At 39.3% G+C, this 107,403-nt stretch overlaps 1 protein-coding gene across 7 annotated transcripts; it reads right to left on the bottom strand.

The window, feature by feature from the left end:
* Positions 1-10,191: 10,191 nt before the first annotated feature.
* Positions 10,192-103,414, bottom strand: FHIP1A (FHF complex subunit HOOK interacting protein 1A). Of its 7 annotated transcripts, XM_030008689.1 has the most exons (15): positions 103,065-103,414; positions 102,649-102,737; positions 93,786-93,881; positions 65,423-65,477; positions 48,952-49,181; positions 46,923-47,549; positions 41,911-42,069; positions 39,600-39,686; positions 27,476-27,643; positions 23,673-23,752; positions 22,046-22,233; positions 20,511-21,551; positions 16,730-16,908; positions 16,306-16,444; positions 10,192-12,196 (listed from the first exon to the last, which is right to left on the bottom strand). In XM_030008689.1, exons 5-15 carry the CDS (start codon positions 49,051-49,053, stop codon positions 11,946-11,948), a joined length of 3,021 nt encoding a protein of 1,006 aa, XP_029864549.1. In that variant the 5' UTR covers positions 49,054-49,181; positions 65,423-65,477; positions 93,786-93,881; positions 102,649-102,737; positions 103,065-103,414; the 3' UTR covers positions 10,192-11,945. The 7 variants fall into 7 exon arrangements, with proteins under 7 accessions (XP_029864549.1, XP_029864558.1, XP_029864567.1 ...); XM_030008698.1 differs by lacking the exon at positions 93,786-93,881; XM_030008707.1 differs by lacking the exon at positions 65,423-65,477.
* Positions 103,415-107,403: the final 3,989 nt, after the last annotated feature.

Raw genomic sequence — 107,403 nt, forward strand, 5'->3', positions numbered from 1 at the left:
AGTGCCTGAGGCTAGTGCCACAAACGGATAAGTAAGTGCCTACATCTAAGAATTAGCGTCAGATTGTTTGTTCACCACCTTCTTCTTACGTGCCTAAACATCTGCTTTGCCTACTCGCAGCTCCTTCAGTTCTGAAGGGCGCCTAACGGATGTATGCCTGAGCCCTTCCAAGGTTTACATCCCCTTAGGGCCTGGGAAGTTCAGTACAGCAGATGTGCTTCTGCCAGCCCTGCACTACAGAGAACAAGTCGTGCCTTTCTCTTACGCAGTAGCTCAGTGAAGGGACCATTCGCTCCAGTTTGGGTTTTTGTCTGCTGGTGAGAACTTGACCCTATGTTACAAATGCTCCAAGCCTCCAGTTGCTGCAGGCTTCTCTGGCACGTGGCTTTCTGCCATCACCTGGAACCGCACCACTTTGTGGAAGGAACTGAACATGCAGTTGGCTTACCAAAACTGAGCAAGATTCAGCTCTGTCCTAGGGTCTGCTCCACTGTTTAATCCTAAGGGGTGTTATATGCTGTTTTATTTTTATACCTTCCATTTTTCAGCTCCTAGCTTTAAGTACCCACTGAAATCCAGGGTCCTAGAGTTAACTTGCCAGTCCCAACTCACTTCAGCTGATCAAACCATTAACAGGAGAGGCAGCCTATCAAATTTATATTTATTAGGGAAAGAATGCCCATCTAGTACTAAGGGTTTGAAGTTCTTAAATCCCTTCTGCAGGCTGCTAAGCCATACATTTTAAAGATCACATTTATCTCAGACCTCAGAGATACTTCTTCAGAATTGTTCTTTAGGATCTGCCTGCAGGGCAGACATTGTCAGAGGATCGCAGCAGGTATGGCCCTGGGAATTCAGTCACCTTTTGCAAATGTGGTTCCTGCAACACTGGTTCAAACTAGGTTGATGGCAGTTCATTCTCAAGAGTAGCAGTGCTAATGTATGTTTCAAGGAGGACATTTCTGTACAAACTGGCTCATGGTTTGAGTGTGAACTCTTAATTAGAAGGAGAAAAAAAAGCCCATGGTTTTCAAATACCTTTAATGAATAAAATGTATACCCATTATTCACATAAAAATAACTTCACGATTCAAAAGCCATATAGCTGACAAAAAGCAGTAACATGGTTGCAATCAAAAACTGTGACCCTTCCAAAAAAATCCCAAAGCAAACCCAACCAAACCTCCAAAAAACAAAACCCCAGACCAACCCCCCCCAGGATTTTCAGGTAACCTGACCTTCACGCAAAGGCCTTTACTATCACTTTTCACATCATAAGCAAAAAGTACCATTTTTACTTACAGTGGTGTGAGTTTCCAGGTAAACGTTCAGTCAATAAAGGTTTGGATTATACAGCAAACATTAAATTTTGGAATTCTGTTTAACTCTTGCCCTGACAGCAAGAAATGAAAAGGCACAAGGGCTTCTGCATGAAATCTTGAATCTTAATTTAAAGGTACTCCCTTGGTTTAGAAAAACACAATCGTTTCCAAAAGGTGGTCCTCCAAGGTTAATGCTTTTTCTTGCACAGCTTGATGCTGCTGTGCTGTTTCCCCTCTGCTGTAGTGGGTGCCTCTTAAAAAAAGAGAAAGCAAAACAATGATGTATTTGGAAGAGTAATAATTAAGCTGCATTTAAAAGAAGGAAGGATCTCTACTACTGTAGCATGGCTACTGCTGGTAGATGTCTTCTTAATGGCTACTTCTTCTTAGCCACTCCTTTCCTATGTAATTACACTGGGCTAATAGGGTTCAAAATCATGAGCCAAGTTCTGTATGAGTAGTCTGTATGACTACAGCATTAGATCTTTAAAAGGATAAGGGAAGAGCAATTGACCTCATCTACCTGGACTTATGCAAAGCATTTGACACTGTTCCACATGATGTTGTTGCTAAATTGGGGAGACAGGGATTTGGCAGATGGACCACTATTGGCTGGATGGTCGCATTCAAAGAGTTGCGGTCAACAGCTCGATGCCTGAATGGAGACCAGCGGCAAGTGGTGTTCCTCAGGGGTAGGTACTGGGACCAGTGCTGTTTAACATCTTTGTTGGTGACATGGACAGTGGGATCGAGTGTGCCTCAGCAAGTCTGCCAACACCACCAAGCTGTGTGGTGCAGTCGTCACGCTGGAGGGAAGGGATGTCATCCAGAGGGACCTGGACAGGCTCGAGAGGTGGGCCTGTGTGAACCTCATGAAGTTCAGCAAGGCCAAGTGCAAGGTCCTGCACATGGGTCAGGGCAGTCCCAAGCCCAAATACAGGCTGTGCGGAGAATGGATTGAGAGCAGCCCTGAGGAGAAGGACTTGGGGGTGTTGGTTGACAAGAAGCTCAGCATGACCTGGCAATGTGTGCTCGCAGCCCAGAAAGCCAACCGTATCCTGGGCTGCATCAAAAGAAGCATGACCAGCAGGTTGAGGGAGGTGATTCTGCCCATCTACTCCATTCTCATGACACCCCACCTGGAGTACTGCATTCAGCTCTGGGGCCCCCAACATAAGAAGGACATGGACCTGTTGGAGCGAGTCCAGAGGAGGGCCACAAAGACGATCAGAGGAATGGAACACCCCTCCTATGAAGACAGGCTGAGAGCGTTGGGGTTGTTCAGCCTGGAGAAGAGAAGGCTCTGGGGAGACATTATAGCAGCCTTCCAGTACCTAAAGGGGACCTACAGGAAAGCTGGAGAGGGACTTTTTACGAGGGCATGTAGTGATAGGACAAGGGGTAATGGCTTTAAACTGAGAGGGCAGATTTAGATTGGATGTAAGGAAGAAATTCATCACTATGAGGGTGGTGAGGCACTGGAACAGGTTGCCCAGAGAGGTTGTGGATGCCCCATCCCTGGAAGTGTTCAAGGCCAGGTTGGATGGGGCTTTGAGCAACCTGGTCTAGTGGAAGGTGTCCCTGCCCATGGCAGGGGTGTTGGAACTAGATGATCTTTAAGGTCCCTTCCAACCCAAACCATTCTACAATTCTATGATTTACTGTACATCTCAAATCTATTTTCACCTCCACCTGCCAGACACAATGGATAACAAGAAAGATTAAAAAGGAGTAATTGCAATATTCTTCCCCTTCCAGGGAAGGGAAAGAGCAGCTATAGTCTATAAATTTTGCACTGTATTATGAAACAGTCACTTCTAAATTTTTTAAAGAAATCTTTTGCAGACGCATACAAAATGTAAATTTCTTTCTGATAGAAAAAAGTGGTTTGAGTCAAATGAGATAAAGATGATGAATCTTTTTAACATTTGTGGAGATACCAGCTATCAACTTCAAAGCAGTGGTAGCTGGCAGTGCTAGGACCTAGCGATGAGAAGGCTCACCAGGGCCAGCTACCATTGCTCCTGCTATGGCAGTCTGCATTAAGGGGCTCATCAGTCACTTTACACCATTTTCATTGGACCAATACAACCAAAACACCAGATCCTTTTTTGTCTGCCAAGGGCCTAATACAGCAGCCTAAATACAACCACCACCTTCCTCTGTGTCCTAAATGGAGCTAAAGGCAAATTCTAAACACTCCACAAGTGAACTCTGTACTGTGCAAAACAGCTTTGGTTTATATTTGCACAGCTGTACTCAATGGAGCACATTAAAAGACAAAGCAGCAGCCTCAAGGAATTTAATATCTGCTATTGTAAAGACAAATAAAAAAACCCATAGGACAGGTGAGTCTGCAATATAAAGGGCAGAGCCTGATTATGAAGTGTTCGATGTCAGAACATTTTGTACACCGGAAGAGGCTGTTTTAAGTGTGGTTGTATTGAAGCTAGGAACTCAAGAATTAAGATTGAGGTTTGGACCCCAACTTACAAGTCTTATTTAGCTACAACAGTGCTCCCTGATCTACTGATTGCAGATGCCATCTGTGCAACAGCATTAGGCAGGGTGAGTTAAGGACAGTTTCATGCAGATTTTCAGCAGTAACCGTCCACGAACGGAGAGCCAAGGAAAATGCTCACAAATTAAAAGCTGACACCCAACACTGTCACGACAATCTCATCTACTCATTGCTGGAAGTCCTTTGGGAGGTCACTCCTGAGGGTGGAGAGATGATACTTACTATCCTGTATAGCTGAAGTATCCCATATCCGAGGGTGCAGAAGAGGAGAAGAAAGCTGTCTAAAAAGATGCTGGCAATGCTGAAGTAGTGAAGAAAGAATTTCTAGTGCTCAGCCTCGGCTGCAGAGTTTAATTTTAACTATGCTAAAAATAGAAGCATATGATAGGAACCTTAACTAAAAAAATTACAGCTAGAATATTCACACTGCAATTTCACTATGGCCCCTTTCCACTCCACTTCTGCAGCATGGTGTCAGTGTACTGTAATGTTCTCGTTTCTCTTCTGAGCACCCCTCTACCTACACACTTCCACAACCACTGACCTTGGCAGCACCTTTGCAGTGACTTACGGCCTTGTGTGCATGCTCAACATGTAGAGCGTTTGGGTTTTTCACGTAAAGAAAAACAAACTAGGTTTTCACTCAACTCACTCTTCTCAAACTGCGTGAGGGAAAAGATGGAACAGCATGCTGCTGGTCTTTCGCCCTTGTGGCCTGCATCTTCCTTGCAACGCTGTTTACAAATACTCCAAGTTCACTGGATTTGGCTTCACATAATGGCCATATAAAACCAAGTTACAGCAGATAGGAGGTCAAGATTTATCGACCCAAATGCATAGAAGCTTACCTGCATTGGATTGGCTGTTGAGTGCAAGTCATCTCTGTCCCCTCAGAAGCTGCAGACTTTCAGGTTATATATATATATCTGAGAGAATTCTATTGCTAAACAGTGTGAGGAAGGCAATAAAATACAAAATCCTAAGTTGTTATGACCAATAATTTGCTGCGCCTTTTTCTGCCCATTGCAATGGCAAATTTGCAATAGAAGAGCAATAAATCCTCCAATAGAGGAGCCCCTGGGCCAACCCAGATCAGTAATTAGGGATGACTGCAGCGGAAACATGAAACCACCAGGAATGCTCCTTCTCTTCTGACCATGCTCCAACGCACATCCCACATCAGGAGGTACAGCCTGAATTTTAACTGCAACAAAGCAAACCTACAGAAGTGTTCAGGCCCTGCCATGAGGCAACAAAGATGCAAAAGCAGGTAGAGTTCAGTGAGCAACGGAGCTGTGCGTGGTCCTAATGAGTACTGAGTCTTCCCTCTAGGACTATCCTAGTCCCAGACCCTTAAAATCTCCCTGTAAGGGTGTACAGGCATTTCACAATTGTCTGCAGCATTTGCTGACCATTTGTACGTATAGATGGAGAGGGACCCTGACCTTTGCTGTTCCTCCCCTTTATCTGTGTGTGAGGTCCAACTCATGACCCTGCAAATGACTCCATCTCACCTGCTGGCTTCTCCCCAAAAAAAGACTGGTGACAGCTGTGCCAGACCCCACGTTACCCCAGCACATACACAGGCAGCCAGTTATTTTATGCCACATCCATTGCCTTGTCATCGCAGCCTTTGGAGAAAGGCCTAGAGCTGGGTTCAGTACTTAGAGCTGCAGAGGTTGTACCACCATGAGCTAATCCTAACGAGCACTTGAAGGCCAACAGTTTCACTGTAGGGAATGCTCCCTCTGTGCACAGGCATTTTGTGTAAGCACGAAGCAAGAGTTCTCCTGACATATGGTCGCATCACCCACAGCTTTAATTATCTAAAGCATTTACACCCACTAAGCAGGCATAACCATCAGTAAAGTTGTATTTTACCTTCTCATTTCTGAAGCTTGAGAGGCCACATTTTCAGACTGGTCTTGGAGGCCCCTAGGTTTTTCACACTGAAGCTCAAAACCCGATGTTATGACTCTGGAGTTTCCAACACCAAGCTGTGCTTGGACACCGAGGGACACCTCGAGAGGCATGAGTCCTTGGCTCAAGCTGCAGCAAGGGATACCAACACCCAGAGCTGCTCCCTCTCCTTTGAGGATGAAATGGCATTTCGTCTGAGCTCTGGCCAAACTGACACAGCAGCACTGAACTGGACACAGTTTAGTTTTCTCGGATTTGACTCATCCGTGTTATTTTTTGGTCTAAATCCAAGCTAGTTATTTTTAAAGTAGACTGCAATAAAATACAGCTGCTGTGGAATTGGCTTTGTCAGAAATGTAAGTTTGCAGGTATTTAGTCCACAATACATAATTGTATGCGGGCAGTCTGCCGAAGCACCAGAGAAAGTTATTTGGTTGAGAAATGCAGCCTTTGCACAAAAGTTCCATCAGGGCTTTTAGCCCAGAGACTTCAGTCTTAATTTAATCCAGCTGCCACACAAGAACCATTATAATCAATGAACAAAAAGAAGATTTGCACAGTCAGCAACAAAACGCCACTTTAAGCACCTACATATTTGAGAATCCAAGTAATGCTCCTATTCATAAATAAGAGGCTTCCAACTGAGCACATAACAAATGAAGTACATTGATGCTGGGCCACAACGTGTTTAGAAAAGCTGGGGGCCCCAAAAAAATAAAGTGCATTTAATCAGAGCTGGGCTTCCACCACCAACAAAGTCACTGAAATAGCATTGCATTCTGTGGCTGTCTGCGGTCAGACAGCTGGCACCACTGTCGTATTATCTGAATACCTATTTATGCAAGTATGACACCACCTTAACAAGGAGCAATTTTTACCCTCCTTCGCGCAGTTCTGGCCCAAAACATTACATAGCAGTGCTATCTACTTGGACAGTTACCATAGGACACTGTCATATTCATTTTTCATGTTTGCTGTGATCTTTTTCTTCCTGGTCCCTGGTAAATCAGAGCAACACAAAAGTAAATTCTTACTGCATTTCACACAGAGGCAAGTGCCCCCTGCTAATCTGTGGCATTTTACCTTTGGTTTGCTCATTAACGTAAGCAGCTTGAGTGTCACGTACCCTCCGTTTCTGCTGATAGCGCTCAAAAGGTGCAAGGAAGAACATACTGTAATTATCTAAATCGGATCTGGACACAGCAGTAACATTACTGTACTATGCCAGAGCTATCTGACTTAAAAGAGGAAAATCCCAGTATTCTACTCATAACCACAGATGCAGTTTAAATGTTACAAATGTAACAGGAGCTGTCATAAAAACTGCAGGCATGACATAGCAATTTCAGTAAATACAGCACAGTAAATTGCTTATTAAATCAAGCTGCCCTCAAACAGGAGCTGTGGCTACAAATTCAAATGATACAATGACTTAATTTAACTGCACCAAATCACACCGCTCCCATCCTTTTCTTCCCAACCCTGCTATTTTAGAGCTTCTTAGAGGAGCTAAAAAACCTTCCTGAAGCACAAAACCTTCTGTGAGGCATAAGCAGAGTGCACAAAAGGGTAGTGAATGCGTACGCGCTGTGCTAGATGGTATGCTTCCCTTGGTAAATAGAACTTAACCTCTTGAACTTAAACCCTTGGACGCTGCGGGATGCAGTAAATTTGTTTGCAAATGTTTTCCTCTGAAGGAGTGAGCAGACCACTTAGGCATTGCGCCCGGGCCAAAGAGCAATTAGAATGGCGCTGGTGGCAGAAAGGCTGTTCAGGCTTACTGTCTATCCAGTTCTGTTCCCATTCCAAAGCACGGCCCCTGCCAATGTCCGAGAGCCACCCCAATCACACCATGTTTTCTCCCATCCTAGGAAATTTACCGATCTTACTAAGATGATCAAATCGCATCGGAAATGCAAATACACTAAGTGGGTACAGCAGCACGACACCACTGAATTCATCAGACTTTTTACAAAGTGATAAACCCCAATGAAAGAGGAAATAAGTCATTTATGAACCGGATGCTCTGAAGGATGTATCTGGGTGTGCCAGTGGGAGGGACAGCCCATGCCCACTCCTGGGAATTTTCTCATCTCCACGGAATACAGCTGAAAACAGAAGCTCTCATTTCTGTTCTTCCAAACCAAGGTCTAGAAGTTGCCAGGACAAAAAAGGCAGTGGATCTTTCACATCCCAAACTGCAACAACGAAAACTTGATGTCATTAGAAACCCTATATTTTTCTTTAGGGCACACATGGAAAAGATCACATTTGAGAAAAATGCCTAAAATAGAATAATAAAAAGGCAGTAAGTAGGGCCCACAACACAGCACATGAATTGCAACTGACTCTACATGCCCAAAGATCAGCGTGTGCAGAGGGTGATGCTGTTTGAATGAAAGTTGCCAAGTGTGTTAGCCCAATTAATACAAACCATGTGTGTATGTGTGCTGAGACTAACCCACAGGGCATCCAAAAATGGTCAAAGGTAAAAGAGAATGACTGCAAGTGTTTTAAGACAAAGTGTTCACTTTATAGGTAGGTTGCAAAAAAAATAGCAGGTTGAAATTGCCAGAAAGATTCCTAGCTACAGCAGGACAGCTTAAAAACACACTCAAAGGCTACATCATTGGAAATGTGGCATTCACAGTGTGAAACATCTAGCAGGAGACTGGAAATTAACTTTGGTATCACTGAGCCACCACCTGCAGGTTTTGGAATAGATCTGCTAACCCCAAGACACTTCATTCGTGGCTGATGCTGAGACAATGTGCTGAAGAGGGACTGCTCTAGTCACACACACACACGTGAGTGTGGGGAAATCCAGACCACAGAGCACTTCCTTACTCTTGGAAAGAGCAGCATAACGCTGCGTCCTCCAGGGCCCTACCGGCTGGACCACAGCTTGGACCATAGGCATATCGGGTTTTTTTGGAAAAGATTCATCATTGGTGAGAGCCGGGATAATGCATTATCTAGCTGTAGGGAAGAAGCTTATTAACCAAGCATTTGGCTGAAGAACTTAAGCACACAGGCGTGATTAATCTCAAAAGATCAACATTTTCAAGCTAAATCACAGGTTCTGCATTTTGAAGACAGGAAGATGCAATTCCTGCCAATATGGTTTTTTGCTGGGTGCTGGACATTATGCTACTATCACAACTAAGACATAGCTGCAAGTCTGATCCCACCCAGGAACCAAGTAGTATAAAGTGACACGTATGATCGCAATTTTTACAGTCCTGAGCCAGGGTCACTGCACCCAACCACCTCTTCCTTTTGGGTAGCCAACAGACAGATCTCCCATTTACAAGAGGACACTGCGCACAAACACAGTTCTGACCTTTCAGCAAGAAGTCTTCCACATGACTCCAGATTTCAAAGGCTGAATTTATCCTACTGGATGTAGAGCATAAGCTCCACTACAGCTTATGAAGTAAATCCTCTCCTTCCTCAAATTTACAGATGCTTTTTTGAGCAGTCCACATTTTAAAATCCCCATGTAGCTTAATAGACCTGCTGAGATGAAACTGCTATGACTTTGTACATTTGTTGAAAACACCAGTTAAAATTAACAATCTCAAAAAAAATCCCTTCTACCCAGCAAATAAAGATTCTTATTTTAGAATAAAAACAAGGGAAGGGAGTGTTCACAAAGTAACCTTACTGCCTTGAGCACTAGTCTGCAGAACTTTTTTTTTTTTTTAATTATTTTTCATTCCTTTTTTAAAAGTCTTTCAGAAAAAGGATTGGATTGCTTCTGCTATTTAGCACTTGCTTCTGAACCACTAAAAGTTAGCTGATCACACTCATTTGGTACTTTTTCTTTTGCTCACATAAAGTTCCTAGCAAAAGAGGTGAGGAGAGGAGCAAGCACTGACCCTGCATCCACAATGCTAAAACACTTAGCACACACAACACTACTGAACCTCTTCAGGCCAGGCCTGCAAGTACAGCACGAAAGACAGCACTACTGCTAATAGTGGGAACTGGAACGTAGGAGTGGGGAATGAAACCATTATGTCCTAGAACAAGTTTAAAAAAAAAAAAAAAAAAAAAAAATCTTAATTTACTCATTGCCCATTTACAACAACAATGCAGGGGGGGAAAGAAAAAGAAAGAGCTCTCTTAAACCTGGATAACTAAGATTTAAGAAAAAACCCACAGCCTTGGCTTCAGCTTCCAAGGAAGCTTGTGAGGTGAAACAGGGCCATGTGGAGATCGGTAGGTGATTTACAGGATGGTGATGCAATGGTGCCTAAAAAAATAAACAAGTTAGAAGTGAAAGCAAACCAGAGTCAGCTAGGAAGCTACATGACCCCCACCCATTGTGTAAGTGAAGACTGTACAGCAAACAAGTGAAGACAGACCCAGAGAATTTCTTGAGGTGATTTTGTTAGAGGTACCCTTTGGGATTTTTTTTTTTCCTTGGAACAGCCTACAGCAGTCTGACACAATGAATGTGTCTCACAGCTTGTAGATTAAAGGTACAACTTTTCAGAAGCATCTAAAGGATTTAGGAGCTTAAATTGCACTGCAAATTCCACAGGAATTTGACCTGTAATTAATTAGACTCTTCTGGAGTGTCTTTGTTCTTTGTTTTTAAAGTGTTCTTTTGCCTTGCAATCTCTGAGAAAGTGTGTTTCAAAATCAGGATGCGATTAATGAGCATCCCACATTATGGAATTACAATGAGCAGAACTAATGTATGCAAGTGTTATTTCTGATTTCTATTTCTTCAGACTTCCTGGAGTCACTGTTAGTTTCTTTCCTGGACAAAGGGGTTTAAGGCTTTCTTGAACTAAGCCCCTCTTTATGTAGCCAACTGCAGCACACTGGAAGCACAATTATGCTACTAAGATAAGACAAAATGCAGTGGTGATGCACCAATTCATCATGTTTGGATTCTTCTAATGAAGCCCATTACTCACAGAAGAGAATTTTCTCAAGCAGTTAGTCACCAGCAGACAGCTTTCCCTGTTACTCCTTCCTTTTCTACAGCTGGTGAATAGTCTGGTCCTCCCCTCACCATCCCAAAAGTGCAATATTAGGAAAAGTCAACACCTAAATTAAAAGTAAACAAACAGTATTTAACTTTCCCTTAACCAAAAAATTAACAATAAAACAGAACAGCTTTCAGGAGCAAGCCAACCTTTTTCATAAAAAAAAAAAAAAAAAAAAAAAAAAAGAGAGAGAGAGACAAAAACAGCCTGCTGTCCTTTTAATACTACTGAAAGATACTGAATACCTTTCTTTAGCTTATTAAAATAAGCATAAAAAAACCTACATACTAATTATAGCTTGCATAGTAACATTTTGTTTTGTACTTTGTGCAAATCTTACTAAATAAGGCATGCTTGAGAGTTTAGGTAGCAATGCAGTAGTTATCAAAGAATGCTGAGAAACTGCAAGGAAAATTCCAGGCAGTCTGCAATCCACATCCACTTACACAGTTCATTTGACTTCAAAGACCAACAGCTGATAGCTGCAGATCTGTCTGCAACATAAGGCAATATGGTATGTGTAGGGTCCAGCACCTGCTTTCAACTAGTCATGTATTTAATACATATAAGACCACTTGTATTCAAAAAACCTGAGCCACTAGTTAAAAAAGAGGGCTTCAGATGTGGATTGGTAAGAACCCTGTTTCAGGGAAAAGGAAGGGAAGGGGGAAAGAGGACAAAACCACAAAGAAGCACAACCCTTCACATAAAGGGGTTTTGTGCAGGTTTTGTGTATATTTTTTATACCCTGAACTGTCCCCATGGGGCAATGTTTTTTCCAAACTGTCTTCTACCAAGTTATCCAGAAGAGTATTTCTGGAACAGAAAAAGCTAAAACGTTTGCCTCTCTTAGCCAACCTACAAGTGTCTATTGCAGAAATTCAACAGGAATCAGTGACACTGAAGAAGGGTGGCTGTGTAAAGAGGAGGAGATGAAGTAGGAAATTGCAGTAAGAGCAGTATCAGGAATGTCTCATATAATTTATGTAGCACAGAGGGAAATTATAAGGCCTAATATAAGGTAACATGGAATAACATTTTGTCTCCTTGTTCCCCCTCCAAATCAAGTATTTTCAGGAAATATTGAAGTACAACCTTCTTTTGTAAGCAGCTTTGCATTAAAAATCTGTTTAAACTCCAAAAGCTTTTTAAAAACATGTTTAAAAAAAAAAAAAACCACTAATAATAATCCTCAAAATCCCCCAGTATTTTGTAACATAAAATGGAATGTTCCTGGGCAAGAGCTGCCAGCTCCTTCAGGAACTCTGGGAAAAGGGCAGCTGCGAGTACGGCATTCCTCACGTGCGCAGGAAGGCTGGGATGAGCCAGGCCTTTCTTTCCTTTCTGCCCCAGGAAAGGCTGGAGTACAGCCGGGTAAGCTTCAGAGAGGTTCCTTCCTTTCCCCACATTGCTGCTGTGCTGGACATTACCTAAAGCCAGGAAGAGAGGAGAGGAAAGAAAAAGAAAAAGAAAGAAAAAGACTCAGTATATTAAGTACACACAGTATTTGTACAGTGTTCAAACCCAGTTTACAAGGATTGTGTTCAGAGCCGTAGTTTGCAGTGCCCAGACCGTGCAGGCTGATACTCCGCTAATCCAACATTTTAAAGTTCTTCGTGGCCTGATTCTGTTGCATTTTTTATTAGCTATCTTTCCCCAGGTTATATATTATTCAGTTCCAGCTCTGATGAGAGAAGTATGTGGGCAGAAGAAGAGTCAAGGGGAAGAGTAATATGGATTTACCTTATGAAATAGCAGATAATATCTACCCATCTAGACCCAGCATGGTTGTCTCAATTTAAATGATACTGTGCTCTAGCCCTCCCCCACATCAAAATACCATTTGGACTTCTCTCTCTCTTTCTCTATCCTCTCCCCATGAATCATCGCGAAAATGGGTTTGAGACTGAGCTATCACACCGCCATGGGAGTTTGATGCAGGCTAGAAACTAAGGGAAAAAACGCTTGAAAATTTGGTTTTTCTACAGCTGTAGGTCCCACTAACTACACTTGCTTTTGACCCCCTGTAAAGCAACTAAACATTAAAAAAAGAGCAAACGAAAACCACCGTGTGCTCTGCTATATGATCTCTGCTGCCAGAGTTCAGAGGATCAGGGCTCAAGCATCAGAACGCATGGAATTACAGTGACAGCGGCACTTAAATTTCAATCAATTGCTCCTTGTTTCAACCTGAAGCAGAACTGCACTTTAATTAGATGATAATTAATTTAGTGAAACTAAAAAGGTGACAAAATTTAACACTGATGGAAATAGATACTTTACAAAGAAAAATTAACCTGCAGAACTCACTGCCACAAGATGTCATTGAGGCCAGAAGCAGAGACAGATAAAACCCTGTCTAACTTACAAGTGGATGTTCTCACGAGCTGTGTAAGCAAATCATTAAAAAGAAATAAAGGACTCTCATATTAACTCACATACTGCAGATAATGCAGCAATGTAGCATTTGGCTTAAGAAGAGGTTTCCCTTAAAGTGCGTGCAGTTTATGTTAAAACAACTTAGTCTCAGGTTACACCACCATTTTTCTGAAACCTCTCCAAGCAGCTAACATGAGGACCCGTAGATGAATGCCTCACCCAATGCAGCAGAGAAATCCCTCTGTTCAACAGCTCTGCACTTTTGTTCCTTTCCTGTAGTTCTCCTAAGGCACTGTGGAATTACTGTACACTTCCAAATACTCGAAAGAAATTTTCATCTTAATCATCTAACAGACTTGTACTTTTCTTGAGTTTCAAAAACCTTTCCAACTGCAGACTTATTAATCATTCATATTGTTATTCTACAAATTTCTATCTACCAGAGACAGAATAGAGGAATTTCAGTTCTGTGGAAAATTCTGACTGTGGGAAGAAAAACAACTTAATAAAGTTTTGAGCTTCCCTTGAAGATTTATTTTTTTTTTTTTTTTTTAGATTTTCTAATGTCAAAATGTTTCATAATTAATATTTTATGTTTTTAAATAGTTTAGCCAAAATAACCAGAATGCTAGTATACTGTCAAAGCTCTTTTTTTAACTCTTCCCTTCAAAAAGCATCGAAATTGATACATTTCCCTAAAAATGATTTTGATTCAGATTTAACTGCCTATTGAACACACACACACACACATCCCCCACAAAACAACCAACCAACAACAACAACAAAAAAAAACCAAACCAAAAAAAACCCCCCACCACACACAGAAAAGAGAAAAGCACAGAAAGCTGGTCTAGGGACCAGAGATATGATTTTTTTCTTTGACCAAGATTGTCCACTTCTTTCTAAGGTCAGGATGCAAACTGAATCATACAATTGAGAAAATGATTACTCCAGAGATATTGTTACCAACACACTGAAAGAAGGGCAGCATTTCATATGGGATCTACATCATGACAGCCCTACAAATCTAACCAGAACCCGAGCTACTGTGTAAGGAAACCACATACTACTGCAACCAGAAAATAACAAATCATCCATTTCTGCTCAAACACTTTCAGAGACCATCACTGTTAAGAGAAAGGAAATGCTCTGGTTTTACATTTGTGGTCCCCACTAAGTCTGGCTTCTGTTTTTCAGATGTGAATGCTGTAGGAGGCTACTTATGCTCAGACCTGTAGAAAAAAATTTGGGGTTATTCACCACTTCCATTTGGGGAAAAAACCCTCAGAGAAGAGCTTATTTGCATGACACTCAAAGGTGGCATTCAAGCTAATGCAAAGAAATCCTACAGGAGTTCCTAATTATTATTTTTTTCATTTACCATTAGTGTAGCAGTTCTTACCTCGCACTTCTTAATCAATATAATGAACTACTGTGGGTTGATGGACTACTGAGCCAACTTGCCACAGGAATTACAGTTTGATTACTTGCATCACCAGTCTTGTTGGGAGCCAAGTCTGCAGTTATCCAGACATTTATTTACTCTCCATCTATTTGTCAAGAGGTGCCTTCTTTGCAGGAGTTGCCACAACACAGAAGAAAATGTACCAACAGGGTGACTAAGCAGCCTTGTTTCAAATTCCTAAATAATAACCAGCATGAGTCAACCTGGCAAATTCTGAAGCCCACAGAAGAAAACTGGCATAAAATAGTAAGTATAAATAAATGTCCTTGGGAATGCATTATATAAAAGTTCTTATTGCCAGCACCTGCAAAAAAGGACTCTAAATGTTGCCTCCTAATCTCATCTCCCACATGCTAGCTACAATACCATCTAATTGTAAAGCTTTCTAATCTATGGGACCAGAATGTAGAGCCTAAAACGCTACTGACATTTGCAATACACAGCTCCTTTACAGCAGGCACCTTCCACAGACTAATTCTTCAAGAAGCAGCCTTAGCAAGATCGTAATTCTACAGACTAGATGTACTGCAGACCTTAGAAGCACATACCATGCTGACTAGAAACTAGGTAAATTATTATTTAGAGCCTTGAAAAATGAAAACACAATTAAAATGGCACATAAAAAGTCCCACTTTCCACACCTCTGGAAATCCAAGAAAAGTATCAATGTCTTCACAGAGGTATAGGCAGAGGGAGTGATTATTAATGACTCCCAGTGATGAGTAAGCACACACCCGTAAATGCAGCCTCTTGAACCCTGTTGCTGAGTCAGCTCTTAATCACTGCGGTCACTGCTCTCACCACATTTGACACATTCCCATCATGTGGGAAGTTGGCTTTTAAGGGAAACCTGCACCCAACATTGCCTGCTCAGCAGCAAGCTGAGAACAGGCATATCTTCAGGGCACAGCCCCAACTCTACCAGTTGCCTGGCTGCATCTGGAAAGTTCTTAGTTAGAACGTAAGATTCTTCATTTTGCTTATTTTTACTAGCTTCCCCCACAGCAGTGTAAATACTGGTAACTGTCAAGACAGGTGTAACATGCACTATGCTTGAGAAGCAGCAGATGTTATGGAAGTCTCCTAGAAAGCTGGCTTGTTGGGATGATGCCTGTTTAAGTCCCCACTGCTTTCAAAGTGTCCTGGCTTTTACACCCACCCACCCCTTTTTGCTGCTGTTGTTTTGTTTTTCATTCAAAAAAGCACATTCAAAGTTTTCTGGCTAATATTTATCTCTCTCAATATTAGTCCAAACCATAGTATGAATCCTTATTCAATTGTTACAGAAACCAATTCATTCTGGACTTCTGTCCTAACATTTATCAAAGAAGAACCAATGACTAGCTGAAGGTCAGGCTAAAAATGAAATGAAATCATGCACATATGCCATCTCACCTCATGCCTTGAAAGCAAGTTTGTTTACGGCCAAAGTGACAGCGAGTCAAGAGCTGATTTTGTTACTCCTTTAAACAGACATTTTCTGTAGCAGATGAAAGATTCTAATGAGCAAAGAACATCCAAATAGATCCATATACGGTGGCCTACTGAGCATCCTCAGTTTACAGTCAGAAGGATACATCTGGTTAATGATATTCGCAACATACCACACCTACTTTTAATCAGTCTGTAGGAAAAAAGAGAGGTAACCGGTGAGTCATTCCACCCAGCACTCCTCTAAGTGTGGTTAATGTTTACCTTTGGTTAGCAATTCTTCCGCAGCATCAGACATGTCCACACGAAAAAGCAAGTATTGCTGGGCCTCCAGGAGAAGAGCTGGGAAGTCTTTTTCAACGGAAGCAAAATGTTCAATTTTATTTTTCACAGATGCCAGCACCTGCCAAAACAACAGTAACAATTACTTCTTCCTCCTTTGCTCCCAGTGCAGCCACAGACTGAATACTCAGGCTTTCTCTAGCTGCATTAAAACACAGTTACAACAAAAGTTATGGTCACACAGAATTTCCAGTTCTTTGCACAAATGTAATTAAAACATCAAAACGAGATGAGAGGCTCTTAGGTGGGAAAGCAACAGGTGGAACTGAAAAATGCTAACATAAGGTTTAACGAGACACCAAAAATACTGTTCCAATAGGCAGAACTAACACTTGTGGTCAAATACCTGATAAAGTGACCGCACACTAGGCTGAAACACCATGTTGGTGTTGAGCAGAAAGGAGCGAAGAAGAGGCTGTGGATAACTTGCCAGCTGAGTAATAATCCCAATAAGCAGCAAATTTACATGCAAGGAATTCTCCAGCATGTTCTCCAGCTTGGACAACACTACGCTGATGAACGGTCCTGTAAGAAAAGAAGGAACCAATGTTTTTGTTTTCACCAAAGAAAAATCCTAAGATCCAGGAAACAGGCATTTAAAAGGAACTTTGATCATCATAACCAACCAAATTAGACCTCCCACACGCTAATTACAACCACAGGGAGAAAAACTAAACTATATCTTAACAGACAAAATAGACTTAATAGAGGTGCTGAAGGCTTTTGTGATTAGAAGCACTTTTGCTTGCTAGCCAATCAGTTTACATTAATGGCATATTTAACATGCGTAACTTATTCTACTTTACACATACCAATAAGGATTTAGCCTAGTACGTTATGGTCTACTGTTCTATTCCTCTTGAAGTTAATCAGAACAGTACCACTAGTTTCAATGTAAAGAGAAACTGCCGTTTTTACTCTTCTTGTGCCTTATTTCTTCATAAGGACTGGGCAAAGTAATTTACAGCTAGCTTTCTTATCAAAAAACTCTGGTGTTCTAAGGAAAATACAAAAATGCTAGTCTAAACATAAAAATCAAGATCTGTGATAGTTCAACATCACAAAAAAAGGCATTTGCAGTACTGCAAACAGTCACACAAAGCAGGGAAGACATTAAAATAGATTTATAAGCAAAATTATTGGTAGACGTAGGCTTTATCACATAAATGTCACCAATAAATAATAGCTTGAGTTTGTGTATTCATGCTGCAGGATAACCACTGAAATACAGAAGCATTTACCACGAAAGTACATAAACCCTTAGTGCTCAAGCTTAAGAAACCTTTGCAAGGCTGAGCATTACTTTAACCAAATACTACATATCATCAGATGACAAAGCCGGTGAGATGCTTGAGGCAGCTGATACAACTGACCTAATCACAAGTAAAGTCTTAGAAAGGTCCCTTGTCCCACACCCAGTCCCACTACACTATTCTGGCTTCGTCAAAGCTAGGGAAACCACACAGAAGAATCCCTGGTTGACACAGTTACAGCACTGCTAACTGTGAATATCCCACCCTACTCCCCAGCACAAGATGCATGCCACAGGCATTTCTAGGGTCAAGCAGGTAGCCATAACCCGACCCCATTCCAGCTCCCCTCAGCTAGCAAAAGGCTGCCGTTTGAGCTACCTGGGCACAGTTTAGCGCCATTTAATAAGCCTTCTGTAAACTACGGCAGAGACTAAAGCAATCCTGGGCCAGCGCAACAGTAAGGATCAAATCAGAAGTGCCTACGTTGCCACTTCACCGAACAGAGCTTCAGTAAAGGTTGAAGTCTATAATGTTTTATAGCAACCGTGAGTATAAAGCAAGCACTCCCTCGAGACTCATCTATCAAGGCTAATGCCGGCACAGCTCCACTCACAAGAGGAAAGGTAGGAGGGCCAGTGTTGACAAGGCTTTACGTGGCTGCTACCTTTCAACCACCATGTCAGCCATCAGAGTGAAGGTTGGTATCACATCCTGCAGGAATCCCCCCTGCCTGTGTACCCAATGGAGCAGCCCCAAAACCTTTTGTTGAGATACAGTTCCTCCTGTCCCAACATAACCTACTGCTTCCCCTCTCACGTTCATGGAGACATTTTCACAGAGCTCCTGATGACCACGGTGCAGTGGGAGCTCTACTGTATCAAAAGGGATGGCAAAAGAAGGAGTTGAGATATATCACTGTTCTCTCCTCTAGGTCAGACTTCAAAGCTGAGTAGGTAAAGCTGAAGCTAGATACTTGTAACAAGTGCTGTATGCCACTGCAAGAGGTTACCAAGATACATTTAAAAATTTCTCAGTGGCAGAGTGAGAAAGAAACTATTGGAATGAGAGTCAGAGGAACTGAGCAGAGTTTGCAAGCCTTGTAAGAAACGGGGTAAACAGATGAGAAGTCAAAAAATTATTCTTCTCCTGACTGCATCTCTATGTGGCCACAAAATCAAGCACTGGGGGGGGGGGGGGGGGGGGGCGCAGAATATAAATTCCTGTTTCTGAACACCACATTCTTTCTTGCTTAGGGGAAAACAGGGATGACAGTGTTTAATGCTTTTAAATTGCACATAGACACCAATAGGACATTTTCTTCATAGATCCATAGGCCTGAAGAGAGCATCTTTTCACTGCTGACACTTACTGGGTGTGAGAACCTCTGTTTGGTTATTTGATTCTGCAGAGAGAAGCCCCATCCCATGACAGCATCCCAAAACAGCAAAAGCAACCAAGAATCCTTATCACACACATCTACAAACATAATATAGCATTTCAAATTAAATATATTATTATATTTGAAAGACACTGCAACCTTAACATTTCTGAGGTATTGTTATGAGCACCTCCATCCTTGCAATCATTAAGATCTCCATTAAAGCAAGGTAAACAGCCTAAGAGTAAACCAGGATGTGGATGGGGAGCAAACAGCAAGGCTTTTTGTGTTGTTTTTTGTTTGGTTGGGTTTTTTTCCCTTTGCTTTGCTCAGTTATGGGGGTTTTGTGGTTTGTGGGGGTTTTTTTGGGGGGTGGGGGAGGAACAAATGGAGAGAGGGACTAAATGAAGAACAAGAGACAAGGACAATATTTTTGAGCTACATTTGACAGCAGATAATGGGAAACAGCAAGGTTTGAATGTGATTAGCTTCCAGTACAAGGAAATTGCTACCACAGCAAATATAGCAAATTGATTGAAAAACAGGTTGAATTTTTCAATTAAGAAACAGTGCCAGGCATGCTGGCCACAGCTGACCAGAAAGGGCTGCATTTCAATGGACACAAATGTTTTCCCCCTCCATTCAAACGAACGAGAAGCCATCTTACAGAGGTTTTGTTTTGGATGAGGAAACCTAGTTACATTATTATTTTTTATTGTTTGCATTACTATGGTATCTAGGAGACCTAATTAAAGACCAGGAGCCCACAGTGCAAGGAGCTGTACAAATACAGATCAAAAGCCCACTCTAACCTCCGGTAGCACTGTCATTCCTGAATGGCTGGGCAGTCTGCAGATACCAAGCTTAAATTGCTGCCTGGCACAAGACAGAAAAGCATGCCAACAACGAGGGCAGACCTGACATTGGAGGAACAGGATGGCAGGGCAGAGCATGGAGACAGGCATGTACAGACATGGCACCGGTGCTGCCACCGCGTGCTAAAATGTGAAATAGCAGAGAGGAAAAAAATGGCAACGTGATACCACATCCATAGCATCAGAGATGAAAGCCACCAGAAAAACAAATTATTTACCTGGGTCGTGTATATTAGAACAGTTACGTCAATCCCCTTTCAATTGCAAAAGCTTTCTCTAGAATGATGGAGATCTCGCATACAAACAACGTAACCCCTGCTCAAGATTTTAAACAATTACAAAAAAAAGCAGCCAATCCCCACACCTCCCCCACACCCCCCACGAGCAACCACCATTTCCTGCCACCACACTGATTGCTCTGCTCTCCTTTCATGTTGGATCTCTCACTCTCCTTGGACCGATCTCAGCTATTCGGGCTATACCCTCTTTAGTGCCAGGACTGTTACTTTCTTTATGCTCATGCTGTGTGCCGCGCAGTGTGATCGCATTTGGCCACCTTTAATCACCATGACTTGCTGTATTTGTTATTAACTGTATTATGTAATTAACAGGACATTCCACCTGTAAATGGAGCACTCTGGCTCCTCGCAGCGTGCTTGGGAGAGTCATCCTCCTTTGGTCCAAAGGGAGATGATGTGCTCTCCACAGAAGGGGTGTCTGCTGAGAAATTCTCAAAGTCGTCCTCCTCTTCTGCAGGAGAGACAGGCTCAGGAGTATCCAACTTCTGCTCCTCCAAGCTTGCACTGTTTGGATCCAGTTCCTTAATAATTTTGTCATACTGTGCAATGAAATCCTCACCATCTGTGCTCAGCAGTCTTACACTTAAGTTACGATCTGTCTCCTGAGGAGAAAGCTTCAACTCTAAGTCTGGCTGTGGATCAATCTCAATCATTTTCTGGTTTATTTGTTCTTTCATTACACCTTGAGTCAAGCTTGAATTTCTCTTACTGTGCTCATCCAAGTCCATTTCCAGCTGGCTCTTTGCAAGAGGCCCATTGACTACAGTCTGGCTTTGGACCTCATATTCTCTGGCTGCATTTAAAGTTTTCTCCTTAGAGTTGTCATCATCTTGAGTATCCTTCTGGGCACATAACCTGTAAACAATAACATCATCCTGAAAGTCTGATTCCTCTATGTAAGATCCTTTGATTAGCATGATGGCATTTTTTTTCATTTCTTGAATGTGTTTTGGTGGGTCTGCAGGTGGCTGCATCTCTGTGCTTCCCAGATCATCATATGGTTGTGGTGAGCTCACATCAGATCCAGGAGAAATCCCCGTGTCATAGCTATCATCCCATTCTAGCTCCAACTGCATCTTCTCACCGAATGGAGTTACTTGAGAGGAGCTACACGTGCTAGGTGCCCTTTGCTGGAGCCGAAACATGGGGTATTCCACATCTGTACTGTTCTCCTCAGCAAGCGTTTGGATAAAGGTGTCCGGATCAGGGTTTACTCCATCATACAAGGCAGACCAAACCTTACAGTCTTTCAGGCACTGGAGGATGGCTTCTTGAGCTTCCCCCAGATACTGCAAGTAGCTGATGTCCACAGCTCTCCCATATTCCACAATGCAAATAGATTCAGAAGAGCGTCTACCAGAATCTGCAAGTAAAGAAGATTACTCATACCATGAGTAATATACCACAAGTTCTCTAGCACGGCATCTACTAAGAAATGGCATAGAGTCTTTAGCCCCAACCATCCAATAAGGCAGGAATATCAAACCATAAAGATGAAGAGATTTGCTCATAAACATACATGACTGGTTCCTACTGCCAAGACGGAGCTGTAACTAAAGATTTCTGAGAGACCAGCCCACACTCAAAACAACAGCAACCACTCTGAAGCAGCCAGAGCTGCTGTCATGTATCTGTGTATTTTCATAAATGCATATTCAAGTTAGATAGCTGTTAAAATAAGGTTTCAATAGACCTGGACACATGGAAGGAATTAAATAAGCTTTCCAGTCCAGGCTTCCCCGGTTTATTGTTGGCCACCACATTTCCTTCCCCTCCCATCCTTCCCCACCTCCTCCCATGACCTGCTACCAAATCAAACTCAGTTCATGATCTGGTCTTCCCCTGAGCACCAATTACCTTTAGTTTGTGCTGCTTTTGTCCATAGAATATAATCTTTTCCTTGGCTTTCAAGTGTCAAGGTGATCCCAGTGGAGCAGCAGACTGGTGTTAGGGCCAGCAGTTTTGCAGCAGATACAGAATAACAGTCTCTCTCTTTCACAGCCCACCGCTGGCTCAACATCATGTGGTTACATGGGATCAGATACCTGAAACAGCAGTGTCTAGCATTACTTCATCACCCTTTCATGTTAGAGAAAGCAACAACATACAAAATTCCCTTCCCACCTTCCTGCCCTCTCCAAATTAAAAGAAACAGTAATAATAATCTTGACAGTGATCCATATTCTAAACCTCTCAAGAGCATGAAACCCTGACTCTTTATATTGTGAAGCTACAGTTTGATGAGGAACTGTCAAAATGAGTAGAGAGAGGAGATCAGTTGCATCAGAACAGGGAAGTGAACAATCCTTTGCAGGTCAGAGCAAACTTGCTGTCAGAAGGGATGGAGGAAGTGTGGGATGGGCAGATGTCAAAGGCCAGCAGTGTGGTTTGGTCCCACTATGAATGAGTCCTGTCTCAGAATCCTTAATTTATTTGTTTTCCTGGGAAATGCAGAGAGAGACAGTTTACGTTTGCCAGGCAAGCAGCCAGCAAAAAGGAGGGAAGGGTCATCAAGGTGTTTTACTGCAGTAGATCAAGACTGAGCTCTCATGCAGAGGGAATAAGCTACGGGGAGTAGAAAGAATAGAGGAAGCACATTCTTGTATTGAACTTCTTCAGAGCACTTTTGTTCAACTTTTTAAAAGCACTTTATTAAAAGCCTCAGTGTTAACTGGACTGATGTTGCACCATTTAAAATGCAAACAAATTCTAAAAGATTCCCTAAATAAACAAAAAGAAGATTAAATACAGCACTCTACTGCTGTTAGAGCAGTGACAATACTTGAATTCACAGAGGTCCTAACAGCATTCACAGGCACCACAGCCAGACCTATAGGGGATTTCACCTTAATGCCTGTGGATGGAGGGACAGACAGTATCTGAAATGTTCATACAATCTACAGTGCTAAAAGCCCAATTAATTCAGTTACACCAATATTTTCAAATAAATAATCAATTCTCACCTAATACACACTCCAAAATTATGAGTATTCTGAAGCAAAGCAAAAATAATCAACACTACGTAACAATCTACCTACAGCAGTTCAGGAACCTGAAGCATTGTCAGTGAGAGAGGAATCAAAGAGGTGGAAAACAACAAGAAAGAAGGTGGAAGCTGCAAACGAGTATATAGCTCTGTATCACAGTGTACAATACACTAGAGAAAACATGCAGGAGAGAAGAATTATACATTTAGAAGCAGGGAATAAGCAGTTTGGAGGCGATAAATATATTCTTAGCTTCTCTTCTCTCACTTTTATAGAAATAAATCACAAGAAAAATCTCTTGCTCCTGAAGATCACAGGACGTAAATCACACTTCTTCAGGTCTGGTAGACTTTTGTCAGGATCGTAAATATTCTTATCTCTGTAGTTGCTTGGATTTCTGCTCTCTTGGCGAACTCTCATCCAGCTCTGCATCTATAGGCAGAGACTGTACGTCCCAGAATTAGGATGAAGAGTGGAAAAAGGAGTTTGGGCTTTACCTTAAAACTAGCTGTAACATCACATCTTCACAATGCAAGCCAATGAGTGTTCTGAACAATGCCAAGGAGACCACACAGAGCTGGAAAATGATAAATGTTGTCAGTTTTTGATCTGGAAATTGTACCTTTCCAATCTTCCCTGCATGCTACATTACAAAATGGCTCTGCCAGATCATCATGCTTTATATGACACTGTTAGTGATATTTCATTTTGTCAGCACCCCATGGGATTTTTTTTTTGACATTTTCTAGAGCTATACACATAACATGTTACATTTTAACAAAATACAATCCAGAATTTTCCTTCAAATAAGTTATTAAAAAGGCAGTAATTTACCAGTCCTTAATATTATTAAAATTTATTAATTTAATTTAACTCAGCATGAACTGAAACCTGTAACTTCCAAGATAGCATGTTAGTTTTTACTTCTGACATAGAATTTGAACAAACTAAAGGTCTTTTCTGAAAGAAAAGTTATAAACTGCCTCAAGTTTCTGTTGCTTTAAGTATTAAGGAATGATTAGTGTTCTGCACATTAAGAACCTGAATGCTTCTCTAAATATAGCTTAATGTACTGACATAGACCAGGACTAAACAAGTCATTTTTGTCAGAATTTACTCCATATGGAGTGTTCATAGCCCCACCATTACAGGTCACTTGAACATCTGGGAACTATGGCAAGGCATGAAGATCCTTTCTGTGAGGCCAGAAGACAGGAAAGAAAAGTAGGATTCCTCATTGGAATTGCATGCTTGCCTCTTTAACAAAGGTCTGATCAAATATACCCATATTTAGGTATTTCAGTAGTCACACTCAGCAGAGACAAAAATCATACCCATTCTGTCATTGGCACCCCGCTTTCGCAATAGCTTTAGGACAGACTAGAAACATGGCCTTCTACAGGCTTTTTTGGTCACTAATTAGACATACAACACTTTCAAAGCTATCGTGCAGTACATTTCTACCTGCCAGACACTTGCTAGACTGCAGTTGTATCCAAAACGGTAGAAGCATGAGCTGCAAGCTTTCACTAGTTTTCACAGACAGCAGCACCATTATCTCCCTGCCTCTTAATGAATTTTTCCTTGGGCACATTCTCCTGTGCTGCTCTCTCATGGAAACAGTATCTCACAGCTGGCTTAGACTCCAGGACCAGGCTGACTCTTGTGAGAATTATATAGCCTAAGTTGACCTTTTCCTAAAGTTTCAAGTTGGTGTTTAAATCTTGCCTCTCCCTATATTAATTACGTAAACTCAAAAAATGAATATATGAAATTAATTGCACTTTTCAGTAGCTAACAAAAGAAACAGATTAGGACAAAATAAGGAAACAGCTACAGATATTTCTCTACCTCATTTTTTCAGTCACTGAACATCCTTTGTAATTCATTCAGGATGAAATCCAGCATCCTGCCTGGGCATGGGTTCTCTTCCACCCTGTGGAATTTTCTCCTCTTCTCTGCAGTCACTCCCCTTGCTCCCACTGTTAAAATGCTCTATTCTAGCTCTGCAACAGCACATTGTTATGTTCCTCTCTCCAGCCCATGCTTTTGCAATAATATAAACTTAAAGATTGTTTCACCCCTTCCAGTTCTCTCCTTCAGATGAGTGACTCAGCTCCCCTACAATATGAACGGCTGTGCATGGTGACCAAGCCCAGATGAATGCATAGATTTCTTAAAAAAATACATATACATACATGTATTTTCCCTTACTTGGCAGGTACCTCTGTGAAACAGTTAAACAGCAATGTTTAAGTGAACCTCACTTGATAGCCTCTGAAAAGTAAGTTTCTTTGACTGCCTTCCCTAGTTTGGTCATTGAACTAACACTCACAGAAGAACAAAAGAAAGGGAATAAGCAGAGAGATGAGAAACGGGGAATGCTCATGAACTGGCCTGCTGTGAGGCAAAGCAGAGCTCAAACTTGTTGCCCTGCCACCACTGTCCACTGCTTGTACTAGGAACCAACAGTTAGTCCAAGACCTCATGTCTACAGAAATAGATGCAGAAAGCAAAAGGGCAAGAGAGGAACAAATAACCAGAACTGGAGTTCTTAATAGGAATGTGGGGGCAGAGTTGAAGAGCTTCACAACAAGGTTTTGGAAGAAGTCAGATCCTTGCATGAAAGGTGTGTTTTAGCTGGGTGACATGGGGGAAAAGCAGGAAATCTCATTTCCTCTGTGAAATTTACTGAGATCCCAGTCTAACTTTTCTTCATACTGTGAAAGTTCAAAAACCTGCTACTGCCTTAAATTTTCCTGTATTTAAGAAATTTCAGTTTATAAGGACACATTACTTATTTGTCTTTGCAACCATATTGCAAATCAGGAATCACCTGAATAAATAAAACTAGTCTATTTCTGTATTTTGTAAAAAGAAAAGATTTAAAATACACTCAAGGAGACAAAGAAGATAGTATTTTTACAAGTCCTTTTGGCCACCTGGCTGTACATAACTTTAACCCTGTGAATTATTAATAAGTATTTTCATCAGTAATAATGTACGTAGCTTTTGTGCTGTGGAAACACACAGAAGGCTGCAGTTCTGGCTTTTGCACTTGGCCAAGCTATACTGCAGAAAACTCATTTAGCATCACAGAACCATTTTGGCTGAGATCCTGAGTTGCTCAGGGCTGCAGAATTCTTTACAATTCCCATCTCGTTTGCCTATGGAACAGTAATTAATGATTAGCAGAGACAACAGTATTTGCATTTTCGTCGACAGAAGCTGTTTCAGTTTTCAGAGTTAATCCATCTTAGAGATGCAGTAACAGAAGCATATATCCATATTTGCATGCACTCACATTTCAAAACAAATTTCAGATGAAGCTACTGTCCCTAATACACAAATTTAATGCACATACTGGTGTTCTGGCTTCTCTTGTACCTGCACTAAAACTTTATTCTTTATATCATCTATGAAGCTGTGCACCATGCAAGATTCAGCCAAGACTGCCAACCAAGCAAGGCTCAAAAGGGTAGGTAGTCCAGTGCAACACATAGTCATTTTCTCTGCCTGAAGATCCAACTGTTAGCAAAGGTAACTACTATGGTTGTCAGCTAGCTCTCCAGCCACTGTGGTACATTGTGCCTAGGCTGAGAAGGGACTCAGTGCAAATTTGAGATAAACCTTACTACACAGGGGAGTGAAAGCAAAGCAAAGGAAGCAGCAGTCTGATCACTTGAGCAAGAAAGCGCCTTCTTTTAATCAAAGAAGAAAGCAGGCAACATCACAGTTAAGTAAACAAGCTATAATAATACAGACTTGATTCCTGAGAAATATATTGGCAATACTGCAATTCACAACTTGGATCAATTTGGAGACATCCATATAGGGCTCCCATCATCTCCCAGAAGGACTATTTGAAAATGCTTGTTGCTTGGCAAAACTCCAAAGATCAAAAATGCTCCTTGCCACAAGTATATTTCATAAGTCCCAGTGTGAGTTATCTATGGCAGCACTAATTCAGCAGTATCCAGAATAAAAATGCTTCCAAATTTACCTTTAATCTTCTAACAGATTCCAGACTTCCAGAAGACCTCATCTCCCTCTATCCCATTTCCTCTATGTGTGAAACCACCTCACACTTTTATCAACTTAGTATAGTGGTAGCTAAATGTCATCACACACACACTAAAAATAACATTGAGGGGGTGGAGAAATCACACATTTTGGGGAGGGGGGTGGGGTGGCAAAACTCCTAGTTAAACAGATACCCACTGAATATATGGAATCTGCCATTTAAATATTTAACCTACATCCATGCTGAGTACCTGAACTTCCTTCCTACTTTTCTTACCCGGAATGGTGTGTTGATTCGGCTAGTAAGTGTATCTAGGATATGCACATTCTCATGTCGGTGCAGCAAAATAAAACGGAGGAAAATCTTGAGGAGGGCTGGCTCTGAAACACTACGCAAAAAGAGATCCAGGTACGCAGTAGTAGTCATCACTTCTTCCACAGTCACCTGCAAGCAAAAATAATGTAAATGCAAATATACTGCACACACAAAATATCCATCCACCCTCTGCAACTGTATACCTGGAAAACACTCTAAGCTCTCCATACATAACACTGCAACAAAAACATTGAGGTCTTTGCTTTTAAATTTGCAAAGAGCATGCTTCTGAATGACTCGCAAGCATTTAGAACCCATTTCTTATCTGTCTTGCTTCCCCAGGGAAAAAACCACCCTCCCCCAAACTGACACCCAAAATCTCACACATACTGAAATACAAAAAGACAAATCATGCTGGAAGCTCCCCACCACCTTTCTGCCCATGTCAGCTCTTTTGCATCACAGTTCCGTCATCCTTCAGAAGCATTTTCAGGTGTTGTGAACACCTGCATCTACCACTTTATTAAAAATAAATGTCAGACCACAGTCAAAGCACAGTACAAACTCATGGTTCTAGAGCTTTAAAGAAAAAATCCCCATAGCTATCCAGAATTTTGCCACAATTTTCCTTCTTTTTATTTTCCCACAGCACAATTTCTCATCTTACTCAATTTTTAAAAGGAGTATGTATATACATACATAGACACACAAACCAAACCCCAAAATCTTCGCTACTGACTATTTGTATATCAAAATAAAATTCAAATATCCATGCAAAATTTGCATACCATAACCCACGCTGCTCTGCTTATTGCAATCTTTTGGAGCTTATCTATTCACAGTATACACTGGCAAAGCACAGAAAATTCCAAAGGCCACCTCTGCACCATGTACTGCTGATGCAAAGTCAGCTTTTTAAAAATAGTTACCCAGGAACTTAATAAGCTTAAGTGCATAAAGATAAACCCTTAAATACAAGAATCTGCCTATATGAAAGGAAGCATTAAACATCTTTTGTTTACCAAACTTAGCTGGAGAAATGAAAAGACTGATTTTATTAAAAAAAAAGAATCAAAGCTGTCACTTAAGAGCTAAGAGGATTTAGAAAATACTCAGAAGGGCAACATTCACGTAACATGCTGTAAATATTAAAATCCCTGTTCCATTATGCTGCATGTTAGCCATGTACACAGTAGTGTCATGCTGCAAACGTTCTCTTTAAAGCATTTAAGATCACAAGCTGCTTCTGGCTGGTTACACAGAACATAGGAATGCTGTATGCAGCCTGCAGACCTTATGGAGAGGGTGCACCAATGTGGAGAGCAGAGAGAAGCTCTAAAGTTAAGGTCATTGATTCACTCTCATTCTGAGGCTTTATTCTAATGCTCAGCGTCACCACCCTCAATCAGCAGGCTACTAGCTCATTTTGGCATTAGAAACAAAGCACCAGTGAAGTAGCAACAATCAAATTTTTCACCAGGATGGGAAAATAAGTTCACCTTCTTGGTTTATTGCAGTAAGGTTGGTCAAAATCAAGCATTAAAATGTAACAGTGAAAGGAAAGGAATGAGGCACACTTTCACAGGATCTGTGAACTTCGTAAGGCTAAGTAAGCAACAGCTATAGACATATTTTCTAGACCTGTAGTTGTATGTTCAGTGCTACCAAAACCAGAAATAAGAATATAGTACTTTCACAAAATAGTATCTATTAACATATACTCCAACTTAGAATACAGTTTATTAATTCATTCCTCCTTTCCTCACAAGTGAAAAAAAAATAAAGTTACCAGGCTAAGCACCCCAAAGTTACAGATTGCCCGAATTAGCACTGTGGCTACAATAATACAGAATTTGAGTTAGGGCTGTAAGTGTGATAAAGCAAACATTGTTTATGCACATACACACACTTTTCCATAGGACTACTGCCATATACACCCACCAAAAAACCTGCTCAGGAAAGGAGCCAGGGTTGTGAAACAAAGAAAATTGTTTCTGGTTAGAGCCAAGATTATTCTTCTTTTTTTGCAATAGCCAAAAGGTGTGGGGACTTGTGGGGTAAAAAAGAATGGCTTTCTGGTGGAAGCTGTTGACTACTGCCCTAAGAACTGGCTTTTTTTTTTTTTTTTTTTTATAGCAGCAAGCTGTAAAAAGCAAAGCCCAAGAAATCCATCATGTGACATCATTATGATAGCATACAGTTCATCGAAGAGTTTAAACCCCGTGCCAAGGAAAGGCCAGACAGAAGTAATACATCATTACGTCTGTGTGTCACTTCTCCTTCATCCTTTATGGGGAAAAGGAAGCACCTTCTTGGCCTGCAGGTTTCACAGATGTTTGCTAAAGGCAGAGGAATGGGCCTGAGTATATGTATAAAATACCAAAGCTGTAAATGAAAGCAAGAAAAGACAGCAGATTCATAAGGGCAGTGACCTTTTTCTGAAATCGATGCTCTTTGGACATCTCATCCTACATTTGTATCAGTCAGAGAAACCCATATGCTTTTCAGAGTGCATATCATGAATGAAACAAAGAGCAGAAGAAAGTCAGCTAGAGACTACTTTAGAAAAGAAACATTCAATTCTGAGAGCATGTTCAGTGCTCCTAACAGCTTGGGGACTAGACAAAAAAAGAAATCATGTTTACCGTAGCCAACACTTCACTGATACCACTGAAGAGAGCTAGAAGAACCAAACAATGATTAATGAAGCCCAAACAGTTCACAAAGGAGTGAGTTACAACCTTGTTAAATCTCAATTGTTTGAATTGAGGTTTTTTGTGCAGGGTGCCACATTACACTTAGTTTTTAGTTCTTCTTGGGAAAGAAGTTGCTGAATCTGCTTAACCATTTTCTGAGAAAGAGGAAAGAAGACTAAGTTTTGTCAAGATTTAAGTGGATTTGTAAGAATCATTTTTCAATGAAAATGCACTGCCTTATCCACAACACTCCTTCAAACTTTTGCAATAAATAAAGCTAGGATCTATTTCACAGCTCACTGTGCAACACTCAAAGCAGGCAAGTTAATGCTGTACAAGTGATTTTAATGCTATCGTGTTCTAGAAGTTCCAGTGCGCTCTCAGTGCGCCTTTGTGTGCAACTTGACCATACAGACCTGCACAGAGACCATCCTTCTGCTTCCTCGCAAGAGCAAATCAAAGAAAAATATTGCTTTTCAGTATTTGAAATTAAAGCCACCTATGTTGCTTAGGAAAAAGATCAATTAATCTGGCAAGCAGACATCTGTGCCTTTACAATTTTATCTTATTTTGCCACCTTGCATTCTGTGTTTGCTTCTCCCTTTCACCATATCTGACAGTAAGTGTAACTTCCAAAGATTTGAGGCACCTAGAGAAATATTCAAAAAGGCTAATTTTAGCTCCATGAAGCTGGTTTTCCTTTTACTCAATGGGATACATTAGCCCGCTCTGAATGAGCCTCTAGAGAACTCGCTTTTTTTGCAACTAACTAGAAGGACTTTGGAGAAATCAGTTACATTTAGGCAAAACCCAGCATTGGCAATGGCAAAGCCCCTTTTAACTGTACACCTTTTCTACAGATCACATTACACATAATACATTGAGTGTTGAAAGTGAGACTCATTCAATTTGTGCAGTTATTATTGAAGATCTCTGTTTTCTAAGATACCAAAGCCACGCTATTAAGCTTCATTCAGAGTACTTGCTGGTTGTCTCCTCTTAAACTAATGTCTCGTGAGACAGATTTGGGGAAAGTAGAGAAATCCTTTCTAATAAATTCAACTTGGTACTTCGGTAAACAACAAAAGAACCAATGTTCCCAGAGAACAAAACATTTACTACCCATGTCAAACATGTCCACTACAGTCAAATCGTGAGGCAGCTTACAAAAACTTTGTATCACTGTAAACATTGATTACAGTATAATTTGTCCAAGTAAGCTTTTAGCTAGCCCTCAGAATTTAAGATCTTTGAAAGGATGACAAAAAACAAGCCAAAACTTACACACATCCACAAATCTGATATTTAATTTAAAAATTCTTCACTTCTGACAATTCAAGTATCAGGAAAAATACCATAACAAAGGGAGATGAATAAAATTAAGACATGGTATTTTTCTAGAAAAGCCCTTTGTTAAGTAAGTAAATTTCAAGCTATGTTTTTGATAAAGGTATTTCAGCAATATTAAAATTCACCACTGCCACAACAGCAAAAATAAAAACCCACCAGCAGCATCCCTTGCATTAGATCTTTTCTAGTAATGGTAAAGACCAGGGATATCTCTGCTCCCAAGATAAAATTGTAGGATTTAAAATGAAAAACAAGAAAAATCCATATCCATTGCATTAATCAGAACAGTATTCTCCCACTTTTATTTTCATTATCCACAGCTGTAACAATAAAAAGTTGCTGGAATTTTTTTTTCAACATACATGCAAATTTAAAGTGTCTATCTAAAGATACCATTTAAAAAACTCATCCACATGTTTTTCTATACAACAATCAGTTGTTACAGATATTTAAGATGTAATCTGCCACAAAAGGGACTACCTGAGAGTCCGACAGATACTTGATTAGAGTTTATTGAAAAGAGAAAGCCACTTTTAGCCTTGTAATACCCTTCTCTAATTATGTAATAATTTTTAGCAAATCTTTTCTCACCTTCTTTGATGACTGATTAGATGGTGAAGCAGAACAGTGTAAAGAGATCCAGCTTTTACAAGTCACTGTGCCAAGTAATAGCAAAGAGCCAGAAATTACTGTCATTGCAAGTTCAGTTTAATATATTATACTCACTGTGTTAGACCAATTGCACTGATTCTTTATTACTGGCTATTTTCCCTTGGGATCCACACAATATATTTTCTAATTTACAGCTTCATGCCCTCTTACAGGAATAAGGCTATCACGATTCCTCCTTTCCTTCACATTTCCCTTCCTACAAGGATTTCATATTGCCCATGAAGAGACCATGAATGTTCTTATTAGAACTTATCCTCTAGATCCACAAGCAGTTTAAACCTGAATAAGCCTACCTCACTGATGAACAAAGTCCAACCATTCCCACTCTTTTCTCCTTTCTATTCACTTTCAACTTCTTGCCCCCTGCTTATACTGGCAGAAGGGTTCATGCTTCAATTCACCGCACAGTGAATTGGCTCAGGGAATTGATTCAGGTTAAAACTATCCAGGAAATAAAGGTGAGTTTTAACCTCAATCAGTGTCCCATATGAACAGTTGTCCTGGCAAAAGAGGGGGAGGGGACAAGTGGGATCAGGGACAGAGGAAGTTTGCATGCTGGGGGAACTAAAAAATCAGAACTGCTTCAACTTCCCTCAGCTTACGTTTATAAACTGCTACAGTTTATACCGGGTTAAAAATCAACTCAATTGCAGTGTTTGATGCAAAAAGTGAAGGCACCTTTAACACATAACCACTTCGTAGCCAATAAAGTTAAGTTTTGTAGCTACTAATGGGTTTCTCCAAAGCATGAGACTATTCAAAGTTTTCCAGTAATGCTTGGGTTACACCTTTTTACAGCAGCTGTCAAAATACTTTCAGCAAGGTGAAAGGTGGTATTATTTCTAAATGGGAACCAACAGTCTCGTAGGATATTTATAAAGATACTCCTTCTAATCTGTACACTATAATTTACAGGTCATTTCCCCCTAACTGAGCTGTGTAATCATCAAGCAAGTATTATTGAATTATCACTGTGTTAGAGGTTTTCATTTCGATGGGTTAGTGCGCAATAGAATTGAGGTCCATTTGACAAAGCTTATTTGACAGGACCATGCCAGATCTTCCACAGAGCAGTTCTGTTCACTTGGCCAACTGCAATGTTTTACACTAAAAAGCTGGTACAATTTTCCATTATTCAGATTAAAACAACCCTTCCAAGTAGAAAAATAATTATATCATAGTTAGCAATTAAATGCCATGTAGTAAAGCAGTAAATGCTAAGACATGAAAAATTTGCATTTATCATATAATTTGTCAAATTTTCAGCACTACCTTTAATAAATTGAAATAACACAAATTACATAAACACTCAAGATGTTTTGAGTAGCTATCTTTGTCACCCAAATTCTCTGAATGCCAAATTAAAAGTAAATCATATGCACTTACAGTAAAGAAATGTATATAACCAATCTGAGTTGTATCAAAGATAGCATAATATTTATATACACCACAGTGTGGCTCCTAATTATCTAGCACATGGTTTTGACTGCAAAATATATACATATTAAAGACCTTCTGAGAAGAATTTCACTCAGATTTTTACAATAGTGCTAAAAGAGTAAGGTAAATCAGCACTTTCGACTACCAAATATATAAAAACTAAAACAAGAAAATACAGCCTCTAGCAGAACTAGTAAAACAGACTTTGGCCCCAGAAGATCTTAAATTTTTTTTGATAGAACTCCAGAATTTTAGTTTTGAAAGTGAAGCAAGAATTAACCAATGAAATATGTCACAGAAATTTGACAGTATGGCTCTGCGCCTGAGCAGAATTATACCTTCTCACAAGTATTTTTTTCCTAAGCACCAAAACCTAGGGAAGAACATACAGAACTGCATAATTTCAAGTTGTAACTGACATGCCATCAGAAAATACCAGTCTTAAATTAAGAACAGATTCTGCCAGATAGTCTTAATTTTCTTAAATCCCAGACACTTAGACCAGAAAGAATAAAAGATGGTTTGGGCAAAAGAAAACTACCAAATGAACTTTTTCTTTAGCTCCGTATCTTTATGGACAAAATACTTCATTCCTTCTGTTTTTAACTGAATTTGTACAGAAATAAGGAATTTGTGACCTTGCATAATGACAAACCCCCCTGAACAATGTCATTGAATCGCTTTTTTCAATGTCTCAAGAAACTCAGATGTCAGAAGTAAGGGAGGTAACTCTTTTGTAAGAAGTACAATAAAATCCAGACAACCAAAGGACAAGACAGGGCTATCCAGCACAGCCAGGTAATGCATATCCCTAGCTATATAATACAAATCTGGGCTCTGTCTACCCATTCAGCAACATGCAGCTTCTGAGATATGAACATATTTGTCGATTGCTCTTTACACGTATAGGTGGGATAACCCACACAAAGTGACAAGACTAGTACAGATCAGGTATAAATTAGGCTACAAGAACATGCTATATTTAGGATACTTATCTTTGAGAAATGAAGTTAGGGAGTCATAAACTTCAGAATGTTTGGGTTATTTAAGCACATTGCAGTTAATCTGCTACATAAATAACCTTCACAGAACTCACTGTGAAAAACAGGTTATTTCAAGCCAGCTAGCTAGCCCAATCAATCTGAAACTTCCTTAACTGGCAAAAAACTGAACTAGCAAATTCTTTTTAAACTCCATACTAGCTTCCTGTGATAAAACCATAAAAATCACACCAAGCAAAATATGTCGGTCTCCCCACCCCACGACTTTTTCATAGAAACGCGTCTCTATCCTCAACACTCTTGCACTGTTTCATTTATACAGTGAACTGTGTACATCATAAGTATGTATAGGGAGACAATCTGCAAAAATTAAAAAAAGGCAGAGCTTAGTACATAGTTCCCTAAATGTTACAGACATTTCAAGATCACACATATACATATCTCAAAGCTTTGGACCACATACTGAAATTCTGAACTACTGTTACTGAAATTCTACTTACTGAAATTCTGATGCTACTTTTACCAAAAGTCTTGTTTGATAGTCCAATGTTTTAAACTAGAAGAAGGTTGTCTTCAGTAATCCCAGGTCCCTAAAATGAGAGTGAAACTGTGGAGCAAGGAAGACCTACCCTTAGAGGAGGGGGATCAGGTTAGGCAACATTTAAACAAACTGGATATACATGAGTCTGTGGGGCCTGATAGATTGCATCCCTGACTGTCGAGGCCACTCTAGGTTTTTGGAAGGTTGTGGCTACCTGAAGAGGCTCCTGAGGACCAGAAGTAAGCACATGTCACTCCAGTCTTCAAGAAGGATGATCCAGGGAACTACAGGCTGGTCAGCCTCACATCAATCCCTGGGAAGGGGATGGAATAAAACCTCCTGGAGGCCATTTCCAAACATATTAAGAAAGTTGACTGGGAGTATGGATTTATGAAGAGGAAATCAAGCCTGACCAACCTGATAGCCTTCTACAATAAGATGACTAGCTTGATGGATAAATGGAGATCAGTTATTATTTCTCTTGCAAGGCTTTCAACACTGTCTCTTGTACAACATCCTCATAGACAAAATTACGAAGAACGCATAAGTGGACAGTGAGGTGGATCAAAAACTAGTTGAACTGCTGGGCTCAAAGGAATGTCAACAGCAACGCAAAGTCCTGGCTAGAGGCCAGTGATGCAGGGTCTACACTGGGGCCAATACTGTTTAACATCTTCATTAATGACCTAGATGATGAGCTGGAGTGCACCCTCATGCAACGCGCCCTTGTGACAAAGATGACCCACAGCCTCCTGGGCTACATTAAGAAAAGTATTCCTAGCAGGTTGGTGGGGGGCAAGTCCAGCAAAGGCCCACAAAGATAATTATGGGATGGAAGCATCTATCCTATGAGGAGAGGCTGAGAGAGCTGGGACTGTTCAACCTGAAGAAGAGAAGGCTCAGGCAGGATCTTATCCATGTGTGCAAACACATGCTGGGAAGAAGCAAAGATGAAGCCAAACTCTTCTCAGTGGTGCCCAGGGAAAGGACAAGCAAGAAGCAATGGGCCACAAACTGAAATCCAGGAAGTTCCAACCAGACATCAGGGGAAAAAAAAAAAAAAAAAAAGTCAAGGACCACACATTTTTCTACTGTACAGGTGGTCAAACACTGGAACAGTGTTGCCCAGAGAGGGTGCACCATCTCCAGCTTTGGAGATATTCAACATCCAACTGGACACATCCCCGAGTAACATGCTCTAGCTGACTCTGCTCTAAGCAGGAGGGCTCGACAGGACGATCTCCAAAGGTGCCTGCCAGCCTCACCCATTCTGCGATTCTGTGAAAAGACAGGAGGAAGGAAGAGACTGGACAGCACCTATCATCTACAATATAGGCTTAGCTTTAATCCAAAAGTGAGTAAACCTCCTCATACCAGACATTATGTTCATATCTGAATACATCAGTTGTGAAGGCAAACTGATGATGTTGTTATTCCATGAAGGATTAAAAGCTAGTCAGATTTTTAGCTACACGATTTATCTAATAGTGCTTGCACAGCTGTTTGGCTTGTTTTATTTTATATACTTGAATCAACTAAATTTGATTTGGTGATCAGACAGGAAGTCACATTAACATGATTTGTTTACCTTGCTGCTGTTGTTTTAAACAGAAATCAAGTTCTATCACACTGAGAACAGAAAAGATTGAAGACTTCTTTCCTAGATGTTTACATTTTTGACTGGAGCTGCCTTTGCAAAAAAAATAAATGCAATTCTGTGTCTTGCTGCAGAGCAATTTTTTCCTCAAAACATTACTTCTTGAAGAAAAACTAAAATATAGTACAGAGAGAACAGGTCTGAAGTAGTATGCCTACCCAACAGTCATTCAAGAACAGAGCCAGAAGCTCATCTCCCTTCCAATTTTTACATTAAGGTAGAACCATGGGTGCCAGACTGGATGTTGGATGTCAAGGCTTGAATGCCACATGAGGTCTGGACCCCTTTCCATCCTTCTGTTCATGTGTATCACCAAGAGTTATCAGAAGCAGCTGTTAAATTCTAGAAATAAGAGTTATAGGGACACCTTGGGAAGATGTACCAATAATTATCATCTCTTCTTACCACCCCTCCGTTTAACCTTCCACAGATCTGTCTTTCTAATCAGGTATTTATACCATGCTCCATTACTCATTGTATTTGAACTCATAAGCCAGAATGAGTCAGAACAACCTGAACTGAATGACTGGATAAAAACTAAAATCTTCAGCCACAAGTAGACTTTAGGATACCAAACCAACTTCACTGAGTTTAAAAGAAAAAAAATCAAGATCCATTTAGTATTGTGTTCAATGAAAGAACTTGTTTTAAAAACCATCATGGTGCATCTGGCCTTTCTCTTGTTTTGGGCCTTCACAATTTTTTCTTAACCTAAAGGTTAATTACAACACTTAAGTCCCCAAATGGGTGATACAGTTTCCAAAGCCTACTCCTCAACTTAGCATGAATGTTTTCAATGGCACCTAGAAATTATTTTAATGTGTGAAAGAGCTGTTGCAGCATAATTATCTGTCAAAGCGCATAGACATCTGTCCCAAAAGCAAAGATGTAAAGTAGTTATTTTCTGTTAAATTAATGCGGGGCACAGCACAGAAAGACTGAAGAGGTCAAATGTGCCTCTACTTACTTGTTTCCTCTTGCTATGGAGTTTTGGTCTCACATATGTGAGAGTCTTGTATCAGATCCACTAGATGGTGCAATCCATCTTCTCCATTAAATGCATTTGAAGTTTATACACATAAGTAGTTAATTTTTAAAGAGGAAAAAGTCAAACTTAATGCTAATCAAGGAAAGGTTTATTACTGGAAGGACAAGGCACCAAACAGAATGTCAGGGCCCAGGAAAGATCTAGGCTTGACACTCATATACGTTAGCAGCCAACACCTCCATTTTCAAGAGAAATACAATTTCACCCAATTTCAGAGTATATAAAGGAGGTTCAACAAAATTTTCATCACATGAAAAAAAAGTAATAAGAACAGCATGCTTTAAATGATTTAAGTAACATCAACAGGGAAATAATCAACCCAATAGGGGGTTAGCAGATTTACAGACCAATAAGAATGGCATTCAGCAGCATGGTAGTATTCAAAACAACCTCAAATTTGTCTTAAGTACTTCATAGGTGAAAACAGTACCCACACTAAGACTAGAATCCCACGGCTACATTCTGCTATCTCCCTTGTTATCCATAACCTCGACCTGAAGCTGGTTAGCTTTTCACTTCTGATTCTAATTCCCGGTCTTTGTAAGGGATTAAGTCAAGACACACAAAGAGAAAAAAATTACTGCCAGGTAAGGAGGTGAACTATCTCAATGACAGACTACAGTCTTGATCTGGATGGCAGCCAAATTTTATTTCAGCCCTTGCCAAGTTCCCAAATGTTTGAGATCTGCTGAATCATTGAAGAAGATTCTATACTGCTTTATTACTTTCTTAGTGAGTGATTATTTACCATGAAGAATTGTGTGCATTGCCAAGACAAGTCCTATACTAGAAAGCGGGGTACAGTGTTTAACTAGCCTCTCAGAAAATGGAACAGGTGCAGTGCTTTCTGCTTGGCAGGCTTAGTAAAAATTAGTAGACCTTCAAAAAGTAATTTATTAGTCCTCTTCTGGCAGTTTTTGTGGATTTTTACTCTCAGCAATTCCTACTTTTTCTCCTCAAACAAGGTATTCTTTTTACAGGGCAATGAGGACTATTAATTGACATATTCTGCAACAGTTGGAAAAATAGTTAGCTGCAGCCTAACAAAAAAATAATAAGTTAAGTAATTCACCAACATCAATGACATATTTTGCAAAGGATAACCCCTAAAATGCAAAGAAAAATAGATATTTTTTTTTCTTCAAACCAACATAAATTGCATCCTAATACATTAGAAAATTGATACCAAACTCTGTTTCTTCTCCACTTTATGAAAATAGCTCTACCAACTGTGATAAGGAACTACAAAACAATACCAACTTTGCTAAAATTAGCATAATATTTCTTGACTGTACATTTTCCTTGTGGGCATTTTCCTTTTGGAAGGTGTTCATTTGGGAAAAAAAAAAACCCTCATGGAATCATGTCTGCCATGATGAGATGTTGTCTAAAAAGTCACTGCTTTTTTGATGATATATCAGCCTAGTGCAACAAAAGTATTTTGGTTCTTCATTTCACTTAAGAATTTTAAACATTTTCAGAAATACCAATATGTTGCTTAATAATCTGTATAATGTAAACAGAAAGTATGGAATAAAAAGATGGGAAGTTAGCCTAGAAACTTACTCAGTTATATGGAAGTCACTACTGACAGTGCATTTAATAGTATCTTTACACAGAGATCATCCATAATGCTTCTGCCCGTTATTATTTCGTGTCATGCTTGCATACACCACTGACCTTATGGAGCGCAGGAGCCATTACTGGCACCAAAAATCCATTGTAAATGTAATTCACAAGCTGGTTACGTATCAAGGGATGTGCCACCTAAGAGGGTGGAAGAGAGAAAGACGCAGAACAGTTCCAATGAGATTTAAAATAAGACAGGGCACAGACTACTATTATCCACTACCAAAACACTTTCCCATTTAACAAGACATGTTCATTTGTCCTTCTCAACAGCATTTGCTATGATTCAGGTTCTTAAAGATATTTCCTTCCTCAAAGAAATACACAAACTATGTTTAATTACAGTAAGCCTGCCAAATTTAGAGAACAGGGCTTTTCAATCTCCCTGCACGCTGACAAAGATGAATGGATGGACAGAAAAGTGTGTATACCCATGCATCAAAGGAAGATTTGAGATTCTAAATTTAGCTCCTGCAACCTCGTCAGGGTCACCTGAAGGTGGATTTGCCATTGTTAACTTGTCCTCTTACAAGAAGAAAAAGCAGAACAGCTGCTTTCCTATGGTTCAAGAGTAGGTAAACCAAAGCGTGCTCTAGCTATGGGGTGAGAACATATTGTTCACATGTCCTTCTCCCAATCACTGTAAAACAAACTGAAATGAAAACAAAACCTACATTATTCAATCAATAGGCTGGTTAGGAGCTTTAAAAAATTAACTGCTATTAGAAGCCAAAAATTTACTTTTATAATGAAGCATTTGTTTTGTTTTCACAAAGAAAACATATTATCAATTCATGCATTTAAAAGAAATTTGATAAAAGCAGGAAAAAATTCCATGAGAACCATTCTAAGTTAACATATTCTGTTTGAAGTTCGCATAGAGCCTGGAATATCACAGCCTACATGTGGCCACAAATACATTCTCCCACTTGCAATTCTTCCCAGACTTCCTTTAATTTGTAACACTTACTTTGGACAGGAGAAGAAAAAGGGTTGCCCTTCCTATGTTGTCATCCAGGGAAAAAGTAGTAAATGGCAAGAGGTCTTGGCTACACTGTCCCTTTTTAATCTCTGGTCAAAGTTTTTGGGTCAACACAGAACAAGCCACACCACAAAGACCATTCCATGCACAGAGCAAAAATTCCTGCAGTAATTGAGCTTTCAATTCAGCTGGAGAAAGACTATGAAGACACAATCAAGCAGCAGTCAGAAACTGCTCTTTCTGCTTATCAGTTGAAGATCCTTAACCATTTTGAGTTTATTTGAAAAGTGGTTTTAAAATAATATGTTCTTTAATTTGTCTGCAGTAACCTTTATATCAATTTTTTTTAAAAAGGTATCACATATGACCTCCTGCAAATGTAGATCTGTAGAAAAATTCTGCTTAGACATCAGAATCAATGTCTCCTTGTCACGTTTAAACAAGCATGTTAAAAATCTTATATATTGCACTTAAAGAATGACAGCTATTATTATTTTCGCTTGTTCAATGCTGTAATAGTCAATCAGCTGCTTTACTGTATTTTGCACATGTCTCACTAAAACATATCTTTTATTTAACAGTAAATGTGACTAAATTTTCAATCCTATTCAGCACATTTTTTCAAGTAACATGTAAATCTACAGTTTCTGTAAAATTTATATCATGTTTTAGTAAAATACCGGATAAGGGTTCTATAGGGTTTTCTAGCCTTAAAAACAATATAAAAAGACAAAAAAATCTCATTTTATGTTTAGATCAGAGAAAAAAAAATAGTAAGGGATCAAAGCCAGAAAAAAAAAATGTTATCAAGAAATAATCATTAAGAACAGAGAGTGGATTCAAAACAGGCCAATCTAAAATGAATTTATATGTCTAGGAATATAGCTAAATTCTGCTTCGAAAGCTTGCTTTATGCAGTACTCACCAACAGGCAAAACAGACTGTTTTCTTTTGTACGCTATTATGAAAGCTTAGACAAACACAGAATGGTTTTCAGCACTTAAATGTATAAAGACTACTTTTTCCCACATGTAAAGGCATTCAATTTACTTTTAGTATCGACAGTGGTATTAAAATGCAATAAACTTTTTTTTTTAAAACCAGAAAATCCTCCCAATTACATAATGAAATATCATGCCACCACACAGATTTACTGCTTTCATTTGAAACATTTGTCACCTGAAAACCAAGAACATATTAATTCATCCCTATAACCAGGACAAACAGCACAATGCATCCATTTTATAAGCCACTTATTTTAGTGTAACTTAAAAAGTCCATGCCATTAATAAAAGTAAATAAACTCTATAATTTACAAACTTTTGCAGAATATATAAAACACTACTACTTCAGAAGGACAGGCCAACTCTGCTCCATTACCTGTATCACAGCATTGCAAAATTCAAGGGAATTCATGAATTGTACAAGGGCTGGTGACAAGAGCCAGTCATCTTTCAGGAGACAATGCCACTCTTCTCCTTTTTCTTCCAGCTTTGTAGGCAAAGATGAATAGAGGCCACTTAGTCCTGTTGCTAGCACCTGTATTTCAAAAACAGAAGAGAAATAACTTACTTTCCAACTGTCCACCTACTTGAATGGCAATGCCACAAATGGTTTCTCTTATTAGTTTTAGTAACATAAAAGAGTGTTGAGACTAATTTCATTTCCTTTTGAAAGAGTCCTGTCACAGAAAGACATGAATATTTTAAAGAGCATTCTATATAATATCCTTCTTTCGAGAGTTGGTATTTAGGAGAAAGTGATAGAGAAATTCAGGTTGTCTTTTTGTTTTTTAATCCAAAGTTATAATTTATTTTTAAATACTTCTTTTTAAATGCTTCTAAAATCATTTTACACTTTCCTTTAGTCCCTTCCAAAAGAAGCCATCACTACCATATATCTACAGTTTGTCTTTTGTTGGTGATTTGAATCTTACTGCTCACACATTCCTATATGAAGTCATTTCACTTGGAAATATGAAACATTAGAAATGGAAGGAGAAAGTGCCCCCATCAACAAAAATGAAGTTGAGCTTCATATAAACCACAGGTATCTGTTAACTTTCATGCCTAGGCACTTGGACTCAGCTGAATCCACTTAAAAAAAAATTCTAACTGTTCATAATTTCTCATTTTCCTTCCTTATTTATTTGGAAGGGGGAGGGGAAGAAATAAAAAAGCCTGAAATAAGTTACTGTGTAAACATTGTCTCCAGTGACATTAAGGCTTACAGGTGATTTATGTAGAATATATCACTGAAGCATAAGATTGTATTTTTAGTTACAATTTTAAAAGCATATTTCCAAAAAGGTTTTTTAAATTTAACTGCATATATCTAGAGTATTGGTAGTTTCAGACCAAGTTTTTAATTATTAAAGTTATTTGAAGCTGGAAGCTTTCTAAATGTTATTTACAACTCTTATCCTTCTGACATGATTTTATACAAGTTCAGGATAATTTTTAAGATGATCCTCATTTTAATGGAAACATTAAGACTCAGCCTGACGGAAATATTTTTAGTTTTCATTCAACAGACTCTTGTAAGAATTTTTCCTCTTTCTACAAAGGGCTACTTGGCACCTACAGGGCTAGACAGTCAAAGCTCAGATGAAACACAACTGTTTGACCTGCACATTGTCAACTCTTTGTTTTCTAACACATAAAAGACCAAGGGTTCAAGGAAGGGCATTCAGGTTTTCATCATATGCAAGCATAACCAATTATAATTGCTAAACCATCCAGTCAGACAAAGGCTGTCTTTCTGAATGTTTTCCATTCCTAAATCACATAATTTTGAAGATGGATTTATTCTGGCATACATAATTAAGCCAAATATTAAGGGAGAGGGGGGGAATACTGTGGAAAATTCACTGCTTTAGCACACTGTGCTACTTTTTTTTATACACATATATACATAGATATATAAAGAAAGATGCTGGAGATATGTTAAAAGCTTTATTTGGACAATCATCTTCTTCTATAACCAGAATCTTTTTTGCTTTCTCTGTCTCTCACGGTAGGAGAGCTAAAAGCAAAAAGTTGGGAAGATCTTACTAGGCCTATAGAACTACCTATATGTAACCCCCACACACACACACTTACACTCACAAACCCAGGCTTCAGACAGTTCTAGGAAGCAAAGAATTCTGAAGAGAGAACTTGACTTTCTTTTGTGTTGCACACTTGATTTTCCATCGTCTGCTTAAAATTTAATTGCTATTCATAAACACATACTTACACTCTCAGTAAGCAATCTGATTTTCAGAGCTGTGGACTATCCACATTTCTCCTTCATATGGAAGTTTAGTCCTTAAGCACAAGGAACCAACCTTGAACAAAATGTACTACTCTCCACTAAAAGGGGCAGTGAACTCACTATTAGTCAATGTCTTGAAGTGAAGAATTCTTTAGTTTGTCTGACTTACTGAAGTAAGAAGTGACAGATATAGCTGCTAAAATCTGTAAAGTTTAAAAAGCTCTTGGTTTTGCTATGAAGTACAACACAAATGGCTCTATGAAATTATGTTTCTAAAGCACTGAGACAGAGTAGCCACTGGAAGCAATTTCATCTCTTTACATAAAAAACATTTGAAAATTTTCATAGAAGTATATGGTATAAACAGGATTACCATTTGAAATTACCAACAGAACTCTTCACATATAAAACAATGTACATATATAGACCACATTATGGAGTTTTAATCAGTAAAATGATAAACATGAATTTAAAAAAATCTGAAAGGGAAGGAAATGAATGAGTGCACACCCTGGAAGGGCAAGATTGGTTTTATTTTTTGTTTTACCCAGAGCAGTGTCCTTTTAAACTTCTCCCAACATTTGTCATGTCAACCCTACATGCTCATCTACTTTTACAAGCATTTCCAGCAGGTTTTCTTTTTTTCTCACCATCGAGTCGTGAGTCTTTCTGCAAACCAGTCTCAATTCATTTATTTTCTCTTAACTCACAGAAGACACTGACTATGTGATTTGTAATCCCAGACACATTATATGATTAAAATTTGTTAATATATAATCAATTGCTATCTGGCCAATTCCTTCCCTTTAATAATTCCCTTTCCTCCCACATCCATAGTCTATCTCTGTGTAGCCTCAACTTTTCAAGGACATTGCAGAGCCATACCTCCTCCTGCTTTAATACATGCTTTCCTAAGCTGCGAGGTATTTACAGATACAAAGTTTTACGGAGAGACTTTGAGATGCTATCCTGCTCAAAATCCTTCAGAAACATTCTTTTCTTACTATAATGCTGAACAGATAATATCTTCAATCAGATTCAGAAAACTTTCAGGTCAAAACATGATAAAAATGATATGGCAGAAAAATCTCTATAAAATCAGAAAGCCTTGTCTACATATTCTGTTTTGAAAACATTTGTTAGTGATGTATCTTACTGCACCCTGTCCCCTTCCTTTATAGTTTATTCACCTACAGTTTTGAATACTATGGACAATCTTGTTTTAAAAAGCTGCTAACTAAAGTGAGCTCAAAAAATACTATCAAGAAAGCCTTCAGGATCACTTCAGCACATATCTAACACTGGTTCAGGTATATGAGGCAGCAGAGATTTATGGCCAGACCCCGCCCCAGGGCACATCTATACTATGCAATAAGGCATGGTAAAGAAAACCCTATATGCTACCAACCAACTCAGCCCCAGAACCAGAGATAGCATCAACACAGTTCCATCCAAATGCCATTCCTATCAGCACAGGACTGCACTAGCTGTTTTGCAGAGTAGCTGAGGCCACATCTGCACTGATTTGACTGATATACAGCAATACCACTGACACCTACAGAATATTCCACCAGAACAAAACCTGTTCCTTCAGCTCATTACACTCAAATTCAAGAAAGATGATGTGCTAGTGAGCTAATTCTATGGCATTGCATTAAAGTTTTATTATAGACTTAGGCCACTCATTACTGTTCAGAAAAATCTGATTTTAGCACATTTTGACAAGAAGCCTTCCTAATTAGAATGATTGTCAATCATGGCTCCCTGCTGTTCGAAGGTTAATATAGCTGGCTTTTATCTTCAGTGTAAAAAGGCTGGGGGTTTTGTGGTTTTTTTGGTTTGGGGTTTTTGTTTTGTTTTGTTTTAAATTAATTGGAAGATGTAATTATGGAAGTTATAGCATGGATCCAATAATGGTATCTGTCCCAGGGACAGTCTGAGAATCAAGTTCATATTCTTTAGCAGCTTCTATTACACAAGGTCAACTGGAGTCTCTCAGGACAAGAAATTTGATGCAATATTTACCACTGACAAAGGAAACCTTTTATAAGTTTTGGTTTGGAACTTGTAGGCCTCCTCCAACCTGCATACCTGGCTCTGCCTTACTGCTCAAAGGACATAACAACCTCAGAGTAAATGGAAACCTACAGCTGGAATTGCTGTCATGCACTAATGCTTAAGGCAAGGATTCTAGTGTCTCTGCTCTAAAGCTCTCTGCCCTATGTAAGGCTCCCCTCCATTTTTTCTGGCATTTATTAAACTAAAACGCAAGGCATGTAGAAGATAAAAGAATCAGTCCAAAAACTGGCACACAAGAGCAACCTTTCTACAGAATGATACTTGGTTTTGAACCCATCCATTGCAGATCTCAAACCAATTTTTCAATAAGGCATGAAGAAGCAGGTGTTGTCATGTGCATTCTGCTTTAGCTTTAAAACTGCAGTAGGGCAGCTTTCTTTGTTAAATTAGATTACTTGTTTAACAGCAAAGGTTTTCTATTCATGTAGTGAGATTGATTTGCCAGATGTAACAATGCAACGCTACTACCAAATTTTTAACAGAGTACAACATAGCAAGATTGTGGTTTGCCTGAGACAGCCATGGAAACATCTAATTCTGTGACAAAGTCTCCCTTTTACCTTGCAAAAATATTACACTGCTATAACACTCACGCTGTTTTCACACTTAGTTTTTGAACTGTTGAACTGATATTACAGTGTGGCAAGCACAGCCCACTTAAGCTTGCACTGCCATGAGAAACAACAGCCTTAGAACACCTTGTTCCCATTTCTCACTCCCTTCACCCCCAGAATCTCATAAGGGCCTCACAGTGAGACGGAACAGGTTTCCCTCCCACCAAGTCCACTATAACTTCCATCAGTTTCCCAATTCAATTCACTGCGTGACTGCAAAGACACTTGTGTTGGCCCAAAAGCACAAGACATTGGTATGGAAACAAGAAGCAAGACTACGTTTGGCAGTGGGGCTTTCTTGAACAGCATTACAATTTGTGAAACAGCTGTCAACAGAAACAAATGCATTACAACACATCTTTATCACAAATGACAGAAAAGGATGAGAAGAATATAGGGAACACAGTTTAGTATTGAAGATCAAGCAAAACAAGAACAACTTACTGGGCAAAAATAGGTGTTTTCTGCTATGTGGTTCGCAACAACGTTGTTTTCTGCAGACAGAGACATTATGAAAAGCAGCGCATCACGGGCCTGTTGGCCTACTGTTCCTTCTCGATGGATGAAGGGAATCAGCAGAGAAAATATGAGGAAATTGGCAGCTCCTTGGTCCTCGCTGGTGTGGAAAAACAGTTCTAAAATGGAGGGATCTTTGGCTATTATAGAGCAGAGCTGGTTCAAGAGGATGACCAGCTCTGTTTCCACTGTTGGAGTGGCTGTTCCTGAGCAGGAACTCAGCAACATCATCAAAGGCTTCAAGATGGGCTTGTGATGCAGCAAAGGCTGATGGGACTGGGTTACTAGCATTTCATACATTTTGAGTTGCTCAATTTTTGTCTCATCAGTGAACTCTCGCCGTAGGCTCCAAAGAAAAAGCTTCTCCATGATGTTTTCTGAGACCACAAACTCCAGAATAGGCCCCATTGAGGCATCCTTTGCTTGCTCCTCAATTAATAAGAAAAGCATGTGCTCCACATAATTCTGAACAGTGCTGGCCTCATCAGGTGAAATCGCCCCGTACTTTGCCTGAGTGTTTTTCAAAGGATCATGCTTCTCTAAGATTTTCAGAACCTAAAGAGAAACAGTTATTTGAATGCTTTTTTTAAAAAATATGAACTTAACCCATAAGGAAAAAAAGCATCAAAATTCTTAACACAAAAAGTGCAAACTCTTTTTATGCTTTTAGTTTTTGTCTGTCAAACTTCCTAATAAATTGAAAAGTTTCACATTTGGCATGTGTGAGGCCAAAACGTAATGCTTTTGTTCACTTTATTTTTTTATAAGCACCTGAATTTGCCACTTGTCCAATTGCTGAAACTTGGGGTTCTCTGAAGTATGGTTGTTTAACCTAGTATGAAGTTTAAACTAGGTTCCCTTAGCCTTTGGAAATTGAGTTTCAATGATGTTTGAAGTAAGTTTCTTTGTCAGAGGACTGAAATCAAAGGGCCTGCTCTTCAGCCAGCGTAACTGTGCTCAGGAGTATCAATATGATGAGGTGCAGAAGCCCACAGAGCTGGTCTTTCCTTGCCACATCTTATATGATGCCAAATGGCCACTGATACCCACACGCTCCTGCAACATTCAATATAGATTTAGGATTGAGTAACAATTCTCATCCCAGCATTTATACCCCTGGATTAAATTCTGTTCTGCATGCAATCAATGAAGCTTGTTGTCTGTGAAACAACCACTGTCTCTAGCCTTTTTGTGGAGGATAATTGCCACAAAAACGCAAAGGAACAGCAGCTCCCCTAACATGACAGCATCGCTAGAGTTAAGCGAGAAAAGGTGATTCTTGAACAATGGCTCTTCTGACTCTGGAAACATCTCAGAAACACCACTATTCATCTGGCTTGCTTCTCAGGATAGCAAAAAAACAACAAAAGCAGCAGCACAGAAATCAATTTTACATAAACCATTAGTTATTCATATTACTGCAGCAAATAAGACCTTATATTACGGTGCTCGGAGAAAAGCATCTTTGCCTGAAAGCAACTATAATCCTGATGACATGCAAACAATTTTTAGAACATGCTGAAGTGCATAATCTACATCTATCCATAATAAAGAACACTGCATACAGCTTTGCACCATGTGTCTAATATACTTTACATAAGATAGGCAAGCCTTACCCAGCAAAGGAAAGGAAACACAGAGGTTTGCAACAGGGTACAATTCACAGTGAATCACTAGGAAAGCCAGTAAGAAGATTGAGGCCTTCAGTAAGATATTACCGTGTCCTACCACTTCCCATTTAGATGCAAATCTGGAGTTCAAAGTGTGATTAGTAAAGCCTAACCACACCTTGAAAGGTCAGTTACCTTTTCGTTTTAAAAATATTTCAGTGTTATCTACCACATTCTGCATGACACACGTTTCTTCCTGAGCCATTCAGGATTATCCCAAAAGAGAGAATGAAGCAAATTCCTATTAATGCAGCCTACTTCAAATCAATAAAACTAATTAACATTACCTGTGCCCAGTGTGTTCTAAACACTATCATGCATGTTTCTGGGTCAACACCCTGCAGGCTCGGAGCCTGCCGATTTTTGCTGATACTGGTTCCAGAGGACATTATAAATTTTCTGAAGGTCAAGCCAACTAGGCCATGCTGGATTTCTTTTTAAAATCCTGTAGTTAGCTACAGCTGTTCAAGCATCATGATGAGATTGATATGTTTTGAGCTTTGGTATCCACAGAAATCTGTTTAAAAAAAAAACCAAAACACATACACACATCAAATTATAGTGTATAACAAAAAGAACATACTTAAAGAGAATCCTAAAAACTTTTTTCTTTTAATTCAGTTTGAGGATACAACTTTTTAAAGCATGTTATATGGGACCATCTTCTCAAATTTTTCCTCATTATAATAGTTTCTAATGCTCAAACTTTTGAGATCAGTGACTGAATTAAGGTTCTATTGAAATAAATAAGCATAACAGAAGCTCATGCAGTAAACATTTTATGCATGTCACTACATTTATAGTTTTTCATTATGACATTTTTGCCATCTGACCATGTCTGTCTTCAGAGTTGCTTAGTAACTAATGTTGTATAGACTACACAGGTAAAAAAAGTACAGGTTATTTCTCTATTTTTTAAAAACAGTATTTCCACGTGTCGTGGTTTAACCCCAGCCAGCAATTAAGCACCACGCAGCTGCGCACTCACTTCCCCCCCACCCAGTGGGATGGGGGAGAAAATCAGGAAAAGAAGTAAAACTCGTGGTTTGAGATAAGAATGGTTTAATAGAACAGAAAAGAAGAAACTAATAATGATAACACTAATAAAATGAGAGCAGTAATAATAAAAGGATTGGAATATACAAATGATGCACAGTGCAATTGCTCACCACTCGCCGACTGATGCCCAGTTAATCCCCGAGCAGTGATCCCCCCCAGCCTCCCCTCAGTTTATATACTGGGCATGATGTCACATGGTATGGAAGACCCCGTTGGCCACTTCGGGTCAGGTGCCCTGGCTGTGTCCCATCCCAACTTCTTGTGTCCCTCCAGCTTTCTTGCTGGCTGGGCATGAGAAGCTGAAAAAATCCTTGACTTTAGACTAAACATTACTTAGCAACAACTGAAAACATTAGTGTGTTATCAACATTCTTCTGATACTAAACTCAAAACATAGCACTGTACCAGCTACTAGGAAGGCAATTAACTCTATCCCAGCTGAAACCAGGACACCATGAATAGATATAATTACAAATACTTAAAGTTTTCTGTCAGAAAGCATATCATAAACAGTTGAAGACATTTGCAGAACACCATATGCAAGAAGAAGGATGCATCTGTATCAATACCAAAGTAACGAAAACCAAACAACATAAAAGATAAAACCTTCATGCATCCAAAGCCAAACAAATTGAGATGTCATATTAAAGGACTATGAGAATAACACCAAACATTGAAGCATTCTTTTCATGCATTATTTAATATCTTAGATATCTGAGTATCAAAGTAGTTGTACACCTGCAGGGGGAAGTTAAAATGAAACAGACAGGTATCTTCCAGATATCTGAGAGGCTTAAGAAGACATATTATTCCCTCAAGCACCAATTTCTAAGTCACACAGTCGTGTGTGAGTCACCCCCTTTTTTTTTTTCCCACCATAAGCTTTACATTTTTATTCTCCTTTTTGCAAACCAACTAGGCTTTTAATTTAATTCAGTTTTGGGCCATAGGGGAAAAAAAAAAAAAAGGAGAAAAGAAAAACCAACCAAACAAACAAACAAAAAAAACCAAACCAAAAAACCAAACAAAACCCCCACACCAAACAAAAAAAGCACCACACAAAAAAACCAAAAACCAAAACCGAACAGCAAAAAAACCCACCCCCAAAATCCCACCCAAGCCAAACCTCCACAACACCAAAGTACAAAGAGTTTAGAAAGACAACAAAAGCACTACAAGTTCCTACAGCTCATGTAAATCATAGCAGATTTTTATTTTCAATAGAGGCTGCATTTTGAAGTGCTCTCCTTTTCTCCAGTCTTCATTAGGATCCCAGGGCCCTTGGACATTCATTGGCTTTATGAAATACATGAGGAAATTTTTGTACTGTAAGTTGCCACAGCCCATATAGCAATTCTTTGCCAGTATAGTAGGTATTTCTTTGTGTATATCTTAAAAGATAAAAATCTTTTCTCCACAGTGGACATCTCTGCTCCCTGCATGTGTGCTCTGCTTATATTCTTGAAACTGTTAGCACAGGAAAACATACAGCCTATCTCAAAAGTTGCAGCAACTTTTGCCAATTTCAAAATGTCCAAAAATATACAGGGTATAACTTTAAGATTTCCGAGGCAAGCAAAAAGCAAAAGATGGTTATGCATTCCCCTGTATCTATATACGTATATTCATTCACACGTTCAAGATTCAACAAGATTGAACTGCATGATCAGCCTCCCCTCTCCATCCTAACCCTTGCTTCTTACAGCACATAAGATGCATTTCCTATGCATTTTCTAAATGCTCTCATACAATACAATTAACACAATCTAGTCCATCCTTTTTGCAGATAAAACATTCCACATGTGGAGAAGCCATCATAAATCCTGGACAGTTTATCTGTTTGGCTAACACTACTTCCAGAATGAACCTGGTGCTCCATACAAGCTACTTTCCAGGTAATAAACCACCTGGAACCAGATGCATTGTGCAAAAACAGTGAGAATTAGCTCATGAAAGCCAGCCAACACTGGGAACAGAAGTAATCCCATATAAAATATCATCAAAGTCTCTCTACTCCTTGCCCTTCCAACTCTACCCACACTTCTCACCTGCCTATCTCTTCTGTGCTTACACTGGCCTTACACTTCCAAGCACTCCCCTTCCAAACAGTTTGGTTCATATGCTTATTTATTTGAAGGCACCTACCAGTATACTGCTACTTCTTAAAAAGTCTTGTGAAAATGAATAGTACTATTTCTACATTACTGATGTTCCTGCACAGGAAGCAAAAAAAAAAAAAAAAATTAAAAAGAAAAATAATCAGAAATCAAAGTAGCAAGTGGATTTGAGAACCCAACTTCAGAGGCCTAGGATCTGTTTTTTTATCGTTAGTGACTTAAGTAGCTACCACTGTACGTTCAATGCACAGCTTCTGGTGACTTTTGCTTGCAGCTCTGAGAGCTCAACATTCCTACCAAAAAACACTCAGAAAACAATATGCATGTTTAGAGACCATTTAGAAAAAGCCTGCTCTAAGTAGTTTGCCTAGTACCATACCTAATAATCCAAAGGAATGTTTAATTGACCTATTCTTCAGATAACCTGTCCACTTCCTGCCAGTTCCCTCTTTGTCAGCCCTTTCCTTCAAACAGAAATCTTCCTGTTTCTGTAAAAGTTCAGCAGACTCCTCCAGGCAAAAGTGTCCTTCACTGCACAGCCCTGATTCACCATTTGAGCAGATCTGTCCTGTGCATGAAGTGAAGCAAGCAGCTTAGGAAAAACTAATGTGATCATTTTAATTAAAGATGGTATCATAAGGTGCAGCAAGAGAACTTAATTAACAAAGCAGAGGCAAGCTCAATTCTGGAATTTAGAAGTTGCTTGACTTTACAACTTAGAGGTTGTTTCAATGTAGACTTTGCATGTTATTTAAGAACTTAAATAAAAGAAACTGATATTACACATCTACATATCACATGACAAATTCTGTCAGCAGTACAGCAATATGATACCAAGAGTAGAATTGGAAACTTCAGATCAGCTTCCACTATTTAAGCTAGTAAACAACAATAAGGGAGATTACGGCTTTCTTTAAGAATGGTGATAAAAATCGAAGATCAGTGATGTAAGACTCTTGGGATGCATGCAAAGCTCTAGGATGTACTACACAAAAACAATCCAAAACCATTTAGGCCATTACCCAATCTTCTCCTCTAATCTGTTCTAATTCTCAGTCCTCCCTAGCCTTCGCAATTTTCTTTTTTCCTCATGCATCTTTCCTATCCCAGGCTCAGACTCTACTCCACAAACTTCAAGACAGTACTCATTCCCTCCCCATCAGACAGACCCTCCTTTAAATAACTACTTCTGTCTTGCAGCTCTCTAAACATACTTTTTTGGGGTAGAGGTTCCATACTGGTGCTTCATCATGACAGATTCCTGAAATATTGCCCTACTTCTCTGCAGCTATGACAAGACCTAAAGTGAACAGAAATGGTACATCTCTCACCACACTTTCAAAATACAGCAAGATGCCAAGAGATCCAGTGACAGTGTGTCCAGCAGAAAAGCTAACTTTCCACCAAAGTGCTACTTAGTTGACATTTGTGTAAGAATTTATAACCACCATGATGTTACTGCGCACTCAAGTCCTGCCTGTTAACAGCTTACTGCCTAAGCAGATGACTGCTACAGTCTGCACTTGTAGAAGGGACATCTTTTCCTACACAAGGATATCCTAAGTCTAATTACCATATATAAAGAACACATATAGTCCCCATGAAATGAAGACTTAAGACAAGAATGTGTCCCCTCATCTCCTGCATAAATCCCCTAAGGTCCTATTTATCCAAGATATTTAAGAGCTTCTTGCTATTTCCAAGTCCCAGTTTGGGCACACTCAAATTACAATGCTGGGAGTTGTCAGATACGCAGGTCATTAACAACTACCAGCATTTTGATTCAAATCAGATCTTTTTCAGGGTTAGATGACACTAGATCAGAACAGCAAGGGCTTTCAGTGTTGCTAACTCTAGAAATGTCTATGCTACCAACCACAGAAAACCTTTAGGAAGGTTCCCTCAAGCTGATGTTGCACACATCCTGCCTGATCCATTTACTGTATTTGTTATCACAGGCATAAACATTACCCCATTGCTTGACAAAGATCTTTGGGAATATGCGACTGACAAACTGTAAAATAGCAAATTCATCTCCAGCATTTATGTACTCTAACTAAAACCTGCACCTAACAGTATACTGCACATACATACAATCACAAGATTAAAGCCACTTACGTCTTTAATAACAAAGAATCACAAAAAAGATCATTTGTCCCTTGGTGACAAACAATAACATGTCAGTAAAATTCACTCTAACCATTCATTCTGAATGTTCATTCCTACTGCACAAAGTCATCATAAACAGACTGTTTATGCATCAAATGAAGAACAAAAATACCAGATTTAAATTATTAGCTGAAAACAACTTGCCTGCAGCAAACATTATGTTGATGAGGGCTAAGTTCACTTGCATCTAGCCCAGCTATTAGATCAGAAATCTAAGACTAGTGAGAGAACACAGACATTATCCTTACAGTGGCCAATACTATGGGGTTTTAATCATCTCTAATTTAAAAGTAACAAGACAGCAACAAGCAGACCACAATGTGCAATAATATTTCTAAGTTCACATCAATTCCCTTAAGGAAGCAGGTATTCCCACCTTGGAAAGCAGCTTGGAATGCTGGGATTTCCTTAGTAATACAAAACACTAATAGATTGTGTAGGCTTCAAAGTCTTCAAACTCTGTAACAGTGTTTCAAAAAGCATACAAAGCTTTTGACAACTTAAGTGGTCACAGGGTAGATCCTAAAAACAGCATACCTATTTAAAAAAGGAATAACCGAACTGGAAGAGATACTACCTTTTAAGATACATATCAATCTAAAGTTAGCATGCTCTAGTTATAGCAGTAGTAGAAAGAATATATTCATTATATTTGTGGTAAGCAGATTTTGTTACTAGATTAGTAGGCTTTCTTGATTATTTTGCAAGACCAAATGTGCCATAGTAACTGCAACACCACATTATTCCCCGTGAACTAAAACTAACTCCAATTAAATAGGACAGATAACCTGACCATATTGAGTCCAAAGGTGAGAAAATAAATTAATTTATACAACACCGATTCATGGAGGTAGGAATAGAAGTGAACTTGCAGGCCACTAAGAACAAAAGTAACCATTTATTTTAATCAGTTCATGGTTAAAATTTTACAGTAATTTAGCCTTTCCTCTCTGCTAAATCCTGATCAAGGTATTACTCCACTGTTTGATAGTCCTGACAAGTGCAAACACACCTCTCCTGCAGTCTGTTCAAAATTCTACTTCCAAAAACCACTGCTCTGTTTAATACTTCAACCCTGCCACACAATAACAGAACCTTCTTAGCAGGTAAATCTTTCCACAATTCAACTGTATGTTATCTATCAATTGTTTAACCCTATTACAAGGCCAAGTCCACTTACATATGCCTTCTAGAGCTATTTCAATTGCCTATACTGACAACAATTTTGTCTGTAACCCCTCCTCTCCTACACGAGGTACCTGCCCTTACCACCAAGGGTTTATATATTTAACAATCCCCATGTGGAACAAGAAGCACCAGCGTACACATCACACACATGAGGAATTGAGGTTCAAAGAGACAAGTCACTATCTCCCCTAAGATCTTCCTATATTTCTGGTTAACTGGACAACAGCTTTTGAAATTGGGCAACTAATTTGCACCTATATAAACTTTGTTGGTTTCATATTAAACACCTTTCAGTGTGGGCTTGGTTAGTTGGTTGGGGTTTTTTCCTGCAAACCTGGTCAACTGTTGCATATACAAACATGCTAACAAGCACCCATCTCTCCCTAAGCAGCAGCAGAGAAACTTATACAGTCACATACATAGGTCTATAACCATGTTTGTGCAGTCTTGGTAAGTGAAGAGGATGGGAGGAAGAGAGCAGAAAACTTTAGCACAACTCAGCCTATTTCCAGTTTTAAAAAAAGCAGCAATCCACAACTGTGCTGGGTAGCTTTAGATTAATGATGAGATTGAGACCCAGTCATTGGACTCGTGGAGGATATCTGCTTTCAGTTTTCCTTCAGAAGTCTGTAAATCATCAACCCTTTTTACACAGCTGATTACAGGGCTCAACTCCCCAATCAACAGAAGTACTTATTTTACGGCAAAGTACACTGGAAGAACAGCCTAGCAGAGAATCCCTTGTGAAGTCTGCTCCCACTGGAGTGTCTCTTTTCGAAAGTTTCACTTTTGAATTTAAAAAAGTAGCACAGAAGTTTGCAGGACTGGGGCTTCCCAGGCAATGCACAACATACAGACAAAAGATACACTGTGTAATACAGTAAGGTAGACACAAAATATGCTGCAAGGCTCTGCAATTTAATTATCAAGGTTGTCTTCTGTTGAAACGCTAAGATGCTGTATTCTCCAACAGTCCTCGAACACAAATCTACCTCTTTTATCAGATACTGTATGCTTCTGCTCTACCGGCCAAAGCTTTCCACTCGGTCAGTCCAGGTACACAAGAGACAACAGAGAGATGGATAAGAAGCCTCAATAGCAGTGAAAGAAACAGCATATATCAAAACATTTTCATGGATCAGTGTAGCATAAAGGGGCTTGAAATTAGACAACTTCAAAGAAGCAGAGGGAAATTATATGGTCTTATGCAATCACATCTCTGCAGTCTCTGATAAGTGGATGAGGGAGGGTAAGAGAAAAATGAGTGGCAAATTTTAGCATGCCTCAACTTAGTTCCAGCTTAAAAGGGACCTTGTTCAGGGTTTGTTTATTTTTGATTTAAAAGAAAGCCTTCTGCATAAATTTGTCAGCTTTTCTTTAGGGACTATGGTCAGGGAGAGGCTTTAAATTTTATTAACAACAGCGTTTCAAAGACATCAATCCTTTCAAAGGAAAGGATTCATCCTGCTTTATGGTAAGTTTTGCTACAAAAGCAAAGCCTATGAAGAACAGTCACATCACCACCCTTAATGATCCTATACATTCACCACCAGAATGCAGTAGGATTACAGCTTGCTCACTGGAGAGCAGTAGGTCTGTAGTAGGCAACCAAGAAAACGTCAGTGGTGAAAAGCCATTGCATCAGAGGATCCCCTTTTTGGTTAAGTACTACCCACCTTCAGAAGCTCTACTAGAAAGCAAGCTGCAGCAGATTACTAGAGGAACAGTTTAAACCACATGAACAGTTATCCTGCTTCTTAATTTGGTCCTTCATGTTTCAATGCTGCAGTCCACCAATTGTCCTGTCCTTTGTCTACCTCAAGAAGACATTTCACATTTAGTCAGCTTTCTTCAATCTATCTTTTCCACCCAGTATCTGCAAAGACACTATGCCTTCCATGAGAGGGTGGGAGAAGATACATTTTACACTGATAAAGCTATCTGCTTAAAAGCCTAACAGAGAACAAGTCACTACAAATTGTAAAGCAATGTAGTTAATCAAAGTATCAATCTGTTCTCATCAAGCACGATTTAATCCAACCTGCTAACATGAAAGTATGAACGTCTTGTGACTTGTCCCCACAGAGACTGCTTAACAAGATCTATCCCATGAGAGAAACTACATGCAGTATGTTTTATAATGAGACAAAAATCTTACTGTCCCATCTATAGTCAGCCTGCTGCAGTTAAAAAACACAATTCATCTTTTCTCAAATCTCCGGGGAGCTACACTACTCATATGCTTATTGTAAATTCACATTATCTCAGACAACTAATTGGGGTACACCTAACCTCTTCATGTGATCTGTGTAATCCTATGGTATTATACATTAGGAGATCCAGGTTACAGCATTAAATAAATCCACGGTTCTCCAGACACATGAATGGGCAATTCCCCCCCCCCCCCCCCCCCCCCCAGTAAGTACAGCAACAGCGACAGACAAGAGGCCCACCTGGCAGCCCCAGTTCAGCAGTGCTGCAGTGGTATAAATGTGCATACTTCAAGGGCAAGCAACGAGATCAACTCACGCTGGCAGCCTATGCACTGGGACACAGGCTAAGCCAAATCCCAAGCCTGCAGAGACTTCTTTCATTTTGGCTGACCCATGCAGCAGAACAGACAGATCAGTTAGGTAGTACGGTCCAAAATGCATTGATGGGTTAGGCTAAAATTATACACAGTGGGTCTAGGAAAGCATACAGCTAACCAACAAAGACGATTCATCAAAGGGCATATTACCAAAGCTAGAGAAATGACAGTGATTGTTCAAGAAAACAGTAATTAAACAAAGCAGAATACATGATAGAGACCTTGACCTCCTCAAGGAGGGCTCTATTTACATGATACACCACAGGGCATGTTCATCTACCACATGCATTTGCACACAGGCAATTTCACTGGAACTCAAGAGCGTACAATCACTGAAGTTACTCTTGCAAAGTCTCAGGAGGAATGAACTACACATTCATATCCCTACATCATAAATCTGAAGCTAGGGAGGGAAAAAATAAGGTTGCAATATTCTAGTGGTATGACTTGTTCCTTTTAGAGAGACATAAGGAGTATAATAAACCTGTTTATCTGTTGTGTTTCATCTCCTCACATTTGGCCTGCTACAGAAAGGCAACAACTCAGTAACAATTAGTGGTTCAAAACACAGATTATGTTGGTTAAAAACTTAAGAACAAAATAGCAGCTAGGGTACTTAAAATCCAAGATAAATATCTCTTTATTCTTAGTAGCACTCAGGCACATTATGACTGAAGTATCTTGTCTGCTACTAGCCAACAACTGCTGCAAAAGGGATATTAAAACCTTAAACCAAACTAAAAAAAAAAAAAAAAAAGCTCAGAAATATATACTATACTATATATATATACTATATACTGAAGAATGCAGATGTCATCAAACTGAAATAAATTCAAAGGCTTTAACTTTGCTGGTTCATTCCCAAATCACCACCAAAATTGCTGACCCAAGAAAAGCATGTTTCCATAGAAAACCAACTCACTAAATGTCTGAGGCCCACAGACCAAAGCGTTCAGTGGTGTACTGTGTGAGACAGGCATTACAAGCAAAACAAAACTCAATTTAAAACTTCGTACTGTGAATACGGTTTCATACCAAGTTTCAAAGAGAAAGAACAACCCCAAAGGGCATAGCACAAGTCACTGAATGAAAGCTACCTCCCATTCCTTGATTTATAGGTGAACTGCAGGTATCAGCTGCTGTGTCTACACTAGTAATTTTGTTTTGTCATAATTGAAGTGAATTATTGGGAAAAAACAGTTGTTGCCAACCTCCCCATCTCTACTGAGAATTTGTACAGGTTTTATTTCAAAATTCATCACAATCCAGGAGTGGAAGAGCGCAACACATCAGAAAGCAGACATTTAACAAAACCTACTTTGTGTTCTGGTTATGCTAGTGGAAGAAAGAAATCAAAATGATCCATGCAATCTGCAACATCGATTTTTCTTTCCAAGATAATTCTGACATCTGTGTAACATACAAACTTGGCCCCAACACGCTCGTAATTTAGGAAAACCACATGCTTCTTGAAGCTGTGATGCTGAAGTGAATGGAACTTCTTTTCTTTTTTAAAGTTTTTTTTGAGAAAGGTAAAACATTATCTATAGCTGAAAGTATAAAATAAATTCATAGGAAATTATTAAGTTGCCTATCTAGAAAACCTTCCTGACAGGAAGATGAATGAAACCAGCAAAGCAGTAGAAGGCTCTATACTCTGAAAATTTAAAACTATTTTTGGAACACTAGCATACAGAATAGGAAATACTACCTTCCTGAGAGAAAGATGGTCTAAGAAAAAAGTTATCAATATACCTGTAATTATCATATATAGATTACAGAAAACAAGATTAAGCTACATGTTTTATGGCTACAGTAGTAATATGTAAGACAATTTTTCAAGTGATTTGTATAACATGTCAAACTACTCATTAAAATAAGCATAAGAAGTCCAAGAATAATGTTCTCAAGTCTACAAAGTGACATTAAATTAGATGTGTATGCTTTCAGCACTAATCCACAATAATATACAAATACACATATATTCTAAACATTCCACATTTCATGATAAAGAAGCCATAAACTTTTTTTTTTAATTTCCAAACTCTCAGATGATTCTGCAGGTTCTAAATATAGTTCAAGCGCAAGAATCAGTAGTAAAACACCATTAAGATTAGCCTGATTACTTGATCAATAAACCAACAAACCAACCAACAAGCTTCCCCAGAGGACTGTCACCAAGTTTTCACTGATAAAAGAACTTCCACTCTGCAGATGGAATTCCTCTCTCTAGTCCACATGCATATGTTACTTCTCTTTATCTGTCTCTTTCAAATTAAAACCTCCAGCAAAGGACAGAATATGCCTTAAAATCAAAATGGTTAGGTGTAGAATGGATATTGCGTAGTTGTTAACATAATACTTACTCTAGAAGCATATTTATTTCTCCTCCCAGGGCTTTATTCACAATACAAAGTTCTTTTTTTTTTTCCTGGAAAAAAAAATGGGTTTATAACTGTATCTAAATTTAGGTAGCTAGCTATCACTCAATAAAACCCTCTCAAACTTCTCAATATGTTCATTATAGTGCATGGACTATACTAATTGACTAGATTACTTGAATCTGTCATTTATCTTTCTGTACACAGTTAACTGAAACTATTCATTTTAGAAAGAATTACAACCCCAAGACACTTACCCACCAAGTCAACATTATTTCCTACACTCTGAACCTGTTAATGAAATGATGAACTAACGAATGAAGTGAATGAGCAAGAGCACATCATTACACAGCTTCAGGACAACTGTTTCATTGCACTGTAGGATGGCAGAAGCCCATCACAAATTACTCCTCAAACCTAGTAAACTTAATGAGCCACTAAAACCTGAAAGGTCGTTTTCATATCTCACACTATGTACTATGTATTGCCTGACATTAGGTAGGGGGTTGTGATAAAATGTTGAATTTAGTGGATTGACACTTCTGAACATAAATGTACTTTCATGGTCGTCTCTTCCTTCTTTTAAAAAAATAAAAAGAAGAACAAAAAGAACAGAACACTGTGTGAACCAACATTGTTTGCATTAGACATTTGCAATTTAGCTTGGAGAAAGCTCCAGAAGCTAGTGAACCCCCTTTGTCCTAAATTATGTTCCAGGCTTGCCAAAGAGAAAAGAACTTGCAAAATCATTTTTCATTTCCTTTTTATGACTATCGATTGCCAAATTTGGGGAAAACCACTGAACAAACATTACTGTTTAAGATGAGACCCACAAATCTCTATAGCACACTGTTCAATGAAGAACAAGAATGAGGAAGAAAAGCAAAAGGTGGCAAAACAAGCACTGCTTACAAAATCCTATCCTGTCCCTCCAGTTCCCAATTCCCATAACGCAGAAAACCCCAGGTATTTGGTCTCATAGGAAATTGCACAGAAATGCTGCTCGCTCTCTCCCTTTCTATGCCAGCTCAGAGCAGACAAGCAGAAGTTGAAGATTTGTTTTATATTAATTCCTATTGCAAAATCAAGAACCTCAATAAAATAACAGTTCCCCCATCTGTGAGCACAGATCCATGAAAAACCAAATTCTCCTCCTGCAGTGACACCCTTATTTAAAAACATTAATACAGATTTACAAGTTGAATGGACTTTGGCAGAATATGGTTTTCTATACGTACATTGAATTTTTTGCTTTTAATACATATGGTAGTAAACAGCAAAATTCGACATGGATTGTTGGCATTTTCATGATGTTTAGTGCATAAAAAGCTAGATCAAAGAAAAATCCACATTATTTATATTTCCATTTCTATTTAGTTTCATTGCATTTTATACAGGTGGTAGGTGTTTTTCCCCTCTAAGCCTCTCCAGCTTTCCTAGGAATAAAATTGTGTCATGTGAACAGCGTTAAGTTGCCCATTATGCAGAGAAGAAATTAATTCTTCATCTCTGATCTCATAACACAAGTCTGCTCTACTATGAAAATATGTTAAATTCTTACACCACCTAGTCTTCTGCAACTGGAAACTGAATGACATTACAGCATCTTCCATTCTTGTGACTACCTTTGCCTGGATAATAAGACATATGAATACATTGGCAAAAAAGAAACATATATAGTCTATACAATACTTGTCTCAGACATGTTGCCAGCATGCAAAAAAACCAGAAACTGCTAAATAATCAAAGGAACAATTTGAAAAAAAAAGATCCAGGTAATCTGACACTTTCATAACAATTCTGTATAATTTTTTTTCAGTCTTGCCTTTGAACCTTTGGGAAAACATGAATAGAAATACAGGTGTCTTTCTAGTCCAGGGAGGAATGAAGATAAAGTAGCAATTTTCATGCCCTGGAGGGTAAAAGAAGGTAAATAATAGCCCTTTCTGAATTGCAAATGAAGACTATACATCTTATAAAGGGAGTGCTCTGAAAAATATGGAACCTCACAAATGTTGCAGGAGAACAATATCTACTAAAAGGTGGGGTAAATATCAGAAGCTAGTAAAAATACAATTTAATTACCATTTAAAGTTTTTAACACTTGGAATGATCAATACTGACAGTTGGATGTCAGCCCTAGCAGGAATGCTTCTTGGTACAGATAGTCAAAAGTCAAACCACAACCCCTCCCACCTAATTTTGTAACATGTATGGAGACTTCTACAGGTGTGGGAAAGCACAGGTTCCACCCATCAATAGGTTGTTCTTATTCCTGCCTGCACACCTCCAAAAGCGAGGGAGTGTCTGTAATATGTCTTTGGGAACCCTGCTGCTTCTCACCTCTACTACTGTCCTTCTGTCTGAGGCGATTGGAACTGCAGAAGCTACAGTACACCAATACTTTTTTTTTTTTTAAAGTAGTTGGGGTGTACTCTTATCTCCCGTGCCTGAAATCCAGCACCTCTCCTCTCCCATTTCCCCTCATCCCAAATTTTTCAATTCACCTTTATGATCTTGAAAATTGGCAACAGATGTGCTACCCAAAATTGCAAACTGAGCCTTATGCAACATCACATATCAGTCCTCACAGAGTTCCAAAGGAGAAGCACAAGTTGAAGGCAGGAACACTTTGAAGAGGCATGAGAAAGTCTGTCTGTATGCACAGACCTTGAACATTAGTCACCTGTAACCACAGCATGTTTGGAAGTAAAACCTCCAACTTTAATCCTGAGGACATGGTTCTAGACACTGAATTACAAATTTATGATTTTTTTCCAACATCTCAATTAAAAGGGGAAATAGGCATTGAGAATTAGAAAGTATATGTCAAATCAATTTTTTGTTTTGATATATGTCATGGTTTAACCCCAGCTGGTAACTAAGCACCACGCAGCCACTCACTCACTCCTCCCCCACCCAGTGGGATGGGGGAGAGAATTGGGGGAAAAAAAAAGTAAAACTCATGGGTTGAGGTAAAAACAGTTTAATAGAACAGAAAAGAAGAAACTAATAATAATTATGATGATAACAATAATAAAGTTACAATAATAATAATAATAGGATTGGAATATACAAAACAAATAATGCACAATGCAGTTGCTCACCATTTGCCGACCGATGCCCAGTTAGTTCCCAAGCAGTGATCCCCCCAGGCCAACTCCCCCCAGTTTATATACTGGGCATGACGTCACATGGTATGGAAGACCCCGCTGGCCACTTTGGGTCAGCTGTCCTGGCTGTGTCCCCTCCCAACTCCTTCTGCCCCTGCAGCCTTCTTGCTGGCTGGGCATGAGAAGCTGAAAAGTCCCTGACTTAGTCTAAACACCACTTAGCAACAACTGAAAACATCAGTGTGTTATCAACATTATTCTCCTACTAAATCCAAAACATAGCACTATACCAGCTACTAGGAAGAAAATTAACTCTATCCCAGCTGAAACCAGGACAATATATCAGTTATGAAAGTATTTTAGTACATGCAAAACCATTACATCATTTACCAGTTATCCCTCTGCTGAAACAAAACAGAGTATTTCTCCTGTCACCACATATATTGCCATCTCTGTACTCTGTTTTATGTGTTTCCACATTTTACTCTGTTTTATCTCCAAGTCCACCTCTCCCCACAGACACCATTTTACTCGCATCATAATTCATGCCATGGGCACTCCAATAATAAAGCACTCCAACACTGTTTCAGAATACATCGTCTCTTCGCTAGTCAGTGTTCAGATATCCCTGCTGTTCTCAAGCATACTTGTACTCTGAAGGACATTAACCTTCAGTGCTGAGAGTCACAGAATGTCTCAGGAGGTCCTTCATTGACTGTATGGGAGAATTTGCATACAATCAAGCATCTGCACTGAAAAACTAACTGAAAATAAATGGTGTTATAGTAAGTCAGCACTAAACCAAAAATATACAACTAATGACAAATTAATGAAGGATGGTAGAAAAACCTCTCTTCAGGAGTGCCAGTACCAAAAGTGCATCTGCCTGCAATTACACATACCACAACAATCAACCTAATTGGAAAGAACCAGTCCCCAAAGTTGCCAACACTTGAAAATTCAAACCTGCTAGATTCAACATGTACAGATGGGGTTGTGGCAGTGCCTCTCCATCCTTTAACTCAGCAGGACTAGGAGCCAAAATGCGCTGTTTTCTCTGACAAGGGAAAAACTGAGTTCTCCTTGTGACAGTGTATCAATCTACCAACTCAGCCATCAATAAGATCAATGCAAAAAAATAAAACACAGTACAGTGACGGATGACTACTAGCATAGTAAACCTACCACCAGAAGCAGTCAATGGGCTCTGTGGACCCACGAGGGCTGTAGCTATTGCTATTAAAATACAGTGCTACAGCAGGTGTCCCATCTCACATCCCTCAGAGTACTACAAAGGGGTTTAAGTGTCAATTTAACATGGGATGGTAAGAAAAAAGATTCACCTTGCACCTCTAGCAACCATTTAAACAACAGATTCTGTCATGGTAGTTTCAGAGATATTTGAAGTACTATTTTAACATTGCTCTGTAAAGAGGTGCAATGATTAAAGAAAGATTAAAGAACTCAACCTGAGAAGATTAGTGTAAATTTTTCAAAATAAAGACCACATGGAAGCTAACTTGAACCAAATCAGGTTACAAGTGGAGTGATTGAGTTTTATTGCCTCAGACACCAGAACCAGCCCTGTTCACTCACAATCACTGAATCTTACAAATATTTATTGGGAAACCTTCAAAGCTTGAAAGTTTCTAGATGGATTGAACAAGTTTCTTTGGACTTAGGCAAGATTGTATGAGCAATTTGCTGGGGAAAAGTATTAACTGGACTTGCCAGAATTCCCTCAAATCTGTTAAATTCCCTCTTCTTTGCTCTGAATAGCATGCTGGGGACACAATCATCATAAGCCACAGTGGTAAGTGCCTACATGCAAGAGTTCAAGCCAGGAGACTCAACATTCTCCTCCAATTCTCTTCCCTTTTATGTGAGCCTAAGGCAAATCACTCAGGTCAGTTTCTCCTGTAAGATGAGAGCAACAGGCTTTTGGAGAGCTCTGATTACTATTAAAGCAGCAAGTCATCATTATTCAGTTGACAGTCTGGCTGTTTTAACTGCCCAGAAAACTCTGAGTCCCTACGCACCACACTCAGACAACAACTTAGACTTATAGCCCCCATCAGAAACTTCTCTTTGGCAAAATGTTTCTAAACCCAGGGCCTACAAGTAATGAATTCTCATCTTACCTTAATTTCTATATTTTGGCATTGCGCAGGAAAGATAAGACACAATCAAGGCCCTCTAAATGAAGAAGAAAATACATTAAGTGTTTCAGAACACCAGTGGGAGGATTTCATGCAATGTATGGCTATTATTAGAGTGCTATTTCGCTTAGCAGATCAGAGGATATAATCAGCAGATGATGCAGCCATGATTTGCAAAGCACAGCCTTATTAAAGACTAATGAGATAAACGAGTTAAAATTTACATTTTGCTCCACTGATAAGGTTCATCGGCACACTTAACTCCAACACCATGGTTTGAATATTAAACCCACTTATTAATGTCTAATAAAGCTAATTATAATGCTGAGTGGCATTAAACTATAATAACCAAGAAGCATGTTAGAATCACATCCTTTAGTATTACTGTAGATCTGAAATTAAGTGTTCTGCACCTGGAAATAAACACCTGTCGAGCTCATGCTGTGAGAAAGTACTAGCCTTCTGCACCTTTTTCCTGACCCTTCTGAAAGCCCAAAGCCATGTTCTAACAATACAATGGGCAGGTAAACATTGCTCGTTACTATGATTTCAACAGTGTCTGTCTGTCTTATTGCAGTAACAGTAAGGATTAAGTGACAAGTATTTTTGTATCTACAACATTTTTCATTACGCTTGGCATATACTCTCTAATCCCTAACAGAAAAAGCACTGAGATACTAACAAAATTAACAACAAAAGTCTGGAGACCATATTTGTTTGGTTTTACTCACCTTTTTCACTATCTTCTGTCAAAACTACACACACTACTGTAAAACACCCATCATTTACTGAAAAGGATACCAAAAACACAATTCAGCCTTACACTAACCTATATATTTTTATGCCACATCTATCTAATATGAGCACTTAAATGGACAACGATCATTTTTAAGGATAATGCAAGAGGACAAGGGCCATAACATTCTTTCCATTTTAATCTCCTCAATGCATCTGTCCTGTGACAGCAATGGAAAGAAGGCAAGATGGGATAATTAAGTGCCAGCTATCTGTGGATCAACAGTAACCAGCATCAGGACTCACATGTGCCAGTCCAAAAAGAATTTCTGGTAAGTACAAGCTTAAGATGCACAGTTCCTCTCAGAGCTCCCCATCCCAACACAAGAGTGGCACCAGCTCTCCTTCCATGAGGAGAGCCATGGAAGGTACAGGACTGCACAGCAGCCATCACTACCTTTTCAAAGTAAAATATACAAAAAGAATGACAACAAAAAGCATAAAAACACTACAGATAAAATAACTCCACTTCTTATTTGTAAGGTAACAGTCAAAAGAAAATATTCATTATGCACATAAAAAAGGCATTGCAGACCTACCAGAATTTTTTCTTCTGTGGGGAAAAGTGAAAAGGCACTTACACTATGGCAATAAAAGAAACTAGCTGAGCAAATCATGTGTGAAGCATTAAATGCAACTGCTTTTTGGAACACGCTTTTGTTCCCTTCAATTTATCACCCGATTTAAACATTCAGCTTGTAATACAATCCATTCCACTTTCTTCGGCCCAGCTTTAAAACACAGGCATGCCATATTTCAGCAGTGGAAGCAAGGAAATGCAGTGGAGCTCAGAAACAGAAGATTTGGTATATGGCTTGATGTGAAGCATTCCACTGCATCTCTGGTTGTAGGAATCCATGGGTATACACTGGTAACCCTAAGTCCGTGCTGTAGTCAGGCACAAAAAAAATTAGAGCAGTCCACTTCAGTGGTAGGTTCTTGTGCCACAAAACCACCAAGCCAGATGAGCTCCACCAGACCCTTTCAGCTACTGGTAGCATGAGTTATGTGAAAAGAAACACCACCACCCCATCCACCCCCATGCTCTTCACATGGTTCCTAAGGCATGCATCAGGTCCTGAAGTCACTCCTAGAAGGGAGTGTTTCTTCCAGTGCTCAGAGGATCCCTCCCAACAATCTGTCTTGAAAATGAATACTTGTGACTTTTCCTGGAAAAGCAGAACCATCAAGCTTCTTTCCCTAAGGGAAAATCCTGCCAGCCTGATCCCACAGGAGCCCCTCTCTCTACACAGGTTCTTCCCACAAAGGAGAAAGTGGCTCTGCAGTCCTTTTCCTTCAATACACTGCAGTCGATATGGCTTTTCCCAAGCCATTTTATGAGTATGGTTTGTTTACTAAAAGAATAATCAGAGAAGCTGCTCCAATTACTCTTTCAACTATGCTAATACTTGGTAGGTATTCTGAATCTAAATGCTTCAATACTTCCCTGCATCTATAAACAACAGATGCATCTAAAGCATATAATATTTTTAAAAGTGAGACAGCCAGCAGCACAGTATTCCCACAGGCAGCCTTGTCAGGAAAAGATATAAGTGGTAAATAATTAATTTTCCTAGGTTAACTTGAATTCCAGACGAGCATTTGTGAGCAACAGTGCCATGGAAAGGCAACTAACAACTCTAGTTTGTATTCCTGTCCGGTAGGCAGTTTTACCTTACATGCAAGCACTGACAGCAAAAGTTTTATCATCTCAGAGTTAGGAAAAACAAAGAACACTTATGCAAGTCCAGCAAAGACTCTTCTGTGAAATATAAAGAACTCGGAAGTCTGTGTCTGGCTACTGCTGTATTTTTTATTATTTCCTTTTTTGACAGTTAATTGGCCAAACACAGATAGGTGCTGAGCACTGATGTCAGACTGCAGCACACAGAACCCTCCAGTATCATCTACCCTACAAATAATTAACGACATCATTCCCTGCTTACTATGCTTTTTTCTCCTGCATTACAGATGTTTGGCAGGAAGGTTGGGGACAATTCTAAACATGGGGGAGCACATTCCAATCAAATCTTCTTTTCAACACTGATCTTAAATTTAGCAGTTTAGCAAGTAAATATTTAAAACAGTGCATAAAGTCATATGCATAGTACTGGTGTACATTCAGTATTTGTTGCCTCAAAAGTGCTGGCAGATCATGACAGAGAAAGAATAGTTCATACAATCAGGAATAAGCTGGCTTTTGAGACAAGACTTTGCAGAAGATAGTTCCTTTTCCCTGGAAATGCCCCACAAAAATGGACTAGAAAACTACATAAACATCTAAGCAACAAACTTCATTAACATATTGCTTATGCATTATTTTTCGGACAAATGAGGGGTTTCTTAAGTAATTCTATACCTGGTGATACCCATAAAGGGGACGGAAGAGCCTCTCATGCTTAGCTTCATTTTCAAGCCATGGAACTAGATCTAATACCACAGGAATTTTTCTTCCAAGTCTGATTTTATTTCATGTACTTCTAGAATTCGACTCTGTGACCAAGAGCAAAGTTGATGGACCTCAAGATCCTATTTCCTTTCATTTCAGTCAGCTGAATTTTTAGAGGATCAGAACAGTTATATATTTCTTTATAATAGAGCTGCATTACAACCATGATAAAGAAATGGGAGAAATGTTCTGCTCTGTTCATTACAATCAATAGATTATGTAGCTCAGTCAGAAAGCAGAAGGAATTATGAAAAAAGAAAGTAATCTTTAAACTATTAATATTTCCAGAACAACTTTTCTTTCAGATACACAGATTCCCACCTCCCAAACACAGCTAATAATGTCAGAAGCCCTGAGATTCATATGGTCAGAGTGACTAATATTTACATTAAGCAAATGTATTGCCATAGTAACATAGACACCACAGAGCTATCTACCTGCCACAGCTCACTAAATTATTTAGCGTGCCAATACTACAGTGACACTGTGTAAATGATCACATTCATTAAGAGCAGAGTATGTGCTGAAATACTGAATGTTAGACAGCTATATTTATTGCCATGAAAAAAAACCAGCACCAGTATTGAAAAAAAAGCAGAGAAGCATAGAGGAAGGCTACAGCCTGTAGCAGAGCAACGCACCTTAAAAAGTTTCATTTAAAACACACGTCCACATCCCCATCCCTGTGCAAAGCAGGACAAACTATAACCCGACTTATGGAACATAAGGCTGACCTGCTGCGGCCAGAACAAAATGAGATATTAGTTACTTTCCACATTACATTTTTGGGATAGTCATTAAATTCATTTAACATGCATCTTACATTCCCAAAATAGTATTCTATATTGTGGGATTATAAGAGCTAGTGCACATGAAATATTCAGAAGTAACTATGACACTCCGAAATCTACAGTTCTTCAAGAGTCAACATATTTACAGGTAGGAGAGAGGTGCAATATTCTGGGTGACATTTGCCATGTCCTCCAAGTGGTAGATGACGGCAAGGATCCGACTGGTTTGTGTAAGTCGCTATCCTCAATCTGAGTTAAAGCAGTTTGGAAACCTCAAGCACTTCCTGCACTATGGATATTTTTCCCTCATCATGTGCAATGGCAGAATCAATGGCAGGTCAAGAAAATGAAGGGACAGCTTAAGTCAGCTCTTGTGACCAGATGGATTTCTTCCTAATTTTTGGCAGCTATAGCCCCTTTTTTTGTTGGACACAAATCATGTTTTTTCACATCTCTCTTTGAACTCAAAACAACCAAGAGGAAGCCAAAGAGTCATAGCACAAAGATCCAGGCACAAAACTAACCCAGCCCAGCTCTAACCAACTCCTGTTCTCTCTGATCTTTTTAATTCTTCATAGGCTCAATTTACAGAATTTCAATGCAAGAGAAAGCTTTAAATAATTTCATCTATTAAATTTTTATGGAAAATAAGTCTGGCACACACCCTTCTCCACCCTCATGTTTGTATTATTATTCACCTGCATGGAAATGCCACAGAGTCTTAACGATATTTTTATAGTACTAGCAATAATCAAATCTAACCTCAAAACAATAGATTACTATAACACAGACTCATGTAGAATGGAGATCGTGAGAGACCAGCTTTTCAAAATATCGCAGTGTTTGGGCCATGTTGCTCTCCAGAGAGAATATTGCTTAGATAGCAAGAGTCTGCTTTTCTTAAGCAAGTTATTTTACTTAAGAATTATTCAAGCACTGACTTGATCCTCCGCAGGAGAATGTCAGGAAAGTATGGAGAACAGCACCATGGTTTGAAAGCAGTTTTAGAAAGTAGTCTTATGGGACCTATCGATAAAATCCAGATTACTTTCCACTCTCTACTAAGTATTTTAGATGTTTGGAATATATTCTGTAGTGTAAGACAACGTGACATGCATAATTTATTGGTTTTAACTCATTCAAACAATGAGTGACATTGCATATCTCACTATCACATAAAAGAAATCCTCCCTTGATGCTCCATCTGCATAGCCTCAATCTTTCCCTCCAGCTGAATCTTATTTCTGAGATAAAACAAATATACGCACACCTAAGTAATAATGAGACTTCCTCTTTGCCAGATAGAGTATTTAAAACAAAACAAAACCTAAAAAACCCACCACAACAAAACACCACAAATTTTTCATTCCATTATCTTTAGAAGACAACACTAATAAAAGCATCATTTTGAAACATGCTGTTGACAATCAGCTTGATTATGCTCATCATCTCAAAGATCCTCTCTCCTACTGGTATCTGCTAGAGCAACCACGTCTAAAAATATACATTTTTTCAGTAGACAATATAAAAAATTCATGCAGTTATTTAGTGACTTCTCGTATCCAAGAAGTAGACAGAACTATACTTAGTGGCATATCATACTGGACCAATCTGTGCTTACAATTTTGCTGAGCTCCTGACAATTCTTGCAGCTGAGAAGGTAAGATCTGGCACTTTGAATTAACTAAAGCATCTTCCAATGCTAACTAGAACATCAGCATTACTGTTACTAGGAATTTTAGCCAAGCTTCTTGCTATCCTGTATTTATTGCAGGAGCTTAATCTGCAAGATTGCCATAATCAGACAAGAGGTATCAAGGGGGTTGAATGATTTGAAGTAAGAGAAATTAAAAACCAAAACAAAACAAAAGCTTGAGCTGACAGTTCTCTACTATGGGAACAGTGTAGGAATTGGGTATCTTTACCTCTATGATCTGTAATTCCTCTGAAGCAGTACTATAGAAATGTAATTCAGGATCAAAACAGAATTCTGAAAGTTATGCACAGTACAACTACAGAAAGACAAAAGTATCCATAAAAAGCCATACTTAGCCATGACTATACAGACAGCTTCCCAATATTCAGACTAGAGAGGGCTGCGTTAAATACTGGTATTGGAGAGCACAGGGGCAGCGAAGAACACCAAAAAGTTGACTGTTTATGGAAGTAAGTTCATCTTCCAAAAGTACTTAGTCAGTGAACTTCTTACACGGAGTCTCCACTCAGTACCCTGTTTGAATCATAGGATCATTTAGGTTGGAAAAGACCTTTAAAATCATCAAGTCCAACCGTTAACCTAACGCTGCCAAGTCCACCACTAAACCATGTCCCCAAGTGCCACATCTACAGGTCCTTTAAATACCTCCAGGGGTGGTGACTCAAGCACTTTCCCTGGGCAGTCCATTCCAATGCTTGACAACCGCTTCCATGAAGAAATTTTTCCTAATATCCAATCTAAACCTCCCCTGGCACAACTTAAGGCCATTTCCTCTCGTCCTATTGATGTACTTAAGACACCTTAAAAAGGCCACGAAGGTCTTGTGAACCAGGATACCCTTTGTTTAAACAATGCATGCCTTGCTAACAACTGTGCCCCTGAAGAACTAAAAGATTGATAAGAAGGGAATATCCTACCCCAGGAGGTGCCAAAAGTTGAATCATTGCTAATAGGCACGAAGTCAGCAAAGATCTTTCATAACTGGAGGAAAGGTAAAGGCAGCAGGGGGAGATCAGGACCACCGACTCAATTCAAAACCGAAAAGACTTACTCCCCACTCTCCCTGAGCATGCACTGTAGAATAAAAGAACAATACCTTTAATTCGAAGCGGGGAAAACTAAATATGTAAAACTAAACTGTATAAATTGCTTGCCCATTTAGGCATAAGGTGTGCTAGCTTTGTGAATTACCACCTAGCCCCCATCTTTACGCAAACATGAATTGGAATAAAATACCTCTGCTCTGTGTGTATATTGGGGTCTTGCACACTGGGGAAACGACCACACTTTTGGGACAACGCTATCAGTTGTTACTTGGGAAAAGAGACCAACACCCACGTCACTACAACCTCCTTCCAGGTAGTTGTAGAGAGCGAAATGGTCTCCCCTCTGCCTCCTTTTCTCCAGGCTAAACAACCCCAGTTCCCTCAGCCACTCCTTGTAGGGCTTGATCTCTAGACCCTCCATCAGCTTTGTTGCTCTTCTTCGGACACGCTCCAGCAACTCAATGTCTTTCTTGTAGCGACAGTCCCAAAACTGAACACAGTATTTGAGGTGCAGCCTCACCAGTGCCCAGTACAGGGAGACGATCGCTTCCCTAGTCCTGCTGGCCACGCTATTTCTGATACAAGCCAGGATGCTGTTGGCCTTCTTGGCCACCTGGGCACACTGCCAGCTCATATTCAGCCGGCTGTTGACCAACATCCCCGGGTCCTTTTCCGCTGGGCAGCTTTCCAGCCACTCTTCCCCAAGCCTGTAGCGCTGCATGGGGTTGTTGTGACCCAAGTGCAGGACCCAGCACTGAGCCTTGTGGAACCTCATACAATTGGCCTCAGCCCATTGATCCAGCCTGTCCAGATCCCTCTGTAGAGCCTTTCTGCCCTCAAGCAGATCACCACTCCCTCCCAACTTGGTGTTGTCTGGAACCTTACTGAGGGTGCAGTACTTGGTCCCCTCATCCAGATCATTGATGAAGACGTTAAACAGAACTGGCCCCAGTACTGAGCCCTGGGGAACACCGCTTGTGACCGGGTGCCTCCAACTGGATTAACTCCATTCACCACCACTCTTTGGGCCTGGCCATCCAGCCAGGTTTTTTGGTTTGGGTTTTTTTAAGATGAGTTTAACAGAATGTCTGCTGGTTTTAGAGAAATATCTTAATCTGTGAAAGATGAATACTGCTGATAGGACTGTCAAAATATAAATTGATCAGATGAGAAGCAACTGACTAGTGGACTAATTAGCAGCAAGGAACAGAATTATGCAAAGCCTCAAAATTCCAGGCAGAGGTATCAATTACATTTACATGTTACAAATCACCTTACTGATAAAGTGCAAGCTGGAAGTAGGAAGTCACCTTCAAGTATTCAGTATCTTAAAGCACATTTGCAATGGAGCCAGTAGGGATATCTGCTCTGTTCTTTGGAGTAATTTAAAATGTGCACTAACACTTGAAATGTTTCTATGACGATTGAGCACTCAGCTAAAGTGCATGAGATGAGCCTTTGACAATTCTAGATAAGAAACACTAAGCAATTAAGAGAGATATCCAAACATTAACTTTAAATTCCACTTAGGGTGAATTTTCTCCTGCAACTTCTATCTTTCAAGCTTATAACTGAAAGCACTAGAAAAGTCAGTCCTGCTACATAAACCACAATTAATTGTAAATAGAAAACCTGTATTTTGTTTTCAAGCCAACAGTGAGTAGATGAACCCAAAAAGTAACAACAGTCCACAGGAATACTGACTTAATTTTATTAGATTTGGCTCAGCACCGTTACTACTGGATCCAAACTGTCTCCTGCAGAACAATTCAAGTAACAGCAATGCAAAACACTCTGCTCCAACAGGAGTGCTTTACAGATCAGGTGTAGTACCATTCCCAAACCAAGTCCACATTTTTGCATGGTACTATATTATGCTATAACAAATCTTCTCAAAACCTAATATTAAGCAAGCTTTACATGATATCTTTACATGATATCGGCTTACATACAGCAGAACAAGAACTAATTATGACCACAGATAAAGCTGAGCTGACTTCAGACAGAATGGACATCTCTGTGCTGAGCCTCCCAGTGCCTCCCATTCCAGGAACACATGTCCAAAGTGGTTCTGTACAGCAACAGTTTATTAATTTTCATTCTGTTCAGGCAAAACTGGTTGTACCATTACCAGAGACAAACCGACTTTGGAAACATTAAAGCCAGATTTGCTGTAGTGCTGTGCCATGCCATGCCAACTCCAACATACCTAAACTATTTTTGGATCTACAGCGTGGTTAGTCCACTGTCCAGATAATCTGCCGATACATAATTGTGAGTTGACATTATACATGTACAGTCAATATGGATTACAAAAATGTTGCCAGTATAAATTATGAAATTATATAACCAGATATAAAGCACACTGCACAATAAGCAAGATTTCTTTTAGTCTTCCCCAGTGATCCAATATAACTGCTGCTTGAATTCCCTTAACAGTACACAGAGTAGCAGGTTCAGAAGAAAAGCAAGTATGAAATTTCAGTATCGCTTACTTTAAAAGATGACTTTACAGCAAAATGCTATTATTGTATAAAAGATTACTCAAATCAGAATCTTTTTTTACTCTGTATATACAACAAAATCTGACCCACAATAAGGGGTTTTGCATGTAATTTTAAACAGACCTATCATGCACATCCACAGGTAAATTAAGTTGGATAGCTAAAAACTTGTACGTGTACCCAATTTTCATTTCTGGATGACCTAACCTGTTCTGTGTCAGCAAGACACATTTAAGCCTGCAGTGCATTACTGGGTAGTCCTCTACTACAGGTGTATATGCATGCACGTGCACACATGTGCTAACTGCGGCACATTTGGACAACTCAGTATCCTGAGAATAAGAAGAAAAAATCCAAAATCATCATTTCTCTGGCTCAGTTAATTTTAAAAGTCAGAATAAAGCAGGTATAGGAACTGAATGGCAGCTCTACTGCAGTTTCACATATTAAGGTTAACAAGCAGCAAGTAGGCTACCTGACAAGGACATAATTGGCATTAAAGGCAACAGCAGCACATCTAATTTCCAGTGCTACAGTCACTATCTCAAGGGTGTTTTGTTAACACCAAAGTATCAATGACTGTACAGAGTATCTTACATCAATGTTTTTACTTTTAACATATTCAAGAATCTTGTGGTGCATTTTGTTACTTTCTCATGCATTATTCTGATACAAGGCTTGGCCTCACCCAGTGTGACATGTCCTGTTCAGTTTAATGGCAACTTGATTCCCCATTCTTAAAGTGAAATAGAAAAACTATAAAAGGTTCATTTTTATTATTATTTGTTACTATTGCCCTTCCTTCCAGGCTCCTCCTTTAACCCCAGTTTTTCAAGGGACACTCTTGAACACTAAAGCCCTGCAGCAACCTGACAAACCAACAAAGAAAAGGCAACCACATGCTTAACACAGTCATCAAACTGATGTAGAACCTTCATGCTTGCAGAAGTGAACATGTTTAAATGCCTTGCTGGACCAAGGCCAACTCAGCACTTTGCAGGACTAAGCCCCAAACGAGCAAGAAGTCTGGAAGGAAGAAGCAAATCCAGGCCTCCCATATGGCATAAAAGAGCATTGAATGACACAGGGTTGGCCTATATTTGGTCAAACTGTAATTTATTTAAGCCAAAGCAGGCTCAAAAAGGTCCTTGAACATGAGGAGCTCCAGAGACTTCTTGCTTAGTGGTTCAGAATCCAAAAGGTGAAGACAGAGTCAGCGGGTGGAAAAAACTCCAGAACTCAAATATCTCTCATCCTCATTTCCATATCTTAGTCCTCCAACAACTTAGTTTTAATGAAAGTGCCAAAACCCTAGTTCTGCAGAGCACTTTGCCAAAGAACCAAATCACTTCAGACAACAGAGTTAAGAGCTGTTACTGAGGGTTTTGGTTTTGAGGTGCTGCAGTACCTGGCTAAACACAACTTGCAAGAACACAGTAAGTGTTCAAATGATTCCTCAAAATCCACACGAAACAACCAGAGCAAAGAATCTGTAGTTACAGCCAGGGAGTGGGAGCTGCCTTTATTTTTACTAACCCAGAAAAACTCCTTCCACATTCAGCTCTCCTCCTCAGCCAGGATGGGAACAGAGCCCTTTGTCAGGGTTAGCTTAGCCAGCAGCCTCTCTCATGCTGGCAGCTCCTTTTATACTTAGCAGGGAGACTGAAGAGGTAGAGCAAAGCTTAGCATTATCGGCTCAAGCCCAGGACTTTAAAAGGAATAAAGTCTTTTCCCACTTTGCATACCACAACAACTCAACTCCCTGGTGCAATGAACTATGCCCTTTTCCACTTCCATCCTGCCCCCACAATGAAAAAGTATCTTTGCCATGTTTTCTAACTGGCAGAAACTTCCAGTCTGGACTCCCCAAACAGGATTAATGCAGATATAATTTGCACATAGCTGAGATCCTCTCTTTTAAGTCATGATTTACTTGTATGGATTTCTCCTACTCTTTCAAAACTACCTATAACAATGATCAGGGCAATTTTCTTATAGTAATTCCTGTATATCTAGAATAATGTTTTTAATTGTTCGATCATTTGGCGTCAGCTGATCTCCCACAGACAACCTGCCATATTGCTGAAGGTGTTGCGTGAGTGGTAAGAATAAAATGGGTAAAATCAAAAGAGGTGTATAAAGGAACAGACCAGACAGAAGCAATTAAAGTTTTTTTCAGGCCCTCCTCCCTGCAAAGCACTCCCACCCCACTCCCCAAAAAAAACCCCACAAAATTTTGGGTTGCATGATTAAAGTCACAGTTGGCACCAGTGGCACTGGGATGGGACAGTGGGACAATACCAGAGAGCTCAGTAAAGTAAGGGGCAGCAGCTATCTAAAATTTTTCAGTTAGAACAAGAGAGGTCCTCTCACCACAGACACCCATGCACCATCAATGGAAAAGTCCTACATTAATTCGATAAACACAGAATTCATACAAGTTTTGGTACAACAAAAGTCAACCAAGAGCAGAACAACCAGCACAATGTCTCTGATTTAAAAAAGGCAAGCAGAAATTGGGTGGACAAATCCATAAGGACCCGAACAGATTGCCTAACTAACATAACCTTTACCTAGACCCTACTTCCTAACTCTGCTTATAAAAAAAAAATTGTGCTGTTCACCCCAAATTCCCTTCCACCTCATCTACTTAACCTGAGGTAAAAGTAGAACAAGCATTCCAAGCAAGGAGGCAGACACACAAAAGGCTCCTCTTCACTCCAAAATTAGATTATTAAGACAACCATTTTAAACACAGTTTTATCAAGTTTACCACACCATTTTCTCATAGTAAGTACTCATATAGTGCAAAAGTCCTATCAGCTTTCTTCTTTGCTAACCTTAGTCCTTAAAGCTTTCTTTGTTCCAGTAAAATAATTTTCTAATCAACTTAGATATCCAGAGCAGATGCATGATCCAGGGTGGGTCTGAAACAAGACTAGCTTTTTGCTGCCATTTCATATCTCAAAATAAAGTTAACTTTACCACTTACAATTATTTTTAAAAGTTTCAAGCTTTCAGCTTCCCATTTTCTGATCCCACTTACATAGTTTCAATTTCTCTCTCCCTCCCAACATCAGAAAAGCAAAAACTATAATCAGTTTTGTATCAGGATGCACAATTTGGATTCCTGCTGTGCTCTCATTGACACTTTTCCCACAGGTGCTCCAGGCAGTGCAGAATTAAGATAGTGAAAATAATTGCTAACACCCTTTTGGTTTAGTTGTTGTCACTGCCCAGTTCAAAAGAATTAGAAGTACAAAGCATGATCTTCCATGGCTGACAGAAGAAGACCTACAGAAATAAATGAGACAGCAAAACAAGAGGGAAGGAAAATTAGAGAGAAGTGCAGAGAAAAAGGATAGATGCAGATAAGCAAGGGCCACTTAAGTGACTGGAGTCTGTCCCCTCTCCCTCCAGTTCCAGTATCATTCCTGCAGAACATTAGTTTATCAGAACAGAGTAAATAGAGGAAGATGGAAATAGCAGAACTGAAGGAAACAAAACCAAGCTTTTTTTTTTGTCCCCCCCAGGCAAAAAAAGATGGGAAGAAATAAAGAAAAACAATAGATGGAAAACAGAAGATAGATTTATATGATTTGCATTGATTAAAATACTAATCAGCCTCTTCTGTACTGTACAGCAGTGTTAAAAAACCCCTACTACCACCACCACCCATGCACATACATACCAATACATATAGAAGTCAATACACGTTGCTGTTGGGAGTCAAGCTGCTGCATACTTAATACAGAGGAAGATTTACTGAACAGGTATTTCTAAATTCACATTCAAACCCCTAAAGCCTCAATATCTACACCTTGAACATAAAAATGACAGTTTCAGATGCAAATATCTTGCTATTAAAGAAAACCTGAACAATTACATATGCATTAAGTAAACCTTACGTCATTTATTTCCTTGATTCTTTATGTGCCAAAACATGAAAAAAAGAACCCCAAACAATAAAAACCAACAACAAAACGCCCAGACACAGGCCCACCTTACTATGCGTTATTAAAATGCCAAGCATAGTAGGTTGTTAATTTTTCACTTGAAGTAACTGCATAACTTGGTCAGGGAATTATTCAGTTCTAAAAACTCTGTAGCCATTTCATTTCACCTTTCATTTTCTATCATCCACAAGTCAGAATCGTATATGCAGTTTAATGAAAAGTAAAGTGCACAAGTCCTTGAATCCCAGATACAGATGGGATGTGCTGTAAGCAATTTTTCTTATCGTAACTGATAAATGAGCAAAAAAACCCTCCAAAATAAAAATTGAAATATACAGAGATGTTAGTATAAGCATAGTAAGTCAGAAGTTATTTTTATCATACTGGAAACAAAATTTCTTCTTTCTATAAGCCCAAGATATATTTTCAATCTTTTTATCATGTCTCTATGCTATGCATCATGAAGATAAATGGTGATGGATGAATGGCAGTAGAATGGTGATAGATTAAAAATAGTGACACTCAGGAGTACAAGAAGTTTAAGAGAGTACTTTGAGTATAAACATAAGTGTATGAGCAAGAACATAATTATCTATATACCAACAGACAAACACAGCACATCCCCACGGACAGGTTCTTTTTCTGTGAACACCCTCCTGCTATTAAATGTGCAGGAGTCAGGGTTGGGGAAGAATGCTGAGTCAAACTTGTGGTAAATAAAAAACATTTAACCACAATAGATGTGCATTTACCTAACCACTGTTCTCCTGACTCACACAGAAGAGGTCTTTCAAAACTTCTTAACATGTAGGCCTGTAATTGATGCTTGCTTAAAGAGTCTAGGAGATGGGAAATGTGTATACTGATCTCCTGCAAAAAGGCAGTGATCGGAAGACCATAGATGGGGCTAGTCTTTGTATAAAATGCTAAACATCCACTTGTGCAGCAGTTTGGAGGCACAGTTGTCACCTGGTCACTTGCACAAATAACGTCCTATCTTTGCACTCTCTGCTCAGGCTGTGAGCATGCTGAGGGGAGGGAAGTTTGTGGCATCATCTCACTCCTGACTTAAGTAAGCAGGAATCCCACTCACAGGAATCAGTTGTTCCAGCTACTCCCCCCTAGACAATTTTAAGACAATTATTCTACATCATGAGATGCTTACACTTACTGCTTTTGTATGCTACTACAGCATTCTTTATTAAGAGGCTCAAGAAAGAGGGTATACCATATAGGTTTAAAAAAAAAAAAAAAAAAAAAAAAAAAGATGTAAAAGAAGAATCACACAATACAAATTCTGTAGTTTGACAGAAGAAAGGATCTGGGGGGCTATGTTCTCCTCCAGAAGTATCCAGCACTGGGCTTGTCTCAATTAGATTCAAAGCCCATATTGTTTCAGAACATTTAAGAACTTTTTTGGAAGCTAATGGTGACATGGTAAATGAAACACTCCGACAGAGCACGTACAAGCTCAGTTGTCTTATTATTAGTAACATGCTAGTCAATACACTGAAAAAAGAAGCACACATACTTTTAAAAATGTAGAACAGATGCACTTACATTACCTCCCCAGTTTGCATTTTAGAAGACACAGGTGTAAGATACACTGCCCTATACCAGTTCAGGTGATTTTGTGGAGTACATGTTTGCAAGATAATCATGCAAACAATCAAAAATTTCCATTACAAGAGAAAAACCAAGCCATTCATAGAAGAGCACCAGTAACTCTGCTCAGGGTTTGTCGGGTTATTTTTTTGCTTGGTTCCCCCTGCCCCCGCCACCCTTCCCGTTTCAGGAAAAGTGAGAAGTTCTGAACAGGGTCATTCATGATACCGATTCAGCTGCTGCATTGCCTTTCAAAAGTGCCAGACCAGTTTTTCTTGTTTCTTTTAAGAAAGCAATGCAATGGGACAATAGCTTCATCTCCCGAATTAACTATTGTTGGGCACCCAGCTCTAGGCAATTGGCTTACTCTGTGCAAGCACTTTATTACTACCCTCCTACTTGTTTGTATTTCTCAAAATGCAGCGTATTATTCTCTTCGACTGTAGCTGCTTCCCACATATTCATTCATCTTATTTTGTCTCACTGGATTTCTTCAACTGTGTCTCATTAAACAGTCTGAATTTTTCTTTCCAGCTGCATGCTATGTTGACTTTCAGTGAAATTAAGGTAGATTTACACCAATGAAAGGAAAACAGAATCCAGTCGCACAGTCTTAAGATTTAAGAGACAACAAAGCTTTCTAGGCTATGAATGTTAGTACTCAAAGATTAGCAATTCATCTTAATCTCAGTTCTATCCTTCTAGGACAAAACAGTTATTTAGAGTTCCTGATAGGGTTTTTACTAAAAGCATAGCTCCAAAAGACAGGGTGAGCCAATAGAACAGTTCATAGTTCCCAAGAGAATGAGGTCTTGTCCCTTGCCCCACATCCCTAGCACATTTATTTTGTACTTCCTGTTCAGTTAACAAAGCAATTCAGCCTAATAACAGCTTTAACAAGAATCAAATCAGAAGGGAGTAAGCCCACATCACTGCACGCTGACAACAGGAGGGAGAAACCGGGGGGGGGGGGGGGGGTGGGGGTGGTGGTGGAGCGGGGACTGTGCAGCTTCCACCTTTGACAAGAGACTGTATCAGCTCTGCTGCTCCTGGAATTATTCCCCGATTTTTATTACCATAGCTCTACATTTAGAGCCAGCAAGTCCAATTTTGAAGATTTATAGCCAATCCCTTGTTACTGAGCCAGTAATTAATGATATGTTAGTTCTTCTGAAATAATGTTACAAGAATTCAAACTTATTAGCAGTAAACATTTCAAAATGTTAGGAGACACTGGATCCCTGGTCTCACCTTATTCCAAACTAACCAAATGCAAGAGAAATATTCCCTGGCCTGATAGCTACTGTGCCCCTGGTAAGGGACACAAACTGATAAAGGAGGTATATGGAAACATAACATAAAATGCTAGCAGAAGTGGACAGAAACTCATTAGATATACTGAACATGATCACTAGTCAAAACATTCCCAGAAGTAAATTTCTTTTTGCAAATGAATAAAAATTCCTTATTTTTTTTAAATAAACTTTTTATATCCTTTCCTCCTCTGGAACTGGATTCTCAAGGATTGCTTTCCAGTTTTATTTCTCCAAGAATAAACCTCCAACTCCACATTTGGCCAATGGTCATTCCAAGCTGAACACGACCCTTGGAGGCCAGCAGATTCTTTTGCACCTCACCCACCCTAGCAACTAAGAGTAGGACTGTGCCTCTCCCTACCTGGCCACAAAGAAAAGTAATAGAGGATACTGCAACTTCCTCATCTATTCTGTCCCACCCTCAAAGATCCTTGGTATGGAGGGAACCAATTCCAGAATGTATCTACTATGACTCCAGTAACACCTTAAAACACACTTTGCTGTGCAGCTGACGCGGTTGTGAAAAGGAAAACAGATTGATAATGTTACAGCCTCAAAATAAGGGGAGAAGCAGGAAAGTCGTTTCTCTCAGGCATAATACTTTTTTTGAACTGTTCCTGGGATGACACCTACCATTACTTCCTTAATCACAGCAAAATAAAGTTTCTGTCTTGCCATTCATGAATAGCAAAAAGTTACGCTGAAGTTTCTAAGCTGCTTTCAGAAGAGAAGTATTTCAATTACTTTGGCTTTTGCAAGTTTTTTCCCCATGTCACGACCTTTGTAGGGCTTAGAACTGAAAGATTTCCTTGGTTATCAAGTCCCCCTCATCTGCTATCATGATTTATAATTCTTCATAAATTGATCAAGCTCCAGCTTTTTAATGTTCTCTTACATTCACTGAAGATACTATGACATTTCCAAAGCACTGAAATAGCAGTCCACACAGTTTTTTTCCCCAGTATCATATTGTAGCCTACTTACTCACTAGAATCACCCATAGAATCAGATAACTGTCAGAGTGTTTTATGAGTCTGCCTTTTAAATGAGAAGGTAAGTAATTAGATCTTTAAAGACTGTACTGTAAGATGAATTTTAAAGTTACTGAATTCACATGCAAAAGCTTCATTACCCACAGCATCTTCGAAAGATTCATTTTTTTCAGTTGCAGCTGGTTGCTCAAGGATATACATAAACAATTATTTCACATGGCAAAAATGAAGGCTCATCTCCAGCTCATCCTACAACAATAATACTCTGCTGCTGGTGTGTAGAAAGTGTATTTTGCATAGGCCACTTGAGAATCTACAACATTTTACAGATTGGCAACGTAATTTCAGCACACAGGGAGAACAAACTCTCAACTCGAGCAAAGCTCATTAGGACTTAAAAACAACCAGCAAAACTAGCAATGATTAAATATCAACATCCTGAGACACGGTTGTGGGGTTGTTTTTTTAGTAATGTTGTTATACATCTTCTCAGTATAACTAGATAGCCATTAAGTGTGAAGAACAGCTATGAAGCGAGAGAAATGCTATTGAAGAAACTCAATATTATGTGATACTTACCAAGTTATTTTCTAGTATCCCTTTTTATATCTGAAGGATCTCAAACAGCTTCAGAAAGCAATCAAATTCTAATTGTACAGTGATTAAACTGACAAACACCAACTGTTCTGCATTGAAACAAAATATTTAGACATTTCTTACACTTTAAGTTCAATGTTGGTAAAATAAATCCCAGAATAGTACCAATCAAGTCAATGAGTTACGGTAATTTTACCTAGGAGAACACAGAATATGGGTCAAAGTTTTGATATTGTTTCAGGTTAGCCTCCTTCTGTGGTAGGGTAGTCATCAAAGATTTCCCCATTAGCAAAAGATTCAACCAAAAAAAGACATTCACATATTGTCACACACTGCCTGTGTGCCAGAAAGACTTCCCCTTCCTCTTGAATATAACATTCTTACTAGAAGAGAGGCGAAAAACCCCATGTGTCTCATAAAACAGTTTCCATGCAAACTTCAAAAAAAAGCTTCAAAACCTGGGACTGAAGTAGTCAGCTGCACACCTTTGTAATACAAGGAAATGACCTACAACAAAACAGCCTGTGTATAAGGTACACTGTTGCACTTTACTGGTAGGAAGAGGAAGCTTTCAAATTGAATGGACATAAAAAGAATATTACAATAAATCATTTTGCAAACTACATGCTAGTTCCAGCAATCAGTGCCCTTCAGGAATGTATCATATTTATCTAATCACTTCCACCTTCTCTTGATTAAGATAAGCCACAGTTCATTTTAGTTAATAGAGCCACGAAAGTAGGATGAAACAAGTATTCTGCTTAGCTTGCATTTTGTAAACTTGAGCACGCATGTGGCAATGGAATCAATGAATTTACTACCCAGTCAATTTCTTCACTTTGAACCTCAAGCACTGCCAGCAAATCTCATTAATCTGGGTAGTAAAAAAGTTTCTCCAAAATTCCTTCTCAATCATGTCATACTTACAGTGTCCAAATCTTTGTTTTAAAATACTTACAACAAAAATAATATTCAAGGTAAATTTTACAACATTCAACTTAATAGGAAACTAAGGCCACAAACACTGCTTTAAAAAGCCCACCAGTACACTTGAAGTAGGTGACATTACTTTTTCGTTAATCCAATTCTATTTCTAGCAAACCAGAGTTTAAAAAATTTCTCCAGAATCCAGTGAGATAAATGACAATGTACATTGATAGCCCTGAAACATACACTAAAGCAGAGACACAGAGTCCTTTAAAACAATTAAAGGGAGTATATGATATATGATTTAAATACCCACAACTTTGATCCTGCATTCTCCTCCCTCTGGATATCTCCTTTTCCCCTCTCTGTTCCTGCATAAGTGTTAATTGGCGACAAGTTCTAGAACTCATTGTTACAGGCCACAACAGGTACCAAAAGTATATATGATTTTTAAAAGCAATGAGTCAAATTCATAAAAGAAAAAAAACCCACTGAACTTACAGAACAGAAAGACTATTAAATAAGCCCATGGACTGCATATGGCCAGAGATAATGCCATACGCTTGGACTACGCACATATTCCACCCTATGCAGCTGCCACTGGAAAACACCACTGTGCTGAGCTGATCTTTGACCCCAGCCAGTACAGATGCTCTTAAGGTGTCATTTCAGTCGCAGCTGTCAGTGGAGCCAGTAGGATGGAATCCAAATCCAACCAACAGGAAAACATGCTGAATCACATGCAAGGCCCTCTCTGGTTTTACATCAAAATAGCATTTCTGCGACACGGCCACCGGGACCCCCAGCTTCTGTGCTTGGGCAGCACAACTTCCACCAGGCTTCTGACCCCTTCTTTCAAGGGCCACAAACCCATCAACTCCTGTTGCAAGGACAATTGAACTTGAAAACCCTCAGTGATCCCCACTGCTCCATATACCACAAATGCATCAAATGTCATTATCTCCATTGCTTGTCTGATTAACAAGAAGCTTCTCTGACAACAGCTACAGAAAGGTTTCTCTAGTGTTTCTCTGTTCAGCCCAACAGATTCTAGGACTGCAGAAACAAACCCAGAACCTAATGAACAAGTTTCCATTTCGCCTTCCAATTCGATCCATTCCTGCAGGCCTATATATTAACAGTATATCTTACTCCTCTCTTTCATTTATTCCAAGTTTATATTTTGAAATAATAATGCACACTTTAAAATATTTTAATGAATCCACACTTGGAAAAATGAAGTTAGCTTTACCTGAAAACCACCTTTGTTTTAAAAAAACATTGGGATGTGAAGAACAATGATACACGGGAAAATATTCTGCCAACTAAGAATTTGAACCTTAGAGATTTTGTTCTGCAGTTTTATTTTGTATTAGCATGGCTTTTTCCTTACAAGTTTGCTGCCATCACAATGGTGTTTTTTCCTCCAAAATAAACATAAAGATATTATGTCGATAATACTCACTTTTGTTATGAAAAACATAGTAACTTTTTTTTTCCAAGACTATCATAAAATCTCTTAATTTCTAACATTGAACTTACCAAATCTCCTTTATTCAGAATGGTCACAAATTCCCTTAGGTTTCATAGGGCTGCTACCGAGAACAATTTACACTAATTTAGTACTACGGTGAAGCCAATTCTGTAAAGATACCTACTTACTATTTTTATTTCAGTGAGACCAAAGTTGAGAAAAACAGTTGTCACTATTATCAGAAAACTAGTCTTACTTTTCTATGTCATCATGCCAGTGGCCTCTTCTATCTACCACTACACACTGCTAACTTCCCTGCACTGTGCTTAATTCTTCAGGGCAAAATATGCACTTATCTAATTAGACTCAAGACAGAAGCAATGACAAATAAGTCAAGATGGTTGGACAAAACATTCTTTATGACATAACCTGAAACTCTGCAATGAATAGCCCACATTATGTGATATATATGCAAGTTTTTTCCTTCTTTGTCTTGAGCTGAGAAAGAGCAAGTGTCTTATGCATTACTAAAGCAATGTATACACTTTTATAATTCTCCAAACTGCCAGGCAGATGTGTCCTTTATAGAGGTCTCCCTCAGCATCATAGTGAGAGCAAATCTGTACACTAATATATAGTGATAAGACTGGAAATAAGAACTATTTAAATTATTTATAGAACATCATTGGCTCCTAAAGATGGCCATGCCAAGTAACCTGCAACTGGCCCAAGGAACCCTATGAAAGAGTAAAATCTAAATCATGTAATAGCTCTTTTCTATTAACGTTTTGTAAAGCTCAAGGCAGTTTAAAAATTACCTACATCAGCAGAACAGGATCTTCCTCTATAATATTAATTTCAGGTAACTGATAGTAACCAAGTTTTTACTGGATTGCTCCTAAGATCGAACTCACTGCTGAATGAAAAAGATACTTCCCTCCCCAACAAGTCTGAGTCTTCACATTTTTTTTCTACTTTTTTTTTTTTTTTAATTGGAACAAACTCAAAACCCTACAAACCTTTCACCAGAAAAAAAAAACAACAACAAAAACACACACACAGGAAGAATACAGCTGAAAGGAAGCATGATCCTAAGACCCAGCATACAAACTAAATAACTTAACAAAAGGACTTTTATCCATTTTGTGTCTTTTTTCATTCTGAAATTCCAACCTCAATCTAGGAATGCTTTCCTTAGTAAAGTTTAATTGAAAACAAAAATGTATGGGAACATACTTATTTCAAATGCATTAATATTTTCTGTTAAAAAACCATTATCAACTCTAGTCCCAACTGGTATTAAAGCCTTAAACACAGATAAACTTAATAAACTTAAACTAGATACTCAAGCTCTTACGTTAAGAAATTATTATTTTTTTGCATTACTATTGTTAGCTAAACCAAGAGGAACTCAAACATACTAGCATAATTGATGACTTGTACTAACATGGAATAGGAACTATTGGGAACTAGAGAAAGACTTCACAACACTCTGTTAGTTCATGTCACTTCCCACCATCGGTGACTGTATTACCTTTCCATTAGCATAACTAGATTTTAAGTCAGGGACAGAAGAAACAAGTAACTGAAAGCTGTACACTGCTATAAACAAAGTTACAGAATAAGACTGGACTATAGTTTAAACTAACAGTTGTTCTATCAGGAGAAAGTAATAGACTTGCCTTTATTGTGTAAGATATTAAATTCTAACACTACAAACCATCTGACGAACTCTTACCTACAGCAACTGATTGAGAAATAGTCACTTTGGCAATCTAAGCTGCTTCCATACAGCCACAGAACCATGGATTAGCTGTAGCTCAGTACAGGTAAAAGCTGATACTCATTCAATTTTGGATATAGTGCCATCTGTCTTGAGAACACATAGCTCTTCTGGACAAACACCCTGCTAGCTAAGCTTCTAGACAAGGCTTGACATTCAGAAACATTTTAATGATTTGCATGTAATAAAACAGATTTACAACACTGTCAGAGCTGCCAATTAATTCCTTCAGACAGTGGAAACAATAACATATTAAGTATTTAACTTGTCAAGCATCAGTGTATCTACAGCCCCTCACTTTCCTAAAGATACTTTGATATGATACTTTGGGAACTTGTACAATATATTACAAAGAAACCAGATGCCTCCCTAACCATTACAGAGCAGCACAGGTTAGTATGAGAATAGCCTCACTTCCAACTTAAAGAGGAGTGTCCCATTCACGGGTCAGCATCAAGAAATCCAAAAAACTGCATCAAGAAAGAGGTGGAAGAATGAATATGTAGCATTACAGGGGAGGATAAGACCAGACACATGCTATATGAAAGGCTGCTGAAAGATGGTGTTCATTTTCATAAGGCAAGTGTTTGGAGTTTTAAAAATAACAAACAAGGCACAAGAGTTTACCAGAGAGTTAATATTTAGTTAATACCTACCAGCTATTCAGATGTTTTCTAATCAGCTTCAAAGAAAAACAGGAACTAGTGATTATTGTAAAGTATCCTTTCATATTTGTTCCCCTTTCTAGTGTTATTTGACTGGTATGAATGGCCTACCTGATGTAACCAACACAACTCTAGAAACCAAACATACTGTCAGATTTCAAGCTTGTCTGTACTAATCCCAGTCTCATTTCACACCCACGCATCAGGCTCCCTCCTACTAGCTAGCTTGGGCTTCTCTTATGCACACAACTTCCTTATGTCAAGCTTGCAATTAACATCCACATCTCCTCCCCAAATGATGCCAACTCTTCTGTGAAACATTCAAGCTATGAAGACCACACCCCCCTTCATGCTCTTTCATCAGTGCCTTTTGCAACCCGAGAGTAAGCTTCTCTTGGGAAGGCAACTCCTAAGTGTCCAGCCCTTTTCACCTTGTAAAACAGCTTATCTAATAAAAAAGGCACATCTATGATGATGCATCAAGAACCAAATGATACTCATGCTTGTAGATCAGGTCAGGGAAGAGATTTATCTGAATTTTCATCTGTCAGCTGACTAGTTTCACTGCAGAGTAAGATGAAATAAGATAATCCAATGACAAACCAAAGTCTAGGAGCCTCTACCCCTTTTTTTTTTTTTTTTGTAAAAGGATTTCTAAAGTTTCTGTGCTCAATTTTTAAGCACATAAAGAAGACGAGTCTTTCTTCCTTCAACTCTTTCTGTATCCTACAGTATACCTGCTAGAGTCAGAGGAAAAAAAGAAAATGTAAATTCTTCACATGATGAGCTTTTCAACTATTTCATATCTCATAGTCCAAATGACATGGAGACATTCTGAAACAAAAAAAGAGGAGTCTTGCCAACTCAAGAAAATCCTGGTGTACAGTCTGTTGGGTTCTCATCGCTGTGCCGCTGGTAATCTATCACCAACTTACAGGGTGTGTAGGTCACATACAATTGTTGTACAAAAGTTACAGGCCACTAAGAGACAGCTAAAGTGCATTTGATAATTGCCATATATTCATTTCACATGTAAGCAATTACTGTGGTTGCCACAGGAATACTATGCAGCTGTCATCCTCTGTGGAGCATACCATATAGGTGTGAACAAGAGGAGAACTGAAATGCCAAACGTTGACAGGATGCTCCAGCGCCCACATTATCTAAATGCAGCTCAGTGCTACTAGAGCCTCTATTTGACATTTTAAGTAAGACTGAAGTCTCAAGCCCACTTTTCAGAGGACAGGTGTCCATACTGCAAAAACCAATCGTGACACCCAGCATTCCAAATAGAGAGCTTATGGTTCAGCAAATGGATTATTGCAACCCAAACACATTTGCATCCATGCTGAACCTCAAAAACACTTGTGCATCACACACTGAATATGTTTGGGGCAATTAAGAAACTGTTCTGGCTAAAAAGTAACCACTGGGGGAAAAAAAATAAATAATAAAACGCAAAAGCAGAAAAAAGTAGTGTGACACTGAATGCTAAAGCTGGCTACGCTGCCAAAAAGCTGATTACAAAACTCAATTTTCAGGCAGGAAATGCATCATAACAACATCTTGTTAAACAAGCTAAACACATGCAAAGGAGAAGAAGAAATCCACACCTTTCTGTCAACACTGGAGTCATTTATATTAAATTTATATTTGACATGTAACAAGGCTGCACACATACAAAAAAATGCAAGTATAAAAAGGGTGTCTATTCATTTACACAGTGCTTAGCATTCAGAATTGATTTTACAGACATCCTGCTAACCTGTCTTAACAAATTCCTCCAAACTACACAAATTAATTCAAAATAGGGAGGCTGTCAGTTTTTCTGTCTTATAAGCAAGGAGGTAAAATTCTGAAATAGTTTTCAGCATGCTGAAAGGAAATCACGCAAAAGTTAAAAAGGTTGTTTCCAGCAGATGTGGGAAAGGAGTATGCAAGAAGCACCCATGGAGGTGCCTCAGGTGATCAGAATTGGGGGAAGGGAGAGGGAATGAGCCTCTTAACACATTTGTTTTAAAGATTCCAGCGTGCTTCAACCTGAAGAACATTTCTTACCTAGAATCTCAAGCCTGAAACCAAAAATTGGTACAAAAACTGAAATCATAGCCAATGACGAACAGAGTTATATGAGGAACAATCCCATTTCTGATCTGGCTAGTGCATGTTTTCCATTATATGCTTAATAAAATATTACACATTTAAGAGTAGTGCCATATTATCCTAACATATTCAGTGTTTCAGCTTCAAAGAACTGCAAGACTGACTCAAGGAATCTTTATTACTACTGCTGAGGCAGTAAAGAAAAACACAAAGGTCTGTTCTTTTGTAGTCTACAAAAGCATGATTTCTCTACGATATGCAGTTTATGTGCGGGTTTTAAAGAGAAGGCATTCAGAACATGGAAAGATTCTCTGACCACACATATGTAAAAAAATCTGGATCTGAAACCTTAACATCAAGCTATGGTAACTTTCCAGAACCTAAGTGCCTTTAGCTTCCCAACTCATTTAAAAACAAACAAAACAAACCAAAAAACCACAGACACGCACCTTAGGTTAGAGGGCAAAAGACCACTCAGTCTAGTATACAAAAATCACAAGAATTTGAATAATCTAAAGAAATTCCAATTTCCAGTCAGCTTTTTTTTTCTTCATTAAAAAAAGCTGTAATTAAATTTTAAAAAGCACAGGTATAATTAAACAGAGAGCTTCCTGTATTTGTGGCCCAGGATAGTCATATTAATCACACAGTATTGCTACTGTGTACTTGTTACCAGCTCTCATTCACCTCCAGACAAAATTCAGTACTTCCAGGTAGAAAATAATAGATCCATATCTCCAGAAGGCACTGACACTTGGTTCTCTTTCTAGACACCGATAAACCATTACTGTCAAGCAGAGTCTTGCCTTATTTAATGTATTTTGGGAAGAGCAAGTATTTTGCTTTTGCATCAGATACACAGCTTTGTAAAAGCAAGCAAGCAACACCACACACCAGGTAAAAAAATAATACACACCTGCATTCTGTATCCTAAAGGCAGGCGGAGAAGGGCAGTGGGGGAGAGAGAGAACACAAAAAGTTGCTGCCTTCTCATTTCTGAAAACTGAGACAAATGAGGAAAATATGAAATGGTAGAGGAGCTGCTCAAAAAATTGGAACCAGATATAAAAAATATATATAATTTAAAATCATATGGATATCAGGAAAAAATATATATGAGCTTACATTGCTTGGATAGGCTGAAATTCTGCTCTAAAATGGGTGTGATAAGTATATTGAAAAGCTTTAGAACATAAAAACCAGTCAATTCATACTAGTAACCTTCATGAATTAAGATGCTCTATTTTATATCTTGATATCATCAACATCATAATAGAAGGCAGTTTTCAATGTTTCTTCAACCCACAGCAGAGCAGTCTGTCAAACCTTCTTTTAACAGGCAGGTTACAGGACATCCTCAGAATGACAAAAGCCTTTTCAAGGATTTCTAAGTGAGTAGCCAAGAACTAGCCATCATCCTCTTTTACACAATTAATTTTGAGCTCAGGATTATACTGTATTTTACTGGAGATGAAAGTTGTCCTTAGAGACTGTATTGCATCCCACATATCATAACCTACACCACTACCCAGGCTAGATATTATGAAAGATGCATAGCCTTGTGGTTTGGGAAATTTAAATTGCTTTCCTTATCTTTCCCCTTCACATGAAAGCCCAAGAAAATAACCCCAGAAACCATAGTCCACAGATTTATGAATCAATACAAACACTCCCAGTAGCAATACCTAGCATTCAAAATCTCACAAAAAGACCAGATGGACTTTAAAATATTAAAAGGGAAGTATGTTAAAAATTGGCTCTGTTTCATATATGCATGATAGTAATTTAGAGAAAGAACACATCATAGAAGTGATACGTCCTGGGAAACTTCCCTCTGTGAGTGGGGGAAAAAAAAAAAAAGTCTCCTAAACTGTTAATTTTACATAAAATTGTGCCTATTTGCTTTTGATTTAAAGATCAGTCGACACTGCAGGACTTCCTCAAATCTTTGCTTTTCTTCTGCTATTCACAGCTTTGCCAATAGCATCCAAGTGAAATTAAAACCTTTGTTTAGTGTCACTGTTGTTATCCCTAGCATTCAGACAAGAAATCTCACACAGTGAAGAGCCATCTCTGCTTTGTGCTGTTACTGGACAATTAACTAAAGGAAAAGAGTTAGTGCATCCAAATAAACACAGGCTACAAGGGCAGCACAATAGAGGGTTGTTTACAACATACAGTGGATTACACGAAAGAGTTTGCCAAATTGTCACTAGCACAAGCTGATTAAATCTGCATGGCAGAAAGCAGACATGAGCACAAGTCTGGAAGCAGTAAAACCACAGTGGCTTGGATGCAATGCCATACAAATATGAGAAAACTGCTTTTGAAGCTAATCTAGGCATCTTCACACCACATTTTGTAGCACTCCCTGTTCCAGGATTTGCTCCTGCAGAGCCAGTGTGGGTATAGGCATGCCCACAGTGTTTTTTTCATGTTGTTGTCTTCTAATAGAGAGTTCTAGCTACTTTTCAACAGCCAAAGATACATGAAGTTCTATGTCTCGCTCATTTACACATGCAGGGGGAAAAAAAAAAAAAAAAAAAAAAAAAGAAGCATAATGTTTTAATATCTTCTGGATCCTCCCTGACAGATGACACATAAGAGTAGAGGTAGGGAGAAAAGGAATTCTTAATACTGTGCTCTCCCTGGATTTTACAGATTGTGCTGCACAACAGTAACCATCTCCTACTTACCTATCAAAGGATTAAAAATCACCTCAAAGTCATCTAGTCCTTCCCCCTCTGCCATGGTAATACCCATCATGTTTCTGTCACAACTCACAGATGCTTGCATTACCCATTCTTAAAATTATTCACAACTTTCCCTGATAATATATTCCAATGCAACAGTATCTTACCAAGGAGAGAAAACAGATCATTGTGAGAAACATGTATATTTCACATAGTTAGACTAACCCTTACTCTCTCATTTCTCCACTATCTCTTTCTCTTTGAAGCTAAAATAAGAGCTCCTGGTTCACTCACTCATTCCTCCAGATACCCAGGTATTCTCACTGCTCCTCTCCAGACTCCCTCCAATGTGTTCGCATTACCTTCTTTTTTCTTTTTTCTTTTTTTTTTTAATAAATTCCATCTTCAAAACTGGACACTATCTCAACATTGGCTAGAAAGATTACTTAATTTAATTTGCAGAATATACTTCTATTCTGACATATGTGATGCAGTCACAGGACCCCACAGTAAGAACTAGAAGGGTCTTAAAGGTTTACTGAAGCAAGCATTGGGAAGAAGCATTTGGTGCCTCTGGCCTTCTCTGAATGCTCTCATCAAGCAGGAGGCAGTAATTACTTTAAAGAAGCCTTGTGTTTTCAGCCCCAACCTGAGAACCACCCCTCTACCCCTATTAAAAAAATCCTTTTCTAAGGGCAGAATTCAGTCATTCTGTGACAATATCTTGGTAAAATATTCTCTAATTTTACAATTACATAACAATGGTGACTCTTATTATTCTTGTCATCCACTATAATACCTAAATCCTTCAAACATATATATATAAAAAAACCCCAAATAAACAAACAAAAAACCCCACACCAAAACCAAAACACTATCTCATGAGTCCATTCCTAGAGAAAACAATGTTTTTCAAGCAGTTTAGCACTTACCCACAGTCAATTCCTCCAGACATTCTTTAACAAGATTGAAGTTTTGACATTTTCTATCAGAAAGAGTCAAGCTATCAGAGATCAACTGTTCCTCTCCTGTTAGCATTCCGGAGAAAGAAATTGCATTAGTCTAACATGGTTTAATCTTAAAAATAAAATCATATGGGTTACTGTTCACTTCTTTGTCATCTTCTACTGCTTTAGGAGGGTTTAATTCCCAGGAAAAATACTGGAACAAATAATCGAAGTTAAACAACTGGGTCTACAACTGTTTATTTCCACTTCCACTTCCCGCCCGCCCTGTAAAGACAAAACACTATAATCACTCTTCTCAGTGTCACAGTATTACACACATCCTCCATGAGTTAAGTAACTGCAGCAGCTCAGGGATTACATCAGCCAGCTCTTACCCTTTCAATAGTGTTTTTTAAACACTTCAAACTTAAACTTATCTAAATGCTCTGTAACTCATTCCTTCCTCACACCAGCTTAGGGTTTTAGCACTTGCCTTGAACACCAAGTTCACCTCTGAATCCCAGTCTCTCTTACGAAAGATGAAGAAAAAAAGACCTCAGTCTGCTTTGCATTATCTCTCCACAGCTCCAGTCTTCAAACAGCAGCAAACCTTCCCTCTTTTCCTTTTTACTAACATTATATTTCTATAATGATTTCTTGTTACTCTTTTTTAGTTGGTCATTCTGAATGTTGCATTTCAATTATATGTGCTTGCGCTTTATTTTTACTCTTGTCCTTGGCAATCCAGCCTGGATTCCCTTTCTCTCCTTGTGTTTGACATTAAAGAGCTCACTAGTAGCCAGGCCAGCCTCTCGCTACTTTTCATATTTTCATCTGTGGAAGAATAGTTCCAATTTCTTCCATTAACATAATTTCCTGAAGGAACAATCTCTCTCTCTTCCCCCCCCCCCTTTCTTTTTTCTTTTCTCTTAACACACAGAACTAGTGGATAAGATTCATATTAACTAGACTTACCTGAAGTCTGCCTTTCTAAAAATCCATTGTTTTATTTTAGCACAAAACCTGCTTCCCAGACTTTCATTTGCTCTCACATAAGTTACTTATCTTCTTGTTATAACAAAGCTTGGAAGAGCCTATCCACTGATTGCTTTCTTCATATTTAGCACCTGGAAAGCTTTACCAAGGTCCTCCAAGAACTTACTAGGAACCTGCATCCCACCATACTCTCTAACCAACACTCCTAGGTAATTGAAATCTTGCGATCTGGATGATTTCTCCTAGGGGTCCACAAACACCCTCATCCAGAGAATCTCCCCAATTTGCCAGCCTTCAGTCACCTCTACCAAGAAAGCACCAATATTCTTTACCTTTTTATTCATGCAGACTTTTAGTAGAATTGTTTAGAATGGAAAAGTTTATTTATTCTGCTATCAACTGCTTTTTAACTCCCTTGTGCCACAGACCCCAATATTCCTGTACTTGAATAAATAATATTTTTATCTCAGAATATCTGAGTGGACCTTGGAATGATAACTGCTTAGATCACATTGTCTCCTGTCACTGACCCCAATGCTGAGGGCTCCTGAAATGTTGCTGTTGAGTTGATGCCTCTTTTAAACCGAAACTGTTGTTACTTTAAATGTTTGCCGAAACTCTGTATGAATGTTACCACTAGTAACCGAATACGCCTTGCTGCCAATACAACAAAATTTTATCCCCCACACTTGCTGCTACTTTAAAATCAAACAGTAACTTTCCACCTATTGAATCATTGCACATCATTACCATAGCAGGTACATGTAACGCACAGCACGTACTGAATTTAAGCTATGCATAGTTTATCACTTCCTAAACTAATACAACATCCATGAAATGGGAGGCATTACTATCACTTTAGAATTTTAAATTGTCAAGAGGAAGAATCAGATAACATTTCATTCATCTTTAATTCATTGAACTTTTTAAAATGTATCTGCACACAAAGTTATTCAAATGCTGTTGAATTTTACTGAACACTAATGGGAAAAGTTCATGCAAATAGAAGCCACAGATTCTGCTAACAATTTTTTTTTTCTTATAGGCAAAGACTAAAGGAAACATTAATACCTGGAAAAGTGTTCAGATAGCTTCTATATACACCAAAAGTCAAATAATTCAGTCATTTTAACTTAGCTGCCTTGAATGTCAGCAGAACCAAGGTCTGTGTGCCCAGAACTTTGCCTACTCCCTCAGCTACAGAAGTCAATCTAATGAAGAGCATTATCACTTCCTTTGACCTTTGTCCCTACGTCCTTAATGTAGGGTAGTGGATGCGATTTACCATTTCTGATTTACCCATTTTACTAACAAGTTGCTAAAACCAACACTACTAACAAAAGCTATAACTTGCAAATAGCATGCATCATAAATGCAGTATTTGCCAAACTGCCTTACTTGTTTCCCTCCAAATATTTTTTTTTTTTCAACAATAAAAGTTCTTGTGAAAAGAAAAAAGTTTTCCAAGTACTCCACTGGCATCCAAGCAAAACAAACCTAGCTCTATCTAGCCTAAGGAAATTACGCAAAACCATCTCAATACTACTGTGTGTTCTGCTGTATCAACACTAGCAAGTCAGGAACCCTAAGCACTGGGCTGTTGCTGGCAAACATCACCACTGTAAAAATCATGCCAGCGAAATACTGCTGAAGGCAGATGTAACCACTGACATCCATAAAACCTCTGTGTTATCTAGCAGCCAGTTCACACGAACATCTCCCAGTGTTGTTCGCATTGCTGGGACCAAAACATTAAGAAGAGAAATCACTGTGGTGGCAAATCAGTTTCTGCCCTCCATGTTTATTTTCCTCCATTACTCCTTTTTTCCCCCTCCGCTTCTAAGAAAATGTAATTTTACTTCACATGGTCTTCATCCTATGAAAGTGTTTCAAGGAGCTGATAAAGAACTTTCTAATTGTTTACATGAAACCACTCCAAGCAGGCAAGCATAATTAATCTTAACGCAAGTCAGCAATTCAGAAAGGAAGCAATCCTGTTACACCTATTGCTGACTATGTGTTCTATGCTTCCCTGTACTGAATGGCAAAATGGCCAAAAAAAAAAAAAAAAAAAAAAAAAAAGAAAAAAGGCAAGACCACCTCAAAGTAGCAGACTAGTTGAATCCACTACTTCTTTGAAACTCAGAATCATGAGTCCCAATATGACTGATATTCCCAATCCACGCCAGGCATTCCAAGGACATTTGTGTGGTTCAATAACAACATCAGAGCAAAGCAAGGAGCAACACACCCTTTTTTGAAGATGCTAATGGTTTGCAGAAAAATCTTTGGCTGCTTAGCATCTGTCATCGCTGTACCTCGATCAGGCACACAGGAGAGAGAACCCAGAATAATTCTCAGTCACACACAGAGAGGAACAGAGCCCTCACCTCCAAAATGAATCCACATCTCGCTGTGGTTGGGAGCATGCACTTCCAGCAAAGTCCAGCACTGAAAATCAAGGGAGTTCCTCAAAAGCAGAGATAAGCTTTTGTTCTCCATAGGCTTCCTTACAGGAATACTGAACTTATGACACTGTACTTAAAACATATTTAAGGCACCAGCAAAGTGTAAAAGTGTCACAAATGTGCAAGGAGGAAACAGGACAGCTATGTTTAATAAAGCACATGGGTCCAGTATAACAAGGTAACAAGCCACAGATGTTTCAACTTCAACTTGTGATCACAGAAGTAGCACCTCCCTACTCGGGCTCCCTTCTTTCCTTCTATGTTCAAGGCATATATGCTTACAGAAACACTACTCTTAATGTAATGCCAGTACAGTGGTGAAGCAGCAAGCCAAATTATCTCTCCCTCTCAGGTTTGTTGCATTAGGGCAGGAACCTGCAAATGAGTTAGCACAATTCAGTAAAAACCCACACTACTTTTTGAACCTAGCTATACAACAGCAATTTTTCATTCGTTGCTCTTTGACTTGTGTGTCAAAAACGAAATATCTGAAAAATGTTTAGTTATTACAAATATATTAACTGTTAGTTGTTAATGAAAATAACTCAAAAATACAAAATTCTCTTCCCTCCTGCTCAGGGTACCTGAGGTTTTACAAAAGATTTTGTAATGCAAGTGGGATTGATTCTTCAGCAGTTCAACTCTTCAACCATCAGCACAGTGCAATAAAAACAGCCAACAGTTAAATTTAAGTTACAATTCAAAAGTTTACTGGCATATGGGTCTTGTCAATAGCTTAAAGGCTTTATGTCTTTAATGTACATTAGGAAATCCTTCTATCTGTGAGCTCTTTTGCTGGCATCATTCTATCAGTTCCCCAGGCAAACTAAACTACTACTAGAATAGTCACTACCTTAGAACTACTTATATAAAAATTTTCACAGAAATGAATCCTACCCTCCACCAATATACAATACAGGCAACTTTAGAAAATGAACTAGAATTAAAAGGATAAAGGGCACAAGTGTCTTTCAGCAGCAGTTATTTACACAAAGAACCCAGTACGTGTTTTTATTATCATAAAACCTTTTTGCCTTTTTTGTTTGGTTTTGTGGTTTTTTTAAACCCAACCAGACAAGCTCTAAGGCATGCAATTCTTTAAATAAACAAAACTGTCTGTCATACTGTTTGGAGGCTACAGTAGATCTACAAGGGGACAAAATGATACTTGATTATGCTTCTACAGTTAAATGGCAAAAATTGTGTAATAAGAATTTGCCTAATGCTTCTAGCACTAATCTAGCTATGTATTTCCCCACACAGAAGCAGATGATATGTCCTCTACAATGCTAATTAGGATTAGACCAGAATTAATTGCCATGGTCTATCATCACTGCAGGTAGGCAATTCAGTATTACCTCACAATTTGACAACTTCTTTTTTTTTTTTTTTTTTTTTTTAAAAAAACAAAAAAAAAAAAAAGAGAAAAAAAAAGTAATTGATTTCCCAATAATTTACCACCCATGGGGAGCCACCACAGTTTGAAACAGAATAAATTTCAGGACAAATTCTGCAACTGCTATGAAAACATGCTGCATTTAGTTCAGACATAATGCGAGTCAAAGCCCAAAGTACATCTTAAACTAACTCAGGATCTCATTCTTCCTTTTCAGGTGGCAGTTGATTTTGGAGGAAAAAAAAACCTGTCACATATATATGGAACTAAGGTCTCAGGCCTCCTGTGTGCAAAGAGGTATATTTGTGTCATGTTTCCAAACTTACCCCTGTTAATTAAAGGTAATCCCACTAGATATCAGAGGTAACACGTTCTTAGATCATGTCTTCACGTGCCTTGAGCCTCTACCACCACTATTACCAGCTCTTACCTTACCTGCTCTGCTTCCATTCCACATGGAATTGCCTCACCTGGACATGCCCTTCAGGACCACCCTTGACAAGAATTTTTTGGCCACATGGTTTAAAATGGAAAGCATTCTTATCATACCATGAATGAGTCATTTACTAAAAGATACCGACATATAATAATAGGAAGTCTTATGATCAATGCCTAAAAGTAAGGCAAGATATGTTCCCAAAAGCTCCTCCGTCTTTATAACACTAACTTTAGCTGTGAATGCTTTGCTATCATCACACCACCTCCAAACTTAAGCTGACACTTTAAAATGTACTTGTGTGTCTATATCTATTACACAGGCGTAATTATGACAGAACCACTTATTGCTGTACGTGTTCACAAATGCATTCAAAACTGTTCTTTCAAATCAGCCCAGTCAGTCTTCAGACTTAATCCAGGTCTAACTGACCTGCTCCCCATGACACAGTGAAGTCCTAGCTCTACTTTCCAAATGGATTAACCCAATCAGGAAAAGGCACCATTTCTTGGAGGCTGTTCACACAAGTTTTAAAAAGTACAGCAATTCTTACGGAACAGCCATACCAGCAGCTACTTACAAGCCTTTATTTGGCCACTATGCTGTACTGCAAAAAGGACTGGGAAAAAAAAAAAAAAAAAAAAAAAAACCAAAAACCAAACAACAAAAACCCACAGAATTTCCAGATCACTAGTGCCCCAGCTTTTGACCAGTGCAGGCTTTTGTAGCCTCTTCTGGAAGCACCCCGATGTTGCTTGTCTTGACTCAACACTATCAGAGCATTAGAAGTGCACCCATAACATACCTAAAGTATAGGCGTCCACTGTTGTGTAATACATTACCTGAAACACACCCAAAAGCAGGACACAAAAAGCACTATTTTGCCAACAGCCTTCCTTGATGTCCTCTTTCCTGGGGGCTTCCTCCAATGGGGGTAGAGTATACAATTTTTCCTGGGTTGTAGCCCAGTCTTACACTAAATAACTATCTGATTAGGCTGAGAAGAGACCACAAGTAAGCTAATAATGCCAAATAAGCACGTTTGAGTAGAAGAGTCTTAGAGTTTAAGTGTCTGTAAACCAAAATATAGTTATAAAACTGTTACAAAAAAGGATGACTGGAAAAAGAAGTCACAAAAGCCCTGTTCTGAGCAGCACATAACACCACAAACATACCGCACGACTACTCTGGGCATGCCATAGAGCACAAAGAAAGAGAGAAAACATCTCTCGAATGTTTGGGAGAAACTACTAGTCAAAACAACATACCAGGATGTGGAGACCTGCATTTTTTAAAACTCAAGTACACAACTCAAACATGAAAGAACTAAACAAGATTTCCATAAGCCTAATTAAAATTTGAAAAGCCCTTGCAACAAAACCTGCTGCGAGCACCAAAAAGCAGCATTTCTATACTAATAAATAAAGATATGCAAGGGTGGAACAGCAGTATTTGTGAATAAGTTCTTTTTAAGAGAGCCTTAAAACTTTATGTACATCAAAGTAATCTTGGTAACCCTTCAATGAACAGTTTAACAGAGAAATTGATGCTTCAGATAGTACTGAGAGACTGTAAATCTGAAGACTTAAGCTTAACAAACATCAATGCATTAGTATAATCTTTTGAAAAGAAAATATATCTATAGATTTCTAAAACTCAGTTTCATGCTAGGATCAAATAAAATCACGTCAGCAGCAGTTTCTCCAATTTTGCTTCTCTTACTTTCAGATTCTGTGAAGTTTTGTATCCCATTTAGGGGGAAAAAAAAAACCAAACCCAAAACACCCCTCGCAGAGGATAATCCAATTTTTACCATTACCACCATATAGTTTAGACACAATGTGGATACAGAAAAAAAAAAAAAAAAAAAAAAAAAGAGGGGAGGGGAGGGGAGAAAAAAAGAGGAGAGGGGAAAAAGAAAAAGAGGGGAGGGGAGAAAAAAAAGAGGATGTAAATGAAGTTATGTTTCTTCCATGGGCTTTGGCAACACATTTTTCATCATTTTAATTGAATTCACTTATTTTTCAAAGCACATATCATCCATCAATCACCATGGCTCAATAAATAGATTAAAATAGCTGTTAGCAGAAATCAATTGAAAACATTTGTCTTGATCAAGATGGATAACAGATAAAGGCATCTGGTTGTTCCATCAGCTTCACAACTGCCATCCTCACACCAATATCTCACTGGTACTATCCTGACCTTTGCAATTATTTATACTTTACAATGTAGATTGTAAGTTTTTCTGCCTTTTCCTTCTCCCTTTGACCTTCCATGTTCGTTAAAGCAGAGCCAGAGAGGAGAAAATGAATTACAGCATTAGGTCCTAATTCTTAGATTAGTTTCAGATCAGGTGGACACTTTATACACAGCCCAGCAGAAGTAAGGCAACACAAACAATGTGAAAACCCTAATACAACTTCACTCCTTCGGGTATTATAAACCCTTCCAATCGCCATTTTTTCTAAAAGGTTTACTCTAGAAATTATGATATAAAAACAGCACAGGCCAGAAACATAGGTCTGTACTGCATGACCTAACACTATTACAATATTGGTGTGTGAGAGATCTCTTTGAATGGGCAGTTCATTATCACTCCCTCTTCTCTCTGAAAATGAAAACAAGATAGAAGCATCATGCTTCACCACTAACGAGATGAGGTCCTGAATCCTTCTTACAGCTACAAGGAGGAATAAAACCACTGTTGTGCAGACAAAAAATGCAACTACAAACTCTTGCACAGCATTAGAGTTTCACATTGATCAACAGAAAACACCTAGGCAGAGGGAGAGGCCACTGGCAGCTTCTGAAGTCTTTTTCAGTTCAACTAGAAGTAGTATGGCAGCATATAAAATAACACACTCATTTTTAGGCATTTTTCTTCTTATCATCATATGAGATGTGTTAATGCTAATCAGAAAACCAATCACACACCCCAGGTAGGAGGAGGAAATCAGACTAAAATAAAAATCTCCAAATACTACTAAGTGTGCCTTAATATTTCTGAGTTATAGGAAACCGTATGCCTCAACCTGGCAAACTGTCCTATACTGGCAGGCTGGCCCTACGCACAACCTCCTAACACAGCGTATCTGCCTGCACCTACAGATTTGTCCACATGGAGTAACTCAAAATCATGCCGAGTTACTCCCAACGACCTCGGGTGACAGAACACGTTCACATGACCTTGCTAATAGTTCCTCTTTGCCTCAAAGATCAGAGAGAGCAACACAGCAATCCCTTTATCAGGACACACTGCCTTCTCCAGTTACCAGGGTTCTGAAGTTGCTGAGACTTTCCTTTGGCATCCCAAGAAAATACCAGGATAGCCTCCAGTGATATGGTGAGTGACTCAATGAGCGTCCTGAAGAAAAAAAAAAAATCCATGTTACCAGCCTGTTAAAACGAAGCCCGAACCCAAACTGACAACCCACGCACAGGGTCACACAGCTAACAGATGCAAGTAGAAATACCTGGCGCTACGTAAAGCGTCGCAATTGTGAGGAAAAAGCCTTCTTTGAAACAAAAGCGCACATCCCACGCTCTCACCTTGGCACTCGCCCGCTGCCCAGCTCGCAGCCCTGCTCGAAGCCTGGGTCGTCTCCCAGAAGTTCGCGGCCAACGCTGCCTAGCTCGCCCTACAAACCAGCAGCGGAAAAGCCGAGCCAAAAAGATAAAGGGGATTAGGCAGGCATTACTTCCAGTGACCTATATACTCCCCCCTCAGCCCTGCGGCAGCCCCGAGGCAGACAGCAGCTGCTCGGCTGCGGGGGACACCGGCCCGCCGCCCCGCACCGCCGACGAGAAGCCTCCTCAACTCGGCGTCCCGGCTGCCGCCCAACCCTGGGCGGGAACGACTGAGCCCGTCACGGAGGCCCCGCCGCCAGGTCCGAGGCCCGTCCCCAACCGCCGCCACCCCCTCACGGCTCCCGCCCCGGGGAAAGGGGGGGTGGCCCAGTCCCTACCTGGCGCGGGCGGTGGCGGAAAGTTTCCCCGGGGAGGGGCGAGGCGGGCTCCGCTCCCTCTCTGCCGAAGCGACCGGCTCTGGGAGGGAGGGAAAGGAGGGAGGGAGGAAGGCTGCCGCCCAGGTAAATCGCCGTCAGCGACGGGGCAGCCGGGACCGGCGCTAATCCCTCAGGAGGGAGGGATCCCCCTCAAGCCCGCCCTCACCGAGCGCCCCGGAGGCTCCATCCCCTCAGGGCGGGCATCTTCCCCCCACCCTCCTCCTCCCTTTCAAAGCCGGCGGCCCCAACTCGGTACCAGCCGCCGAGTTTGTGTAAGCGAGGGGCCGGGCCGCTGAGTCAGAGAGGCGGGGAGAAGCCGCGACCTGGCGGGGTGAGGCCCGGCCCGCGGCCGCTCTCGCCTCGGCGGGCGGAGAGGGCGAGCGCGGCCCGGCCGGGCCGCGCTCGCCCTCTCCGCCCGCCGAGGCGAGAGCGGCCGCGGGGGAGATGGGAGTCGGTCGGTGCCGCCTTTTGAGGTGATACTTGTGGTTGTCAGGTGAGGAGGTGTCGGCCCGGAAAGAAACACGCTCCTGGATAGAGAGGGAGGAAAAAAAAAACCACAAACCAAAGAACCAAAACCCGATGTTTTAAAAAAAATAAAAACGTGTGGTAGATGGGCCCTGTATTTTACAGGCGATGCCATAGGAGGAAGGTGGCCCCAGTTATGCGAGTCACTAGGTGGCACTGTTATACACACACCCCTTTTTAATTTTTAATCGTCATTATTACTATTTTTTTTTTAATTTAGATGATACCGCGGCGTATGAGCGTTGCTGGCTCTCAGCAGAAAACGCCGGTGCTCCCTCGGGAGTGTTTCTCTGCAAGCTGGAGCATTTCGAGTCCTCTTCCCTCGGTGAGCCGCACGCTGGCCTTTGGGGCCCGTTTGCTTTGTTGAAAGGGCACAGGTGGGGGGAATCGCCTGCCTGCCATTTGCCTGGACCCTCCTGGAGGGTTACGCACATAGTCCCGTGAATAACTAAGCAAGCTTCCTGCCGTCGATTTCTCCCATGGAAAACCTGCAAAACAGAAGTACCATTTTAAATCTAGCCCATATTACTTACAAATTAGAATTAATTCCCTAATGGTACAAGCTATATAGTTCTTATTTTTAAATACCTCACTATAACTGTGATAGACTGCTGTGAATAGTTAAGCATGGTTCGCTATGCTATTGTGTTGTGTTTTGTTTTTTTTTTTTTTTTTTCTAAATGGCTTCAGATAAATTAATTAGACTGCCAGGGTACTGATTGTGATTTTGCTAATGACTCAAAATAGAAAGAGATGCTGGCCTATTAGGGTAACAGCTCATTTAAATAAATGTATAATATAATTTACCAAGTCTAATGGTATTCTCGATGAGCTCAGGAAGTGTTCTCTCTAAATGCTCTATGTAATTAAAGAATAGTTTACTAAGACTACTAACTAACTAGATCCACACAAACTAACTCACACCTAGGTATGCCAGAATTAAGATTTCCCAACCCAGGACAAAACCAGCATCCAAAAATCCAGTCAGAAATAAAACTGATCTAACCTGAGTCAGGTTCCTCCACTTAGAAAGACTGGAAGAATCATTGGTTCTTGTAAAATACCTTGACACATGTTGAACCTAAATCTAAGCTTTAAGGAGCGGGGTAACTGCCATTTCCAGAGACTATAATTTGTGCCTCTTATGCTGTCATTTATTGTTTTCAGAACTGCAAGATGAAATATTAGTTCGACATAATTCTTTATTGCGAATGGTATGGTAGAAGTGCTCAGCAGAGCTACTAATGTCATCCCCCTCATAATCTGAACCCAGAATCTGTTACCTAGATGTCTGGGTGTGCAGGTCTCTTGTTAGAGATGCAAGTTCCTCCATTAGATCTGGTATTTCTTACCGTTCATTCAGGAAGCAGCTTCCGTGTGCTGCTATAGAGCCTGGGTACACAGGTTGGTGGCATTCAATGGATGCCTAGGATGGCAGAGCAGAAGCCAGCTTGGGAATTTAGTAAAATTGTCTAGAGGACTTTAGCAGAAACTGAGAGGATACTTCTGTTTAAATTGTTTGGTCTCAGAAGCATGGGAACTGTCAGCCAGCACACAGATGAAAGATGCCCTTTGTGTGAAACATCTCATCATAAGCAGATCATTAAGGAGTGAGCCTCTGAAACAGTGCCTGTTATGGATGCTGATATAATCTATTTCACTTCTTTCTATTGCTGCTCTAAGCATTTTAAAAACACTCCATAATTATTTTTCCTGTGATAATTAGGCTGAATCTGAGATAGCTGTCCCTTTACATCCCTATCTCTTAATCATTAGATAAGCTGTTCTATCACAAGGAGTTAGAAGAGATGGAAGTGTAAAGATGACTTATCACAAGCTCCCACTAATCCTCCTACTGGCCATCTTTGTTCTGAAGGCATTCTTAGCTACTAAGAAATACTTCACCCAGGTATAAGAGTAAGAGGCATAATGCTTGAACCCAAACACAATTGACTGACAGGATAGTTGCAAGTAGTAAAGGTAACACAAGATTTAACAAACAGCATTTGCCAGTCTTGAATGTTGTGTCATCAGTACAATTGTGCAGGGCCTCTAGTGAAGTTTAAGCAATAATTACAACTAAGTTTGTATTTATAGTAGTTAGAAAATGTAACAACGTGTATGCTCATACTTTTGGTCACCAGCTTTGCTCCATGGAAAGCTCTAGCTTTCTAAAGAAATCCAGAAAGTTTCTGCTTTCTGTGACCCAGGGGCATGCCTGCAGCATCAGGAAAAAAAAAAAAAATCTCTATAGATACCCTAAAACCTTCACACTAAGAAAGAAAAGCACTGTACTTTAAATTCTTATGCAAAACCATTGTTTACTTCTACCTAAATTATATTTCATCTGAACGGTGTAAACCACACTTACCCCTTAATGTTCAAAGATGTCCCCAGGCTTTTTTGAGATACGGTTTTGCAGATATTTTGTTTCAATGCACAGTTTACAATGTAGTACCATTCTAAAATCATTAGTATGTGAAAGATGTGTATCCATTTCCATGGATAGAATCCAGACACTTGGCTGGACTGGTAACTAACAAAAATATTTATACAGATTGGAAATTAGTATGTTACCTTTAAGTGCTTAAGCAATACAATGAATACAAGAAACCTCAGATTGCTAAGAAAAAGAGATAATGAATTCTGAAATGTCTGTACTTTGATGAACAGAAACAACTTAAAATATTTTGTAATCTATCTTAACTGGTGTTTGTTGATTTACCGGCTTCAAGACAACTCTTTAAACAAAAGGAAGTTTGTTAAAGAAGTTATATAACAGGATTTAGTTAAAAAGACTCACCTTTGACCATTATAAATTAGTGATTTATGAGAGAAACCAAAATAAGTTCACTGCCCCTTTAACAAAATTATTTTTCCTCTTTAAAACCAGATTTGGTTATCTATGACACATTGTAAGGGCCTGACACTAATTTTGAGAATAAGTTAATTCATTCTGCTCCAAAAGTCAGTCCACCTACAGTCTGTAATTTCTCATATGCTGTAAATTGGCACAGGTCAGCACTGCTATCAAAAGAAGTAATCTTGCCTTCCTCCACCCATTCTGTCCCCGCTTACGCTTCCATCTTCCCTGATGCAGGCAAAGAAAATCTATGCAGCTGTTTAATAACTGAGATCAGTTCCCTGACCCAGATTAAAATTATCCCCCCCCCCCCCTTTTTTTTTTTACAGTTAACTTTAACATGGATCAGTTCTTTTATCTGCTTCACCTGCCACCACATAAATCCTTACCCTGGCACAAGAGAGGGAGCAGCATGAGGGCAGGAATGAACTGGGGCACCATAAATTAGCATAAAGAATATGTGAAGCTGAAAGCATGATTCCAAAAATGTCTTTTAACAGATAGGCATCTAGAAACAATTGTGCTCTATCCTATTGTTCCTGAAGTTTTTTTCCTTGAGAGTCTGTGTCTAAAGCACATGCTATAATATATCCTCTGCATTATCTGAGAACTTGCCTTTGTCCTCTTGAGATACTCTCTTTTTCTCTTTATGCTTTGAAAACATAGAGCTGAACCCTGTACTTGTGCTGTAAATCCTTCAAGCTGTGTACTTGGGGACGAGAGGGGCAGCTGACAAAAAAAAAAGCCTCCCTTCTCACAGAAACAAGACAAAACCTCCTTCCTTCTCTGTAGGCTGCTACTGTTGCTGGGTAGTTGCAGGATAGAAAATTTTTCATTCTCCTATAGATTTCTTCTGGATTTGCTGAACCATCCCTGCCAGCAAAGATTTATGTCTGGACCCTAGCAAATCGC

The sequence above is a fragment of the Aquila chrysaetos genome, chromosome 1 (genome assembly GCF_900496995.4).
Source record: "Aquila chrysaetos chrysaetos chromosome 1, bAquChr1.4, whole genome shotgun sequence".
In the NCBI taxonomy this organism is placed as follows: Eukaryota; Metazoa; Chordata; class Aves; order Accipitriformes; family Accipitridae; genus Aquila; species Aquila chrysaetos.

What these genes read in the sequence shown, in the direction of transcription:
- FHIP1A (XM_030008716.1), bottom strand. Translation starts at nt 49,053, where the DNA reads ATGTCCTCTGGAACCAGTATCAGCAAAAATCGGCAGGCTCCGAGCCTG. An exon ending in TTTGCAATGCTGTGATACAG is followed by an intron (nt 39,687 to 41,910) that starts GTAATGGAGCAG and finishes CCACCCTCTTAG; the next exon opens with GTGGCACATCCCTTGATACG. An exon ending in ATGTTACAGCTAGTTTTAAG is followed by an intron (nt 22,234 to 23,672) that starts GTAAAGCCCAAA and finishes CTGCTGTTTCAG; the next exon opens with GTATCTGATCCCATGTAACC.